This window comes from Oncorhynchus keta, chromosome 31 (assembly GCF_023373465.1).
Source record: "Oncorhynchus keta strain PuntledgeMale-10-30-2019 chromosome 31, Oket_V2, whole genome shotgun sequence".
NCBI lineage: Eukaryota > Metazoa > Chordata > Actinopteri > Salmoniformes > Salmonidae > Oncorhynchus > Oncorhynchus keta.
Window position 1 is genome coordinate 6,699,277 of NC_068451.1, and position 136,962 is coordinate 6,836,238.

Below are 136,962 nucleotides of genomic sequence, written 5' to 3' on the forward strand. Positions count from 1 at the left end.
CTCCAGATAACGCTAAAGGGGTGACCAGGGCCAACGGTTTTGCAAAAATACCACTTAACACTGTGGCATCAGCCACAGAGCTGGTAATCACTGTGAAGACCAAGGACCCGGCGATCCTCGACAACAGACAGGCGGAGGCCACCATGAAGGCTCTCCCCTACAGAACTTCCACCAAGAACTTTCTCCATGTCGGGGTTGACTCTAATGAGCTGAAGATAGGAGACCCCATTAAGATTGATCTGAACCTGGGACCCACCCCCATACAAAACCATGACCTTACATTCATGTTCCTGAGTAGAGGTCAGCTGGTGAAAGTAGGCCGATTTAAAAGACAGGGCAACGCGCTGGTAACACTGTCAGTGCCTGTCTCCAAGGAGCTGCTTCCGTCGTTCCGCATCGTAGCGTACTACCATGTGGGAGCAGCTGACCTGGTGGCAGACTCTGTCTGGGTTGACATCAAGGTCTCCTGCATGGGATCACTGAAAGTGACATCGACCAGGCCCAAGGCATCCTATGAGCCTCGTAAGGCTTTCAGTCTGACCATCACTGGAGACCCGGGAGCTAAAGTAGGACTGGTGGCTGTAGACAAGGGAGTCTACGTTCTCAACAGCAAACACCGTCTCACACAGGCCAAGATCTGGGACACCATAGAGAAGCATGATACAGGCTGTACAGCTGGAGGGGGAGCAGACAATATGGGGGTGTTCTACGATGCTGGTCTGGTATTTGAGACCAACACTGCTAAAGGGACTGGGATCAGAACAGACCCCAGCTGTCCTGTTAGTTCTAGGCGGAGGCGAGCAGTGACCATCAGTGACGTCATCACTAGTATGGCCAGTAAGTACAATGGTCTGGCCAAGGAGTGTTGTGTGGACGGGATGAGGGACAACACCATGGGATATACCTGTGACAGACGGGCCCAGTACATCACAGATGGGGACGTCTGCGTCCAAGCCTTCCTTGTCTGCTGCACTGAGATGGCCTCCAAGAAGATAGAATCCAAACAGGATGCACTGCTGCTCTCACGCAGTGAGGAGGATGATGATGATGCGTACATGCGGTCTGAAGACATTGTGTCTCGTAGTCAGTTCCCTGAAAGCTGGATGTGGGAGGACACCAATCTTCCTGAATGCCCTGCCCAAAACAAGCACTGTGAGTCCACATCTGTAATAAGGAACAACTTCTTAAAGGATTCCATCACCACCTGGCAAATAACAGCCATCAGCCTGTCTAAAACTCATGGCATCTGTGTGGCAGATCCGTTTGAGATGATAGTTCTGAAGGAGTTCTTCATCGACCTCAAGCTGCCCTACTCAGCCGTCCGCAATGAACAGCTGGAGGTCAAAGCAATCCTCCACAACTACAGCGAAGACCCCATCATTGTGCGTGTGGAGCTGATGGAGAACGGTGAGGTGTGCAGCTCGGCAAGCAAGAAGGGAAAGTACAGGCAGGAAGTGAACATGGACCCCATGTCCACCCGGGTTGTCCCCTATGTCATCATCCCTATGAAGCTGGGCTTGCACTCCATTGAGGTCAAGGCATCTGTGAAAAACTCTGGCAGCAATGACGGGGTGAAGAGGGATCTGCGTGTTGTGGCTGAGGGAGTACTGGTCAAGAAGGAAACCAACGTACTCCTGAACCCGGTTAAACATGGTGGTGAGCAGACGTCACACATACGCAGTGGAGTGCCCCAAAACCAGGTGCCAAACTCTGATGCTGACACACTGATCAGTGTGACAGCTGGAGAGCAGACCAGTGTGCTGGTGGAGCAGGCCATCAGTGGAGACTCTCTGGGCAGTCTGATAGTTCAGCCAGTCGGGTGTGGGGAACAGAACATGATCTACATGACCCTGCCTGTCATTGCTACACATTACTTGGACAACACCAAAAAGTGGGAGGATATTGGCCTGGACAAACGGAACACAGCCATCAAGTACATCAACATTGGTTACCAACGTCAGCTGGCCTATCGTAAAGAAGATGGCTCCTACGCTGCCTGGGTCAGCAGACAGAGCAGCACCTGGCTGACAGCATACGTGGTGAAGGTGTTTGCCATGTCCAGTTCATTAATCAGTGTTCAGGAAAACGTGCTCTGTACTGCTGTCAAGTGGCTGATCCTGAACACACAACAGCCAGATGGCATCTTCAATGAGTTTGCTCCTGTCATTCACGCAGAGATGACGGGTAACGTGAGGGGTTCTGACAGTGACGCCTCCATGACAGCTTTTGTTCTCATCGCCATGCAGGAAGCAAGCTCAGTGTGTGAGCAGTCTGTCAACAGCCTACCAGGCAGTATGGCTAAGGCAGTAGCGTACCTCGAGAAGCGTCTGCCCCACCTGACTAACCCTTATGCTGTAGCTATGACCTCCTATGCTCTGGCCAATGCAGGGAAACTTAACAAGGAGACCCTACTGAAATTCGCCTCTCCACAGCTGGACCACTGGCCAGTCCCTGGTGGTCACCAGTACACGCTGGAGGCCACGTCGTACGCCCTGCTTGCCCTGGTCAAGGTGAAGGCCTTCGAAGAGGCCGGCCCCATAGTCAGGTGGCTCAACAAGCAGAAGAAGGTGGGAGGGGGATACGGATCCACACAGTCTACCATCATGGTGTTCCAGGCTGTGGCTGAGTATTGGAGCCACGTGAAGGACCTGAAAGACTTTGACTTGAACATCAACCTAGAGGTGGCCGGCAGGGCATCAGCCACCAAGTGGTCCATCAACAACAAGAACCAGTTCCACACTCGTACAGACAAGGTCAACTCCATAGACAAGGACTTGACTGTAAAAGCCACAGGAAATGGTGAGGCGACCTTGTCGGTGGTGACATTGTACTATGCCCTGCCAGAGGAAAAGGACAGTGACTGTGAAAGCTTTGACCTCTCTGTCACCCTCACTAAGATGGACAAAACAAGTCACGAGGACGCCAAGGAGTCATTTATGCTGACTATTGAGGTGTTGTATAAGAACTCAGAGAGAGATGCGACCATGTCTATTCTGGACATCGGCTTGCTGACCGGCTTCATTGTGGACACAGACGATCTGAATCAGTTGTCCAAGGGGAGGGAGCGCTACATAGAGAAGTTTGAGATGGACAAAGTTCTGTCTGAAAGAGGATCTCTCATCCTATATCTGGACAAGGTGTCTCATAAGTTAGAAGACAGAATATCCTTTAAGATCCACAGAGTACAGGAAGTGGGAGTTCTACAGCCAGCTGCCGTCTCTGTATATGAATACTACAACCAGAAGCACTGTGTGAAGTTCTACCACCCACAGAGGGAGGGTGGTACTCTGAGCAGACTGTGTCTTGGAGACGTGTGCACGTGTGCGGAAGAGAGCTGCAGTATGCAGAAGAAAGGTGAGCCAGATGTCCAACGCATAGACAAAGCTTGCGGCGCGGGACTGGATTACGTTTACAAAGCCACGGTGGTGGACTCTAAGCTGACCACACACACAGATACTTACACCGTGAAGATCGATTTGGTCATCAAGCCAGGTACTGACGAGGGAGTGGAGGGGAAGAATCGTGACTTCATGGGACTGGCTTACTGTAGAGAAGCTCTGGGTCTAATGCAGGGGAAAACATACATGATTATGGGGAAGTCTGAAGACCTGCACAGAGTGGAGGATAAAGGACTGTTGCAGTACAAGTATGTCTTAGGTGAACAGACATGGATAGAGTACTGGCCCTCACAACAAGAGTGCACATCCAGAGACTACAGAGAAGTCTGTCTGGGCATTGATGAGTTCATCAACCAGATCACAACCTTCGGCTGCCCTGTTTAGTTTCTCTTCTTGCTTTGTTAAATGTACATTTTTGTAACATTGCAATCCAGGTTGCATGCCCTGTCATAACTCATTGTAACCTCTAGAGAGTATGGAGATGAGTTTGCCCACTTGGAAAATATTCTGTTAGAAACTGACCAGTAAATGATGTACACCGTGCATAAATAATTTTTTCTTTAAAGTTAACATGATGATGACGACTGCAAATGGCACATTTATACATTTAAGTGTACCATTTGCAGTTGTCATTTATTACTATGACATGATCACAGTTCTATGGCTTTATTTCAGCACTAAAATGACCCTGCCTGCTGTAATAAGCATGAAAGAAATGCATTAAAAAACATATTAACTCTAATTCCTTTGTGTGCATATCACCAGTCATTATGGGGATTTAATTGTTTATTGGTTTTAAACACTAAACAAAGACATTTAAGTTTAAGGTTGAGTGGGATGGTAACTATTTATGTTCACTATTTGAACACCAAAATGTCCAAATATCTCATTCTGGTCCATATGGCAAGTCAGTCAGAGTACTATGTATCTTTCAGCACTTCATCATTGTTTTTACCAAATGCGATCAGGATTAGCAAACATTTTCTCCTGCCCCATATGGCACTAAGAAAATAAGATGTACTGTATACAAATCAGTTAGGGTAATAGACGCTTTCATCACTGCTTTTACCGATGTGGAAACTTGTTTATAGAAACAAGATCATTTATAATTAGGGGTTAATATATTATGAGCAAGGTTTTGACATTAGGGGTGAAACAAAGGACACTGACCCTTACCAGGAGGAAGTGTGTCTCGGTCATTGAGCTTTTGTCATCATGGGAGATATGCAGTATGTATTTCAGCAAACAACAGTTGTAGTGGGATCACACACACACACACACGAGTGCACACACTCACACACACTGACGCAGAACCTTTCATGTAAGCCTTGGGGAAGACACAGCTAGAGGTCTCTGAGTGTTTGAAGGACATTTCAGTCTCAATCAGTGAATATGAAAGACAAAAATACCAATAATCACCCCACATTAACCATAGCCCAACATCCTCACTCTCTTCCTGAACCCAGATGACAATGCCTGGTGCTAACATGCGTCCCTTGTCGTGATCTTGTCAACATTCTGATTGTGTCCACATTTTTTGACAGGTGTAGACAATCAAAATACATATTGTGAACTAATTGTAATCAGATCTTTCTGACCACCTCCGGAGGTAGTTAGGCATGCATTGAATATTTTGTATAATTGTTTTTAACCTTTATTTAACTAGGCAAGTCAGTTATTAAGAACAAATTCTTATTTACAATGACGGCCTACACTGCATTGTATCTGGACATCTTACAAGTGTGCAGATCTGGTTGGTCAAACTATTTAACTCATCAGTATACTGTAGCAAAATAAATGAGTGCCTAAGCATGCCATTATTTTGAAACAATAACTCTCTGTAATTTTATTTATTTAACGAGGCAAGTCAGTTAAAAACACATTCTTATTTTCAATGATGGCCTCGGAAGAGTCTGCCTTGTTCAGGGGCAGAAGAAGTGATTTTTTGACCTTGTCAGCTCAGGGATTTGAACTTGCAACCTTTTGGTTACAACTCTAACACTCTAACCACTAGGCTACCTGCCCATGGAAGGACCAGGAAATCTGGTCACAATGCCGAGAGAATGGACAGATAACACATTGTAATAGTCTTTATTATTTTAATAAACCAAACACAATGATAAATCTAAGAGCATGTAATATTGCTACAGGTTCAGGGTTGTGCCAAATATATTTTTGCTATTTTCCCTATCACAAATATTGGCTCACTTGCTGGAGTTGGCACAAAAGAGCTAGGTTTTGATGAATTAACAAGTTGTGGGTGTGTCGAGGCTTGGCCCCTCACTGGCCAATCAGAACATGCTCCATGGCTAAATATGTGGTTGCTTGAGGTTGTGTATTTACAGTTTTTTTATGTATTGCCATGGAATCAACTCCAATTCTAATGTTAGTCCGTTTATAGTGTGTTAAATTGCCTACATAAACAAAATAATAAACTATAGACCTATCCTATCTTTGCCAAATAGGCTAACTAGAACCAGTTTGCACATTGTTCTATGTAATTGCATGGGCTCAATCTCATTAACACTGAGATAGGGGCTAGGCCTACTGTAAACTGCATTATGGCTGAGCATGGACATGACAAACATTGTCAATGCTATGACAGGGTAGCCTAGTGGTTAGAACATTGGGCTAGTAACTGAAAGGTTGCAAGTTTGAATCCCCGAGCTGACAAGGCACAAACCTGTTGTTCTGCCCCTGAACAAGGCAGTTTTGTCCCTCTGTTCCTAGGCTGTCATTGAACATATGGATTTGTTCTTAACTGACTTGCCTAGTTAAATAAAGATGAAATATAAGTAGGCAAGATTAAGTTAATTACTGATGAGGCCTAAAAAGAGAAAAAAATATTCTAATCAAAACTAAACAAATTGTTTTAAAATGGTACGTTTGAATCAATGTCCTTGTTTCAACGTCATAGCTTGAGTAAAATAACATACAGTACCAGTCAAAAGATTGGACACACCTACCAATTCAAGGGTTTGTCTTTATTTGTACTATTTTCTACATTGTAGAATAATAGTGAAACATCAAAACCGGTTAAGTAACACAGATGTAACCATGGAGTAGGCAAAAAAGTGTTCAACAAATCTAAATATATTTTAGATTTGAGGTTCCATATTAGCCACCCTTTTCAGCTGTTTGAAGCTGCTGTTCAAAACCGAAAGTTAAAAACAAAACTGCACAGGAAGCATAAAAATAGCTCACATATAACAGCTCTACTGCTTCTCAGAATTGCTTTCAATGAGAATGACAGATCTATGACTCATATTTTAAAGTGGATTTGTTCACATATTAAGTTACATAATGCATAATCCCCCCCAAAAAAAAAAATGTGTCTATTAATGAACCCCAGCGTTAATAATGTATAATTTGCAGAATATATACAGTGGGGCAAAAAGTATTTAGTCAGCCACCAATTGTGCAAGTTCTCCCACTTAAAAAGATGAGGCCTGTAATTTTCATCATAGGTACACTTCAACTATGACAGACAAAATGAGGGAAAGAAATCCAGAAAATCACATTATAGGATTTTTAATTTATTTATTTGCAAATAAGTATTTGCAGTTTATCTCAATACTTTGTTATATACCCTTTTTTGGAGGTCAAATGTTTTCTGTAAGTCTTCACAAGGTTTTCGCACACTGTTGCTGGTATTTTGGACCATTCCTCCATGCAGATCTCCTCTCGAGCAGTGATGTTTTGGGGCTGTTGCTGGGCAACATGGATTTTCAACTCCCTCCAAAGATTTTCTATGGGGTTGAGATCTGGAGACTGGCTAGGCCACTCCAGGACCTTGAAATGCTTCTTACGAAGCCACTCCTTCGTTGCCCGGGCGGTGTGTTTGGGATCATTGTCATGCTGAAAGAACCAGCCACGTTTCATCTTCAATGCCCTTGCTGATGGAAGGAGGTTTTCACTCAAAATCTCACGATACATGGCCCCATTCATTCTTTCCTTTACACGGATCAGTCATCCTGGTACCTTTGCGGAAAAACAGCCCCAAAGCATGATGTTTCCACCCCCATGCTTCACAGCAGGTATGGTGTTCTTTGGATGCAACTCAGCATTCTTTGTCCTCCAAACACGACGAGTTGAGTTTTTACCAAAAAGTTGTATTTTGGTTTCATCTGACCATATGACATTCTCCCAATCTTCTTCTGGATCATCCAAATGCTCTCTAGCAAACTTCAGACGGGCCTGGACATGTACTGGCTTAAGCAGGAAAACACATCTGGCACTGCAGGATATGAGTCCCTGGCGGCGTAGTGTGTTACTGATGGTAGGCTTTGTTACTTTGGTCCCAGCTCTCTGCAGGTCATTCACCAGGTCCCCCCGTGTGGTTCTGGGAATTTTGCTCACTGTTCTTGTGATCATTTTGACCCCACGGGGTGAGATCTTGTGTGGAGCCCCAGATCGAGGGAGATTATCAGTGGTCTTGTATGTCTTCTATTTCCTAATAATTGCTCCCACAGTTGATTTCTTCAAACTAAGCTGCTTACCTATTGTAGATTCAGTCTTCCCAGCCTGGTGCAGGTCTACAATTTTGTTTCTGGTGTCCTTTGACAGCTCTTTGGTCTTGGCCATAGTGGAGTTTGGAGTTTGACTGTTTGAGGTTGTGGACAGGTGTCTTTTATACTGATAACAAGTTCAAACAGGTGCCATTAATACAGGTAACGAGTGGAGGACAGGGAGCCTCTTACAGAAGAAGTTACAGGTCTATGAGAGCCAGAGATTTTGCTTATTTGTAGGTGACCAAATACTTATTTTCCACCATAATTTGTAAATAAATTCATAAAAAATACTACAATGTGATTTTCTGGATTTTTCTCTCTCTCATTTGTCTGTCATAGTTGAAGTGAACCTATGATGAAAATTACAGGCCTCTCTCATCTTTTTAAGTGGGAGAACTTGCACAATTGGGGGCTGACTAAATACTTTTTTGCCCCACTGTATATATATATATATATATATATATGTGTATATGTAGGAATGTTTATGTATGCATATATATGTATGTATGTATGTATGTATGTATGTATGTATGTATGTATGTATGTATGTATGTATGTATGTATGTATGTATATGTATGTATGTATGTATGTATGTATGTATGTATGTATGTATGTATGTATGTATGTATGTATTTAGCCAAAGAATATATGGGGGATTGGAAATGATGCAGACAATTACATTGATTGAAGCAACAATCTATCTGCAATATTAATTCTGATCCACCCCTTTATAAAAAATGTTTAATTAAAGAGGGTTAAGTTAGTGGGACATTTTGGAAGCAATTGAGAACATCTGTGTTGTTGATATTAGCACTTATTGATCGTTTAAAGATGCACTATGCAGAAATCTCTCCTTCATCTCCTTGTTGCTAAAATTGTATTAGTTTGCCTAATTTGAGTTTGTGACAATACATGCAAGCATAGCGTAGAGAATCATTGAGAATCATACATAATGCATCCCCCAAAAAATTGTGTCTATTAATGAACCCCGGAGTCAATCTAAGCAGCATAATAAAGTTATCAAAATCAAAATCTGTCAGTTTAAACTAGAGATATCTGCATTAAATGCGACTCAATCCACCGCATCGCCTATGGCGGCCTTACCCATCTGCGGTGGAAGGTGGCCGAGCTAGAGTGGTTTGTCGGACCCTGAGACATCCCAAAAAATCGGTCTCCTCACAAAAATGTCTGGAACGTCCAAACAGTTTGGCCTACAAACTAAGATGATCACTCTATGGAAAGATGAGACTCTAATGAACACGATGGTTTTGTGGCTACCCAATATGTATCCCCTAGAATTTTAAGAAATGGGCTATAGTAGTAATGGCCAAATTCAATATTTAATCAAATAATGTATTTTTAAAACAGATTATATCTTAAGGGATCCTAAAATTTCAGAGCTATATAATAAAGCTCAGGATATAAAATTGTTTTAATTTTGTCATGTTTTGTCTTATATTGTCTTGTCATTATGCTTTCCCTTCTGTTCGTTTCCCCCTGCTGGTCTTATTAGGTTCGTTCCCTTTTTTCTCTCTCCTTCCCTCTCTCTCCTCTCTCTATCGTTCCGTTCCTGCTCCCAGCTGTTCCCCATTCTCCTACTCACTCATTTAGTCTTTTCACACCTGTTCCCTATCTTGTCCTCTGATTAGAGTCCCTATTTCTCCCCTTGTTTTCCGTTTCTGTCCTGTCGGATCCTTGTATGAAGTTCGCTGTGCTGTGTCTTTGTCTCGCCCTATCGTATCTTGTCTCCTTCAGATGCTGCGTTTGAGCAGGTGTCTGAGTCTGCTACGGTCGGTGCCTTCCCGAGGCAACCTACAGTTAATGGTCGAGTCTCCAGTCTGTCCTCGTCACTACGAGTGGATTTAAGTTTTTTATGTTTTGTTTTCTGCTCTGATTGTCCAGGAGTATTGCTTATATCCTTTACTGGAATAAAGACTCTGTTTTCGCCAAGTCGCTTTTGGGTCCTCATTCACCAGCATAACAGAAGGATCCGACCAAGAATGGACCCAGCGACTATGGATTCTCTCTACTCTACTCTCGAGTTCCAGGGAGCGATGCTTGGCAGACACGAGCAGGAATTGTCTGCTGCTCGGCATGCCGTTGAGACCCTGGCCGCTCAGGTCTCCGACCTCTCAGGACAGTATCAGAGTCTTCGCCTCGTGCCACCAGCTACTTCCGAGTCTCCCGGAACCTAGGGTTAATAACCCACCATGTTACTCTGGGCAGCCCACTGAGTGCCGCTCCTTTCTCACCCAGTGTGATATTGTGTTCTCTCTCCAGCCCAACACATACTCAAGAGAGAGAGCTCGGATTGCCTACGTCATATCACTCCTTACTGGTCGGGCTCGGCAGTGGGGCACAGCTATCTGGGAGGCAAGCGCTGAGTGTACTAACGATTATCTGAACTTTAAAGAGGAGATGATAAGGGTTTTGATCGTTCTGTTTTTGGGAAAGAAGCTTCCTGGTCCCTGTCTTCCCTATGTCAAGGTAATCGATCCATAACGGATTACTCTATAGAGTTTCGCACTCTTGCTGCCTCCAGTAACTGGAACGAGCAGGCGTTGCTCGCTCGTTTTCTGGAGGGACTCCACGCTAAGGTTAAGGATGAGATTCTCTCTCGGGAGGTTCCATCCAGCGTGGATTCTTTGATTGAACTCGCTATTCGCATTGAACGACGGGTAGATCTTCGTCACCGAGCTCATAGAAGAGAGCTCGCGTTAACTGTGTCCCCTCTCTCCGACACTACCATCTTTCCCCACTGACTCAGGTGTTGAGCCCATGCAGCTGGGGGTATTCGCATTTCGACTAAGGAGAGGGAACGGAGAATCACCAACCGCCTCTGTCTCTATTGCGGTTCCGCTGGTCATTTTGTCATTTCATGTCCAGTTAAAGGCCAGAGCTCATCAGTAAGCGGAGGGCGACTGATAAGCGCTACTAGACTGTCCTCTCCGTCAAGTACCTGTACTACCTTGCCGGTCCATCTACGCTGGACCGGATCGGCAGCTTCCTGCAGTGCATTAATAGACTCTGGGGCGGAAGGCTGTTTTATGGACGAAGCCTGGGCTCGGGAACATGACATTCCTCTCAGACAGTTAGGGGAGCCCACGGTCATGTTCGCCTTGGATGGTAGTCCTCTCCCCAGTATATTATGTGAAACACTACCTTTAACCCTCACAGTATCTGGTAACCATAGTGAGACCATTTCTTTTTTGATTTTTTGTTCACCTTTTACACCTGTTGTTTTGGGTCATCCCTGGCTAGTGAGTCATAATCCTTTTGATTGGTCTAGTAATTCTATCCTTTCCTGGAATGTTTCTTGTCATGTGAAGTGTTTAATGTCTGCTATCCCTCCTGTTTCTTCTGCTCCCTCTTCACAGGAGGAACCTGGTGATTTGACAGGAGTGCCGGAGGAAAATCATGATCTGCGCACGGTCTTCAGTCGGTCCAGAACCAACTCCCTTCCTCCTCACCGGTCGTATGATTGTTGTTCTGATCTCCTCAAGAAGCGTTTTGCATCCGCTCCTATCCTTGTTGCACCTGACGTCACTAAACAGTTCATTGTCGAGGTTGACGCGTCGGGGTGGGCGTGGGAGCCATTCTGTCCCAGCGCTCCGAGACTGACGATGGGGTCCACCCTTGCGCGTATTTTTCTCATCGCCTGTCGCCGTCGGAACGTAACTATGATGTGGCTAACCGCGAACTGCTCGCCATCCGTTTAGCCCTAGGCGAATGGCGACAGTGGTTGGAGGGGGGCGACCGTTCCTTTTGTTGTTTGGACTGACCAAAGGAACCTTGAGTACATCCGTTCTGCCAAACGACTGAATGCGCGTCATGCTCGTTGGGCGTTGTTTTTCGCTCGTTTCGAGTTCGTTATTTCTTATTGCCCGGGTACTAAGAACACCAAGCCTCATGCTTTATCCCGTCTCTTTAGTTCTTCTGTGGCTTCTACCGATCCCGAGGGGATTCTTCCTGATGGGCGTGTTGTCGGGTTGACTGTCTGTGGAATTGAGAGACAGGTTAAGCAAGCACTCACCCACACTCCGTCGCCACGCGCTTGTCCTAGTAACCTTCTTTTCGTTCCTGTCTCTACTCGTCTGGCTGTTCTTCAGTGGGCGCACTCTGCCAAGTTAGCTGGCCACCCCGGTGTTCGGGGTACGCTTGCTTCTATTCGCCAGCGGTTCTGGTGGCCTACTCAGGAGCGTGACACGCGCCGTTTCGTGGCTGCTTGTTCGGACTGCGCGCAGAATAAGTCTGGTAATTTTTTTTCTGCTCCTGGTCTTGCTGGGTCTCAGTCTGTCCCCAGCCACCGCATCTTTCCTGCCCTTGCTGTGTCTCAGTCTGTTCCCTGCCACCGCATCTCTCCTGGTCCTGCTCCTGCACTTGCTGTGTCTCAGTCTGTCCACAGCCACCGCCTCTCTCCTGTTCCTGGTCTTAGCCTTGCTGTGTCTCAGTCTGTCCCTAGTTGTTACTCTCCTGGCCTGTTTGGTCCTGTTTGCTCTAAAGCTTACAGTTCTCTACCCGTGTCTCATTTTTTTTTTTAGAGTAGTAGCCCTAGATTCCCTCTTCTTCGTCTTCCGTTACGGGCCTGAGGAGAGGAGTTGGGTTCTTTCTCGGGACGTGCTGGACCGTTTGTGATCTATGATTTCCTCCGTGGCCGCCAGTGTTCCTCCTCGAGTGCGCCAGGAGGCGCTCGGTGAGTGGGGGGGTACTGTCATGTTTTGTCTTATATTGTCTTGTCATTATGCTTTCCCTTCTGTTCGTTTCCCCCTGCTGGTCTTATTAGGTTCGTTCCCTTTTTTCTCTCTCCTTCCCTCTCTCTCCTCTCTCTATCGTTCCGTTCCTGCTCCCAGCTGTTCCCCATTCTCCTACTCACTCATTTAGTCTTTTCACACCTGTTCCCTATCTTGTCCTCTGATTAGAGTCCCTATTTCTCCCCTTGTTTTCCGTTTCTGTCCTGTCGGATCCTTGTATGAAGTTCGCTGTGCTGTGTCTTTGTCTCGCCCTATCGTATCTTGTCTCCTTCAGATGCTGCGTTTGAGCAGGTGTCTGAGTCTGCTACGGTCGGTGCCTTCCCGAGGCAACCTACAGTTAATGGTCGAGTCTCCAGTCTGTCCTCGTCACTACGAGTGGATTTAAGTTTTTTATGTTTTGTTTTCTGCTCTGATTGTCCAGGAGTATTGCTTATATCCTTTACTGGAATAAAGACTCTGTTTTCGCCAAGTCGCTTTTGGGTCCTCATTCACCAGCATAACAAATTTCTTTACACATATTTAACCGCATTTTTTAGGTAGGTACAGAACTACAGAACATCATTATAGTTGTGTGTGTGTATGTGTGTGCTGACTCATGATGAGATGCACCAAGCTCTCCTTGGCATTTAGGGTGTTTCTGTTTTGACAGTGACTTGTCTTGAAACCAGATCTGAACTAATGGAGTTAGTTAGCTTCGGCTTTGATAATAGCACGTCCATGTCCATTTGCTGATTAATAATATCACTTTTTTCTGACATTTTGTATTACTAAGTTGTTTGTTTCAGTGGTTAAATATAAATCACAGTAGGTCCACAGGTCCAGTACATTTCCAACCTGTATATCTCTCTGACAGATTTTGAGCTGTTTGTTTTGCTTAACAGTGGACTTTCCAACTACTCTTATCAAGCCGGCTGGTTTCCCAACTCTACTACTGGGATGTAACCCACCCCAAGGGGGATTCACCCCTGAAACTCCTCCCACAGAAAGAACTAACCCTAGACAGGATAAAAGACAGGGTTGGAGAGGGAAGACACTATTACAGACCCAGAATCAGCGGGGAGATGTGGGTCGGCAACTTGCTGTGTCTGGCCGCTCTGGCTGTAGCCCTCTCCTTACCTACCTTATCTGATGGAGCTGCACTACTAGTGTTGTCAGCTCCTAACCTGCTGCGTGTGGGCAGTAAGGAGAACATCTTTGTGGAGTCTCAGGACCATGCAGGAGGTCCCCTGAATGTTAAGATCATGGTGAAGAACCACCCTACGCAGAGCAAAGAGCTAGCCTCTAAATCAGTGGTTCTGGATCAAGCAAACAACTTCCAGGCTATGACACAACTGGTCATCCCAGAGCGGGACCACTTTGTGGATGACCCCAAGCAGAAGCAGTATGTGGTCCTGCAGGCCCAGTTCCCTGACTGCCTCCTGGAGAAGGTTGTCCTGGTCTCCTTCCAGTCTGGATACATCTTCATCCAGACTGACAAGACCATTTACACTCCGGCCAGCACCGTCCACTACAGAGTGTTCTCTATGACTCCTGGCTTGGAGCCTCTGACCAGGGAGATATTTGAGGACCAGGAGGTCGCCAAGGACAAAGAGATCGCAGTCTCTGTGGAGATCATGACTCCTGAGAACATCACCATCTTCAGGGAGATCGTCAACCCAGACAAGGGAGTCAAATCTGGACAGTTCAATCTCCCTGCAATTGTCAGTTTCGGGACATGGCATGTAGTCACAAGGTTCAAGAGCACTCCTCAAAAGACCTTCTCATCTGACTTTGAGGTCAAGGAGTATGTTCTGCCCAGCTTCGAGGTTAGTCTGACCCCAGCTAAAGCATTCTTCTACGTTGATGACAAAGACCTGACTGTTGACATCACTGCCAGGTATCTATACGGTAAGGAAGTGACAGGGACAGGCTATGTGGTGTTTGGTGTCATCACAACAGATAACGAGAAAAAGAGTTTCCCTGCCTCTCTGCAGAGAGTAGAGATCAGAGAAGGGAAAGGAGTGGCTTGTCTGAAAAAGGAACACATCACACAGACTTTCCCCAAAATCCATGATCTGGTCAAACAGTCCATTTTCGTATCAGTCAGTGTGTTAACAGAGGGTGGGGGTGAAATGGTAGAGGCAGAGAAGAGAGGGATCCAGATTGTCACTTCGCCATACACCATCCTCTTCAAGAGAACGCCCAAATACTTCAAACCTGGCATGCCCTTTGACGTCTCTGTTTACATTACAAATCCTGACAACTCTCCAGCCATTGGAGTGGAGGTTGAGGTGACTCCAGATAATGCTAAAGGGGTGACCAGGGCCAATGGTTTTGCCAAAGTTACACTTAACACTGTGGCATCTGCCAGAGAGCTGGCAATCACTGTGAAGACCAAGGACCCGGCGATCCTCCACAACAGACAGGCGGAGGCCACCATGAAGGCTCTCCCCTACAGAACTTCCACCAGGAACTTTCTCCATGTCGGGGTTGACTCTAATGAGCTGAAGATAGGAGACCCCATTAAGATCGAACTGTACCTGGGACCCACCCCCAAACAAGTCCATGACATTACATACATGTTCCTGAGTAGAGGTCAGCTGGTGAAAGTAGGCCGATTCAAAAGACAGGGCAACGCGCTGGTGACACTGTCAGTGCCTGTCTCCAAGGAGCTGCTTCCGTCGTTCCGCATCGTAGCGTACTACCATGTGGGAGCAGCTGACCTGGTGGCAGACTCTGTCTGGGTTGACATCAAGGTCTCCTGCATGGGATCACTGAAAGTGACATCCACCAGGCCCAAGGCAACCTATGAGCCTCGTAAGGTTTTGAGTCTGACCATCACTGGAGACCCGGGAGCTAAAGTAGGACTGGTGGCTGTAGACAAGGGAGTCAACGTTCTCAACAGCAAACACCGCCTCACACAGACCAAGATCTGGGACACCATAGAGAAGCATGATACAGGCTGTACAGTTGGAGGGGAGCAGACAATATGGGGTGTTCTACGATGCTGGTCTGGTATTTGAGACCAACACTGCTAACGGGACTGGGATCAGAACAGACCCAAGCTGTCCTGTTAGTTCTAGGCGGAGACGAGCAGTGACCATCAGTGACGTCATCACTAGTATGGCCAGTAAGTACAATGGTCTAGCCAAGGAGTGTTGTGTGGACGGGATGAGGGACAACACCATGGGATATACCTGTGACAGACGGGCCCAGTACATCACAGATGGGGACGTCTGCGTCCAAGCCTTCCTTGTCTGCTGCACTGAGATGGCCTCCAAGAAGATAGAATCCAAACAGGATGCACTGCTGCTCTCACGCAGTGAGGAGGATGATGATGATGCGTACATGGGGTCTGAAGACATTGTGTCTCGTAGTCTGTTCGCCGAGAGCTGGATGTGGGAGGACACCAATCTTCCTGAATGCCCTGCCCAAAACAAGCACTGTGAGTCCACATCTGTAATAAGGAACATCTACCTAAAGGATTCCATCACCTTCTGGGAAATAAGAGCCATCAGCCTGTCTAAAATTAATGGTATCTGTGTGGCAGATCCGTTTGAGATGATAGTTCTAAAGGAGTTTTTCATCGACCTCAAGCTGCCCTACTCAGCCATCCGCAATGAACAGCTGGAGGTCAAAGCAATCCTCCACAACTACAGCAAATACCCCATCGCTGTGTGTGTGGAGCTAATGGAGAATGACGAGGTGTGCAGCTCGGCAAGCAAGAAGGGTAAGTACAGGAAGGAAGTGAACATGGACGCCATGTCCACCCGGGTTGTCCCCTATGTCATCATCCCTATGAAGCTGGGCTTGCACTCCATTGAGGTCAAGGCATCTGTGAAAAACTTTGGCAGCAATGACGGGGTGAAGAGGGATCTGCGTGTTGTGGCTGAGGGAGTACTGGTCAAGAAGGAAACCAAGGTACTCCTGAACCCGGTTAAACATGGTGGTGAGCAGACGTCACACATACCCAGTGAAGTTCCAAAGAACCAGGTGCCAAACTCTGATGCTTACACACTGATCAGTGTGACAGCTGGAGAGCAGGCCAGTGTGCTGGTGGAGCAGGCCATCAGTGGAGACTCTCTGGGCAGTCTGATAGTTCAGCCAGTCGGATCTGGGGAACAGAACATGATCTACATGACCCTGCCTGTCATTGCTACACACTACCTAGACAACACAAAAAAGTGGGAGGATATTGGCCTGGACAGACGGAACACAGCCATCAAGTACATCAACATTGGTTACCAACATGAGCTGGCCTACCGTAAAGAAGATGGCTCCTACGCTGCCTGGGTCCACAGACAGAGCAGCACCTGGCTGACAGCATACGTGGTGAAGGTGTTTGCCATGTCCAGTACATTAATCAGTGTTCAGGAAAACGTGCTCTGTACTGCTGTCAAGTGGCTGATCCTGAACACACAACAGCCAGGTGGCATCTTCAATGAGTTTGCTCCTGTCATTCATGCAGAGATGACGGGTAACATGAGGGGATCAGACAATGACGCCTCCATGACAGCTTTTGTTCTCATCGCCATACAGGAAGCAAGCTCAATGTGTGAGCACTCTGTCAACAGCCTACCAGGCAGTATGGCTAAGGCAGTAGCGTACCTCGAGAAGCGTCTGCCACACCTGACTAACCCTTATGCTGTAGCTATGACCTCCTATGCTCTGGCCAATGCTGAAAAACTCAACAAGGAGACCCTTCTGAAGTTCGCCTCTCCACAACTGGACCACTGGCCGATCCCTGGTGGTCACCAGTACACGCTGGAGGCCACGTCGTACGCCCTGCTTGCCCTGGTCAAGATGAAGGCCTTCGAAGAGGCCGGCCCCATAGTCAGGTGGCTCAACAAGCAGAAGAAGGTGGGAGGGGATACGGATCCACACAGTCCACCATCATGGTGTTCCAGGCTGTGGCTGAGTATTGGAGCCACGTGAAGGACCTGAAATACTTTGACTTGAACATCAACCTAGAGGTGGCCGGCAGACCATCAGTCACCAGGTGGTCCATCAACAACAAGAACCAGTTCCTCACACATACAAACATGGTCAACTCCATAGACAAGGACTTGACTGTAAAAGCCTCAGGAAATGGTGAGGCGACCTTGTCGGTGGTGACACTGTACTATGCCCTGCCAGAGGAAAAGGACAGTGACTGTGAAAGCTTTGACCTCTCTGTCACCCTCACAAAGATGGACAAAACAAGCCACGAGGATGCCAAGGAGTCATTTATGCTCACTATTGATGTGTTGTATCGTAATTCAGAGAGAGATGCAACCATGTCTATTCTGGACATCGGCTTGCTGACCGGCTTTATTGTGGACACAGACGATCTGAAAATGTTGTTCATGGGGAGGGAGCGCTACATAGAGAAGTTTGAGATGAACAAAGTCCTGTCTGAAAAAGGATCTCTCATCCTATATCTGGACAAGGTGTCTCATAAGTTAGAAGACAGAATATCCTTTAAGATCCACAGAGTACAGGAAGTGGGAGTTCTACAGCCAGCTGCCGTCTCTGTATATGAATACTACAACCAGAAAAACTGTGTGAAGTTCTACCACCCACAGAGGGAAGGTGGTACTCTGAGCAGACTGTCTCTTGGAGATGTGTGCACGTGTGTGGAAGAGAGCTGCAGTATGCAGAAGAAAGATGAGCCAGATGTCAACCGCAGCACTACGGTGGTGTCCTAGGAGAACAGACATGGATAGAGTACTGGCCCTCACAACAAGAGTGCACATCCAGAAACTACGGAGAAGTCTGTCTGGGCATTGATGAGTTCATCAACCAGATCACAACCTTCGGCTGCCCTTATCACGTTCTAACTTTTATTTCCTTTGTTTTGTATTTATTTAGTATGGTCAGGGCGTGAGTTGGGTGGGCAGTCTATGTTTGATTTTCTATGATTTGGGATTTCTATGTTTCGGCCTAGTATGGTTCTCAATCAGAGGCAGGTGTCATTAGTTGTCTCTGATTGAGAATCATACTTAGGTAGCCTGGGTTGCACTGTTTGTTTGTGGGTGATTGTCTATGTTAGTGGCTTGTGTTCAGCACAGGTCTCATTTGTAGCTTCACGGTCCTCATTGGTTTATTGTTTTTGTTACTCTTTTGTATAGTGTTGCAGTGTTCAGTGTTCTCTTGATTAAAGTTCACTATGAACACATACCACGCCGCATATTGGTCCTCTGATCTGATCTTCAGATGAAGAGGAGGAAGACTGTGACAGCCCTGTTTAGTTTCTCTTCTTGCTTGGTTAAATGTACATTTTTGTAACATTGCAATCCAGGTTGCCTGCCCTGTCATAACTCATTGTAACCTATAGAGTGTATGGAGATGAGTTTTCCCACTTGGAATATATTCTGTTAGAAACTACAGTAAATTATGTACACCATGCATTAAAAGTCACATTGCTATGGCTTTATTTTTGCACTAAAATGACCCTGCCTGCTGTAATATGCATTAAATAAATGTATTAAATGTATTTTCTCTTTCTTTTGTGTGCATTTCACCAGTCATTATGGGGATTTAATTGATTATTGGTTTTAAACACCAAACAAAACAGAGACATTTTAGTTGAGTGGGATGGTAACTGTTTTTGTTCACTATTTGAGCACCAAAATGTCCAAATATCTCATTCTGGTCCATATGGCAAGTCAGTCAGAGTACTATATATCTTTCAGCACTGCTTTTACCGACGTGGAAACTTGTTTATTTATAGAAACAAGATCATTTATAATCAGGGGTTAATATATTATGAGCAAGGTTTTGACATTAGGGGTGAAACAAAGGACACTGACCCTTACCAGGAGGAAGTGTGTCTCCGTCATTGAGCTTTTGTTTTACAGACATGTCATCATGGGAGATATGCAATATTTTAGCAGATAACAGTTGTAGTGGGATCACACACACACAGACGCACACACACGTGTGCACACACACACACTGATGCTGAACCTTTCATGTAAGCCTTGGGGATGACACAGCTAGATGGCTCTGAGTGTTTGAAGGACATTTCAGTCTCAATCAGTGAAGATTAAAGGCAGAAATACCAATAATCACCCCACATTATCCATAGCCCAACATCCTCACAGTCTGCCTTGTTCAGGGGCAGAATATTTTTTTTTTTTTTTTTTACCTTGTCCAACACTCTAACCACTAGGCTACTTGCCCATGGAAGACCAGGAAATCTGGTCACAATGTCGTGAATGGACAGATACAACATTGTAATACTCTTTATTATTTTAATAAACCAAAATCCATGTTAAATCTAAGCGCAGGTAATATTGCTACAGGTTCAGGGTTGTGTCAAAAATATTTTTGCTATTTTCCCTATCACAATTATTGGCTCACTTAATGGAGTTGGTACGAAAGGGCTAGGTTTTGATGAATTAACAAGTTGTCGGTGTGTTGAGGCTTTGGCCCTCACTGGCCAATCAGAACATGCTCCATGGCGAAATATGTGTTGCTTGAGGTTGTGTATTTACAGTTTTTAATGTATTTCCATGGAATCAACTCCAATTCTAATGTTAGTCCGTTATAGTTTGTTAAATTGCTTACATAAACAAAATAATAAACTATAGACCTATCCTATCTTTGTTAAATAGGCTAACCTGAACTAGTTTGCACATTGTTCTAAGTAATTGCATGGCTTCAATCTCATTCACACTGATATAGGGGCTAGGCCTACTGTAAACTGCATTATGGCTGAGCATGGACATGCCAACCATTGTCAATAGGCAAGATAAAATTCATTACTGATGAGGCCTAAAAAGAGAATAAATAATTTTAATCAAATTCTAATCAAAACTAAACTAATTGTTTTAAATAGGAAAATGGTATATTTGAATCAATGTCATTGTATCAACGTCATAGCTTGAGTAAAATAACATACAATACCAGTCAAAAGTTTGGACACACCTACCAATTCAAGGGTTTGTCTTTATTTTTACTATTTTCTAAATTGTAGAATAATAGTGAAACATCAAAACATATATGGAATCATGTAGTAAGCAAAAATGTGTTAAACAAATCTAAATATATTTTAGTTTCGAGGTTCCATATTAGCCACCCTTTGCCTCGATGACAACTTTGCACACTCTTGGCATTCTCTCAACCAGCTTCACCTAGAATGCATTTCAATTAACAGGTATGCATTTTTAAAAGTTCATTTGTGGACTTTCCTTACTTCTTAATGAGTTTTAGCCAATCAGTTGTGTTGTGACAAGGTAGGGTTGGTATACAGAAGATATTATGGCAAGAACAGTTCAAATAATCAAAGAGAAACAACAGTCCGTAATTGCTTTAAGACATGAAGGTCAGTCAATCCAGATTTTTTAAAACTGCTACCGGGCTGCCCTCAGGCGAGTCTTGTGAGGCTTGTTTTTTTTGGGATGTCTCGTGGACTGACAAATACCGCTGCACTGTAGCTCGGCCACCTTCCACCACAGATGTCTCTAGCTTTAAAAGACGGATTTCGATTGGGATTGTTTTGGTATGCCAAATAGTTTCCCACAGGGCCACAGAAATTGACTCAAGATGGTTAAAGGAGCAGGACATTTTGGAACTAATTGAGAACATCAGTGTTATTGATCTTAGCACATATTGAAGGTTTAAAGATGCACTATGCAGAAATCTCTCCTCCATTTCCTGTTTGCTGAAATTGTAATAGTTTGCCTAATTTGAGTTTGTGACAAAACAAGCAAGTATAGTGCAGAAAATCATTGCACCATCTACATATATTTTCCATATCCAGAAATTTACATTTACATTTAAGTCATTTAGCAGACGCTCTTATCCAGAGCGACTTACAAATTGGTGCATTCACCTTATGACATCCAGTGGAACAGCCACTTTACAATAGTGCATCTAAATCTTTTAAGGGGGGGGGGGGGTGAGAAGGATTACTTTATCCTATCCTAGGTATTCCTTAAAGAGGTGGGGTTTCAGGTGTCTCCGGAAGGTGGTGATTGACTCCGCTGTCCTGGCGTCGTGAGGGAGTGTGTTCCACCATTGGGGAGCCAGAGCAGCGAACAGTTTTGACTGGGCTGAGCGGGAACTGTACTTCCTCAGTGGTAGGGAGAAATATTGTATTTTCAGCTGTTTGAAGCTGGTGTTCAAAACCGAAAGTTCAAAACAAAATTTAGTGCACATAGAACAGATCTACCGCTTATAAGAATTGCTTTCAATGAGAATGACAGATCTATGACTCATATTTCTATGTGGATTTGTTTACATATTAAGTTACATAATGCATTCCCTCCAAAAAAATTGTATATTTATGAACCCCAGCGTCAATCTAAGTAGCATAATTAAGAAATTAAATCAAAATCTGTCAGTTTAAGCTAGATATGTTTGCATTGAATGCGTTTCGATCCACCACATACGCGTGTGACTGCCTTTACCCATCTGTGGTAAAAGGTGGCTGAGCTACAGTGGTGTATGTCAGACCCTGAGACATCCCAAATATCGGTCTTCTCACAAAAATGTCTGTAGCATCCAAACAGTTTGGCCTACAAACTAATATGATCACTCTATGGAAAGATGAGACTCTCATGAAGATGAGACTCTCATGAACACAATGGTCTTGCAGTTCCAGTTAAAAAAAATATGTTTTGTGCCTGCCCAATAAAAGGGGTTAAATAGGTATCCCCTAGAATTTTAAGAAATGGGCTATAGTAGTAATGGCCAAATTCAATCTAAAGGGGTCCAGAAATGTAAGAGCTATATAAGAAAGCTTAGGAAATCAAATTGTTGTTATTTCTTTACACATATTTAACCCCATTTTCTGGATAAGCACCTTTGTATTTCCATTATTTTTCTTAACTGGTACCGATCAACTTCACCGAGGTCTGTGGTACCGAGGTCCGTGTTACTTGTCGCAGACCAAAATAGAGGCCACCGTCTTGTTCGTGAAAGTCTCATCTTTCCATAGAGACAGACACTTCAAAACCTTATTCCTTACGATTGATTTTTTTACTGTCTTTTTTGACGTTTATGAATGTGTTATTCAATTAGTTTCTATGAGCTATAGTAGTAAAGTACCCCCCCAACGGCTTGGACATTTATAGGTTAATGAGAGATCACCTCAAGACAGAACTGGAGCTAACATAGACCCACGCATCAGACTTTGCCATATAATCCACCCATCCACCCCATCCCTTTCCCATCACTATCCAACGGTCCCTGTCCAGGATTGTTTAATTATTACATTAAACAGAACTGCTAGTGCCAGGGGTGAAAAGGTGACGTTGACACAGTGTGTGTGGTTAGGTTCTTCTCGTCACTGACAGGAATAGGTATCTCAGTTTGGACCGTTATCAAACACAGGCTGACCCAAAGATAGGGTCTACCCAGGGATGCAAGATATCCAGGTGGATGTTTCTCGATAGGTCTTGTACTATGCATCTGTAGGCCTTACAAAAGTATTTTACTGTGTGTGTGTGTGTGTGTGTGTGTGTGTGTGTGTGTGTGTGTGTGTGTGTGTGTGTGTGTGTGTGTGTGTGTGTGTGTGTGTGTGTGTGTGTGTGTGTGTGTGTGTGTGTGTGTGTGTGTGCGCCTGGCCTGCCACAGGTCGCGGCGGTTATGACGAACCCAGAGTCTCTGGTGGCACAGCTGGCGCGAACTGCCTACATTTTTACACATATTATCCGTTAGTTATGGAAATGAAATACGATATGCAATATTTTTTATTATATACTGAACAATAATATATACGCAACATGTAAAGTATTGGTCCCATGTTTCATGAGCTGAAATAAAAGATCCCAGAAATGTTACACACGCTTAAACAGCATGATCATTACACAGGCGCACCTTGTGCTGGGGACAATAACAGGCTACTCTGACCTGCTGAGATATACATGGGGAGGCTCAATATAGCTAGTCTTATTGATAACTTTCTTATGTCAGTCTCGATGGCACCAAAAGTTTAAAAAGTATTGATAGTGGACAGAATGCGGTCGTCGGACCATCAAATAATTGGCATATACATTACTCTTACAGAATGTCCACGTGGGCAAGGATGTTGTAAAAAATAAATTGGATGACAACTTGATTTTAAATTCCATGAAATTCACTACTCATCAAAACATTTAGTCTATTAATGAACCCCAGCTTCAATCTAAGCAGCATAATAAAGTTATCAAAATCAAAAATCTGTCAGTTTAAACTAGAGACATTTGCATGAAATGTGTCTCAATCCACCACATCCACCTATGGCGGCCTTACCCATCTGCGGTGGAAGGAGGCCGAGCTAGAGTGGTGTTTGTCGGACCCTGAGACATCCCAAAAATCGGTCTTCTCACAAAAATGTCTATAGCGTCCAAACAGTTTGGCCTACAAACTAATATGATCACTCTATGGAAAGTTGAGACTCTCATGAACACGATGGTTTTGTGGCTACCCAATAAAAGGGGTTAAATATGTATCCCCTAGAATTTTAAGAAATGGGCTATAGTAGTAATGGCCAAATTCAATATGTAATCAAATAATGTATTTTTTAAATAGATTATATCTAAAGGGGTCATAAAATTTCACAGATATATTATAAAGCTCAGGATATAAAATGGTTTTAATTTCTTTACACATATTTAACCACATTTTTTGGGTAGGCACAGAACTCCCTCTATACTTCCATTCATTATTTTAACTGGTACCGGTCACCTTCAGATGAGTCCCGTGACACTTGTCGCAGAGCAAAACAGAGGCCACCGCCTTGTTCGTGAGAATCTCATCTTTCCATTGAGACAGACACTTCAAAACCTTATTCCTTATGATTCATTTTACTGTCTATTTTTGCCATTTAGGAATGTGTTATTCAATTAGATTCTATGGGCTATAGTAGTAAAGGCCCCCCCAACGGCTTGGACTTTTAGAGGTTAACGAGAGATCACCTCAAGACAGAACTGGGGCTAACATAGGCTCAACATAGGCCATTCACATGTTTGGTTCTTGATTTGAAAAGGGTCTTCTAAAGGCTGTAACATTGGCAAACATGGAGTCCAACTAATATAGACTGACATTAAAATGGGTATGCTTCGTGAAACAATAACCTGCCCAGGGACTGTGGTTGAAAATGAGCTGGCTGGCTAAATCCAGCACTTTTACTGAAACGTTGATTAATGTGCAATGACCCTGTAAAAATAAAATCAACTCAACTCCACAATGGGTTTCAGGCTACTAACACCCCATGTAGTTGCAAAAATGTTTTCACCTTGTCATTATGGGGTATTGTGTTCAGATGGGTGAGATTTATTTATTTTTTAATCCATTTTGAATTCAGTTTGTAATGCAACAAAACGTGGAATAAGTCAAGGGGTATGAATACTTTCTGAAGGCACAGTAGTTAATTATAGTAGCCTTGATGAGTAACCACCACACATCAGACTTTTCCATATAAGTATTCCAGGTGGATGTTTCTCAATAGGTCTTGTGCTATGCATCTGTAGGCCTTACAAAATTCTGCAACCACTTGACTGTGCAGATAATGAAGCAAACATGGCAGTTGGTGTTCAGTAAATAGGTACATTGTTTCGGATTGTTTCAGCTAGTTGTTCAATGTTAGTTGATTGCAAGCACTTTCATAGCAAAGCCATGGTAACAAGATTATTTGAGAAATACATCATTATAGTGCTGACTGTGTGTGTGTGTGTGTGTGTGTGTGTGTGTGTGTGTGTGTGTGTGTGTGTGTGTGTGTGTGTGTGTGTGTGTGTGTGTGTGTGTGTGTGTGTGTGTGTGTGTGTGTGTGTGTGTGTGTGTGTGTGTGTGTGTGTGTGTGTGTGTGTGTGTGTGTGTGTGTGTGCTGACTCATTATGAGATGCACCGAGCTCTCCTTGGCATTTTGGATGTTTCTGTTGTTTTGACTGTATCATGCATGACAAGTTGACTTGTCTTGATACCAGATCTGAACTAATGGAGTTAGTTAGCTTCGGCTTTGATAATAGCACGTCCATGTCTATTTGCTGATTAATAATATCACTTTTCTTTGCCATTTTGTATTATTAAGTTGTTTGTTTCAGTGGTTAAATATAAATCACAGTAGGTCCACAGGTCCAGTACATTTCCAACCTGTATATCTCTCTGACAGATTTTGAGCTGTTTGTTTTGCTTAACAGTGGACTTTCCAACTACTCTTATCAAGCTGGCTGGTTTCCCAACTCTACTGCTGGGAAGTAACGCACCCCACGGGGGATTTACCCCTGAAACTCAAAATATCACTTAACACTGTGGCATCAGCCAGAGAGCTGGCAATCACTGTGAAGACCAGGCCCAAGGCATCCTATGAGCCTCGTAAGGCTTTCAGTCTAACCATCACTGGAGACCCGGGAGCGAAAGTAGGGCTGGTACTTGTAGACAAGGGAGTCTACGTTCTCAACAGCAAACACCGTCTCACACAGACCAAGATCTGGGACAACATAGAGAAGCATGATACAGGCTGTACAGCTGGAGGGGGAGCAGACAATATGGGGGTGTTCTACGATGCTGGTCTGGTATTTGAGACCAACACTGCTAAAGGGACTGGGATCAGAACAGACCCCAGCTGTCCTGTTAGTTCTAGGCGGAGACGAGCAGTGACCATCAGTGACGTCATCACTAGTATGGCCAGTAAGTACAATGGTCTGGCCAAGGAGTGTTGTGTGGGCGGGATGAGGGACAACACCATGGGATATACCTGTGACAGACGGGCCCAGTACATCACAGATGGGGACGTCTGTGTCCAAGCCTTCCTTGTCTGCTGCACTGAGATGGCCTCCAAGAAGATAGAATCCAAACAGGATGCACTGCTGCTCTCACGCAGTGAGGAGGATGATGATGATGCGTACATGCGGTCTGAAGACATTGTGTCTCGTCGTCAGATCCCTGAAAGCTGGATGTGGGAGGACAACCAATCTTCCTGAATGCCCTGCCCAAAACAAGCACTGTGAGTCCACATCTGTAATAAGGAACAACTTCTTAAAGGATTCCATCACCACCTGGCAAATAACAGCCATCAGCCTGTCTAAAACTCATGGCATCTGTGTGGCAGATCCGTTTGAGATGATAGTTCTAAAGGAGTTCTTCATCGACCTCAAGCTGCCCTACTCAGCCGTCAGCAATGAACAGCTGGAGGTCAAAGCAATCCTCCACAACTACAGCGAAGACCCCATCATTGTGCGTGTGGAGCTAATGGAGAATGACGAGGTGTGCAGCTCGGCAAGCAAGAAGGGTTAGTACAGGCAGGAAGTGAACATGGACGCCATGTCCACCCGGGTTGTCCCCTATGTCATCATCCCTATGAAGCTGGGCATGTACTCCATTGAGGTCAAGGCATCTGTGAAAAACTCTGACAGCAATGACGAAGTGAAGAGAGATCTAAGTGTTGTGGCTGAGGGAGTACTGGTCAAGAAGGAAACCAACATACTCCTGAACCCGGCTAAACATGGTGGTGAGCAAACGTCACACATACCCAGTGGAGTTCCCCGGAACCAGGTGCCAAACTCTGATGCTAACACACTGATCAGTCTGACTGGTTGAGAGCAGACCAGTGTGCTGGTGGAGCAGGCCATCAGTGGAGAATCTCTGGGCAGTCTGATAGTTCAGCCAGTCGGATCTGGGGAACAGAACATGATCTACATGACCCTGCCTGTCATTGCTACACACTACCTAGACAACACCAAAAAGTGGGAGGATATTGGCCTGGACAGACGGAACACAGCCATCAAGTACATCAACATTGGTTACCAACGTGAGCTGGCCTACCGTAAAGAAGATGGCTCCTACGCTGCCTGGGTCAGCAGACAGAGCAGCACCTGGCTGACAGCATACGTGGTGAAGGTGTTTGCCATGTCCAGTACATTAATCAGTGTTCAGGAAAACGTGCTCTGTACTGCTGTCAAGTGGCTGATCCTGAACACACAACAGCCAGGTGGCATCTTCAATGAGTTTGCTCCTGTCATTCATGCAGAGATGACGGGTAACGTGAGGGGATCAGACAATGACGCCTCCATGACAGCTTTTGTTCTCATCGCCATGCAGGAAGCACACTCACTGTGTGAGCAGTATGTCAACAGCCTACAAGTCAGTATGGCTAAAGCAGTAGCGTACCTCGATAAGCGTTTGCCCCACCTGACGAACCCCTATGCTGTAGCTATGACCTCCTATGCTCTGGCCAATGCAGGGAAACTCAACAAGGAAACCCTATTGAAGTTCGCCTCTCCACAGCTGGACCACTGGCCAGTCCCTGGTGTTCACCAGTACACGTTGGAGGCCACGTCGTACGCCCTGCTTGCCCTGGTCAAGGTGAAGGCCTTCGAAGAGAACGGCCCCATAGTCAGGTGGCTCAACAAGCAGAAGAAGGTGGGAGGGGGATACGGATCCACACAGTCCACCATCATGGTGTTCCAGGCTGTGGCTGAGTATTGGAGCCATGTGAAGGACCTGAAAGACTTTGACTTGAACATCAACCTAGAGGTGGCCGGCAGACCATCAGTCACCAGGTGGTCCATCAACAACAAGAACCAGTTCCACACTCGTACAGACAAGGTCAACTCCATAGACAAGGACTTGACTGTAAAAGCCTCAGGAAATGGTGAGGCGACCTTGTCGGTGGTGACACTGTACTATGCCCTGCCAGAGGAAAAGGACAGTGACTGTGAAAGCTTTGACCTCTCTGTCACCCTCACTAAGATGGACAAAACAAGTCACGAGGACGCCAAGGAGTCATTTATGCTCAATATTGAGGTGTTGTATCGAAACTCAGAGAGAGATGCGACCATGTCTATTCTGGACATCGGCTTGCTGACCGGCTTCATTGTGGACACAGACGATCTGAATCAGTTGTCCAAGGGGAGGGAGCGCTACATAGAGAAGTTTGAGATGGACAAAGTTCTGTCTGAAAGAGGATCTCTCATCCTATATCTGGACAAGGTGTCTCATAAGTTAGAAGACAGAATATCATTTAAGATCCACAGAGTACAGGAAGTGGGAGTTCTTCAGCCAGCTGCCGTCTCTGTATATGAATACTACAACCAGAAGCACTGTGTGAAGTTCTACCACCCACAGAGGGAGGGTGGTACTCTGAGCAGACTGTCTCTTGGAGATGTGTGCGGAAGAGAGCTGCAGTATGCAGAAGAAAGATGAGCCAGATGTCAACCGCAACACTTACGGTGGTGTCCTAGGAGAAGAGACATGGATAGAGTACTGGCCCTCACAACAAGAGTGCACATCCAGAATATACAGAGAAGTCTGTCTGGGCATTGATGAGTTCATCAACCAGATCACAACCTTCGGCTGCCCTGTTTAGTTTCTCTTCTTGCTTTGTTAAATGTACATTTTTGTAACATTGCAATCCAGGTTGCATGCCCTGTCATAACTCATTGTAACCTATAGAGTGAATAGAGATGAGTTTGCCCACTTAGAATATATTCTGTTAGAAATTGACCAGTAAATGATGTACACCGTGTATAACAAAAAATATATATCTTTAAAGTTAAAATATGATGATGACGACTGCAAATGGCACACTTATACATTTAAGTCTATATCGTCATTGATTACAATGACATAGTCACATTTCCATGGCTTTATTTTTGCACTAAAATGACCCTGCCTGCATGAAATAAATCATTTTTAAAAAAAAACATATTGTCTCTTTCGTTTGTGTGCATATCAACAGTCATTGTGGAGATCTAATTGTTTATTTTAAACACCAAAAAGAGACATTTAAGTTTAAGGTTGAGTGGGATGGTAACTGTTTTTGTTCACTATTTGAGCACCAAAATGTCCAAATATCTCATTCTGGTCCATATGGCAAGTCAGTCAGAGTACTATATATCTTTCAGCACTTCATCATTGTTTTTACCAAATGCGATCAGGATTAGCAAACATTTTCTCCTGCCCCATATGGCACTAAGAAAATAAGATGTACTGTATACAAATCAGTTAGGGTAATAGACGCTTTCATCACTGCTTTTACCGATGTGGAAACTTGTTTATAGAAACAAGATCATTTATAACTAGGGGTTAATATATTATGAGCAAGGTTTTGACATTAGGGGTGAAACAAAGGACACTGACCCTTACCAGGAGGAAGTGTGTCTCCGTCATTGAGCTTTTGTTTTACAGACATGTATGTCATCATGGGAGATATGCAGTATGTATTTTAGCAGACAACAGTTGAAGTGGGATCACACACACACAGACGCACACACACAAACTGATGCTGAACCTTTCATGTAAGCCTTGGGGATGACACAGCTAGATGGCTCTGAGTGTTTGAAGGACATTTCAGTCTCAATCAGTGAAGATTAAAGGCAGAAATACCAATAATCACCCCACATTAACCATAGCTCAACATCCTCACTCTCTTCCTGAACCCAGATGACAATGCCTGGTGCTAACATGCGTCCTTTGTCGTGATCTTGTCAACTTTTTGACAGGTGTAGACAATCAAAATACACATTGTGAACTAATTGTAATCAGAACTTTCTGACCCCTTCCAGAGGTAGTCAGGCATGCATTGAATATTTTGTATAATTGTTTTTAACCTTTATTTAACTAGGCAAGTCAGTTATTAAGAACAAATTCTTATTTACAATGACGGCCTACACTGCATTGTATCTGGACATCTTACAAGTGTGCAGATCTGGTTGTTCAAACTATTTAACTCATCAATATACTTTAGCAAAAGTAAAATGATTGACTAAGCATGACATTATTTTGAAACAAAATCTCTCTTTAATTTATTTAACTAGGCAAGTCAGTTAAGAACAAATTCTTATTTTCAATGACGGCCTAGGAACAGTCTGCCTTGTTCAGGGGCAGAACAACAGTTTTTTTTTTTTTTACCTTGTCAGCTCAGAATTCGATCTTGTAAACTTTCAGTTACAAGTCCAACGCTTTAACCACTAGGCTACCTGCCCATGGACGGACCAGGAAATCTGGTCACAATGCCGAGATAATTATTTTAACAAACCAAAATCAACGGTAAATCTAAGCGCAGGTAATATTGCTACAGGTTCAGGGTTGTGTCAAAAATATTTTTGCTATTTTCCCTATCACAATTATTGGCTCACTTAATGGAGTTGGTACGAAAGGGCTAGGTTTTGATGAATTAACAAGTTGTCGGTGTGTTGAGGCTTTGGCCCCTCACTGGCCAATCAGAACATGCTCCATGGCGAAATATGTGGTTGCTTGAGGTTGTGTATTTACCGTTTTTTATGTATTGCAATTTATGTATTCCAATGTTAGTCCGTTATAGTTTGTTAAATTGCTTACATAAACGAAATAATAAACTATAGACCTATCCTATCTTTGCCAAATAGGCTAACTAGAACCAGTCTGCACATTGTTCTAAGTAATTGCATGGCCTCAATCTCATTCACACTGATATAGGGGCTAGGCCTACTGTAAACTGCATTATGGCTGAGCATGGACATGCCAACCATTGTCAACAGGCAAGATAAAATTCATTACTGATGAGGCCTAAAAAGAGAACAAATAATTATAATCAAAAAGAAACAAATTGTTTTAAATAGGAAAATGGTATGTTTGAATCAATGTCATTGTTTCAACGTCATAGCTTGAGTAAAATAACATACAGTACCAGTCAAAAGTTTGGACCCAACTACTAATTCAAGGGTTTTTCTTTATTTGTACTATTTTCTACATTGTATAATAATAGTGAAACATCAAAACTATTAAATAACACATATGGAATCATGTAGTAACCAAAAAAGTGTTCAACAAAAGGGTTTGACATTCCATATTAGCCACCCTTTGCCTCGATGACAACTTTGCACCCTTCTTGGCATTCTCTCAACCAACTTCACCTAGAACGCATTTCAATTAACAGGTATTTTTATTTGATTTGACCTTTATTTAACTAAGCAAGTCAGTTAAGAACAAATTCTAGGAACAGTGGGTTAACTTCCTTGTTCAGGGGCAGAACGACAAATTTTACCTTGTCATCTTTCGGTAACAAGTTCAGTGCTTTAACCACTAGGCTGCCTGCCTTGTTAAAAGTTCATTTGTGGAATTTCTTTCCTTCTTAATGAATGAATTTGAGCCAGTTGTGTTGTGAAAAGATAGGGTTGGTATACAGAAGATAGCCCACAAAGGTCTCCGCCACGGCACAACCCAAGGGGGGGCGTCAACCCAGACAGGAAGATCACATCAGTGACTCAACCCACTCAAGTGACACACCCCTCTTAGGGACGGCATGGAAGAGCACCAGTAAGCCAGTGACTCAGCCCCTGTAATAGGGTTAGAGGCAGAGAATCCCAGTGGAAAGAGGGGAACCGGCCAGGCAGAGACAGCAAGGGTGGTTCGTTGCTCCAGAGCCTTTCACCTTCACACTCCTTGGCCAGACTACACTCAATCATATGACCCACTGAAGAGATGAGTCTTCAGTAAAGACTTAAAGGTTGAGACCGAGTTTGCGTCTCTCACATGGGTAGGAAGACCATTACATAAAAATGGAGCTCTATAGGAGAAAGCTTAGAAATTCTAGGGACAGTAAGGAGGCCTGCGTCTTGTGACCGTAGCGTACGTGTAGGTATGTACGGCAGGACCAAATCAGAGAGATAGGTAGGAGCAAGCCCATGTAATGCTTTGTAGGTTAGCAGTAAAACCTTGAAATCAGCCTTTGCCTTGAGAAAGCCAGTGTAGGTGTTATGGGATTCTTCTGATGAAGGAGAGGAGGACCAAAACGCAGGGTGGTTGAAATTCATGTTTGTTTTTTAATAGGAAAACTATACATGAATAAACTACAAAAACAACAACCGCGTAAACCCGAAACAGTCTCGTGTGGCACTGACACAGGAGACAATCACCCACAAAACCCAACACCAAACACGCTACCTAAATATGGTTCCCAATCAGAGACAATGACTAACACCTGCCTCTGATTGAGAACCATATCAGGCCAAACACAGAAACAGACAAACTAGACACACAACATAGAATGCCCACTCAGATCACACCCTGACCAAACAAAACATAGAAACATACAAAGCAAACTATGGTCAGGGTGTGACAGTAGGGAGGCTAGCACTGGAGTAATATGATCAAATTCTTTGGTTCTAGTCAGGATTCGAGCAGCCGTATTTAGCACTAACTGAAGTTAATTTAGTGCTTTATCCGGGTAGCCGGAAAGTAGAGCATTGCAGTAGTCTAACCTACATTACATTACATTTAAGTCATTTAGCAGACGCTCTTATCCAGAGCGACTTACAAATTGGTGCATTCACCTTATGACATCCAGTGGAACAGCCACTTTACAATAGTGCATCTAAATCTTTTAAGGGGGGTGAGAAGGATTACTTTATCCTATCCTAGGTATTCCTTAAAGAGGTGGGGTTTCAGGTGTCTCCGGAAGGTGGTGATTGACTCCGCTGTCCTGGCGTCGTGAGGGAGTGTGTTCCACCATTGGGGAGCCAGAGCAGCGAACAGTTTTGACTGGGCTGAGCGGGAACTGTACTTCCTCAGTGGTAGGGAGGCGAGCAGGCCAGAGGTGGATGAACGCAGTGCCCTTGTTTGGGTGTAGGGCCTGATCAGAGCCTGGAGGTACTGAGGTGCCGTTCCCCTCACAGCTCCGTAGGCAAGCACCATGGTCTTGTAGCGGATGCGAGCTTCAACTGGAAGCCAGTGGAGAGAGCGGAGGAGCGGGGTGACGTGAGAGAACTTGGGAAGGTTGAACACCAGACGGGCTGCGGCGTTCTGGATGAGTTGTAGGGGTTTAATGGCACAGGCAGGGAGCCCAGCCAACAGCGAGTTGCAGTAATCCAGACGGGAGATGACAAGTGCCTGGATTAGGACCTGTGCCGCTTCCTGTGTGAGGCAGGGTCGTACTCTGCGGATGTTGTAGAGCATGAACCTACAGGAACGGGCCACCGCCTTGATGTTAGTTGAGAACGACAGGGTGTTGTCCAGGATCACGCCAAGGTTCTTAGCGCTCTGGGAGGAGGACACAATGGAGTTGTCAACCGTGATGGCGAGATCATGGAACGGGCAGTCCTTCCCCGGGAGGAAGAGCAGCTCCGTCTTGCCGAGGTTCAGCTTGAGGTGGTGATCCGTCATCCACACTGATATGTCTGCCAGACATGCAGAGATGCGATTCACCACCTGGTCATCAGAAGGAGGAAAGGAGAAGATTAATTGTGTGTCGTCTGCATAGCAATGATAGGAGAGACCATGTGAGGTTATGACAGAGCCAAGTGACTTGGTGTATAGCGAGAATAGGAGAGGGCCTAGAACAGAGCCCTGGGGGACACCAGTGGTGAGAGCGCGTGGTGAGGAGACAGATTCTCGCCACGCCACCTGGTAGGAGCGGCCTGTCAGGTAGGACGCAATCCAAGCGTGGGCCGCGCCGGAGATGCCCAACTCGGAGAGGGTGGAGAGGAGGATCTGATGGTTCACAGTATCGAAGGCAGCCGATAGGTCTAGAAGGATGAGAGCAGAGGAGAGAGAGTTAGCTTTAGCAGTGCGGAGCGCCTCCGTGATACAGAGAAGAGCAGTCTCAGTTGAATGACTAGTCTTGAAACCTGACTGATTTGGATCAAGAAGGTCATTCTGAGAGAGATAGCGGGAGAGCTGGCCAAGGACGGCACGTTCAAGAGTTTTGGAGAGAAAAGAAAGAAGGGATACTGGTCTGTAGTTGTTGACATCGGAGGGATCGAGTGTAGGTTTTTTCAGAAGGGGTGCAACTCTCGCTCTCTTGAAGACGGAAGGGACGTAGCCAGCGGTCAGGGATGAGTTGATGAGCGAGGTGAGGTAAGGGAGAAGGTCTCCGGAAATAGTCTGGAGAAGAGAGGAGGGGATAGGGTCGAGCGGGCAGGTTGTTGGGCGGCCGGCCGTCACAAGACGCGAGATTTCATCTGGAGAGAGAGGGAGAAAGAGGTCAGAGCACCGGGTAGGGCAGTGTGAGCAGAACCAGCGGTGTCGTTTGACTTAGCAAACGAGGATCGGATGTCGTCGACCTTCTTTTCAAAATGGTTGACGAAGTCATCTGCAGAGAGGGAGGAGGGGGGAGGAGGATTCAGGAGGGAGGAGAAGGTGGCAAAGAGCTTCCTAGGGTTAGAGGCAGATGCTTGGAATTTAGAGTGGTAGAAAGTGGCTTTAGCAGCAGAGACAGAGGAGGAAAATGTAGAGAGGAGGGAGCGAAAGGATGCCAGGTCCGCAGGGAGGCGAGTTTTCCTCCATTTCCGCTCGGCTGCCCGGAGCCCTGTTCTGTGAGCTCGCAATGAGTCGTCGAGCCACGGAGCGGGAGGGAGGACCGAGCCGGCCTGGAAGATAGGGGACATAGAGAGTCAAAGGATGCAGAAAGGGAGGAGAGGAGGGTTGAGGAGGCAGAATCAGGAGATAGGTTGGAGAAGGTTTGAGCAGAGGGAAGAGATGATAGGATGGAAGAGGAGAGAGTAGCGGGGGAGAGAGAGCGAAGGTTGGGACGGCGCGATACCATCCGAGTAGGGGCAGTGTGGGAAGTGTTGGATGAGAGCGAGAGGGAAAAGGATACAAGGTAGTGGTCGGAGACTTGGAGGGGAGTTGCAATGAGGTTAGTGGAAGAACAGCATCTAGTAAAGATGAGGTCGAGCGTATTGCCTGCCTTGTGAGTAGGGGGAAGGTGAGAGGGTGAGGTCAAAAGAGGAAAGGAGTGGAAAGAAGGAGGCAGAGAGGAATGAGTCAAAGGTAGACGTGGGGAGGTTAAAGTCGCCCAGAACTGTGAGAGGTGAGCCGTCCTCAGGAAAGGAGCTTATCAAGACATCAAGCTCATTGATGAACTCTCTGAGGGGACCTGGAGGGCGATAAATGATAAGGATGTTAAGCTTGAAAGGGCTGGTAACTGTGACAGCATGAAATTCAAAGGAGGCGATAGACAGATGGGTAAGGGAGAAAGAGAGAATGACCACTTGGGAGAGATGAGGATCCCGGTGCCACCACCCCGCTGACCAGAAGCTCTCGGGGTGTGCGAGAACACGTGGGCGGACGAAGAGAGAGCAGTAGGAGTAGCAGTGTTATCTGTGGTGATCCATGTTTCCGTCAGTGCCAAGAAGTCGAGGGACTGGAGGGAGGCATAGGCTGAGATGAACTCTGCCTTGTTGGCCGCAGATCGGCAGTTCCAGAGGCTACCGGAGACCTGGAACTCCACGTGGGTCGTGCGCGCTGGGACCACCAGATTAGGGTGGCCCTAGGTTAGCTAGCCACGCGGTGTGGAGCGTTTGTATGGTCTGTGCAGAGAGGAGATAACAGGGATAGACAGACACATAGTTGACAGGCTACAGAAGAGGCTACGCTAATGCAAGGAGATTGGAATGACAAGTGGACTACACGTCTCGAATGTTCAGAAAGTTAAGCTTACGTAGCAAGAATCTTATTGACTAAAATGATTAAAATGATACAGTACTGCTGAAGTAGGCTAGCTGGCAGTGGCTGCGTTGTTGACTTTGTAGACTAGCTGGCAGTGGCTGCGTTGTTGACACTACACTAATCAAGTCGTTCCGTTGAGTGTAATAGTTTCTACAGTGCTGCTATTCGGGGGCTAGCTGGCTAGCTAGCAGTGTTGATTACGTTACGTTGCGTTAAAAGAACGACAATAGCTGGCTAGCTAACCTAGAAAATCGCTCTCGACTACACAATTATCTTTGATACACAGACGGCTATGTAGCTAGCTATGTAGCTAGCTACGATCAAACAAATCAAACCGTTGTGCTGTAATGAAATGAAATGAAATGAAAATGTGATACTACCTGTGGAGCGAAGCGGAATGCGACCGGGTTGTTGAGTGCGGAAGTTCTATTCAGTAGACGTTGGCTAGCTGTTGGCTAGCTAGCAGTGTCTCCTATGTTAAGGACGACAAATAGCTGGCTAGCTAACCTCGGTAAATTAAGATAATCACTCTAAGACTACACGCTCTAAACTACACAATTATCTTGGATACGAAGACAGCAAAGACAACTATGTAGCTAGCTAACACTACACTAATCAAGTCATTCAGTTGAGTGTAATAGTTTCTACAGTGCTGCTATTCGGTAGACGGTGGACGTTTGCTAGCTGGCTAGTTGCTGGGCAGATAGCAGTGTAGACTATGTTAGGACGACGAAATACGAAGTTGCAATAGAAGTGCTGACTGTTTCACTTTGTTGTCCTCTTTCTTTTCCTTTTTCTTCTGTCCTTCTTTTGTCCTTATTTTGTCTTCCTTTCTTCTGTTAACTAGATATTTTGTTGTTATTCTTTGTAAGCTAGCTAGCTAACCTAGAAGTAACAAAAGCATGGATGAATTTTTCTGCATCATTTTTGGACAGAAAGTTTCTGATTTTTGCAATGTTACGTAGATGGAAAAAAGCTGTCCTTGAAATGGTCTTGACATGTTCTTCAAAAGAGAGATCAGGGTCCAGAGTAACGCCGAGGTCCTTCACAGTTTTATTTGAGACGACTGTACAACCATTAAGATTAAATGTCAGATTCAACAGAAGATCTCTTTGTTTCTCGGGACCGACAACAAGCATCTCTGTTTTGTCCGAGTTTAAAAGTAGAACGTTTGCAGCCATCCACTTCCTTATGTCTGAAACACAGGCTTCTAGTGAGGGCAATTTTGGGGCTTCACCATGTTTCATTGAAATGTACAGCTGTGTGTCATCCACATAGCAGTGAAAGTTAACATTATGTTTTCGAATGACATCCCCAAGAGGTAAAATATATAGTGAAAACAATAGTGGTCCTAAAATGGAACCTTGAGGAAGACCGAAATTTACAGTTGATTTGTCAGAGGACAAACCATTCACAGAGACAAACTGATATCTTTCCGACAGATAAGATCTAAACCAGGCCAGAACTTGTCTGTGTAGACTAATTTGGGTTTCCAATCTCTCCAAAAGAATGTGGTGATCGATGGTATCAAAAGCAGCACTAAGGTCTAGAAGCATGAGGACAGATGCAAAGCCTCGGTCTGATGCCATTAAAAGGTCATTTACCACCTTCACAAGTGCAGTCCCAGTGCTATGATGGGGTCTAAAACCAGACTGAAGCATTTCGTATACATTGTTTGTCTTCAGGAAGGCAAAAATTGAGAGGAATGGAAGATTCGATATAGGCCGATAGTTTTTTTATATTTTCTGGGTCAAGGTTTGGCTTTTTCAAGAGAGGCTTTATTACTGCCACTTTTAGTGAGTTTGGTACACATCCGGTGGATAGGGAGCCGTTTATTATGTTCAAAATAGGAGGGCCAAGCACAGGAAGCAGCTCTTTCAGTAGTTAAGTTGGAATAGGGTCCAGTATGATGCTTGAAGGTTTAGAGGCCATGATTATTTTCATCATTGTATCAAGCGATGTAGTACTAAAACACTTGAGTGTCTCGCTTGATCCTCGGTCCTGGCAGAGTTGTGCAGACTCAGGACAACTGAGCTTTGAAGGAATACACAGATTTAAAGAGGAGTCTGTAATTTGCTTTCTAATAATCCTGATCTTTTCCTCAAATAAGTTCATGAATTTATTACTGCTGAAGTGAAAGCCATCCTCACTTGGGGAATGGTGCTTTTTAGTTAGCTTTGCAACAGTATCGCAAATAAATTTCAGATTGTTCTTATTTTCCTCAATTAAGTTGGAAAAATAGGATGATCGAGCAGCAGTAAGAGTTCTTCGATACTGCACGGTACTGTCTTTCCAAGCTAGTCGGAAGACTTACAGGTTGGTGTGGCGCCATTTCCATTCCAATTTTCTGGAAGCTTGTTTCAGAGCTCGGGTATTTTCTGTATACCAGGGAGCTAGTTTCTTATGAGAAATGTTTTTAGTTTTTAGGGGTGCAACTGCATCTAGAGTATTGCGCAAGGTTAAATTGAGTTCCTCAGTTAGGTGGTTAACGGATTTTTGTCCTCTGACGTCCTTGGGTAGACAGAGGGAGTCTGGAAGGGCATCAATGAATCTTTGTGTTGTCTGTGAATTTATAACACAACTTTTGATGCTCCTTGGTTGGGGTCTGAGCAGATTATTTGTTGCAATTGCAAACGTAATAAAATGGTTATCCGATAGTCCAGGATTATGAGGAAAAACATTAAGATCCACAACATTTATTCCATGGGACAAAACTAGGTCCAGAGTATGACTATGACAGTGAGTAGGTCCAGAGACATTTTGGACAAAACCCACTGAGTCAATGATGGCTCCGAAAGCTTTTTGGAGTGGGTCTGTGGACTTTTCCATGTGAATATTAAAGTCACCAAAAATTAGAATATTATCTGCTATGACTACAAGGTCCGATAGGAATTCAGGGAACTCAATGAGGAACGCTGTATATGGCCCAGGAGGCCTGTAAACAGTAGCTATAAAAAGTGATTGAGTCGGCTGCATAGATTTCATGACTAGAAGCTCAAAAGACGAAAACGTCATTTTTTTGGTTGTAAATTTGTAAATTTGCTATCGTAAATGTTAGCAACACCTCCGCCTTTGCGGGATGCACGGGGGATATGGTCACTAATGTAACCAGGAGGTGAGACCTCATTTAACACAGTAAATTCATCAGGCTTAAGCCATGTTTCAGTCAGGCCAATCACATCAAGATTATGATCAGTGATTAGTTCATTGACTATAATTGCCTTTGAAGTAAGGGATCTAACATTAAGTAGCTCTATTTTGAGATGTGAGGTATCACGATCTCTTTCAATAATGACAGGAATGGAGGAGGTCTTTATCCTAGTGAGATTTCTAAGGCGGACACTGCCATGTTTAGTTTTGCCCAACCCATGTCGAGGCACAGACACGGTCTCAATGGGGACTAACAGCCTGCTGCCTGGCCTGCACCCTATTTCATTGTGGAGCTAGAGGAGTTAGAGCCCTGTCTATGTTGGTAGATAAGATGAGAGCACCCCTCCAGCTAGGATGGAGTCCGTCACTCCTCAGCAGGTCAGGCTTGGTCCTGTTTGTGGGTGAGTCCCGGAAAGAGGGACAATTATCTACAAATTCTATCTTTTGGGAGGGGCAGAAAACAGTTTTCAACCAGCGATTGAGTTGTGAGACTCTGCTGTAGAGCTCATCACTCCCCATAACTGGGAGGGGGCCAGAGACAATTACTCGATGCCGACACATCTTTCGAGCTGATTTACACGCTGAAGCTATGTTGCGCTTGGTGACCTCTGACTGTTTCATCCTAACATTGTTGGTGCCAACGTGGATAACAATATCCACACAGGAAACTGTTGAGCGTGAAAAACCCAGCAGCGTTGCAGTTCTTGACACAAATTGGTGCGCCTGGCACCTACTATCATACCCCGTTTAAAAGGCACTTAAATCTTTGGTCTTGCCCATTCACCCTCTGAATGGCACACATACACAATCCCTGTTTCAATTGTCTCAAGGCTTAAAAAGACTTCTTTAACCTGTCTCCTCCCCTTCACCTATAATGATTTAACAAGTGATATAAGGGATCATAGCTTTCACCAGGATTCACCTCGTCAGTCTATGTCATGGGAAGAGCAGGTGTTCTAACTGTTTTGTATAATGAATACAGAATGAAAACAATTTTTAAATTTCTATGTGGAATCTTCAACGCAATTTCTACATATATATTGTTGTGATGATTATGTTGGAATTAGATTGATGGAACAAACTGTTAGTCAGGTTAAGTAAATGTATTTAAGTTGAAGTTTATCCCCATTCAATGTTTACAACACCGGTTGAAATGAGATGAAAACAGTACTATTTGATGACTTTTTTATCCAATGTATTTCCCATACTGATTCCATGTTACAATATGTTGACCCACTACATTGAAATAATGTTGATTCAACCAGTGTGTGCCCAGGGGCTCAATCTGATGTGGTTAAGGAGATAGAAGGTACTTCCAGTTTCATTGAAATACTTGGCATCAGAGTTGAGTATGAGAGAAACAGCATGCCTGCTCACTATTCAAGTGCTCAAGTCTGAGGAAGTACATTTCATTTGCTACTCAACTGGAAGAGTAACTTGTCAAATATACTGCAAGCCTTGACCACTACTTCCATCATAACCATGACCACTTCCTGTCCCTTTGCTAAGTTTGGCCTCCCAGGGCTGGGCAATTCCAGTCCTCTAGGGCCTGATTGGTGTCACAGTTTTGCCCCAGTCCCAGCTAACACACCTGATTCCAATAATCACCTAATCATGATCTTCAGTTTAGAATGCAATTTCATTAGCTGTGTTTGCTAGGGATGGAGAAAAAGTGTGACACCAATCAGGCCCTCGATGACTGGAGTTGCCCACCCCGGCCGGGAGTCTAACCTGACCCAGTAAGGTGAGCAGCAGGTCAGTGTGGGTAACCAGAAGTGGGTGTCACTCTGTGATTAGAATTTTCCTTTAAATCAGAATAGGAGATAACTCAGAGGCCACTGCCGTGGTGGGATGGTAGTTTTGTTTCGCCACTCCCCTACTCCAAACTCTCCAGGGTCCCAGAGCAGCTGTTCTCACATGTCACACATGGATACACATACATGCACGCAGACACACACATCTTGTTGACCCCTTGGCAGTAAATTACTATGATCTGAGAGGTCATTGATAAGAATGGTAAGATTTAGTGCTGGTCTAGAAACATGAACAGAGCAGGCCACAGGGAGGAAGGTAACATTATACAGTAACATTTTGTATTGAAAATGTTATTTATTTTACTTAAAGGACAGAGAGGGTAAATTCAAAGTTCACATCCTGAAAGGTTTTTCAAACCATTTGAGAAATGTTTAATCTACTGGATCATATGGTTTCAACATTCAAACCATTTCTATCCAGGGTATATCATCATTATTCTTTAATTGGAAGGCATCCAAGAGGCAGTGCTATAGTAGCCTACAGCAACACATTATTACTGTAGCCATAGAAATAGAATGACTAGAACATTACACTTATGGGTACACTTAACAATAATTATACAGTATTTATATGATTGTAGACTGCTACTGAAGGTGCAATGGGATTAATAGAGATAGAATGAGAAAAGTCTCTCAGACCACAGCATTTTGACAGTACACTCAATATGTAGTACCGGTAATTATATTTCAATGATTGTAGCTGTCAAGCCTACTCCTGCACCCTCCCTCCGGGGCTCGACGTCGCCGGTCTACTAACCACCAGTCCTGGTAACCCACATTCGCACACCTGCTCACCGTCGTTAAGCACACCTGGACTTCATTACTCTCCCTTAATTTAGCCCTCACCTACTTGAGTCATCAGGCAGTATAGGTTCTGTGTTCATGTCCAGACGCTGCTCTTGTTTTGTAACGCGCTATGTTCGTTATTATTAAACTCACCATCTGCACCTGCTCCCTTTGTTGTCGTTACAGTAGCCTGCTACAGTACAATATGGTTGATACCCAACTATCCCTGGGAATTGAAAATAACCACAGCCTCTGGCAAAATTGAAGCCTGAGGCTGTGCTGGGCTAACAGGTGGGGATGTCGTAAACCGTGTCCACTGTCAGCGCCGAAATTAAGAGACAAACAGATCCAGCAAATCAAGGCTGTGTCACCGACTGAATTCGAGACGTGATATTGATATAACCATGGTATATGGTGCAGAGTCAGTGACAACATTGAGCCGGGCTCAAAAAGGGGCTTAGCCCCCTCAGTTGAAACTTGTGCCACCTCCGTTTACATTTTCTGAAATCTGCATCTGTGCTGTATCAGCGTCGTGGAGAGTGTTTATGTATAGGGGTGCTATGGAAAGCCACTGGGTGGCTAGGTATGACGCTGCTCATCTAGGGTAGGCTATGTGAATAACGTGATTCTCCTCCGCCTGTAATAATTTGATTTAGATTTATAAGGACGGGGTCAAGTTTACAGTTGAAGCTGCTTCACTCAACTCTGCCTCACCATTACAGATTTTAGTAAGCGTTTTATCAAGCTGTATAAGGCCTTAGTGTTATTAGCCTATTTCGCTCTAACCAGCTAATCTGCCACTGCCACAATGGGTATCAGAAATCAAACCACTGAGGCCGCCGCCGAGCCCAGCAATGTTGATGCTGCCGAGCTCCAGCTAGCCTTCCACTAGTGCCCCCCAAGATAATGGCTCCACAGCCTGCTCCACTTACAACTGTTCCTGATTATCTTGGAACAGAGGAGCAAGCCCAGGTTAGCCTATATAATCTTACTCTAGCCGCAGGTTTTCTGTAAAATAAAAAAAAATTCATTTAGTAGCATCTGGTTCATAGGAAGAGAGTGGCTGAAATACTCGGTTACTGCAGATGCATCACTTCTTGGTCAAAAGCACTCAATGGTCTCAGCATTTGAATTTAAATGTTTTTTTGTGGTATAGCGTGATATAAGAAGAATTCAATATAATTTCAATGCAAGAACCCAAATGGGTATAGCAACATATCGGTATATTTCATCATAGAAATAGATAGCCTACATTTCTATTTTTATGGTAGTCTATTGCTTTTCGTGGTTGTAAGTGGAACTGTACGTAATGGAAACATGTTTCTGGTAGGTCGCCATTGCTTAATTGATGACGTTGGTGGGTTGAATTTGATCCACAGAAGTGTATTGGGCCATAATACAATGTGTTGCTGAACTAATGAGCTGCAAGATTTTCCATGTTTTAACTTTTTTAGGATAGGGGGCAGCATTTGGGAATTTTGGAAGAAAAGCGTGCCCAAAGTAAACAACATGCTACTCAGGCCCAGAAGCTAGGATATGCATATAATTGGTAGATTATATGAAGAAGAGACTTACTTGGGCCAAGAAACACGAGCAATAGACATTAGGCCGGTGGAAATCTGTCCTTTGGTCTGATGAGTCCAAATTTGAGATTTTTGGTTCCAACCGCTGTGTCTTTGTGAGACGCAGAGTAGATGAACGGATGATCTCCGCATGTGTGGTTACATCCGTGAAGCATGGAAGAGGGGTTGTGATGTTGTGGGGGTGCTTTACTGGTGACACTGTCTGTGATTTATTTTGAATTCATGGCTACCACAGCATTCTGCAGCGATACGCCATCCCATCTGGTTTGCGCTTAGTGGGACATTCATTTGTTTTTCAACAGGACAATGACCCAACACACCTCCAGGCAGTGTAAGGGCTATTTGACCAAGAAGGAGCGTGATGGAGTACTGCATCAGATGACCTGGCCTCTACAGTCACCCGACCTCAACCAAATTCAGATGTTTTGGGATAAGTTGGATAGCAGACTGAAGGAAAAGCAGCCAACAAGACGTTATCAGCATATGTAGGAACTCCTTCAAGACCCCGTCGAAAAGCATTCCAGGCGAAGCTGATTGAGAAAAGAGTGCCACTAGTGTGCAATGCTGTCATCAAGGTAAAGGGTGGCTACTTTGAAGAATCTAAAATATATTTAGATTAAAAAAAAAAAAATTCTGTTTACTATATGATTTCATATGTGTTATTTCATTCTACAATGTAGAAAATAGTAAAAATAAAGAAAAATGCTTGAATAAGTAGGTGTGTCCAAACTTTTGACTTGTACTGTGTCTATACAGCATATGCTTCCCTTCTCAACAACACCTGTCTGTTCTAACTTAAAACCAATATGCTTGTATCCACTCTATACATCAACCCCAGAGGTCCACACTCCTCATCAAAGAGTGCCCAAGAATGTGCCTGCATGAAAATTAACTCCAAAAGTCGTGTCAATGCTCCAGCTGATACCTTTCTCGAGTCAGCTACTTTGTGACCACTGTGGTTGGTCCACCACCATGGAATGTGGGCCCTGAGACCTCCCAATCAGCAACTCCATAACAACAGGCACTGTAGGGAGGTGATAGGTTCTAGTGTGTGTGTGTGTGTGTGCGTGCGTGCGTGTGTGTGCGTGCGTGTGTGATCGGGTTTGGGACAGCTGTTAGAAACCCTTGTCTCTCGTCAGGGCAGTTGAGAGGCCAGGTCAACTTGGAGGTGGAACAGCATCTCCAGGGATAAAGAAATGGGCTTATTTGGAGTGCCTGCCTTTCTGTGGCCTGCCATTAATGTGTTGCCATCAGATAGCAGCTGTGTTAAGGGGTCCTGTTGTTGTTGCTGAGCAGATAAAGGGTGCAATGTACTGTATTAGGGGTGTGTGTATGCGTGCGTGCGTGCGTGTGTGAACTTGCGTGTGTGTGTGCATCCCTTTGTGTTAGTGTGTGCATGCCTGTGTGTGTGTGTGGTCTCTAGTTTTTCATGGTTCAGATGCAGGCATGGCTTGACCCCTCACTGACCTGTCTACCTCGTTAAATCCGGCAGGCACAGACGACACATTTGCGCTTCCACACCGTTTACAAGATTCCACGGGTCAAAAAGTGCAGCGGGTTTACGACAAGAACAACAGCGGATGCAAGTTGCACCACGTCGTGAATGGGAAGTGAGGTAGACATGACTGCCAAAGGCATCAGGCTTTTTACAGTAGTTGGATAGGTAATGGTAGAATAACAGACAATCAATGTTTGTCTGAGAATACCCAGATAAGATAACAAGCAAAGTCATAGAGGACTGAATTATCTCGGTTAATTCCTGCTTTTACCGTTCTCTATAAGGCTAACTCTTATGGCCTCTCCACCCTGTGAACAGGAATGCGATCTAAGAATAGGGTTGATATGGCAACATCTCCAGTACACCTATCAGCAGGCAGGCTGGGCAGCTCTCCGTCCGCTGATGAGGAGATAATAGACCAATAGATCAAAGTGATGTTGCCAAATCTGCACCGCCACTATGTCACCCAGCCCTGCTATCCCAGGAGTGAGTGGCATGCCCTAACTCTGACCGACAGGCACCTTTATCCTGCTCCATGTCCGTCAGAGCCTCGTAAATCTAACGAACACACACTCTCTCGCTCACACACAAACACGCACAAACACCCACACCGCACACACACACACCGTCTCTTTCTCTCTCTCTCTCACACACACATACCTCCACCTCCTCCTTCTCTTTTCACCCTCCATTCTCTGAGAATTCATTCAGCACCTTGGCATTGCCCACTGCCCCTTCCATTACTCATTACTTGTCTGCTGACATCCGCCTAAAAATAGTTGCCCCTCGCCCTCTAGGCAGCACTATGGGCAAACTGGGTCTTGACTAAGTGGATGAAGAGAGGGAACACACTAAAGCTTGACTATAACATTTCTATTGAACGTTTTAGGACTCTTAGATATGTTTGGGATTTGAATGTGTGAATTGCTATCTCTCTATGACACACAGTCTCTTTCTCTGGTTTTGCTGGTTGGCTACATCATTGACTGAGAGCAATGGAGGCTGGCGGGAGGAGCTATAGGAGGACGGGCTTATTGTAATGGCTGGAATGGAATAAATGGAACGGTGTCAAACGTATGGAAACCACATTTGACTCCGTTCCATTTATTCCGTTCCAACCATTACAATGAGTCCGTCCTCCTATAGCTCCACCCACCAGCCTCCACTGACTGAGAGAGCGGTTTGAGAGAGTGAACATGTGTGGGCAAATGTGATCTGTGGTTTGACACCTCTGTGTTGCTGGGCTGCCCTCTGCTGGGCCGGATGAATACAGCTGTTAAATAGATTTTCTAGTGACTATTCTAATCTAAGCAACTGCGTCAGTCGGCTAGATGTTATCCCAGTGAGATAAGATTTATACGGTTAGATCATGTGCTCATAAAAAGACGAGCCATCTAGTTTATACTCTACAGGGACACGTATCATTCTATCAATATTCACTGATCCAACTAGACAGGGGAAGTTAAGTCAATAAGAAAACCATTACATCAATGTTCCAAGACATGAATCAGGCCATACCCGAGTAACCAAACTAAATGTGATTCAAAGATAGAGAAGAGATTCTCAAAACATTTCAGTAACTTCGAAACACACCAGTATTGCGGGGAAGACACCTCTGTGTTTGGGTTAATAAGTCAAACGTACTTCTCCCTAGCCAAGTCCATTAGTGTCTTGCATTAAGTCATTGTCATTAGACTCGCCAAGGTGCATTAGCAGTTATAAGTCATATTGGTCAAATGAGAGTTGCGCGTGATGATCAGTACTGCTTGCGTTTACGTTGGGGAGCGGAGGGACATAAATCGTGATGGTAATGTAGTCCAGCTACTTTGCAGGGAAAACGAATGGCGAACAGCAAATGGCGAGTGTTCTTCAACATTGTCAGCCCCCTCTCACCACCAGAATGTGGGAGCAGTGATGTGGTAAGAGCATGGGAGGCATGAACACCCACTGGGCCTTGGGAAAAGAATACCAAATTGAAGGGGACAGCTGAGCTAAGTCACTGTACCCCCCTAAAAGATAGTCAGTCCCTCGCTCTCTCAAAACCATCTCCAGATCTGGTTTTCTGGTGGTTGTGTGGCATTGTATTTGGTTGCTCAGGCTGTCAACAGTGTGTCTAAATGAGTTGGCATTGGACTTTGAAGGCCAGCTTAAAAGGGGGAAATATTTCCTAAATGTTCTACTTGGTGAAACGTCATGCTTGTTTTGTTCGATTTGTCTGTTTCTGATAAATGACAAACATTCAAAGAATCAATGAGCACATTCAACCTCAACGTAGTCTACGGTGTGTCTGTCTTTTCAGTCTCGCCCGTTTTGTAACAATAGTGTTTTCTTGGTCGTATTTTTGCTGGTTTCGAGTGTCATTCCAAATCTCATCCATCCAGATTTTGGACAGACTATATACAAAAGACAAGAAAAAAACGAAGGAAAGCTAAACCACAGACTACTGGACAACAATGTTCTCTTTAATAAGACTCCCGATACTCCCTCTGACCCTTCAATACTCAACAAAATGTATTTATAGCATATACACACACCAGCATTTCATTTTCAAACACATTAGAATCTGTGGAAATTCGATGGGAGGTGGCAGCATATCATGCTTCTTGCTCAGGTTGAGAAAAAAACTAAATGGTGGGATGGGATGCCCTTGTGTACATTCTGTTTCAACACTGATTAAACTGAATGGATCACTGATTTGACCCAAGGTTTACCAATCCTGAATCTGGAGTACCCATGTGTGTGCTGTTTTTCGTTCAACTGATCCCTTGTTCATTTCTATAGCGCTCCTTGGAGACGACTGACGCTGTGCTGCAACAATGTAATTCTTACATTGTCAAAACGCTGTCAAACGTCTTCTTCAGTATTTTGGAGACATTCTATTTGCAGTGTAGCTCCATTTACAGAACATTTACAAATGTTTATAGAGACCATATCATTATGTTTCCAATACATATTAGTTACTGGGAAAACCTTGAAAGGCAGGAGTTAAGTAAACATTGTGATTTCTTTCATAAATTCACACACAATTTATTCCACAGACCCCTCCCTCATTTAGTCCAACTCACAAGTTTTCATTTACATTATTCACATACAACTGTACCCAGTCCTTACATTTCTCTTAAATAAACTAAACATTAGAAACAAAAAGCCAACTCACTTCTCTTTCAACTCGTCAGCATAATAATATCAACAATTACTCATTTGTGTCAAATGTGTATTTTTTTTTAGCCCCAGGGCTACTGAAATCTACCATGGATGATACTGCTGTGGAAGAATTGATGCCGCAATATCTTCTACCATCTACAAATGGTAACACTGATGCACCCTGTCGGGTGGCGATGACGTCATATCCTGTTTTTGTGTTTTGCTTGTGTCTTTTTTTGCAGAATGCAGAGTTGTTGCTTCTTCTTCATCTTCTTCTGCCCTTTTCCCAGGGAAAGTTTATGCTTTTTTTGGGGCCTAGAAAGCAGTCTGTGATTGGTTTGGCACATGTCATTGGGGATGTGCACCTTCGGGAAGAGGGGGGCCCTCTACCCGTACGAGTGGAGGCTGGATTTGGGAAGGTGCGGGAGGGGGGGGGCCTAAGAATCGCCTTTGTGAGTGGCACACCTCACAGGACCTCTGGAGAGATAATAAACGGAGAGGACAAGATGAGGGTCAGTTTCAACACAGTGGTACACCACACAACAAGAAAAGACACCAGAGATCCTAAATGGTGTCCATTGAATGCGCCATCTAAATGGTGAGCCAAAATGGTCGCCAATTTGAGCATTTGTAAATGTGTGAGGAGGACCCACCCTCACTGTCCATGCTAAAGACGAGGCTTATAAACCCTTGACCTGGCAACAATACTACATTTTAAAAGGCCTGAGTGCATATCACAAAGGGCATGAACCCATAAGGCTTTATAGGCTTGTTTTTATAGGGAAATGAAGAGGCTAATCAAACCAAACAGCAGAGGCTTCAGGCAGAATCCTGACTCCTTTTAATGACGGACCATCAACGACCATTCAGTCGCCCATCATGTGAGTGAGTGATAGCTAGCTGGCGCTACGAGTGTGATAAACACATATGATGCTAACAGTAGCAATAGATTGACAGAGGCAGCTGTCAGGCAACTAAACGGTCCACCACACTAGCTCACGAATATCGCCATTTGAACTTGCCCCCGGTGGTATGTTTAGAAATAAACATGTCCCCGATTCCCAATCTATGGAACTACATCATAACATTCAATCAGTGTCGATATATTAATCTCTCCAGTCACAAACCCCCAGCCCCACGGCCATAAACCAAATAACCCCTCCAAGTCATCATAGTAAGAGAGTGTGGGGTATATAGACAGGGAAGATTAGAAATGTGATGGTAACTTGTGAAAGACTGTGACTTGAAGGCAGTGTGAGTGGCAGAGTGAATTCACTCTGATAAAAGTGGGTCATATTGTCAGAGCTCGTCTGGCTGCAGCTGGGTGACCCTCTTCTGTTTGCTTTGGATATAATGTATGACCTGCTGGCAGGCTGACAGGTGGGGACTAAGCCCTAGGGGGAGGGGCGAGGGGCAGTAATACTGACCCCACCGTGGGGAGGGGGTGAGGGTGATGGGGGTACATAACTGGGCCGGGGTCCTGTTTCCATTACTGGCAGCTAGCTAGCTCCCCAACACTCAGGGAATTTGACACTGGGTGTTGAGCCTAGCGACCGGAGCTCTGGGAGTGAAAGCAGTCGGTATTAAGATACCTCACTCCCTCTGTGTCACCTTAGGCACTCTAGGGGCTGGAGGATTCCCCCTTCCACCTTCTATAGTGGGGAGAACAAGTATTTGATACACTGCCGATTTTGCAGGTGTTCCTACAGAAAATCACATTGTATGATTTTTAAGTAATTAATTTGCATTTTATTGCATGATATAAGTACTTGATCACCTACCAACCAGCAAGAATTCCGTCTCTCACAGACTTGTTAGTTTTTCTTTAAGAAGCCCTCCTGTTCTCCACTCATTACCTGAATAAAATACACCTGTCCACACACTCAATCAAACATTTACATTTAAGTCATTTAGCAGACGAAACAGACTCCAACCTCTCCACAATGGCCAAGACCAGCGAGCTGTGTAAGGACGTCAGGGATAAAATTGTAGACCTGCACAAGGCTGGGATGGGCTACAGGACAATAGGCAAGCAGCTTGGTGAGAAGGCAACAACTGTTGGTGCAAGATGACGGTCAATCACCCTCAGTCTGGGGCTCCATGCAAGATCTCACCTCGTGGGGCATCAATGATCATGAGGAAGGTGAGGGATCAGCCCAGAACTACACGGCAGGACCTGGTCAATGACCTGAAGAGAGCTGGGACCACAGTCTCAAAGAAAACCATTAGTAACACACTATGGCATCATTGATTAAAATCCTGCAGTGCATGCAAGGTCCCCCTGCTCAAGCCAGCGCATGTCCAGGCCCATCTGAAGTTTGCCAATGACCATCTGGATGATCCAGAGGAGGAATGGGAGAAGATCATGTGGTCTGATGAGACAAAAATTTAGCTTTTTGGTCTAAACTCCACTCACCATGTTTGGAAGAAGAAGAAGAATGAGTACAACCCCAAGACCACCATCGCAACCGTGAAGCATGGAGGTGGAAACATCATTCTTTGGGGATGCTTTTCTGCAAAGGGGACAGGACGACTGCACCATATTGAGGGGAGGATGGATGGGGTTATGTATCGCGAGATCTTGGCCAACAACCTCCTTCCCTCAGTAAGAGCATTGAAGATGGGTCGTGGCTGGGTCTTCCAGCATGACAACGACCCGAAACACACAGCCAGGGCAACTAAGGAGTGGCTCCGTAAGAAGCATCTCAAGGTCCTGGAGTGGCCTTGCCAGTTTCCAGACCTGAACCCAATAGAACATCTTTGGAGGGAGCTGAAAGTCCGTATTGCCCAGCGACAGCCCCGAAACCTAAAGGATCTGGAGAAGGTCTGTATGGAGGAGTGGGCCAAAATCCATGCTGCAGTGTGTGCAAACCTGGTCAAGAACTACAGGAAACGTATGATTTCTGTAATTGCAAACAAATGTTTCTGTACAAAATATTAAGTTCTACTTTTCTGATGTATCAAATACTGATGTATCAAATATGCCATGCAATAAAATGCAAATTAATTACTTAAAAAATCATACAATGTGATTTTCTGGAATTTTGTAAAAAATATTTTAAAAATTACAGAAATATAAAAATTACAGACCTCTACATGATTTGTAAGTAGGAAACTTGCAAAATCGGCAGTGTATCAAATACTTGTTCTCCCCACTGTACCTCCCTTTCTCTCCCCCTCTCTTTCCCCAGGGACACTCACGTACGCATGGGTGACGACTAGCATCTAAGACGACACTAAACCGACCGGCTCAGTTGGACGGGTCTTCGTTGCCAAGGACAACACTAGGAACGCATGGCGCCTCTTTATGGCACGTTGTGAACCCTGGCCCTAATGTGAAAAGTCAACCACCAGGGCAGATGCGAGACCATTATTACTGATGTATTTGAACCACAGCTTAATCTATAGTTAAGAACACTGTCAGGGGTTGAGGATACTCGGATAAGATTCCTTGCTTGAATCCATGGAAATATTGGCACAGCTGATACAATATTATTAGGTTATGATGTCATTTGAGGGCGGTTTCCAAGACACAGATTAAGCTTAGTCTTAGACTGAAAAGCATGTTCAATGGAGATTCTCTATTCAAATGCATTTTAGTCCAAGACTAAGCATAATCGGTGTCCAGGAAACTGGCCCTTGGAGTTCCCTCTCTCTCTGTCTATGTACCTGCGACATGCAGAGGCTTCATGGGGCCCACTTTTTTCAGGAAGGGCTCATCACTTTCAAAGGCCAGGATTGGTTCAGTGGGCATGTCACTCTCTGATTTCTCTCTCCCTCCGTTGCTGCTGTTGCCTTGATTGGCTAGCTGGATGACCTCCTCAAAGTGTGCGGTGTCCCCCTTGCTAGACAGGCCATTCTCGTGTCTGGCAGGCTGGACACCGTTGACCACATGGACCGTGGAGCTGTGGGAGGGTGAAACATGGTTACAGACAAAAGGACTATGGCCCCAAGTGGTTCAGTTGCAGATTTTCCCCTCGGGCCTGTTCAGGAAGATGTAACATTATACTGTAGCTATAACATAGAACAGAAATGATTGACAGATAGAACGATGACAGCAACATTCATAACGTTTCACATCACTGAATACAACCCTGGTCTGCCCTCAGTGGCTAACTGAAGACCTCAAACCTTATATTACACTACCCCTCGAACAAAAAACATATTTCAATAGATAAATAAACAATCTCTATTTTTATACTGAAAGCCTAGAGACTTTCTTTTGCGGTTTGAAACTATACAAATCGGTACAGGTCTTGGTTAGAAAGCCACCCGTAGCACGCGCTCCAGCAGGTATATTTCACTGGTCATCTCCAAAGCCAACTCCTCCTTTGGACAACTTTCCTTCCAGTTCTCTGCAAAAATCACTGAAGCTGGAGTTTCATATCTCCCTCTCTAACTTTAAGCATTGGCAGTCAGAGCAGCTTACCTGATCACTGCACCTGTACACAGCCCATCTGTAAATAGCCCACCCAACTACCTCATCCCAATATTGTTATTTATTTTTGCTATTTTGCACCCCAGTATCTCTACTTGCACATCATCATCTGCAGATCTATCACTCCAGTGCTAATGATAAATTGTAATTATTTCGCCACTATGGCCTATTTATTGCCTTACCTCCCTAATCTTACTACATTTGCACACACTGTATATATATTTTTCTAATGTGTTATTGACAGCACGTTTGTGCACTCAGCACTCTGTGTTGTTGTTTCTGTCGCACTGCTTTGCTTTATCATGGACAGGTCACAGTTGTAAATGAGAACTTGTTCTCAGCTGGCCTACCTGGTTAAATAAAGATGAAAAAAATATATATCCTGTTGTTTTCTGGTTTGCTTGTTTTCTAGCACGCATGGTGGTCTTGTAATATGGTGGTCTTGCTATTTTACATTTCTAACAGATATTTTGGACAAGAGGAAATAGAAGACACGGTTTTTGAGCCTTACCTGTCTCTCAAACCACTATGGTCGTTCTCTGTATTCTTGTTGATCTCTGGGCTTGGCTGGTAGTCAGCAGAGGCTGCGGAAACAAATAAAATCCACTGTAAAACACACACACACGTGCAAGCACACACACAGTTCGCAGGGCCACCCTGAAGCAAGCACAGACAGTGCTATGACAATATGCAGGATGGATCCAACCAGTGCTGGATTCATGATTACATCCTTGGGCTGTGTGTGTGTATGTGTGTGTATCGGTGCGTCCGTATCTGAGCATGTGGGTGCGTGCGCGCACGTGTGAGTTTGTGTGAGTGTGTCCAAAGGCCTGATTGAAGAGGAGCAGCGTCACACAACTTGCCTGGACTCCCCACCACATCAGTGCCTCCAATAATGGTTTCCACCATACTGGAATCCTGGCCACATGTACTCAAATCCCCTATCCCCATTTCCCTACTCATCCTTCTCATCGGAAAATGTTGTGTGTGTGTGTGTGGTCAAATGGGGATGGGGATTGTATAAGTAGGAGTGATATGTGTGTGTCTTTGTCGTGTGAACACTGTATTTTTGTGTGTCTTATGTACACCTGGCTGCACAGTGACTGTCCCTGCCGCAACAATAAAGATAGAATCAAACGGAATTAAATTGACCGGCTAAATGTGGCGAGGGGTCCATTTACAGTCACTAAGCCAACCCTGCAATGCAATGCACTGCCATGAGATATTCCCAGAAACGGAAAAGCCCCCAGACTGGGTTTGGACTGCAAACAATAAGCACACGCATGGGTTATACTGTCCTAAATGAAAGTAGTGGGGCTGGGATACTAACAATAGTATTAAATAGTCTTCATATGAAAAGGGAACACAATGCAGACGGCGATGAAACCGAAGACAAAACATTCTAAATATCAGGAGGGAGGACAGGGACTGTTCACGGACCATTTTATTCCATTTTGTCCGGAACTACAGCTCTTCACGAGCAGCACTACATATTTATTTCATTTGTGCTTTTAGCCTGGTCTAATGAGATAATTGTGCTGTTTCTGACTCTGCATGTTCACATGTATGTTTATATTGTTTTACTGTTTGCGAGCTCTTACGAAACGGGTATTTTAGTACCTACAATTGGCTTAGATGAACTTGACTTGACACCGAAGCTAAACTGTAGGGGTGAAAAGTAGAAGTTCAGTACCTCCATTCTAAATCAATAAGATTCCTATTATATAGGAAGAGGTAGAGAGCTACTTCTTTTAATCCTATATATCGGGCCTAAACATAAACAACACACAGTCAGCTAAATCCTACTTTAAATTATGGGTGTGTAACTTGGAATTTGGCAATGTAGGCAATGGGGATTTGGATTTTTATTTTGAGTGAACAAATGTCAAAGTTAACATTAAGACTGATACAGCCATCCAATCAAAGCCATCCAATCAAAGAAGCCAAATGATCCCACTGGGCACACACTGGTTGAATCAATGTTGAACGAACGTAGAATAGACGTTGAATTGACGTCTGTACCCAGTGGGATTTAATTTGTTTATTAAACCAGTCAGTATGTAGAGCTGAACTTCTCCATTAAGGTGGCAGTGAAACACAGGCTGGAAAAGGATGATGTTTGAATCTGTTCCCCCCAGATATCATCGATGAATGAATCTAAATGAACACATTTCCTTTCAGGATTAATTGAGACAAATTGTTTGACTCCGAGTCCAAACGTCAATTTCCTGAACACAAGAGCAATATAATGACCAAAGATGGACGCCGGTTTACGCTGCATTTCATTTTCTGCTTACCTTTGTTGCTCTTGGCCTCTTTGCCATTGACTTGGGAGGGAGGTGGGGACTTGGTGTCTTTCTATAGAGAGATAAGATCATCACGTGTTACATGCATTTTAAATTGAGCCAATGTTGCAAAGGCATTGCTATTGTGCCTTTTCAACAAAAGTACCTTTTCCCCTCCATCTGTCCTGCGTGTCCTCTTCATGATCTGCTCGAGACGCTAAGGAAGAAGGCACAAAGATGACAATGGTCAGAGAGAGGGAATACACTGAGAATGTTAACAAGGTGGAGGATGCAGATGAAGTGCTCAGTCCGCATGGGTTTAATCACAGAGTAACACCGTAAATGTGCAGTAACTTAAACTCAATGGACTCCTTGTTGGCACCGAACAGCTGAAACAACACCCAAATCCTACCTGGTACAAGATAACCATGATGCTAAGGGAAGAGCTACCTGCCATAAATCAAGTAAAACATACAGATATGCCAGATGCGGGGACGTAATACGTGCTATTGGTAAAGTGGAGAGTTCGGTGGTCCGTGTGTGTGTGTGTCACAGGAGGTTGGTGGCACCTTAATTGGGGAGGACGGGCTCGTGGTAATGGCTGAAGCGCAATTAGTGGAACGGTATAAATACATAAATCCATGTGTTTGATGCCATTCCATGTGTTCCGTTCCAGCCATTATTATGAGCCGTCCTCCCCTCAGCAGCCTCCGCTGGTGTGTGTGCGTCGGTGCGCGTCCATGCATTCATGCGTGTGTGAGCGAGCTTCCACAGAACACAGAATCCATACTCAGTCAGGTATGTAACAGCAGCTGTGGAGCAGTGTGCAGAGGCGTGTGACTAAGCAGGGGTTTGGGTAGAGGACATACTGTTCTTGTGCTGTAATACCACTAGAGCCTGGCTCAACACACAATGTGGAGCTGCTTTGGCCAGCTGAGCTGCATGGGCTGGCAGCCTCAGATAAGAGATGGGAAAAAAAGAGGGAGGAGAGAGTGAAAGAGAGAGAGAGAGAGATAGAGAGAGAGAAGGGAGAAGAGAGAGAGAGAAGGGAGAGAGGGAAAGAGAGAGCGAGAGAGAGAGAGAAGGGAAAGAAAGAGGGAGAGGGAGAGAAACAGACAGAAAGAGAGAGGGGTAAGAAATAATGAAGGGAGAATGGGAGAGCGAGGGATGACGGAGGACAAGAGACGGACAGGAAGGAAAAAAGAGAGGGTGAGTAAGAGCGAAAGAAAGAGCAAGAGGGAGAGAGAGCAGACTTAGCAGGTTGCAGCATGGTGTGACTGCGGGTGGTACACCAGGTGAGGGCAGAACACAAAACCCTGGGCTGCATACTGAACGGGGCCAGTTAGGACTCACTCTCCATCATTACTGTTAATATCTAGCCTGGGGTCTTGGACCTAGTATATAATCTTCCGCTCACACAAATAGAGACTGTAAGCCCTATTAAATCAAAACAAGTAGCCAGGGAAAGCCAACAACATCATTCTTCTTGGCGGCAAGAATGTGAAAGTTGATATTATCTTCAACAAATCCTGGTCTAAAGAGTGAAACAAAAATACACGTAATTAGAAGCCAAAATCAAGCATGCTTTCCTGTTGCTACTAGAACAATGTTATTTTTTGACTGATCCCGCAATAATAACCGTTTTGAATGAATAAGCCCCCGTGGGAGCTTACTGTAATGTACACTAAACATTTCACGCTGTACTTTTGGAAGATGTACAGTACAGGCAACACAGAAGAAACACAGTAGTTTGCCAGTCTGTTTGGCATGACAATTCCATAAGGAGATGGCAATAGCGCAGAAACAGTCTGTTTGTGCTGTCTTGCCAACTCCTTTGGCATGACAATGGCTGGGATTAAATAGGAGTTGGCTACACAGCACAGATATGGGTACCAGGGTAGAGAGGACGCTGGCGGGGTATACTCATGTAGTAGAATGAACGCATGGCTCTTGTCTTACCTTCTTCCTCTCCAGCCTCTCCTGCTCCTCCTTCAGGAAGTGTTTCTCTCTGTCCAGGCGCTGTTTCTCGGCCTCCTCCTTGGCCTTAGCCTCAGCCTCCTCTCTCTGGAAAGCATACAGATTACAATGTGGTATGCTCTTCCCTTACAGAGAATTAAAAAAAAAAAAAAAATTCCCATGTGTTTTTGGAACACTTTTACACGTGGTCACAACATGTTTACACGCGTGTGTGGTTTCATGTTATCACACGTTGCTTTACAGGTTGTCACATGTTATCACATGAGCTGCACAATAAGATCACATGTGAGATTCATGTGAAAGGGTTACCATAGAGATACATTATATTACTGACCAAGGTGGCAACCCTTTTAAGTCACACCGCTGGGATGCCAACGTCCATTCCAGTGTTCCGTTTAATTGTATGGATTTTGCAATGCTAATAACATGTTACTACCACCAATAGTGTTGTTGTATATACGTTCTCCTGAGGGAGAAAGTGGACTGTATAAAACTACAGGAAATACTATCTTTTTGTAGTAGCAGAAGTGAACACTTTCAACATTGTGAGAATTTTGTCATTGTATTACACCTGTCATTGAACACAATACCCTTTCTAGGCTTAAAATACATCATTATTGAAACCACGAAAGACACTTCACTGACAACGCACTAGACGGTATCATAGGGTCGCCAGCCAGAGAAAACAACCACTTAGACAGGGACAGCAACCACACAAACCCAGGGGCAGCTCCTATCTCCTATCACACAGTCTATGTTGACATTGCAAACAAACACTTCTGTGAATCACAGTGTTTTCCGGCTAACTGACTGACATCTGTTCCTCGGGATCCTGGACCTCGACTGCTCCTCAGCAACAGCGGTAAAACCATTGGTAAATACAGGAAGTCGACAGTGTGTCAAACAGACTCAGGCCTTTTGTGTTGATCTCCAAAAAGCGAAAGGGGTCATTCAATGTGCATTAATGTCAATGTCTGTAGCCATTAGGAAAATATTGACTGATGCTAACGACAAATCACATTGGTTGAAAGTGATTTGGACAAATATACGAAACAAGGTTGGTTATGAGATATGCCTTATCAAATGAGGTCAGGTAGATGACAAACTTGGCTAAAGTAGTGATATGGGACAGAGAGGGTGTTAAATACAGACAGGGTTACAGAAGGATCTCTGTCACAAAGCAGGTGGACAATAAGAAAAGCAGACGGACACACGGACAGAAAGATGGACAGACACAGCACCCTCTGTGTGTGTAGACGAGCCCCCTCTGTGTGTGTAGTCCAGCCTCCTCTGTGTGTGTAGACAAGCCCCCTCGGTGTGTGTGTAGACCAACCCCCTCGGTGTGTGTGTAGACCAGCCCCCTCGGTGTGTGTGGACTAGGCCCCTCTCTGTGTGTGTGGACTAGGCCCCTCTCTGTGTGTGTGGACTAGGCCCCTCTCTGTGTGTGTGGACTAGGCCCCTCTGTGTGTGGACTAGGCCCCTCTGTGTGTGGACTAGGCCCCTCTGTGTGTGGACTGGGCCCCTCTGTGTGTGGACTAGGCCCCTCTTTGTGTGGACTAGGCCCCTCTGTGTGTGGACTAGGCCTCTGTGTGTGTGTGTGGACTAGGCCTCTGTGTGTGTGTGTGGACTAGGCCCCTCTCTGTGTGTGTGGACTAGGCCCCTCTGTGTGTGGACTATGCCCCTCTGTGTGTGGACTATGCCCCTCTGTGTGTGTGGACTAGCTCCTCTGTGTGTGTAGACTAGCTCCCTCTGTGTGTGTAGACTAGCTCCCTCTGTGTGTGTAGACTAGCTCCCTCTGTGTGTGTAGACTAGCTCCCTCTGTGTGTGTAGACTAGCTCCCTCTGTGTGTGTAGACTAGCTCCCTCTGTGTGTGTAGACTAGCTCCCTCTGTGTGTGTAGACTAGCTCCCTCTGTGTGTGTAGACTAGCTCCCTCTGTGTGTGTAGACTAGCTCCCTCTGTGTGTGTAGACTAGCCCCCCTCTGTGTGTGTAGACTACCCCCCTCTGTGTGTGGAGACTAGCTCCCTCTGTGTGTGGAGACTAGCTCCCTCTGTGTGTGTAGACTAGCTCCCTCTGTGTGTGTAGACTAGCTCCCTCTGTGTGTGTAGACTAGCTCCCTCTGTGTGTGTAGACTAGCTCCCTCTGTGTGTGTAGACTAGCTCCCTCTGTGTGTGTAGACTAGCCCCCTCTGTGTGTGTAGACTAGCCCCCCTCTGTGTGTGTAGACTAGCCCCCTCTGTGTGTGTAGACTAGCCCCCTCTGTGTGTTTAGAGAAGCCCCCTCTCTGTGTGTGTAGACTAACCCCCTCTGTGTGTGTAGACTACCCCCCTCTGTGTGTGTAGACTAGCCCCCTCTGTGTGTGTAGACTGCCCCCCTCTGTGTGTGTAGACTAGCTCCCTCTGTGTGTGTAGACTAGCCCCCTCTGTGTGTGTAGACTAGCCCCCCTCTGTGTGTGTAGACTAGCCCCCTCTGTGTGTGTAGACTAGCCCCCTCTGTGTGTGTAGACTAGCCCCCTCTGTGTGTGTAGACTAGCCCCCTCTGTGTGTGTAGACTAGCCCCCTCTGTGTGTGTAGACTAGCTCCCTCTGTGTGTGTAGACTAGCCCCCTCTGTGTGTGTAGACTAGCCCCCCTCTGTGTGTGGAGACTAGCTCCCTCTGTGTGTGGAGACTAGCTCCCTCTGTGTGTGTAGACTAGCTCCCTCTGTGTGTGTAGACTAGCTCCCTCTGTGTGTGTAGACTAGCTCCCTCTGTGTGTGTAGACTAGCTCCCTCTGTGTGTGTAGACTAGCTCCCTCTGTGTGTGTAGACTAGCTCCCTCTGTGTGTTTAGAGAAGCCCCCTCTCTGTGTGTGGAGACTAGCTCCCTCTGTGTGTGGAGACTAGCTCCCTCTGTGTGTGTAGACTAGCTCCCTCTGTGTGTGTAGACCCCCCCTCTGTGTGTGTAGACTAGCCCCTCTGTGTGTGTAGACTAGCCCCTCTGTGTGTGTAGACTAGCCCCCTCTGTGTGTGTAGACTAGACTGTGTGTGTAGACCCCCCTCGGTGTGTGTAGACTAGCCCCTCTGTGTGTGTAGACTAGCCCCCTCTGTGTGTGTGACTAGCCCCCTCTGTGTGTGTAGACTAGCCCCTCTGTGTGTGTAGACTAGCCCCTCTGTGTGTTTAGAGAAGCCCCCTCTCTGTGTGTGTAGACTAACCCCCTCTGTGTGTGTAGACTACCCCCCTCTGTGTGTGTAGACTAGCCCCCTCTGTGTGTGTAGACTGCCCCTGTGTGTGTCTGTGTGTGTAGACTAGCCCCCCTCTGTGTGTGTAGACTAGCCCCCCTCTGTGTGTGTAGACTAGCCCCCTCTGTGTGTGTAGACTAGCCCCCTCTGTGTGTGTAGACTAGCTCCCCTCTGTGTGTGTAGACTAGCCCCCTCTGTGTGTGTAGACTAGCCCCCTCTGTGTGTGTGTAGACTAGCCCCCTCTGTGTGTGTAGACTAGCCCCCTCTGTGTGTGTAGACTAGCCCCCTCTGTGTGTGTAGACTAGCTCCCTCTGTGTGTGTAGACTAGCTCCCTCTGTGTGTGTAGACTAGCTCCCTCTGTGTGTGTAGACTAGCTCCCTCTGTGTGTGACTAGACTAGCTCCCTCTGTGTGTGTAGACTAGCTCCCTCTGTGTGTGTAGACTAGCTCCCTGTGTGTGTAGACTAGCTGTGTGTGTGTAGACAACCCCCTCTGTGTGTGTAGACTACCCCCCTCTGTGTGTGTAGACTAGCCCCCCTCTGTGTGTGTAGACTAGCCCCCCTCTGTGTGTGTAGACTAGCCCCCTCTGTGTGTGTAGACTAGCCCCCTCTGTGTGTGTAGACTAGCCCCCTCTGTGTGTGTAGACTACCCCCTCTGTGTGTGTAGACTACCCCCTCGGTGTGTGTAGACTACCCCCTCGGTGTGTGTAGACTACCCCCTCTGTGTGTGTAGACTAGCCCCCCTCTGTGTGTGTAGACTAGCTCCCTCTGTGTGTGTAGACTAGCTCCCTCTGTGTGTGTAGACTAGCCCCCCTCTGTGTGTGTAGACTAGCCCCCCTCTGTGTGTGTAGACTAGCCCCCTCTGTGTGTGTAGACTAGCCCCCTCTGTGTGTGTAGACTAGCCCCCTCTGTGTGTGTAGACTAGCTCCCTCTGTGTGTGTAGACTAGCTCCCTCTGTGTGTGTAGACTAGCCCCCCTCTGTGTGTGGAGACTAGCTCCCTCTGTGTGTGGAGACTAGCTCCCTCTGTGTGTGTAGACTAGCTCCCTCTGTGTGTGTAGACTAGCTCCCTCTGTGTGTGTAGACTAGCTCCCTCTGTGTGTGTAGACTAGCCCCCCTCTGTGTGTGTAGACTAGCCCCCCTCTGTGTGTGTAGACTAGCCCCCTCTGTGTGTGTAGACTAGCCCCCTCTGTGTGTTTAGAGAAGCCCCCTCTCTGTGTGTGTAGACTAACCCCCTCTGTGTGTGTAGACTACCCCCCTCTGTGTGTGTAGACTAGCCCCCTCTGTGTGTGTAGACTGCCCCCTCTGTGTGTGTAGACTAGCTCCCTCTGTGTGTGTAGACTAGCCCCCTCTGTGTGTGTAGACTAGCCCCCTCTGTGTGTGTAGACTAGCCCCCTCTGTGTGTGTAGACTAGCCCCCTCTGTGTGTGTAGACTAGCCCCTCTGTGTGTGTAGACTAGCCCCCTCTGTGTGTGTAGACTAGCTCCCTCTGTGTGTGTAGACTAGCTCCCTCTGTGTGTGTAGACTAGCCCCCTCTGTGTGTGGAGACTAGCTCCCTCTGTGTGTGGAGACTAGCTCCCTCTGTGTGTGTAGACTAGCTCCCTCTGTGTGTGTAGACTAGCCCCCTCTGTGTGTGTAGACTAGCCCCCCTCTGTGTGTGTAGACTAGCCCCCTCTGTGTGTGTAGACTAGCCCCCTCTGTGTGTTTAGAGAAGCCCCCTCTCTGTGTGTGTAGACTAACCCCCTCTGTGTGTGTAGACTACCCCCCTCTGTGTGTGTAGACTAGCCCCCTCTGTGTGTGTAGACTGCCCCCCTCTGTGTGTGTAGACTAGCTCCCGCTGTGTGTGTAGACTAGCCCCCTCTGTGTGTGTAGACTAGCCCCCTCTGTGTGTGTAGACTAGCCCCCTCTGTGTGTGTAGACTAGCCCCCTCTGTGTGTGTAGACTAGCCCCCTCTGTGTGTGTAGACTAGCCCCCTCTGTGTGTGTAGACTAGCCCCCTCTGTGTGTGTAGACTAGCTCCCTCTGTGTGTGTAGACTAGCTCCCTCTGTGTGTGTAGACTAGCCCCCTCTGTGTGTGGAGACTAGCTCCTCTGTGTGTGGAGACTAGCTCCCTCTGTGTGTGTAGACTAGCTCCCTCTGTGTGTGTAGACTAGCTCCCTCTGTGTGTGTAGACTAGCTCCCTCTGTGTGTGTAGACTAGCTCCCTCTGTGTGTGTAGACTAGCTCCCTCTGTGTGTGTAGACTAGCTCCCTCTGTGTGTGTAGACTAGCTCCCTCTGTGTGTTTAGAGAAGCCCCCTCTCTGTGTGTGTAGACAACCCCCCTCTGTGTGTGTAGACTAGCCCCCTCTGTGTGTGTAGACTAGCCCCCCTCTGTGTGTGTAGACTAGCCCCCCTCTGTGTGTGTAGACTAGCCCCCCTCTGTGTGTGTAGACTAGCCCCCCTCTGTGTGTGTAGACTAGCCCCCCTCTGTGTGTGTAGACTACCCCCCTCGGTGTGTGTAGACTACCCCCCTCGGTGTGTGTGTAGACCAGCCCCCTCGGTGTGTGTGGACTAGGCCCCTCTCTGTGTGTGTGGACTAGGCCCCTCTCTGTGTGTGTAGACCAACCCCCTCGGTGTGTGTGTAGACCAGCCCCCTCGGTGTGTGTGGACTAGGCCCCTCTCTGTGTGTGTGGACTAGGCCCCTCTCTGTGTGTGTGGACTAGGCCCCTCTCTGTGTGTGTGGACTAGGCCCCTCTGTGTGTGGACTAGGCCCCTCTGTGTGTGGACTAGGCCCCTCTGTGTGTGGACTGGGCCCCTCTGTGTGTGGACTAGGCCCCTCTTTGTGTGGACTAGGCCCCTCTGTGTGTGGACTAGGCCTCTGTGTGTGTGTGTGGACTAGGCCTCTGTGTGTGTGTGTGGACTAGGCCCCTCTCTGTGTGTGTGGACTAGGCCCCTCTGTGTGTGGACTATGCCCCTCTGTGTGTGGACTATGCCCCTCTGTGTGTGTGGACTAGCTCCCTCTGTGTGTGTAGACTAGCTCCCTCTGTGTGTGTAGACTAGCTCCCTCTGTGTGTGTAGACTAGCTCCCTCTGTGTGTGTAGACTAGCTCCCTCTGTGTGTGTAGACTAGCTCCCTCTGTGTGTGTAGACTAGCTCCCTCTGTGTGTGTAGACTAGCTCCCTCTGTGTGTGTAGACTAGCTCCCTCTGTGTGTGTAGACTAGCTCCCTCTGTGTGTGTAGACTAGCTCCCTCTGTGTGTGTAGACTAGCCCCCCTCTGTGTGTGTAGACTACCCCCTCTGTGTGTGGAGACTAGCTCCTCTGTGTGTGCTCCCTCTGTGTGTAGACTAGCTCCCTCTGTGTGTGTAGACTAGCTCCCTCTGTGTGTGTAGACTAGCTCCCTCTGTGTGTGTAGACTAGCTCCCTCTGTGTGTGTAGACTAGCTCCCTCTGTGTGTGTAGACTAGCCCCCTCTGTGTGTGTAGACTGTGTGTGTGTAGACTAGCCCCCTCTGTGTGTGTAGACTAGCCCCCTCTGTGTGTGTAGACTAGCCCCCTCTGTGTGTTTAGAGAAGCCCCCTCTCTGTGTGTGTAGACTAACCCCTCTGTGTGTGTAGACTACCCCCTCTGTGTGTGTAGACTAGCCCCCTCTGTGTGTGTAGACTGCCCCCTCTGTGTGTGTAGACTAGCTCCCTCTGTGTGTGTAGACTAGCCCCCTCTGTGTGTGTAGACTAGCCCCCTCTGTGTGTGTAGACTAGCCCCCTCTGTGTGTGTAGACTAGCCCCCTCTGTGTGTGTAGACTAGCCCCCTCTGTGTGTGTAGACTAGCCCCCTCTGTGTGTGTAGACTAGCCCCCTCTGTGTGTGTAGACTAGCTCCCTCTGTGTGTGTAGACTAGCCCCCTCTGTGTGTGTAGACTAGCCCCCTCTGTGTGTGGAGACTAGCTCCTCTGTGTGTGGAGACTAGCTCCTCTGTGTGTGTAGACTAGCTCCCTCTGTGTGTGTAGACTAGCTCCCTCTGTGTGTGTAGACTAGCTCCCTCTGTGTGTGTAGACTAGCTCCCTCTGTGTGTGTAGACTAGCTCCCTCTGTGTGTGTAGACTAGCTCCCTCTGTCTGTGTAGACTAGCTCCCTCTGTGTGTTTAGAGAAGCCCCCTCTCTGTGTGTGTAGACAACCCCCCTCTGTGTGTGTAGACTAGCCCCCTCTGGGTGTGTAGACTAGCCCCCCTCTGTGTGTGTAGACTAGCCCCCCTCTGTGTGTGTAGACTAGCCCCCTCTGTGTGTGTAGACTAGCCCCCCTCTGTGTGTGTAGACTACCCCCCTCGGTGTGTGTAGACTACCCCCCTCGGTGTGTGTAGACTACCCCCCTCGGTGTGTGTAGACTACCCCCCTCGGTGTGTGTAGACTACCCCCCTCTGTGTGTGTAGACTAGCTCCCTCTGTGTGTGTAGACTAGCTCCCTCTGTGTGTGTAGACTAGCTCCCTCTGTGTGTGTAGACTAGCTCCCTCTGTGTGTTTAGAAGCCCCCTCTCTGTGTGTGTAGACTAGCCCCCTCTGTGTGTGTAGACTAGCCCCCTCTGTGTGTGTAGACTAGCCCCTCTGTGTGTGTAGACTAGCCCCCTCTGTGTGTGTAGACTAGCTCCCTCTGTGTGTGTAGACTAGCTCCCTCTGTGTGTAGACTAGCCCCCTCTGTGTGTGGAGACTAGCTCCCTCTGTGTGTGGAGACTAGCTCCCTCTGTGTGTGTAGACTAGCTCCCTCTGTGTGTGTAGACTAGCTCCCTCTGTGTGTGTAGACTAGCTCCCTCTGTGTGTGTAGACTAGCCCCCTCTGTGTGTGTAGACTAGCCCCCTCTGTGTGTGTAGACTAGCCCCCTCTGTGTGTGTAGACTAGCCCCCTCTGTGTGTTTAGAGAAGCCCCCTCTCTGTGTGTGTAGACTAACCCCCTCTGTGTGTGTAGACTACCCCCCTCTGTGTGTGTAGACTAGCCCCCTCTGTGTGTGTAGACTGCCCCCCTCTGTGTGTGTAGACTAGCTCCCTCTGTGTGTGTAGACTAGCCCCCCTCTGTGTGTGTAGACTAGCCCCCCTCTGTGTGTGTAGACTAGCCCCCCTCTGTGTGTGTAGACTAGCCCCCCTCTGTGTGTGTAGACTAGCCCCCTCTGTGTGTGTAGACTAGCCCCCTCTGTGTGTGTAGACTAGCTCCCTCTGTGTGTGTAGACTAGCTCCTCTGTGTGTGTAGACTAGCCCCCTCTGTGTGTGGAGACTAGCTCCTCTGTGTGTGTGGAGACTAGCTCCCTCTGTGTGTGTAGACTAGCTCCCTCTGTGTGTGTAGACTAGCCCCCTCTGTGTGTGTAGACTAGCCCCCTCTGTGTGTGTAGACTAGCCCCCTCTGTGTGTGTCGACTAGCCCCCTCTGTGTGTTTAGAGAAGCCCCCTCTCTGTGTGTGTAGACTAACCCCCTCTGTGTGTGTAGACTACCCCCTCTGTGTGTGTAGACTAGCCCCCTCTGTGTGTGTAGACTGCCCCCTCTGTGTGTGTAGACTAGCTCCCTCTGTGTGTGTAGACTAGCCCCCTCTGTGTGTAGACTAGCCCCCTCTGTGTGTGTAGACTAGCCCCCTCTGTGTGTGTAGACTAGCCCCCTCTGTGTGTGTAGACTAGCCCCCTCTGTGTGTGTAGACTAGCCCCTCTGTGTGTGTAGACTAGCCCCTCTGTGTGTGTAGACTAGCTCCCTCTGTGTGTGTAGACTAGCTCCCTCTGTGTGTGTAGACTAGCCCCCTCTGTGTGTGGAGACTAGCTCCCTCTGTGTGTGGAGACTAGCTCCCTCTGTGTGTGTAGACTAGCTCCCTCTGTGTGTGTAGACTAGCTCCCTCTGTGTGTGTAGACTAGCTCCCTCTGTGTGTGTAGACTAGCTCCCTCTGTGTGTGTAGACTAGCTCCCTCTGTGTGTGTAGACTAGCTCCCTCTGTGTGTGTAGACTAGCTCCCTCTGTGTGTTTAGAGAAGCCCCCTCTCTGTGTGTGTAGACAACCCCCCTCTGTGTGTGTAGACTAGCCCCCCTCTGTGTGTGTAGACTAGCCCCCCTCTGTGTGTGTAGACTAGCCCCCCTCTGTGTGTGTAGACTAGCCCCCTCTGTGTGTGTAGACTAGCCCCCTCTGTGTGTGTAGACTAGCCCCCTCCTGTGTGTGTAGACTACCCCCCTCGGTGTGTGTAGACTACCCCCCTCGGTGTGTGTAGACTACCCCCCTCGGTGTGTGTAGACTACCCCCCTCGGTGTGTGTAGACTACCCCCCTCTGTGTGTGTAGACTAGCTCCCTCTGTGTGTGTAGACTAGCTCCCTCTGTGTGTGTAGACTAGCTCCCTCTGTGTGTTTAGAGAAGCCCCCTCTCTGTGTGTGTAGACTAGCCCCCCTCTGTGTGTGTAGACTAGCCCCCCTCTGTGTGTGTAGACTAGCCCCCTCTGTGTGTGTAGACTAGCCCCCTCTGTGTGTGTAGACTAGCTCCCTCTGTGTGTGTAGACTAGCTCCCTCTGTGTGTGTAGACTAGCCCCCCTCTGTGTGTGGAGACTAGCTCCCTCTGTGTGTGGAGACTAGCTCCCTCTGTGTGTGTAGACTAGCTCCCTCTGTGTGTGTAGACTAGCTCCCTCTGTGTGTGTAGACTAGCTCCCTCTGTGTGTGTAGACTAGCTCCTCTGTGTGTGTAGACTAGCTCCCTCTGTGTGTGTAGACTAGCTCCCTCTGTGTGTTTAGAGAAGCCCCCTCTCTGTGTGTGTAGACAACCCCCTCTGTGTGTGTAGACTACCCCCCTCTGTGTGTGTAGACTAGCCCCCTCTGTGTGTGTAGACTAGCCCCCTCTGTGTGTGTAGACTAGCCCCCTCTGTGTGTGTAGACTAGCCCCCCTCTGTGTGTGTAGACTAGCCCCCCTCTGTGTGTGTAGACTACCCCCTCGGTGTGTGTAGACTACCCCCCTCGGTGTGTGTAGACTACCCCCCTCGGTGTGTGTAGACTACCCCCCTCGGTGTGTGTAGACTACCCCCCTCTGTGTGTGTAGACTAGCTCCCTCTGTGTGTGTAGACTAGCTCCCTCTGTGTGTGTAGACTAGCTCCCTCTGTGTGTGTAGACTAGCTCCCTCTGTGTGTTTAGAGAAGCCCCCTCTCTGTGTGTGTAGACTAGCTCCCTCTGTCTGCTGGCAGTTGGGGTGCTTGTTCACCTGTTTCTGTAGGCGCTCATTCTCCTCCTGCTCTGCCCTGGCTCTCTCCTGCGCTTCCTTCTCCTCGTCCACACGCTGGGCCTCGTCTCTCAGGCGCTGCTCCTCAGCCATGAGGCGCGCTTCCTCCTCTCTGCGCTTGCTCTCCTCCGCCTCCCTCAGCTTACGCTCCTCTCGCAGGACCCTGAGCAAAGGATGACAAGCATTTAGCAATCCTACCTATAATGCAGTCTCTTCCCCACTTTCGCTATCTCGCCATGAGTATAGCGAGCAATACAACCTATTATGTATCGACAACCACTATACCAATCAAAACATAGGCTCATTTACCCGATACAAACGGAGCAAAGTACAGAGAGGTCCTTAATGAAAAACTGCTCCAGAGTGCTCAGGGCCTCAGACTGGGGAGAAGGTTCACGTTGCTACACAACAACGACCCTATACACACAGCCAAGTCAACGCAGGAGTGGCTTCGGGACAAATCTCTGAATGTCCTCGAGTGGCCCAGCCAGAGCTCGGACTTGAACCCAATTGAACATCTCTGGAGAGACCTAAAAATAGCTGTGTAGCAACGCTCCCCATTGAACGTGACAAAGCTTGAGGATCTGCAGAGAAGAATGGGAGAAACTTCACAAATACAGGTGTGCAAAGATTGTAGCGTCATAATCACTGCCAAAGTTGCTTCAACAAAGTACTGAGTAAAGGGTCTGAATACTTGTGTACAGTGGCAAGAAAAAGTATGTGAACTAGAGGTCGACCGATTATGATTTTTCAACGCCGATACCGATTATTGGAGGACCAAAGAAAGCAGATCTCGATTAATCGGCCGATTCAAAAATATATATATATATTTGTAATAATGACAATTACAACAGTACTGAATTAACTTAATATAATACACCAATCAAATCAATTTAGCCTCAAATAAATAATGAAACATGTTCAATTTTTCAAAGTGTTGGAGAAGAAATAAAAGTGCAATATGTGCCATGTAAAAACCTGCTGCTTGCCTACCACCACTCAGTCAGACTGTTCTATCAAATATCAAATCATAGACTTATTCCTGTTACATTGCACAACGTAAAATTCTGGCAAATTAGTTTGCAACGAGCCAGGCGGCCCAAACTGTTGCATATACCCTGACTCTGCGTGCAATGAACGCAAGAGAAATGACACAATTTCCCGTTCTTCAAAGAAATTCATGTTTAATATTGCCTGCTAACATTAATTTATTTGAACTAAATATGCAGGTTTAAAAATATATACTTCTGTGTATTGATTTTAAGAAAGGCATTGATGGTTAAGGTTAGGTACATTCGTGCAACGATTGTACTTTTTTCGCAAATACGCTTTTTTGGCAAAGTTGGCTGTCAATTATATGAAGAAATAGTCTTCACAGTTCGCAACGAGCCAGGCGGCCCAAACTGCTGCATATTCCCTGACTCTGTTCCACAGAACGCAAGAGAAGTGACACAATTTCCTGTTGATAAAAGAAATTCATGTTAGCAGGCAATATTACCTAAATATGCAGGTTTAAAAATATATACTTGTGTATTGATTTTATGCAAGGCATTGATGTTTATGGTTAGGTACACATTGGTGCAACGACAGTGCTTTGTTCGCGAAAGCTCTTGTTAAATCACCATGTGTAGTTTAGTGATTATGTTAAGATTGATTGTTTTTTCTAAGATACGTTTAAGGCTAGCTAGCACCTTACTTTGGCTCCTTGCTGCACGCACATAACAGGTAGTCAGCCTGCCACGCAGTGTCCTCGTGGATTGCAATGTAATCGGCCATGATCGGTGTCTAAAAATGCAGATTACCGATTGTTATGAAAACTTGAAATCGTCCCTAATTAATCGGCCATTCCGATTAATCTGTCGACCTCTAATGTGAACCCTTTGGAATTACATGGATTTCTGCATAAATTGGTCATAAAATGTGATCTGATCTTTATCTAAGTCACAACACTAGACAAACACAGTCTGCTTAAACTAATAACACACAAAAAAATATATTTCTTCATGTCTTTATTGAGAACACCGTGTAAACATTCACAGTGCAGGGTGGGAAAAGTATGTGAACCCTTGGATTTAATAACTGGTTGACCCTCCTTTGGCAGCAATAACCTCAACCAAATGTTTTCTGTAGTTGCGGATCAGAGCTGCACAATGGTCAGGAGGAATTTTGGACCATTCCTCTTTACAAAACTGTTTCAGTTCAGCAATATTCTTGGGATGTATGGTGTGAACCGCTCACTTGAGGTCATGTCACAGTGTTTCAAAACGGGTTGAGGGCAGAACTCTGACTGGGCCACTCCAGAAGGTTTATTTTCTTCTGTTGAAGCCATTCTGCTGTTGATTTACTTTTGTGTTTTGGGTCATTGTCCTGTTGCATCACCCAACTTCTGATGAGCTTCAATTGGCGAGCAGATAGCCTTACATTCTCCTGCAAAATGTTGTGATAAACTTGCAAATTCATTTTTCCGTTGATGATAGTAAGCTGTCCAGGCCCTGAGGCAGCCCTAAAACCATGTTGCTCCCTCCACCATACTTTACTGTTAGGATGAGGTTGCTGTTGGTGTGCTGTGCCTTTTTTCTTCACACATAGGGTTGTGTGTTCCTTCCAAACAACTCAACTTTAGTTTAATCTGTCCACAGAATATGTTGCCAGTAACGCTGTGGAACATCCTGGTGCTCTTTTGCGAACTTCAGACGTGCAGCAATGTTTTTTTTTTAGACAGAAGTGGCTTCTTCCATGGTGTCCTCCCATGAACACCATTCTTGTTTCGTGATTTACGTATTGTAGACTCATCAACAGAGATGTTAGCATGTTCCAGAGATTTCGGTAAGTCTTTAGCTGACACTCTAGGATTCTTCTTAATCTCATTGAGTATTCTGATCTGTGCCGCTGCAGTAAACTTTTCAGGACAGCCTATCCTAGGGAGAGTAGCAACAGTGCTGAACTTTCTCCATTTATAGACCATTTGTCTTACCGTGGACTGATGAACATCAAGGCTTTTAGAGATACTTTTGTAACCCTTTCCAGCGTTATTCAAGTCAACCATTCTTTATCATAGGTCTTTTGAGATCTCTTCTTGTTCGAGGCATGGTTCACATCAGGCGATGCTTCTTGTTGAATAGCAAACTCACATTTTGTGAGTGTTTTTTATAGGGCAGGGCAGCTCGAACCAACATCACCTATCTTATCTCATTGATTGGACTCCAGGTTAGCTGACTCCTGACTCCGATTAGCTTTTGGAGAAGTCATTAGCCTAGGGGTTCACGTACTTTTCCAACCTACACTGTGAATGTTTAAATGATGTATTGAATGTAGACAAGAAAAATACAATAATTTGTGTGTTATTAGTTGAAGCAGACCGTGTTTGTATATTGTTGTGACTTAGATGAAGATCAGATCAAATTTGATGAGCAATTTATGCAGAAGTCCAGGTAATTCCAAAGGGTTCACATACTTTTTCTTGCCACTGTAAATGTGATATAAGTTTTTTTTAATTTTTATATAAATTAGCAAAACAATGTGTGTGTAAAACACAATTAAATCAATTTTAGAATAAGGCTGTGACCTAACAAAATGTGGAAAAAGTCAAGGGGTCTGAATACTTTCCAGAAGGCACTGTATACATCTAGATTTAGAATAAATCCGTTAACATGTGCTCTGTCTTAAAGAGTGAATCTATGTCTTTGTAAAACATTGGCAATAGCTGTGTCAGGAAAATAAAAAGTTGAACACAATCAGGAAAATGAAACTATTTTAAAAGGAAATAGTTGCCTGCTGATAAAATGGAGAGGAACAGAGAGCAACAGGAGCCCATTGCCCAGCCTGACAGCTGTCCCGATATAAATACCCAGTGGTCATATAGTAACTGTGGTCAACATGGCACAATAGGCTGACGCGGGAAATCCTTTTTAGCTCATAAACCTGAGCGGAGGGGGGCAACTTAAGGCGTTACACAAATGTCAACAGCTCCACACCTCTGGGGGGGTAATACGAGCACCACGCATAATGTATCACAGACAGCGCTGTGTGGTCTAATTCTGCCCTGCATATGATACGGTGGAGAACTGTACTGTACTCCATATGCTGATGCTTTACACTTGAAATTATTCAAATTGTGATGTGCTGCCATGGTTACTTCCACCTTGTCCCTTCAAGCTGGTAAGAGATAGGTTGTCTTTAAAGTAGAAAGGATCATGGATATAAGGTGTTTCTGGAAGACCTGGGAATATTGTGGAAGTTTCTGGAATTTTGCAACACGACTAGACGCTGCTCTGGCTCTCTCCAGTGTGGGTTTATGTACTGCAAATAAGGATAATATGATTCTCACTTCTCTCTCTCCTCCAGCTGGCGTTTCTCCTGCTCCTCCCGCTCCCTCTGCTCCCGGGCCTGCCTCCTCTTCTCGGCCAGGATCCGGGCGGCCTCCTCTGGGTTGTTGGTGCCCGCCATGGGCTTGGCTGACGAGGAGGCTGGGGCTGGGGACGATGCAGGGACACTGGGGGTTGATTGGGCAGAAGGAGGGACCTCAGAGGGAGCGGTGGTGGCCGTCGTGTTTGGTGTACTCAGCGAAGGGGGCGTGGCCAGAGCAGAGGATACCACGATTGAAGGAACGGGGGAGCCTGGAGAGAGAGTTGAACAGGAAAAGAGGAGAGGAATGGGAAAGTCCAATAAAAATATTTTTCAATAGACAAATCACTGTTCACGCTATCGTCTTCTTTATTAAACCTTGATAAAACTGTGTAATTACACTATGACAAGTACACTGGACCTCTGGTCTAGATTCGTCTGGATTGATTCAAACAGTGGCAAAGCATGGAAACTTTGGCCATTTTTGGATTCTGTAAACTTGGGAGACTTGTAATTATAGCATTTTTCAGTAATTAGCACCACCTCTGCTGTTCCTCAATGAGTGTGAAGGAGTGCAAGACAGAGAAGCTGTGTAACTCACTTAACGAGCTGGCATTGCTGGCGTGCCTAATTAACTACGATGGTAATCATCCTCTGGCTGTGCCGACGCTACTGCGCACTGACACGCGTACGTACGCATTCCCTTTTTCCAGTTTGAGTTTCAAGTTCACTCTTCTCAGCAAAGGGAACAACTGAGCCAAACCACAAAGAACTAAAGAAGCAAAGTATGAATCAGCCGTGGCAGGCATTGGCCTACAGAAAACAGACACACTAAAATCCAACTTGTGTCAGGGGGAAATGTAAAGAATTGTATGGGTACACAGTGTTCTCTCATCCCTGTAAGAGGAGTACACTGTACTAACACATAACCCTCCACCTGGGGGTACTAACTAGCTACTGCATACTCACTCTTGCCTTTGGGCTCCTCGGGCGTGGCTGACCTACGGCCACGGGTCTCCCTGGCCCTCTCCAGGGGTACGGGGGAGGAGGTGCGCCCGTGGTCCACCCGGGCCGGGGTCCTAGCCCTCTTGGGCCGGGCCTTGGGGGTGGAGGGACTAGCCCGGGCTGAGGAGGGAGGTTTGGGGGAGGCAGCAGGGCTAGGAGAAGAGGAGGAAGGTCTTGCTCTAGGAGTAGTGGCAGGTGAGGCAGCCCGCTGTCTGGATAAGAGACTAGGACTAGAGAGAGGGAGGAAGGGAGCGAGGGGGGCAGAGTGTGAGAGAGAGCTATTATGAAAAACATGAATAGATACAAATCTGACAAATCATTAAAAATCATTAGAAATATGTAAATAATAATAAGCAAACAACAGTTAAGTAAAGTCGAACATTTAGTCATATCCAGTCCTAGGGATGAAAAAATTGAATTAATACTATTGAACTGTTTCTGTTACATATGTGCCTCCCTAACCTCAAGTCTCAGACAGCAGTCAATAAACATGACCTCAGCAGGTAGCAAGGGTCAGACACAACACAACACAACATAACACGTGTAACATTGTGTGGTCTGTGACAGAGCATTATGGGATGGTTTCCCAGCAGTAGACAGTGTAATTCTCTCTCTCTCTCTCTCTCTCTCTCTCTCTCTCTCTCTCTCTCTCTCTCTCTCTCTCTCTCTCTCTCGACCCCTTTGTTAAGTCACAGCACTCATTTTTGTCTCCCTCTTCCCCTCTATCTATCAGTGAGCCCATCCATTTCCATGTCCCGCGGCTGGCTATGCTAAACGCACTGGATAAATATCCTTCGGCTCAGGGACCTCATGCTTTTAAGTCTTAGCCTGAGTTCACTTAAACACACAGACACGCTGGTTTCACCATCTGCACTCACAACCATGGTATCTGCCATGGTATCTTTGTCTCTTACTGTATCCCTAACCTCAAGAAACACTCTAAGCTCTAATTGTAGTGTTTCACCCTATTCACACTATAATGTCAACCCAATCTATGTATGCTCTGCTGGCTTGTAGATGTTCTTTACACATGATCCTTTCCTGCAAGTTTTCAACAACTCTGGTGGATGTGTAACCAGGACAATACAGCACAGCCTTGGCTTGACTTGGTTCGACTCGGCTCAGTAGTGGGTAAAGGGTGTTCAATGCTTTACTGTGCCAAAGGCAGATACAGTAGATCTGTGTCAGGGTAGGTTACCTGGGGTCCGGTTTGTGTCTCATACTGGGTAAGGACTGTCTCTTCTTCAGCACCTTGTCTTTGCTGAGAGCACTCTTCTCCTTCTCGTTCTCCCGCTCCTTGTCCTTCTTCTCTTTCTTTTTCTTCTCTATCTGCAGAGAGACAAGGGCCAAGACACAAACCATCAGAAAGGTATGAATGATCAAAACATCTCTCTCGAAACACCAAAATTACACGGTACATTCTAGCTTATTGAAAAGTGCCAAACAGTGTTGCATTGCATTTAAACGGTAAGGGATGGTAGTAGGGTCTGGTTGAACAGGTGTCGAAGTCCATTTCAAGTTAAAGTGTGCTGTTATCTAGCAAGCTAACGTTAGCTGGCAGGCTCGCTAGCTAACATTACGTGTATGATCTTATAATTTGTATCTCAGAGCTACCAGTTATTGTAACAGATTTCTTCCTGGGAAGGAGAGGCGGACCAAAACGCAGCATGGTTATAGTTCATGGTTCTTTAATAAGAGACACTTAACATGAATTAACTACAAAACAATAAACGTGAAAACCGAAACAGTCCTAACTGGTGCAGTAAACACAAAGACAGGAAACAACCACCAACAAAACCCAACACAAAACAGGCTACCTAAATATGGTTCCCAATCAGGGACAATGACTAACACCTAAAAAATAAATAAATAGACAAACTAGACACACAACATAGAATAGACAAACTAGACAAACTAGACACACAACATAGAATGCCCAACCAGCTCACATCCTGACCAACACTAAAACAGGGAAAATACACAAGAACTATGGTCAGAACGTGACAGTTATAGCCTAATGTTAGCCATCTAACATTGAACCTTGTTGGTTAGCTACCTGCAGATTCATGCAGGGTAGTAACAACATGAGTTGGGATTATGTGCCCTTCACTGTCTAGGACCCTCTTCGATTTGCATCTCTGCCATCTACTCTCCTCCCTATCCTGCCAATGAAATTGAAAAACACGAAAGGAAAGAAAAAAGGGGTGGTTGACATACCGGCGTGGAGTCGCGTCGGCGCTGGGTGATGTCCGGCGTGCTGGACGTCACCCTCCAGCGGTCGGAGCAGCGGTGGTGGGGCCGGTGGGCACACAGTGTCAGCGGGCTGGCCGAGGCCGAACGAGGGCATAGGGGCGACTCTGGAGAGAAGGAGAGGCACATAGAGAGCAGGCGGGAGATAGAGAGAAGGGAGGTTGGAGAAATACATAAGACACTCATATCTAAAAACACAAGCAGAGCCTAGCAAACAAAGGTATTCATTGCCGCACATCACGTCACATACCCCAGAGTTTCTTAAACCTCTTATCGTAGTTCATAAGCTCATTCAAGGGCTTGATGATTAGTTGACAAGTGGAATCAGATATGCTAGCTCTGACTGGAGCAAATTGATCAAATACATGGAACTGCTAGGGGCCAAGAGGATAGGTTGGAGAGATGCTGATCTAAATGACAAAGATACCCACTAATAGCAGGTCTCATCTATCCCAGTGTGACTGTGCTAACTACTTACGGTCTTTACCGTTGCTGAGCACGCTGGCGACGCTGCGACTACGGGCCAGAAAGGACAGGGTGGGCGTCATCAGTCGGTCCACAATGCTGCTCTCCCACTGGCTCAGCTGGAGGCTACGGGCTGCTGGAGGAGACACACATTACCAATGTTATCGCATATATTCAAAATCCTATGGTGGCCCAAGGGGCAAACCAGCTTCATTTCCAAAGCTGGTTTGCCTCTTAGAGACACCGTGAATGTCTCCACTTCTGTATCGCTACGTCAGACGACGTCAGTGTTCAAACAGCATTAAAATGCACCTTATACCCACGAACTGTTTGATAACTATTGCAAACCAATTTTTGTAAATGATCCATTCTCGCATTCACATCGCAGCATCACACAAAGTACCTTTTGATTCTCGTTTCATATAAAATAGTGACAATGAGCTAAGCTTTGCTCAGTTAGCTTTCCCACCTTATATATTATAATGACAGATCAAATAACACTATCTCACCCGCAAAAACCCGTATGTCTCTAGTAAACATGCTCTATGGGGAAATGGTGGGTTCCAGATTAGACTGGGAAAACTCCCAGACACATAGTAACATGAGAGGGAGGAAGAACACAACCTACAGTGGGGAGAACAAGTATTTGATACACTGACGATTTTGCAGGTTTTCCAACTTACAAAGCATGTAGAGGTCTGTAATTTTATCATAGGTACACTTCAACTGTGAGAGACGGAATCTAAAACAAAAATCCAGAAAATCACATTGTATGATTTTTAAGTAATTCATTTGCATTTAATTGCATGACATAAGTATTTGTTCACCTACCAACCAGTAAGAATTCCGGCTCTCACAGACCTGTAAGATTTTATTTAAGAAGCCCTCCTGTTCTCCACTCATTACCTGTATTAACTGCACCTGTTTGAACTCGTTACCTGTATAAAAGACATCTGTCCACACACTCAATCAAACAGACTCCAACCTCTCCACAATGGCCAAGACCAGCAAGCTGTGTACGGACATCAGGGATAAAATTGTAGACCTGCACAAGGCTGGGATGGGCTACAGGACAATAGGCAAGCAGCTTGGTGAGAAGGCAACAACTGTTGGCGCAATTATTAGAAAATGGAAGAAGTTCAAGATGACGTTCAATCACCCTCGGTCTGGGGCTCCATGCAAGATCTCACCTTGTGGGGCATCAATGATCATGAGGAAGGTGAGGGATCAGCCCAGAACTACACAGCAGGACCTGGTCAATGACCTGAAGAGAGCTGGGACCACAGTCTCAAAGAAACCATTAGTAACACACTACGCAGTCATGGATTAAAATCCTGCAGTGCCTGCAAGGTCCCCCTGCTCAAGCCAGCACATGTCCAGGCCCATCTGAAGTTTGCCAATAACCATCTGGATGATCCAGAGGAGGAATGGGACAAGGTCATGTGGTCTGATGAGATAAAAAAATAGAGCTTTTTGGTCTAAACTCCACTCACCGTGTTTGGAGGAAGAAGGATGAGTACAACCCCAAGAACACCATCCCAACCGTGAAGCATGGAGGTGGAAACATCATTATTTGGGGATGCTTTTCTGCAAAGGGGACAGGACGACTGCACCGTATTGAGGGGAGGATGGATGGGGTCGTGTATCGCGAGATCTTGGCCAACAACCCCCTTCCCTCAGTAAGAGCATTGAAGATGGGTCGTGGCTGAGTCTTCCAGCATGTCAATGACCCGAAACACACAGCCAGGGTAACTAAGGAGTGGCTCCGTAAGAAGCATTTCAAGGTCCTGGAGTGGCCTAGCCAGTCTCCAGACCTGAACCCAATAGAAAATCTTTGGAGGGAGCTGAAAGTCCGTATTGCCCAGCGACAGCCCCGAAACCTGAAGGATCTGGAGAAGGTCTGTATGGAGGAGTGGGCCAAAATCCATGCTGCAGTGTGTGCAAACCTAGTCAAGAACTACAGGAAACGTATGATCTCTGTAATTGCAAACAAAGGTTTCTGTACCAAATATTAAGTTCTGCTTTTCTGATGTATCAAATACTTATGTCATGCAATAAAATGCTAATGAATTACTTAAAAATCATACAATGTGATTTTCTGGATTTTTGTTTTAGATTCTGCCTCTCACAGTTGAAGTGTACCTATGATAAAATGACAGACCTCTACATGATTTGTAAGTAGGAAAACCTTCAACATCGGCAGTGTATCAAATACTTGTTCTCCCCACTGTATATGCCAGAGCAGTATAAAGCAAGCACTGCCAGAGTTAGCAACATCCTTTATTTAGAAAAACACCTCTGGCTATGGAGGCAGCTGTTCAGAACATTGACATTGAAAACGAGGGAGGAGAGAGATGAAAGAAGTCCACTGCAGAGGTTTGCTCGGGGTCGTTTATGGTACACGTCCCACTTCCCTATTAAACCTGCCCTGAAGGATAATAAGGTTATCCAGCAGTGAGGGAAAGAGAGAGAGAGAGAAAGTCTGAGAGAGAGAGCGAGAGAGAGAGAGAGGGACTGAAATAAAAGAGAGGAGAGTGAGCTTTTGATAGAAAAAGAGTGAAACAAAAGAACAGGGGGTAGACGAGAAATATGAGGAGTAGAGACGAGAGGGAGGAAGAAGAGAGAGACGAGAGTGAAAGATAGGGTAGGTAAGAGAGAGGAGACAAGGAGAGAAGGAGAGGAAAAGAGGGAGAGGGTTTACGCTTTCACCGGAGACCCTTAATCTATTTTCAAGCATCACAGGTGTTCCTGTGGAGTTTTCAGAATGCATTATCTCTCAAAATGCTGACTCATCCCTTAGTGGCTGACTTTTAAAACTTTTAAACACTAAAGTTCCTATGTGTTTACACTGGCGCACTGCAACCTACTTAGACATGTATTAATGAAATAACTCTGTACCTGCAGTGGTGTTCTAGGTGCACTAAAACACCTCTGACTTGTGCGAGTAACTCTGAATATGAGTTACTAGATTCAGCATAGTACAGTGTAGTTATTTCAGGTTAGCATAGGCCTGATAACCCATTCATCATCATCATCATCATCATCATCATCATCATCATCATCATCATCATCATCATCATCATCATCATCATCATCATCATCATCATCACCATCACCATTCAAGACATCATCATCGCCATTCAAAACATTGACCAAGACTTTCCAACGAGTGAAAAAACATCTACTGACACACAAACCAAAGAGCACGAAATGACCATCACCAGCAAATGAATAACCCAAGAGAACACCAAAAACAACGTGGGACATAAAATATGAAGACAGTGTAAATGAACCCATATATTCACACCAAAGTATGAAGTATATAAATGCAGGGACTGAACAAAATGCAGAGGGAGGGAGAAAAAGCATAACCCATGAACCACAGGAGAATAAAAACTACGGTGGATTTGAATTTGGAAGGTGAAAATGATACGGGATACGGTAATCAACCATCGAACACAGACAGGCGATTGGATTGGAGACAGCGGTGGGGAGAAAAATAAAATGTGGAGAAAAATAAAATGTGGAGAAAAATAAAATGTGAGAAAACGGATATGAAAAGGGGGCGTTCCCGGAAAAGAGGGCCTGACGTGTCTTACTTCTGTTGGGGGAATTCCAAAGGGTGGCGGAGGACTTGGAGAGTCTCTTGTTTATAACCGAGTCCACGTGTTTGGGCAGGTTGACCGCCGACATGGAGCATCTGCCTGTGAAGCCAAGAGAGTAGTCCACAGAGATGGTGGGTCACACTGTTTCACACAGGGGAGGGAGACCTCCAGGATGTGTCACGGTGATATCTATCCCCCCCCCCCACACACACACACACGCGTACATACATACAGCAAACATCCAAATACCAAAATGGTGTATTTCCAGAGGGCAACTATTTCTGATTCGAAAAGAAACAAAATAATAAAACATCTGTATTGAACTTTTCTCATCTGACAGTGTTATTTTACATTCCTTTGACATGGAGATACCGGGAAACAGAACTGAAATTCAAACTGTCATGTCAAAGTATACTTTGAGGAGCCTCCACCAAAAATCGAATACAATCTGAAAACAGACAATTGATGGTAGAGGGAAATAACACAGTTAGGGGGCTTTTTCTACACACGGAGCAAATATATTAAAATAAATATTGTGTTGAGTCTAGTGGGTCATGCATCATTCAGTTAGATCTTGATGTTCAAAATAGATACACTTGACAGTAGAAGTCAAAAGTTTGGACACACCTACTCATTGAAGGGCTTTTCTTTATTTTTACTATTTTCTACACTGTAGAATAATAGTGAAGACTTCAAAACCATGAAATAACACATATGGAATTGTGTAGAAACCAAAAAAGTGTTAAACAAATCAAAATATATTTTATATTTGATACTCTTCAAAGTAGCCACCCTTGATGACAGCTTTGCAAACTCTTGACATTCTCTCAATCAGCTTCACCTGGAATGCTTTTCCAACAGTCTTGAAGGAGTTCCCACATATGCTGAGCACAAGTTGGCTGCTTTTCCTTCACCCTGTGGTCCAACTCATCCCAAACCATCTCAATTGGGTTGAGGTCGGGTGATTGTGGAGGCCAGTTCATCTGATGCAGCACTCTATCACTCTCCTTCTTGGTCAAATATCCCTTACAATTATCCCTTAGCCTGGAGGTGTGTTGGGTCATTGTCCTGTTGAAAAAGAAATGGTAATCCCACTAAGCGCAAATCAGATGGGATGGGGTATCGCTGCAGAATGCTGTGGTAGCCATGCTGGTTAAGTGTGCCTTGAATACTAAACAAATCATAGACAGTGTCACCAGCAAAGCACCCCCACACCATTACACCTTCTCCTCCATGCTTCACGGTGCGAACCACACATGCGGAGATCATTGTGAAGCAAAATTACGAGATTATATTATAATACTATTATTGAATCAAATGGTTGTTTTATGGAACAGAATAGGGTTCTTAAAACACTCTCATCTGTGCGTGGTCTTCTGAGTTGGGCCTCTGGGGCTTAATGCTGACAGTGGATTTACGATGCCTTTGGTGATTAAAAACCTAAAGACCGCATTCCATAGCATGAGTTGGTGTTTGTGTACAGGGAGGTACCAGGGTAGAGATGGCTTGGGTATGAATAATGATGAGGGGAACCTTGTTTTGGGGGCCAGACCCAGTTTCCACACAATGAGAGACGTCTCTACAGCAGATGCTGGCTGCTGTGAATTGTTATTTTCTTTTACACAAAATCCTAACCTTGTGACCCATTCCACACATATGTTATTTGTCATGTAAACTGGGTGTATCTTTGCCGTATAAAATATCTTTGTATTCTTTGTGACAGGGCTCTCAACACAACAGTCAAGAGTGTTGTCATTCACTTATGTGTGTGGTGTGACATGCTTTCCTTATTAATAAGTGAATAAATATTTAGTTTAAGTACAACTCTGACTTGTGTGATAATTTCGTCTCTCCTCATTTGATAATAAATAAATAACCACCACAATCATCCGTTCACCTACTCTGCGTTTCACAAAGACACGGAGGTTGGAACCAAAAAGTTCAAATTTGGACTCATCAGACCAAAGGACATATTTCCACCGGTCTAATGTCCATTGCTCGTGTTTCTTGGCCCAAGCAAGTCTCTTCTTCTCATTGGTGTCCTTTAGTAGTGGTTTCTTTGCAGCAATTCGACCATGAAAGCTTGATTCACGCAGTCCCCTCTGAACAGTTGATGTTGAGATGTGTCTGTTACTTGAACTCTGTGAAGCATTTGGGCTGCAATTTCTGAGTCTGGTAACTCGAATGAACTTAATCCTCTGCAGCAGAGTTAACCTTGGGTGTTCCTTTCCTGTGGCGGTCCTCATGAGAACCAGTTTCATCATAGTGATTGATGATGTTTTTTTAATGTTCTTGCCATAATATGGACTTGGTATTTTACCCCCTAATAGGAGTATCTTCTGAATACCACCCCTACCTGGTCACAACACAACTGATTGACTCAAACGCATTAAGAAGGAAAGAAATTCCACAAATTCACTTTTAACACTACCTCATGAAGCTGGTTCAGAGAATGCCAAGGGTGTGCAAAAGCTGGCATCAAGGCAATGGGTGTCTACATTGAAGAATCAACTATGTATTTTGATTTGTTTAACACTTTTTTGGGTTACTACATGATTCCATATGTGTTATTTCATAGTGTTGATGTCTTCACTATTATTCTACAATGTAGAAAATAGTCAAAAATAAAGAAAAACGATTGAATGAGAAGGTGTGTCCCCAAACGTTTGACTGGTACTGTATGTCTAACCTGCATTGATATGATTAGAATGTGACTGTAAAAGAGTATACGTCCCGTCTTTGTCCCAACCTGAGCCTGCTGTACACAAAGTAGTAACAGTGTTTTTGTTACCACAACCTGCGGTACTACACAAACTAATACCAATGTCAGTCAACACAGCTGACACAAATGTAACACAACTGACAACCAGTGGAGTGAACTACTGAGACAACCCACTGATTAAACATCATTCCCCTCCAGACCCTCTAATAGAGACTAATCATGTGACCATAGACGCATAAACAGATCTGGGACCAGGCTATTAGTGATTCCATGACTTAAGATAATATACTGTATATGAGACCCCCTGAGATTTAGACTTGCAAAAGTAGAGAACAGCTAATGACCCTGAATTAAACAACCAAGCAGTCAAGCAGTAGCCTACACTATGTGCCTGAGGTTGGTTGTGCGGGTAAGGCCATAACCTTGCTTGCGTGGGTTCGAATCCCAGTCAAACTCAGGACTCTTCCTCACACTACTTATATTCATTCTATCTGTCTCCCCTTCATTCATTTCAATAAAATATGAATAATATAAAATCCTTTCAAAAAAGTGTACACTGTAGAATCACCAGAGACCGTACAAAAACAGGGGGAAAGAAAATAAGGGGACTACTGTTGAGTATGTCGGACAAACGCAGACCGGAAAACATTGGTCAGAATTGTTTGTGTCTCGCAGGGCACCACTACATATCTAACACCATCACAGCCCACAACACCACACATATACACCTCAACCATGCCTGGACATCTCATATTCACCTCAGCCTTGACATTACCCATCTATTTCCTCACTAAATGAAGCCAATGTTCCCTCCCTCTGCAGGGAAATTAGACTACTGTAGTGTAGCACATCCCAGCAAGAGCAGATAGGGATATCAACCCACCTGTCGTGTGTGTGTGTGTGTGTGTGTGTGTGTGTGTGTGTGTGTGTGTGTGTGTGTGTGTGTGTGTGTGTGTGTGTGTGTGTGTGTGTGTGTGTGTGTGTGTGTGTGTGTGTGTGTGTGTGTGTGTGTGTGTGTGTGTGTGTGTGTGTGTGTGTGTGTGTGTGTGTGTGTGTGATTTAATTCGAGATAACCATGTATCTGTGATGAGGTTGAGAGGAGCTGTTCAGCAGTGTAGGCTGGTTGATGCCAGACTGAATCATGGAGAACCACCTCTGCTTAATAGGGTTGAAGGTGACTGGAATTCAAGTTTGACTGTTACTAATTGACTATATACTGTAAAGTGAGTGACCTAATTTATGGTTTACTTAAGTGCAAAACAACCGTAAGATTGTGAAAATATGTAGAATGTGAATGTCTGCACAGTAGTACCCTTTTCCCACGACTGAAGCGAGCCAAAACGAGCACTGGCCTGATAACGCATCCACCAAAGTTTCTGGAACTGTGCTGGGAAGGACCATGTGAAAAGAAATGATCCAATCCAAAAACAGGCGTTTGGCTCGGCAAGATAGTGTCAAATGTGTATAGACGAGGCAGTTGTCTTTGAATGAAGGAGAGGCTTTGGCAGTGTCTGGGTCAGTGGGCTCTGGTTCTGGGTTCCTGTTTCAGCGGTAGGTACTCACTTTCTCTCTGGCTGGAGTTCTGGCTGAGGCCTCCGGCCCAGGACAATCTCTGCTGACGGATCTCAGCCCAGGTCTTCTTAGTGGACCGCTGGAGGGCAGCCTCATACCGCTCCTTCATGCCAAACATGGAGAAATACTAGGTTAGCACTAGTTAATAATTCTCTTACCCAATCTCTTCCTTATTCTCTTGTTTTGTTAGAGTGAGTGGAATTTAACCTCTCCTTTAGCATTTTCTGACCTTCATTAAGACAGTGTGGAAATAGAAATGGGAGACAGGTTAATAGAATCAAGTGACATTTTCTTGGTCAGAGACACATGGTTAGCAGAAGTTAATGCGAGTGGAGCGAAATGCTTGTGCTTCTAGTTCTGACAGTGCAGTCACGCTTTCAGTTTTGCGCGAATGCTGCCGTCAATCCATGGTTTCTGGTTAGGGAAGGTTTTAATAGTCACAGTAGGTACAACATATCTGATGCACTTGCTAATAAACTCGCTCACAGAGTCAGAATATATGTCCATGTTATTGTCTGAGGCTACCCGCAACATGTCCCAGTCCACGTGATCGAAGCAATCTTGAAGCGTGGAATCCGATTGGTCAGACCAGCGTTGGATAGACCTGAGCACAGGGGTTTCCTGTTTTAGTTTCTGCCTATAGGATGGGAGCAACAAACTGGAGTCATGGTCAGATTTGCCGAAGTGAGAGCGAAGGAGGGCTTTGTTTGCATCGCAGAAGTTAGAGTAGCAATGATCCAGAATGATACCAGCTTGTGTCACGCATTCGATATGCTGATGGAATTTAGGAAGCCCTGTTCTCAGATTAGCTTTGTTAAAATATCCAGCTACAATAAATGCAGGCTCAGGGTATATGGTTTCCAGTTTACAAAGAGTCCAGTGAAGTTCTTTCAGGGCTGATGAGGTATCTGCTTGGGGGGATATACACTGCTGTGACTATAATCAAAGAGAATTCTCTTGGGAGATAATGCGTCCCGCATTTGATTGTAAGGAATTCTAGGTCAGGTGAACAAAAGGACTTGAGTTCCTGTATGTTGTTATGATTACACCGTGAGTTGTTAATCATAACACATAAGGCACTCCCGCCCTTTTTGCCAGAGAGATGTTTGTTTCTGTCGGCGCGATGCATGAAGAAACCGGGTTCCTGTACCGACTCTGACAACATATCCCAAGTGAGCCATGTTTCCCTGAAACAGAGAATGTTACAATCTCTGATGTCTCTCTGGAAGGTAACTCGTTCCCTAATTTCGTACACCTTGTTGTCTAGAGATTGGACATTGGTGAGTAATATGAGGAGTGCTACCACCCGTTCTGGGGTGAAGTTTCCCTTAGGAACAGATCTAGAATCAGCTGCCCCTCCGCAAATACTAACCTTTGTCATTAGTTAAGAAAATGCTAAACTGACCTAAGATTAGCGTCTAGGGGTACTTCACCCTTCTCCCTCACAACCCACCTTGTTCTTCTCTAGTTTTTGTTTCTGCCTCTCCTCCAGGGCAGTGCGACGTTTCTCTGTCTTGATCCGCTGCTCCTCCAGCTTCCTGCGCCGCTCGTCCAGCTGGGTCTCCCTCAGCTGCCGGGCCTTTTCCTCTTTCTCCAGCCATTGGGACTTCTTCGCCGCTACGGGAAAACCACATCAGGAGGGTTAGAGAGGCAAGATAACAAAATTGGGAGCAAGAGAGAACTCTCCCTCTCTCTCTTTGAGGCCCTGTTCAAATGTTTCAAAAGTGCATCCTTCATCTCTCCCTTCCTTGAGACAATCACTGATTGGAAATGACTAGACAAGTGAAAGCCATGTGGGGGAGCCCTCTCATTCTTCCTGTCCACTTATCAGAGTTTCCTCTTTGAATACAATACCCTTGCAGCTGATAGGCAGAGCCCTGTTGCATTGTTAGATGTTGACCAACATTTTAACATTGTGTTTTAATCTGTTTCAATAAAAAAAAAACAGTACTTCTTCCAAAAGCAAATCTGTGGTAAACAGTATTTTAAGTACTTTTAAATAAAAAGACAAATGTCTCTTCACTCTGATCTTGACTGTGCTTTAAAATCTCAAATCCCTCTAAAGTGCGGGTGTGTGAAGCAGTGTTTCTTTTCAACAGGGAAATTCCACTTTCCCTCAGATATAAATTGAATTACTTCACTTTGCACAGAGCGACACAGAGGCAGCGTTATGCAAGGTTCAGCTGATACCCCTGGACTGACACTTTACCACGTTAATCGCATCATGCGCCGGTTTCAATAAACTGCACGCTTTGATATGGTAAGCGTCCCCACCCCCTGAGCCATTCAAAGAGGGTGTATGAGGTGGTATTATGCCACCACCTCTATGACTGCTCCTGCATCTTAAATGGCATCTTATTCCCTACATAGTGCACTACTTTACGACCAATGCCCTATAGGGAAATAGGGCACTAAATAGGCAACAGGGTACCATTTGGGACACAGAGTGCTTCTCTCTCTTTGCACATAAGCCACTATATCTTTTGGGGGTACCTGCTGCAACAAAAACGATGGGTGGTTATCAGATTACGTTAGGGGAAACTGGGGTAACATCGGAGGCAAACGCTTAGATTTATCGCAAGGTGCACAGCTGTGCTTTTATTTGAGAGAAGTAGGCTCAAGAAGCACCAGGAAACAAAAAGCACCATTACAACAAAAAGCACCATTACAACATGCCACAGCAGGCCAGAGGGCCCCAGCACTAACAAAATGAGCTCCTACGTCTTATCTGCTACAGTCAGTGTGCATTTCGGTTCAACGTAATTACTTTTAATAACAGTACTTTGAATCCAGTAAGGCAAGGGCATATTTGAGGTCTAGCAGTAGAGGTAATTGCATGCAGACTGTCTCGGGTTTCAACCTTGTGGAAATCTGAAGTATGGGGAGTGAGAAGGAGGGATTGTGGGAGAAGGGAGGAGGGAGGAGGAAGGAGAAGCAAGGCTTCCAGTGTCCACAGAGGCTACATGTAAGGGCTGTCTATGGATGTAGAATTATACAGCTCTCGCCTCCACTGACTCAAAGGCCCACTGACAAGGCACACAGGAGATCTTGGTATATTGGCAGGGAGCAGCACAGTGGCCATGCTAATTTAGAACATGCATAGCATTGAGGAGTAGGAAAAAGATCATGCTATAGGGAACTTTTATAATGCTGGTGTCAAATAAACAATTATTTTGTGAAATAAACACATACTTTCAGTTAATAACTGATCTTAGGTCATTTAATAATGTCCCCAGTGATCTGATTTCAGTTTTGACATCTGTCGTCGTTTGAATAGGATGGCGTAGTGCCAGTTGAGCCAATTAAAAAGTGTGTGTGTGTGTGCATATTGAAGAGATCAACAGCTCTACATTCCCCTTGTGGATGTGACTTAAATATGGTCCTCCTTCCCTTCATCTCCCCTAATGTTTCCCTTCGTTGACACTCAACATCTTGGTCTGCTAGGCAGCGACTAGAGACATTAAATAAACATTAACTGAGTCATGTTCCCTCCCTGTCCACATTAAGTATGCAGTACACTCTACAGAGAGCCAAGAACGGACAACTCATATGGTCATAGGGCCAAACAAGTCTTCTTGGGCCAAAGAGGACATTTCATGCAATACTCAGCAGAGGCCTATCAAAATACTAAAACATACAGGGAGAAAATCCGATCTCGTTTGAGGGAGAAAAAAACGAAGGAAAATAATTTAACAATATAGCCTACATTTGAAGAAGACACAGTACGCTCCAGCTTTTGATACTTCAAAAGACTGGCCTTCTTAGCATTTAGTGGTAATAAATGATATATTATATGATTATACAGGTAACTGATAAAATAAAGGAAACACCAACATAAAGTGTTTTAATAGGGTGTTGGGCCACCACGAGCCAGAACAGCTTCAATGCACCTCGGCATAGTTTCTACAAGTGTCTGAAACTATTTCGGAGGGATGCGACACCATTCTTCCACGAGAAATTCCATAACTTGGTGTTTTGTTGATGGTGGTGGAAAACACTTTCTCAGCCAGCCGTTACATAACATCCCATAAGTGTTCAATTAGGTTGAGATCTGGTGACTGATACGGCCATGGCATATGGCTTACATTGTTTTCATGCTCATCGAACCATTTAGTGACCTCTCGTGCCCTCTGGATAGGGGCACTGTAATCTTATGGGGGGGGGGACATAGCCATGGTAGGCAAAATGATGGGAAAAAGAATGGCCTGCCCAGCATTTTTATACATGATGGGATGCTATAATGCTACAACACCTGCGTTCAATATACTTTGTATCATTTACTCAACATGGAAGGAAAACATGTGATGGAAGTAGACACTGGGCTGACGTCCTATGATAACAAGGTGCACACACACAATGTGGGGCTGGTACAATTACCATATACTCATGCAGTTGAGTCCCGTTATGCGGTAACATGGACTCTTTACAACGTGATGAAACTGTGTTGCTCTTTGTTGAAACAAGCAAGGTCTTGTGGTAGCAAATGAGTCGTCGGTTGGCTAGGCAACGCCCCCCTCCCTGCAGCAGCGGCACACATAGAAATAGAATGAATAGAACAGGCTTGGATCCTCTAACCCTGGCAATTTGGCTGATAAACTCATTGGTGCTCTCACAATGGCAGCCTGGTACTGTGGTGCAATCATTTCCGTGGTCATATAGAAAGTTCATTCAAAATATTTTTTTGTAGAGAGGGTGAAAGGCAACAGGTCAAAACTGCAGGTCATGACAACAAGAATCCTCACCACTACCACCACCACCACTACCACCATGGACACATCGGTTGTGACTTACCTTGTATCTGGCCGAGCTTGTCTGGAGGGGGGGGTGGGGTGGGCGAAAGAGAAGACAAGAGCAACTGTCAATCATGCAAAGCAGTGCACGTAGCCAGTGTGTCACGAGAGCCAAGGACAACGTGACTTGTGAAATAAACAAACAAAACAACTCAAGCAGGTGACAGGCAGCCATCTTGACTGACAAAAAGAAATAGAGCCAGAGAAGTGTTAAGGCAAGTGGAAGCAGGGCATTGACATACGCTACTATCAATTGAAAACGATTCTTTACCAATTGACTTAAAGTTCAGAGCTGGGGATCTTTAAAGCATTTGTGAGTTGAAACAAAAAGGGGTTGGCTCGGCTATTGTTTTAATAAAACGCACATGAACATTTATTTGGAGCAGGCACGTTGAAAACTGTGTCTTGAAAAAGCCAAATACTAAATCATCATTGGCTTGTTTTTCGTTCTCATTGAAGTGCTCAGCTTGAGCCACAGCCTCGGTTGGTTTGACGTTCATTCAGCGTTTTCTAAATGTCTCTGTGATACATGTGCACACCATCTGTAGGCCTGAAAACAAAGCCAATGCCGACACAACCTAAAACAAAATCTGCCACCACCCCTTACCCCCCAACACTAGATGGCATCCTCTCCTTGTTTACAGAGTTTCGTCCTCTCAACCCCCCATCTCAGCTTACCCAGATATTTGGCCTTCTCCTCTCTCCGCTCCTTGGCCAGCTTCTGTCTGTCCTCTGACTTCACTGCGTCTAGGGTGACAATGAGACAACGAGAGAAAGAGCGAGAGAGAGGATGTGAACGTGACAGGTCATTGTACACAGAGAGAAGCACCAAACCAGCCCCACATCGGCAGAGCGATGAAACACTGGAAGCTGGCAGTCAAATCTGGCAACTATATCAGAGCCAGATAGACTCCACTCTAGTATCTAATAGAAGTGAATGAGCAATGTGGAAAACACTGATTAGGACTGATGGTTAGTCACACCATGGCTACTGTGTCCTGGTGAGGATTCATGAGTGAACATGTAATTGCATTTAGTTAAGTAACGCACTTAATCCTAGACAGAATATGGCTATAAACAGGGATTATGTTCGTCCAGCATTCAATTTAGCCGTTATTGACTTATGAGGAAATGCATACCACATAAACAATCATGTTTGGAAGGTAGAGATGGTCTTTGTCCAACCTCGAGACAAAAACATTGTACATCCGTTTCTAGAGAGGTCCTCGTCGATCTTCAGGCAGAGCTGTCTTGCAAGTTAGTGTATATGTTCAAAGTCCCTGATGGTGCTGACTGGAAAAAGGCGTGTGTATCTGTGTTACATTAGTGGAAAAAGGGAGAGGAGTGTTGATTTATCTTTTCCTACTGTAACATCTCTGGCGTCTGCATTCCTCTGAGCATTCCTCTGAGCATTCCTCTGAGCATTCCTCCGAGCATTCCTCTGAGCATTCCTCTGAGCATTCCTCTGAGCATTCCTCTGAGCATTCCTCCGAACATTCCTCCGAGCATTCCTCCTAGCATTCATCTGAACATTCCTCCGAGCATTCCTCTGAGCATTCCTCCGAGGATTCCTCTGAACATTCCTCCAAGCATTCCTCTGAGCAGGGTAACTCATGCCTGGGAAGCATAGTCCTACTGTTACAGTAATTCTACTGCACCCCTTTGGATTGTTTGGTATAGATTCTTTGTGGAACATTTCCTCTGACCAATTGGTTTTGAATGATATGTTTTAAAGATAATTCATGTAATTAGATGATCATGTTGTATATGATTCATTGCATAAGTATGACCTGTACTCCCTGAATGAAAACACCATACTGTAATTATTACAATGTAATTCTCAAATGCCAAGCACCATTTACTACCTTTTCATGACAATTTATCGGCATTTAACCAGCCAAGTTGAATTCTACTGTATGTGTGAAGGTTTCGGGCCTCATCTTCCATCCATTCCTTCCATAAACAGAGCATCTGTTCTACATCCATGTCACGATTCATACCTCAGGGGATTGTAACACATTATAACAATATCATCACAGGGCTGAAACAATCCACCAGATACGGAATAAAAACAGCAGCCTCCCTATTACATCCTCTGACCCACTCGGATTATGTGTGTGTGTGTGTGTGTGTGTGTGTGTGTGTGTGTGTGTGTGTGTGTGTGTGTGTGTGTGTGTGTGTGTGTGTGTGTGTGTGTGTGTGTGTGTGTGTGTGTGTGTGTGTGTGTGTGTGTGTGTGTGTGTGTGTGTGTGTGTGTGTGTGTAGGCCCTGACCATCACGATGAGTCCCCCCACAGGAGCCCCAGAGACCGAAACAGAATCAAGTTGGCCCAGAAACACTGCAGCGTGTTTAGTTTCCAGACTGTTAGCTGCAAACTCCGCAAATCTCAACAATACGGTTCTCTCTCATCTCTTTTACTTGCCTTTTTGAAAGGAATAGAGGAGCAGTTTCATACATAGCTCTCATGGCAGATTGTAGTACTAGCTAACGCACACAGGATTTGGTTCTGGGGTCCAAGTTTTAATGCATTTTTTGTCTGGGCATATCCAATGGGTATCCGTTAAATAGATACCTTCTCTCATTGGACAAAGATGGGCCTGCCTTTCTGGCTATACAGTGCCTTCAGAAAGTATTTGTATCCCTGTATGGCAGCTTCATTAAATAGTACCTGCAAAACACCAGTCTCAACGTCAACGGTCAACAACTAGGCAGAGTTGAAAAGAAAAAGCTTTATCTCAGACTGGCCAATAAAAAGAAAAGATTAAGATGGGCAAAATAACACAGACACTGGACAGAGGAACCTAGAAGGCCAGCATCCTGGAGTCGCCACTTCACTGTTGACTATTTAATGAAGCTGCCATTTGAGGACTTGTGAGGTGACGGTTTCTCAAACTAGACACTCTAATGTACTTGTCCTCTTGCTCAGTTGTGGGGCCTCCCACTCTTCTTTCTATTCTGGTTAGAGCCCGTTTGTGCTGTTCTGTGAAGGGAATAGTACACAGTGCTGTATGAGATCTTCAGTTTCTTGGCAATTTCTCACATGGAATAGTCTTTATTTCTCAGAACAAGAATAGACTGATGAGTTTCAGAAGAAAGATCTTTGTTTCTGGCCATTTTGAGCCTGTAATCGAACCCACAAATGTTGATGCTCCAGATACTCAACTTGTCTAAAGAAGTCAAGTTTTATTACCTGTTTAATGAGAACAACAGTTTTCAGCAGTTCTAACATTATTGTAAAAGGTTTTTCTAATGATCAATTAGTCTTTTAAAATTATAAACTTGGATTAGCTAACACAACGTGCCATTGGAACACAGAAGTGATGGTTTCTGATAATGGGCCTCTGTAGATATTCCATTAAAAATCAGCCGTTTCCAGCTACAATAGTCATTTACAACATTAACAATGTCTACACTGTATTTCTGATCAATTTGATGTTATTTTAATGGACTCTTCTTTCAAAAACAAGGACATTTCTAAGTGACCCCAAACTTTTGAACGAAGTGTAATTCTTTTCAGAATTCTTCAAGCTCTGTCTAATTGGTTGTTGATCATTGCTAGACAACCATTTTCAAGTCTTACCATAGATTTTCAAGCAGATTTAAGTCAAAACTGTAACGGCCATTCACTGTCTTCTTGGTAAGCAAAACCAGTGTAGATTTGTCCTTGTCACGCCCTGGTCTAAGTATTTTGTGTTTTTCTTCATGTATTGGGTCAGGCCAGGGTGTGGCATGGAGTTTTTGTATTGTGGTGTGTTTTGTCTTGAGGTTTTGGTGTGTATGTATTTGGGATTGTAGCTAGTGGGGTTATCTAGCAAGGTCTATGGCTGTCTGGAGTGGTTCTCAATCAGAGGCAGGTGCTTATCGTTGTCTCTGATTGGGAACCATATTTAGGCAGCCATATTCTTTGAGTTTGTCGTGGGTGATTGTCCTTAGTGTCTTTGTTCCTGTTGCGTTATTTAGTTGACAAGTATAGGCTGTTTCGGTTTTCATTACGTTTATTGTTTTGTAGTGTTTTGTGTTTATTTGTATTTACGTTAGTTTTTTTCATTAAACATGGGATCGCAATCTACACGCTGCAGTTTGGTCCGACTCTCCTTCACGACACCTAGAAAACCGTTACAGGCCTTGTGTTTTAGGTTATTGTCCTGTGTACAGGCTTCCTTCATCTCACTCTGTCAATTGGGTTAGTTAGTATTGTGGAGTAACTACAAAGTTGCTGATCCATCCTCAGGTTTTTCCTATCACAGCTATTAAACTCTATAACTGTTTTAACGTCACCATTGGCCTCATGGTGAAATTCCTGAGATGTTTCCTTCCTCTCTGGCAACTGAGTTAGGAATGACGCCTTTGCGGTGTGTAGAATGTAGATCTTTGCAGTGACTGGGTGTATTGATGCACCATCCAAATTGTAATCAATAACTTGCTCAAATGAATATTCAGTGTCTGCTTTTTTATTTTTACCCATCTACCAATAGGTGCCCTTCTTTGCGAGGCATTCAAAAAACTCCCTGGTCTTTGTGGTTGAATCTGTGTTTGAAAATCACTGCTCGAATGAGGGACCTTACAGATATTCATTTGTAAACATTTCAAAAAACAGAATTCTTCTTTGACATTATAGGGCATTGTGTGTAGGCAAGTGACACAAAATCTGACACAACTAAATGTGGAAAAAGTCAAGGGGTGTAAATACTTTCCGAAGGCACTGTATTTATGTCCATGGGAAATCCACAAGAAAGTGTTACAGTAAAAACTAAGTCTCCATAGCAACAAAGTGCCTTGGAGAGGGGTTTGGGGGAGCTGTGTGTGTGCGCGTGTGTGCGACATGCGTGTGTATGTGGATGGCTGAACTGAAGCAGCAGAGCCCCCTGACAGTGACAGTGAAGAGTAAAATCCCTGGTCTTTTAAAGATCTCTTGAAAACACAGGGACACTGAAAACCTCCCAGGGGGCCAAGGGACCACCGGTGGCCAAGTGCCATGAGCTGTCAGACCCGAGTCTGAGATGTGACAAAGTTTAATTAAGGCGGACATTACGGAGGTAGTGCTCCCAAACACATGACTTGCCATTTAACTTAGCTAATTAAGAGCTGCAGAGTGTTTCTCGTCCTTTTCATCTTCCTCCTACCCCCAGGGTAAGATTAAATACAGAGGTAAGCTTGCATGACTGAGCAGAAAGGCAACCTGAAGGAGAGGAAGTGACAGAACTTGTTTGAGAATGTGCTGTCTCAGAGGTTTGTTGACTTATTGGTGCTCAAATGCTTCTAACAGAGACATAACATTATACGCCTTATCATAAGACACTACAAATGCTTATGACAGATTATAAAGCATTATACCTGTAGGCTTTAAGTAAAGTGTTACCAATATGTTTTACGTTACAAAAGCTGATCTGAGATCTGTTGTCTATTGAGAGATCCTGCAGTTCAATTAGATTGTCATTAAAATGAGCTCCTTGATTGGACTATCTGATCCGGGAAACCAAAACCAGTCTTCTACTTTGGCGTTACTGTGATAATCAGTCAGTAGTCAGCTCTGCCACCTCACGCTACTGTTAAATAGACCATGACCACAGTCAATAGATTACTGGGCAAAGAATAAAATGGGCAGAGAGAAAATAAGATTATGTTCACAAAACCCCCCAAACACATTTCTTAGTGTTTGCATTAGCCAGCACTTGGGGTAGGACAAGTAGTGGCATTGTGGAAACAAACGTGGTGGTGGTGGTGCAACAGCAGGTCAAGCTAGTCTAAATGACCCCCTGGCATCACTCAGTGAAATGTAATGCCCAGTCTGGTTAATTCCTCCAACTTTCATTCGAGACCAGAGGTGATTAGCGAGCAGGCTAGCTATAGCCCGTAAGCGACTAGCCTGTTAGCGAATAGCATTAGCCATCCACTAAACATTACATCAGAAATTACCCCAAAAATAAAATTTTGGCTAAATTCTATAAACCCATAGCAACACAATTCTAGCTTAATGGATTTTGTCAAGTGAGCTGTAAGCGCTGTAACTAACCACCTGCAGCATGTCTATTGGATTTACCCCCAGCACTGAAAGCCTGTGGTCAGGATAATTCTGGACTGAACCATGTTGTTTTCCCAAGGGGTCGGATGACATCATCTGAGCACTGAGGTAATTGCTCAATAATCACAGGGCACTGCTGAAGATAGCCTTTATTATACAACCATGGATATCTAATGCTGTGTTCATACCCCTGAAAATGGTCATAAACTACTTGAAATGCTCTATGGTAGATAGAAACACATACTAATGGGTAGACATTTTCACACCATTTCCTTTATTACCGGTAACACCACAGTATAGGGAGACTTACCTTTATTACGTTTGGGGCTAGAACTTGAGCCAGGCATGGGCGATGTCGGTGTAGCAGGTGACTTCGGGATGACGTCCAGTTTCGTGGGGGTCCCCACTCTCCTTTCTTTGTCTTTTTTCGTGTAGGTTTCCATTATCTGGGCTGGGCCTGTTTTAGGGTGGCTTGTCAACCCCTCGGTGTCTTGCTTTGTGGGGTTTGGGTCCTGAGCCGGGTGGGGAGCTGGTCAGAGAGAGAGAAAGAAACAAAAAGAAGCCAGGTGAGAAAATGGCGGAGTGAGCTGTGTAACACACCACATTATAGAGATGGAATTCAACCTGTCCTCATTCCAAAGCAACTGCTTGTCTGGAGGTGGGTCTGAGTGACGTTGTATTGCTCTACTTTATAGTCTAGGATGTAACAGGTGCAACAGGTGGAATCAAGGTCTATTAAGAAACCCCTTCTCCATGGGTGTTTACCTAACAGTATACTGTACATACATACCGTACCAGCAAGCCATAGTACGAGATCAACAGAGAACACAGGCATTGTGCATTGTGGTCTCCGTTGAGCTACTCAACTAACTCTCAGCCTCAATAATGTAAAACTATAAACACACAAGAATGATAAAGCACAGCATGACAAGAACGATACATCTCACCCACTGGCAAACCTTAAAGTCTAAATGACTCAAGATATGCTTAGTCCACTAGCACTCTAATACAAGATCTCGGTTCTCTGGTCTGGCTCTCTAACTTTACCCCACACTGCTCTCTCCCAGAACGACCGGCTGATTTATCGACAGTCAGGGCTGAGTGAATTCTCTCCCTGGCAGAACAAAACAAGGTAATTGCCTCTCTGCATCTTGATGATTCTACTGGGGAGGAACGGATTGATTTAGTGAGAGGAGGGGGAAAAAATAATTGCAGGTTCCTCTCTTTATGACAAAGGTCATCATTAATTTAGCCAGAGAACATTTTAAAAGCGTACTCTGTAGTTTCATACTAAAAAAGTAGTGTCTGGTCTTGTTGAGTATCTTTTTGAGTAAATTGAACACTGGCTTACGTGGCACTAAGTGTGTTATTGTGTGTGTACAGGTTCAGTGGGCCTTGATTGTGTGTGCATTTCATCCTGTGACCACATAAGACAATGGGATCCCAGGTTACACCTGCAAAGACCTTTAGGAATAGAAACAGTTGGACAGGGTGTTGGTTACGAGAGCTCCACGGCTGGGTCAGTGCCTCAGTGGCAGAGTGACTCACACTTGGCAGCTTGAGCCTGAAGCTCCCTGCTCAAACATAACTTTGCCCAGGCTTTGGAGGCCTCACAAAGACCTAGGGAGAAATGTTTGGCTCCTTTGTCCACTCAGCACTGTCGCCCTACATTCCCTCTGCAACACTCAGCATTGAGCCGAGTTTCTTCCACATAGTCTCTCAGGGTAAACACTGGGGCAACGTGCTTTAAATGACTCATCCAGGGCTAAAAACAATGACGGTGGAGCAGGTATGTCACAAAGGACCATTGACAGGAGATTTACTCTCTTCTGTGCAACACAGTGGCAAGTATGATAACGCCACACAGTGCAGCAATGCTGGAAGAAGCAAATAGTGTATAACTTTGGAAATTCAATATGATGTACTTAGTATCGAATCTAGCTGCATGTAGCCTATACAGTATAGCTATATTGTTTTGAAGAGTACTCTGATACTGAACAGTAGGTGTGTGTATAGAAATTGAATGATTAGAACGGACACGCCCATCTAGTCATTCTATTTCTATGGGAACAGGTCTCCTCCATATTGACATTGTCGTTCTCAGTCACCTGCCATCTGTTGTACAGTCTACCTGGCACAGAGAGACACACACAGCTAACCAGACCTCCTCCATCACATACACTATGCATTTTTGTGGGAAGCTGGCATGCACCTGGCAGAGAGAAACCTGTGTCAATTATACATGTTATGGTCTGCTTGAGGTAGTGATGGAAATAAGACCGGCATTCAGGCAACCTGCTGCTAACCTCCGCAAAGAACAGAGAGTGGGTGGGCATGGGTGGCCAACCAAGTCAACAGGGAGAACCAATGCATTATTACCACAAAAAAAGAAGGACCCACTCCATGAAGCATATAGTATATCAATATCAACACCATTTGACATTTAAACTTTTAATTTTAATTGACTCACATCATCCGAGAGTGATACATGTACTTATGTTACGTTAAGCAAAAACGAGAAACATTCTAGTCCCTCCTAGCTACTCCTCTAGTCATAACTGACTGAGCTCTCCTGCATCCCTCTGTTGACATAGACATCAGACCGTATGGAAAAGACAAGCCAGAGCTCAGCTCATGGAAAAGCTCATATTATCAGTTCTGGAATGAGAGCATTTACTCTGATGACTCTTAGTAGGACATTGGCGCCATGGGCTTCCTTGAGAGGTGAGACTGGGGCGAGAGAAAGAAAGCGACAGAGACATCGATGGAAAGAGAGAGAGAGTGCTGGCATGCGAGATGAGCTGAGACGAGTCTACGGGGGAGCTCAGCTGAGACGAGACAGATACACAGCGGTCCCCTGCTCAAAGCCTGCCACTGTTAAATAAGTACTGGGCCAGCGAGGTGGATGAGCTCGGTGATGCACTCAGAGAGAGAGGAGCCATTGTTGGTGTCTCTGTATGGCAACGGGCCTGCTGCCAAACACACTGCAATGACAGGGAGAAGTGTCAGAGGGGAAGATATATAGAGAGGGGGAAACAGGAAGAGGGCAGAGAGAGAGAGAGAGGACAGAGACAGGGGGAGAGTGAGAGAGAGAGAAGAGATATAAAAAGGGGGGGGGGGATATATGGAGAAAGGGAGAGAGAAACAGAAAGAGGGAGAGAGAGAGCTTGTGCAGAGGATGGCAACTAGAATCTATGACTAGGGTGGCTGGATGGCAGGAAGCTTGGCCCCGGTGATGTACTGGGCCGTACGCACCACCCCCTGTAGTGCCTTGCAGTCGGAAGCCGAGCAGTTGCAAAACCAGGCAGTGAGGCAAATGGTCAGAATGCTCTCGATGGTGAAGCTGTAAAACCTTTTGAGGATCTGAGGACCCGTGCCAAATCTTTTCAGTCTCCATAGGGGGAAAAGGTTTTGTCGTGCCCTCTTCACGACTGTCTTGGTGTGCTTGGACCATGTTAGTTTGTTGGTGATGTGGACGCCAAGGAATGTGTTGGTCATGTGGACGCCCCATCGATGAGAATGGAGGTGTGCTCCGTCCTCCTTTCTCCTTTGTCTTGGTCACGTTGAGGGAGAGGTTGTTTCCTTGCACCACGCGGTCAGGTCTCTGACCTCCTCCCTATAGGCTGTCTCATTGTTGTCGGTGATCAGGCCTACCACTGTTGTGTGTTGCAGTCGTGCCTGGACGTGCAGTCAAGAGTGAACAGGGAGTACAGGAGGGGACTGAGCACACACGCCTGAGGAGCCCCGTGTTGAGGATCAGTGTGGCAGATGTGTTGTTACCACCTGGGGGCGGCCCATCAGGAAGTCCAGGATCCAGTTGCAGAGGGAGGTGTTTAGTCCCAGGGTCCTTAGCTTAGTGATGAGCTTTGAGGGCACTATGGTGCTGTACTCTGGGGGAGCATATCATAGCATACTCATTAACACCTGAGGACTTATGGTCATAAAGAACACAATGGGTAGCAGTGCTGAGTGCGACCGCTCTGATAATCTGCATGATATATACAGTGTAGTGTCTATGATATACATTTGCAAGAGAGCCCAGTCTGGAGGCACATTGTGTATGCTGAATACAAATTAAACCGTATACTACTAAGCGTAAGAGAGAGGAACTGAGAAGAGGTGTTGTTTTGTGTTGTGCTGCAGGCTAGGGGAGGTTTGGCTGATTAATATTCCATGGTGTTTTGGTGCAGTGGAGAGAAACGAGGGTCATTATGGATGTGATATTCTGGCTGCCTGCAGCCCTGCACTTTCGGACAACAGAGAAGGGATTGCTGATACAAAGACCAAGAGAATAGACACTCTATTTGTCTCACTGAATAATATTCTATGTTAGTGACATTTAGTCACCCGTACTCTCAGAGTAGGAGTGCTGTTCTAGGACCAGTTTGGACTTTAATATGATAATGAGTAAGATGACATGGACAAACAGGAGCTGATCCTAGATCAGCACTCCTACTTTGAGATGCTTTATGAATACGGGCACTGAGCAACAAGCCTGGTAACCCCATGCCAGCACAGCAACAAAATGTTAACACGCTAGCTGCAATTTAACACACTGGTTTTCAAAATGCAAATCTGATATTTGCACCGATGTACTCAATGAATTCCAACATGACCATTACTCGACTTACTGTCGAATAACCATTCAAATACTGCCTTCTGGTGTCGAACAGTGACCCAAGTCTTCTGAGTATAAAAACGGCTAAAAACAACTTAATTCAAGAAGTGAATGCAATAAGCATGCTATGATGTAGACACTGCTGTCCAGCTGTGTGTATATTCAAGTGCCAAATGTCTTAGAAATAACTGTTTCACAATCATTCATTATTACTCACAGAATAAACTGGAACTCTGTTTAGTGAGCAGCAGGCACGTTCTTTGTTTGGTCTCTACATTTTGAAGAGACCAAATACAGTGCGCATATACACATGCAAACACACACACCGACTTAATGTGTCTTTAGGCTTCTTGGAGTGTTCCTACGACTCTAAATGCCGCCTTGCACAGACCTTGAGAAGTGCCACTAGAATCAATCTAAATAATGAACACTATGACACTGCAGATTTCCATGTTGAAGAGGGTCGCTACTTTCTATCAAACCTGGGTTCACATACTATTTGACATTTTTCAAATACTTTGAGAGTTTACTTCAGCCTGCCTGGAGTGCAAGATGGGTAGCGTTTGCACTGTCGTGACTATTCTAATGGTCCCATTGTACCAGACAAGCTGAATAAAACACGGATAAAGTATTTGAAATGCATTCAAATAGTATTTGAGCCCAGGATTGCTGTGGGTATATAGAGACAAACAGTGAAAAGCAGAGGGTTGAGCAGGCCAGGTCAAGGCCCAGAAAGTGGGACAGACCAGCTTCAGGAATCTGAGGCATACTGGTCCTGTACACTGTCCAGTTCAGTTATTTTATTGTTGCTCTTTAATTATTTGTAATTTATTTTCTTTTTTTCTCTTTTTTTACTTAAGTTTATTTAGTAAATACTTTCTTAACATGTATTTTTTCTTTAAACTGCACTTTTGGTTAAGGGCTTGTAAGTAAGCATTTCCCTGTAAAGTCTACACCTGTTATATTTGCATGTGACAAATAACATTTGATTTGATTTGTATTACACAAACAATAGCCCCGCACAGTAGCCCCGAGACTGCCTCCCAGGGACTGCCGTGCAGAGGAAATATCAGCCCACAGAGGGACGCACGAGATTGAACTTCACGCAACTTTCTAGAGCAGTGGTCACCAACTGGTCGATCGCGATCTCCAAAGAATTCCTAGTCGATTGCCAAATATTTCTGTAAAAAAAACAATGATAAGGCCTAGAGCTAGAGGACTAAAAGTCATATCCAGAGATGAGACATATATTTCAACGGATGGTAGTGAGATCTCGATAAAGTCTTCTGTTACCAAAACTAGAATCCGTTATGAACAGAGTAGACAATGATATGTGGACTTTACACTTTGCCAAAGTATAAAGGAGTGTAAAGTGTAAAGGAGTGTAAAGTGTAAAGGAGTGTAAAGTATAAAGGAGTGTAAAGTGTAAAAGAGTGTAAAGTGTAAAGGAGTGTAAAGTGTAAAGGAGTGTAAAGTGTAAAGGAGTGTAAAGTGTAAAGGAGTGCAAAGAAGGAGTGCAATTTGAGTTATTGCACATGGGAACTTCATAGAGTAGGTATTCCCTAACGGAAATATGCACACGCACGCTAGAACATGTCAATAGGATCTCACTAGATCGTGCTTGTCTCTGCCCACCTCATTGCTTATTCTGCCCACTATGATTCACTTGTTCCCATTGGAAAAGGCATGCTGTGGTCTATCTTTGGTTAGTTATAAAAATCTTAGTCGTATCTGTCCCATTCTGGCATCTGTGAGAGCATGGGCAGAGCCATTGAGGCCATCTCCATTTTGAAGTAGTCCATTTTCTTCTAATACTTCTATGAGATGGTAAACAAACTGAAAGGGAGCATACTGCCACCTTGAGTGAATTGTTTAAACAGTTATATAGTTGGCGATTTACTGTCGCCTGCAGTTATGTTTGCTCATGACACAAGCATAATTAATTGGCTAATACCTCCTGATGAACTGGATGGAAGTATGTGATCCTTCCTTAACTCATAGGAAATCCCACCAAGTTAACTATTTAGAAATGGTGAAACTCCTCAATTGCGCTGCCATTGCTAAGAGAGGATGGATTTTTAGTAAGGTAGGATTTCTTTCGCTTATTGCTATGGTCATTAATTGTACTGCACAAATAGTACAGGAATCTCAGAAGATTGATTTGGTGGTAGCAGCAGCAGAGAAGGTTTTGGGTGTCAAAGATTTTAGCACAGAACTACAGGGGGTTTTAAGAGAAGGGGTTCCATCCTCCCAGGCCGACGGCCAGGTGTTGGATCTGTTAGGGCCAAAGTAGTGGGAAGGGGTGATGGGTTTGTTGGGGATAGCTGCAGGGTTGCCATGTCTGAGATTTTCACTGAAAATTGGGCTACTTTGAAAACGATCGCGGGTGAAAACATGTTGGACGTCGTGGAATGCAGATTTTTGGACTATACTCATTTGCACCGCGGCCGCCATCAGGCAGTGAGGCAACCTGTTGCTGTGCTACTTTGAACTGGTCTGTGTTTACAGCATGAGTGGTCATGAGTAGATGAGCTTGTTTTGTGATCAAAGTGAAAGCTGCATTTAGCCACGTGTGCACATTGTGTTCATATCCTTGGCTAGTTAGTGAGTTATTAGCCCAGTTATAGATACTTTGCAGTCAGCAATAGGGGAGTGATTGCCTTCTACAAGAGCCCAAAATGTGTACATTTCTAGACATCTTTGAAAAGTGAGTCAGGTAAAGAGCTTTTTTTGTCTTAAAGGGGCAGTGTAGTAATTTAAGACAGGCTTGAATAAGCTAAGTAGCCATTAGGCAGAGGGTAGCATAATTTGTCTGATTCTCTGTAATAATGGTATGGGAATAATAATACATTATATTTTGTACATTTTTTTTGCATCAAACAACACCACAACAAATCTGAAGGACAAGTGGATAAACAGGTTAATGTCAAGCCCTGCAAGTTTTGTTTTAAGTCTTAAGGAATGTGTAGGCCAATATTGAACACCACACATTGGCTGCTGCTAAAAGGCTGAATGCCAGCTGGTCAGCGTATGCCCTAAGTACGTGTCTGTCCCAACTGCCTTGTGAATGTTAACCTTTTATAAGGTTTTACTCAAATCGGCTATGGAGAGTGAGATCACACAGTCATCGAGAACAGCTGGTGTTCTCATGCATGGTTCAGTGCTGTTTGCCTCGAAGAGAGCATAGAAGGAATTTAGCTCATCTGGTAGGCTCGCTTCACTGAGCATCTCGTGGCTGGGTTTCCCTTTATAATCCGTGATAGTTTGCAAGCCCTGCAACATCCGATGGGCGTTAGAGCCAGTGTAGTAGGATTAGATCTTAGTCCCGTACTGACATTTTGACTGTTTGATGGCTCGTCGGAGGTCGGATTACTTATAAGAGCTCGGAATAGCGACCCGCTCCATGAAAGCGGCAGCTGTAGCGCTTAAATCAGTGCTGATGTTACTGTAATACATGGCTTCTGATTGGGATATGTACGTACGGTCACTGATAGAGTTATGATCAGACTTGCCAAATGGAGGGTGAGGGAGAGCTTTGTATGCGTTTCTATGTGTGGAGTAAAGGTTATCTAAAGTGTTTTTGTCTCTAGTTGCACAGGTGACATGCTGGTAAAAATAAGGTAAGACAGATTTCATATTTCAGAATACAGCGATATGGTCTGTTTAAAGAGGCTGAGGATGTCAGGGCTTTGATGCACTGCATCTTTTCCAGGTCTAGAGGTAAACTGTAATTTCACTGCTCTAGCTCTTCTAAGTGGCTTTCCATATCATGGTCTGAAATACAGCTGCATATAGTAGGTGATGAGGCCACTGACATAAGTGCAAATGGCAACATTGCAACTGAAAATGTCAGTAATTCAATTTCTCAGAGGAGAAACCACTGCTTTTTTCATAATCAACTCGCTTCCTGGGGTCTGGTGAGTCATACCAAATAAATGTCTCAAATCAAAACACTTTACATAAAAATGACTGATGTGATATATCTTTGATTAAAAATGACACAAAAAGCCCCACGGCCTGACAAAAAATGACCATCTATTTGTATTATCAAAAACAATTGGCAGCCTGAAAATCAAAAAATACAAAAAGCATTTATGCATGCTTCTATTTTCAAAGCCCAAAATACATATGAAAGCTGTAAATGCCATCAAACCAAAAAAACATGTTATCATTGTGTCCTTGAGAAGTTGATCCCATTAGAATGTAAGGTATTTCATATCTCAACACTGTTCACTCAGGCCTTAAGTAACTGCCTAAATGCGCTGTGCCAGTCTGGTTGCCTGATACCCTGGCAGCCGTAAGAAGTGGGGAATTCGGACTTGGGTTTGTATGTGTGTGTGTGTATACCACACCCCTTTCTGTTGGCTACCTGTTCTTCAAACTCAAACCGCTGTGAGGCGGTGTCATCATACATGCATTGAGGAACAAAGAGCGATGAGGTTGTCTCATCCACAGCGCAAACATATGACTCAAACGCCAAAGTATGACTAAACATCACTCAAGCAAACCATCAACTAAGGCAATGGGAATTTGAAACTAAGAAATCCCCTAGCCTGGTCCCAGATCTGTTTGTGACGTCTTTAGTGCCTTGCCAACTCATTTGGTCATTGTCACGCCAAACAATGACCATAGGATTTAGCAAGAAAACAGATATCAGACCAGGCTTGGATTCCCACTATCCACAGAAAAGCACATGGGTAAAACCCATGTAGATCCTGGTCCCAGGACATCAACCAATTAGATCACTTACAAACACAGTGAGTCACTCATCTGCACCCAAACATAAAACCATGGGTATTATCATTGGGCACTGGCATGGCCCAGGACATGATGGAAATACAGGACAGGGAGGGAATGAAATATTCATAGATCCAAGTATTGCTCTCTCAAGCACATCTCTCTTCCCGTCTCCTGCCAAACCAGGCAAAAAACGACCGAGCACAGCAAGACAACCACTGGTAATAGTGGCTAGTGATATGTGGACTTGGAAGCCCAAGCATAAAAATAGACTTAAAACTGAACTTGACAGAAAAAGAGCACTGAGTAAACAGGGTGGGAACTCTGTATTGGTTCTCTTGCTAAATGGAAACGAGGCAAACAACAGGCTAGGAAATAGCATCAGGTCCCGAGCTGTGAAATCAGAGAGTGGAAAGAGAAAAGGGCTGCTCCGAAAAAAGAGTAAAGAGGAACTCGGGAGGCCGAAAGAGAATAGGTCTGCATCTCATTTGAGCGGGACAGGGAACTAATGAATTACCTCACTGTCACCCCCCTCGCTCCTCTCTCGGCCCTCACACTCTCACCCCGAATGGGGTGATGTAAGGGGCTATGGTGGGGCCCCAGACACACTGGAAGCGCAGTGTAAACAACAACCACCAATTCTGCGCCAAAAGGCTCTCACTGTGTGTATTTGTGTGTGTGCCTGCGTGCGCGTGCGTGCTCGTGCGGGCGTGCACGTACTCATGCCGTGGTTTAAAGGTTCGGGCTTGCCAGCCTGTGAAATGAGTGTATTTGTACTTTGTTTTCAAGTTCCTAGAGTTCAAGCGACAACGGGCGTGAGAGAGAAATAGATAAAACAGATATATCACTAATTCACGTGTACACAGTTTCACTCCGCATTAGCACAATCAAACACAACATTGCAGGTTACTTTTTAACTCCACAAAATATAATTGCTTGCTTGTGAGCATTATTATACATACAACAAATGAGAGAAGAGATGTGTGCAGGGTTTACAATGTAACTAAACTGAGGTTGAAACATTATTGGGCATCCAACATCTACGATTTATGGCCTAGTTAAGCAACATAATTCTGATTTGGGGCCGAAAACAACTTTTAAAGGTGGTGTCACACGTGTGCTCCCTCTCCGGCCTCTAGGTCACGAGTCTGCTCGTTATGGCGCACACCTGGCACCATGGTTACGCGCATCTGCGCGTCATTAGACTCACCTGGACTCCATCACCTCCTTGATTATCTGCCCTATATGTCACTCCATTTGGTTCCTTCCCCAGGCGTCATTGTTTCTGTGTCATGTCTGTGCTTTGTTCGTGTTTGGTATTATGTTACGTTTATTTAATAAAACACTCACTCCCTGAACTTGCTTCCCGACTCTCAGCGCACATCGTTACAGGCAGTTTCTCATAGCATAACAATGTGCCTATTAATAGTCATGTCTCTGTTAGGGTCTCTGCCACGACTTTTCTACTGTCACCTGGCCTGGATATGGAACAATGCCTGGCATTTTGCTAGCCGCTTTCCTCCCAAGCGCTGTCAGCCTTTTCAAAGCCATCGTGGTGATGAAATGCCCAGCAGACGCACACGCACACACAAACAAACACACACCAGTATTTGATTGGTTGAGACACCCAGCAGTAATAGGGAGTGATAGAACCTTCGCACACAAGCCACCCTCAACTGGATATCTGGGCCATGCAGCCTGGCTGCCATCCATTCATAACTGAGCACTCTATCCGGCATACCGACCAGTCAGCCGTGGCAACCTGCTCCACCTCCCCCTTGGGGGTTGGGAGCAGCAGCCCAGTCTAATCCTCCACTGGTCTATGTGAGGTGGCCTCATGGCACTAAGTACACCCCTGTCACAATGTGTTTACACGGCGGCAGGACGGGGCATTAGCTAGGAGGAGTAACTGTTGAGTAGCTGTAAATGGTGTGGATTTAGGTTTCGATGTGTACAAACCCTCTACGAACAAACTCAACTGATTGTGCCAAAAGTCCCCTTAATTGAATCAATATTTATTGGAGCATTTGTTCAACAGTCCTCGATATGTATCTGGCTAGCAGGGATTTCATTGACAACTTCACTGTTCTAGGAAGTGAGTAGTGACTGGCTGGGTAATGGACACGTCAAAAACAATACGAAAAATACATGAAAATGGAAAGAAAAGAAGAAAAAAAAACAGTAACAAAGTGCAATGCAATCGTGAAATTAGCGTAACATCACATTCCAAGACCAACACAGCCCTAGAAGAGTAGATAGAGGGGGTTTACATCCGATAATCAGATACAGTTTAAACAGTCATGCTTACAATAGAGAGACTTCAATCGCATGACCTTGTTGTTGGCCAGATGCCCATTGCAAAACACAGCTGTGCCTGGACGGCTGGTTAGTCATGACAAAACCACATTTGAACATCTCTGCTATCTGCTATTCCTCTTCTCTCTGTACATCACTAACGAGTGACACAGCCAAAATTCCTATCCTCTCCCAGAGGGTTAGGTTTCTAACTCAGCAGTGATTTGGAGCCAGCAGACAGAGAGATGAACAGAAGAGTTGGTTCAAACTGTTTCTCTGTGGAAAACCATCCTACAACGCCAAATTCCACAAGCTCGCATATAATGTAGCTAGATCATACATTGATGAAAACCAGGCACCACTATTGGTGTCATTTTGTGTCATTATGACTTTGTTGACAGTTTCTGGAGATAGGGATGTCTGGGACTGCGTGTGTTCCTGCGTGAGGTACTGTAGGTGGGAGGATGACGGAGGTTGTTTTGTCAAACAAGTCATTTTCAGGGCCATTACTTCAGGCAAACAACATCAGGTTCCAGCAGTAATCATTTGAACAGTCTCAACACCAAACATACAATTAAGGAGAGTCCCAAAGTCCTTGTTTGTTACTGTATAGTATTTGGGTTTTTAAGGTCCCACCCAACCGTTCAGAGATTCTCTGCATAATGACAAGAGCTCTAATTATAGCTTCTACAAGAACACAACAGACCATAAGAGTAATGTGTAATCTCTCAAGGCCTAGACTCTTAGAAAAAAAGGGTTCCAAAAGGGTTATTTAGCTATCCCAATAGGAGAACCCTTTTTGGTTCCAGGTAGAAACCATTTTATGTTTCAATAAGAACTCTCTGTGGAAAGGGTTTTACATGGAACTCAAAAGGGTTCTAACTGGAGCCAAAAGGGTTCTACTTGGAAACAAAAAGGTTTCTTCAAAATGACCAGCAAAAATGTGAGGTTTAGTGCCAAAAGGAGTAGTGATGCACGATATATCGGTGAACATATCGGAATATGGCCTACCTGGTTAAATAAAGGTGAAGTTTAAAAAATATTTAAAAATTGGGCGATAATAGCTAAAAATGCCAACATAGGTATCGGCCGATGTCTAGTTTAACGCCCGATGTGCAAAACCGAAGTCAAAGCTGACCTGCATACCTTTATAACGAAGGTACATGACGTAACGACGCCACGTTGCGATATACGTGCAACACAGCATTTCCAAACTAGCCCACAATATCTGCTGTGTGTATCGAGGAGTCAACAAGTCCAGCAGTCATTTGAAAGAGTAAGAGCATTTCAGTGAGACAACTCAAAGGTGAAATCCATTAAAGCCAAGATATTGGAATTCATTGCCCTTGACAATCAAACGTTCTCTGTCGTTGGTGATGTTGGCTTTCGCCGACTGGTCGAGCACTGGTTAACACTACCAAGTGCGCTATTTTTCCGATGTTTCCCTTCCGGAGTTACACAGTAATAGCTTCACTGCTATTAGCTTCACGCCATACATACTATGGAACGCCGTTTGGGTCTTTGCGTGTCAAAAAATATACAGTAGCACTGTCAAAGCTGTCCACGAACGATGTGTTTACAATACCGCGTTGGTAATAAAGCATCATTTGTTCGACCACAACTTCTGTGGTAGCTAGCTTTAGCTTGCAGTCATTTTCATTATTCTTAGCAATGATTTAGGATCCCTTGTGAGTAAGTATTAGCTAGGTTGCCACTTGTTGTTTGTCTATTGAAATTGAACTTCAGTTCATGAAAATAAATAGCTAGACAGCTACTTAACCCTGTTGCCCAAAGCTAATGTTATAAGCAGCCAGCTAGCTTCATCTGGCTAGTGACGCTCGACCGGACCGGGTTATGTGTTGTGAAGCTAGCCACAATAAGGATTAGGCACAAAAGTGGAATTTGTGGTTTGCCTTCAAAATAAAAGTATGCCATTGACATTGATGCAAATGAATACAAATAGTAGAATTATGCATACTTTTATTTTGAAGTGCACTATTGTGGCTAATCCTTATAGTGGTTAGCTTCACATAGCTGGTTCATCACAACAAATCAAATTAAAGTTTATTTGTCACGTGCGCCGAATACAACAGGCGTAGTAGACCTTACAGTGAAATGCTTACTTACAGGCTCTAACCAATGGTGCGAAAAAAGAAAAACAAATATGTGTGTGTGTGTAGGTATGTAAAGAAATAAAAACAACAGTAAAAAAAAACATTTGAAAAAAGAGTAGCAAGGCTATATACAGACACCTGTTAGTCAGGCTTATTGAGGTAGTATGTATATGTAGGTATCGTTAAAGTGACTGCGCATATATGATGAACAGAGAGTAGCAGAAACGTGCAAAGAGGGGTTGGCGGGTGGTGGGACACAATGCAGATAGCCCAGTTAGCCAATGTGTGGGAGCACTGGTTGGTCGGCCCAATTTAGGTAGTATGTATATGAATGTATAGTTAAAGTGACTATGCATATAAGATAAACAGAGAGTAGCAGCAGTGTAAAAGAGGGGTTGGTGGGGCACACAATGCAAATAGTCTGGGTAACCATTTGGTTACCTGTTCAGGAGTCTTATGACTTGGGGGTAAAAACTGTTGAGAAGCCTTTTGGTCCTAGACTTGGCACTCCTGTACCGCTTGCCATGCGGTAGTAGAGAGAACAGTCTATGACTGGGCTGGCTGGGGTCTTTGACAATCTTTAGGGCCTTCCTCTGACACCGCCTGGTGTAGAGGTCCTGGATGGCAGGCAGGTTTGCCCCAGTGATGTACTGGGCCGTACACACTACCCTCTGAAGTGCCTTGCGGTCAGAGGCCGAGCAATTGCCGTACCAGGCAGTGATACAACCGGTCAGGATGCTCTCGATGTTGCAGCTGTAGAACCTTTTGAGGATCTCAGGAACCATGCCACATCTTTTTAGTTTCCTGAGGGGAATAGGCTTTGTCGTGCCCTCTTCACGAATGTCGTGGTGTGTTTGGACCAATCTAGTTGATTGTTGATGTGGACACCAAGGAATTTGAAGCTCTCAACCTGCTCCACTACAGCCCCGTTGATGAGAATGGGGACGTGCTTGTTGCTCCATTTCCTGTAGTCCACAATCATCTCCTTAGTCTTGGTTATGTTGAGGGATAGGTTGTTATTCTGGCACCACCCGGCCAGGTCTCTGACCTCCTCCCTATACGCTGTCTCGTCGTTGTATGTGATCAGGCCAAGAGGTCGACCGATTATGATTTTTCAACGCCGTTACTGATTATTGGAGGACCAAAAACGCCGATACCGATTAATCGGACAATTGATTTTTTATTTTAATTTGTAATAATGACAATTACAACAATACTGAATGAACACTTATTTTAACTTAATATAATACATCAAAAAAATCTATTTAGCCTCAAATAAATAATGAAACATGTTCAATTTGGTTTAAATAATGCAAAAACAAAGTGTTGGAGAAGAAAGTAAAAGTGCAAAATGTGCTATGTAAGAAAGCTAACGTTTCAGTTCCTTGCTCAGAACATGAGAACATATGAAAGCTGGTGGTTCATTCTAACATGAGTCTTCAATATTCCCAGGTAAGACGTTTTAGGTTGCAGTTATTATAGGAATTATAGGACTATTTCGCTCTATACCATTTGTATTTCATTAACCTTTGACTATTGGATGTTCTTATAGGCACTTTAGTATTGCCAGTGTAACAGTATAGCTTCTGTCCCTCTAGTTAGTGTGCGCTAACTAGTCAGCCATTTCACTTCGGTTACACCATCTCGGGAGAGATGAGATCATTACACTGCCTGATACACCAGAGCGTTCTTTGCGCTTAACTCAGCGGTGATTTTAAAAAACACCATGGAATCAGTTATGGCTATCATAAACTTTATGCAATCAACATCTAGCTTGCAACATTGCTTGTTGCTTAGTCTGCTGAGCATCATGATCTACTTTTATGCAATGATACTCGGTGGCTAAGCAAGGGTAACAATGGTGTCAAGAGAGCAGCCCATGTGAACTTAAGGAGGAGATACGTTTCTTTTCACCGTGATTGCCGCCACAAGAACGCCGACACATATCTAGCGAAAATGCTTGATGAGGAGTTTGAATCAGATGGGTTTTTTTTTAGTGACATCTTCAAATCAATTGGATGCACTTCATTTGAGACTACAGGAGAGGGATAAAACAGTCATTGACATGATTGACATGCATTATTGTATTTTCTCCTTAGAAATAGAGCCCCCCCCAAAAAAATGCTCAAATTCTCTACACTGCGCAACTACATTCGGTCATCATCAGTACAGATCACTCCTATGACGTCTGAGTTTTTAGATAAACTGAAAGATAAACTCTTCAAATGTCATTGCAAAGTTAAGTCCCCACCGAGGTTGTACTGTTCGTTATAGAGACCAGTTCTCTACTCATGCGGAGGTCGAGAGACTTCTCCGCAAAAGCTAGTCAACTGAGATATGCCATGCATTAAAGGTTTCTATATGTAAAAAACAACAACATCTAGACAAAGAAAAGAACGAAATGATAAAAGAAATAGAAAACAGAACAGAACATGATGCTGGTCAACTGAGATATGCCATTCATAAAATGTTTACTATGTGTAAACGAAAACAAAAGATGAAGCTATGTTTGTAAAACGGACAGGAAAGTAGAAATGATTTAATGTGATGCAGGTTAACCTCTTGCTCCTACCTGGCACGCAGGCGTCCCATCTAGAGCTCTGGAAATGCAAATGCGCTACGCTAAATGCTAATAGTATTAGTTAAAACTCAAACGTTCATTAAAATACACATGCAGGGTATTGAATTAAAGCTACACTCGTTGTGAATCCAGGCAACAAGTCAGATTTTTAAAATGCTTTTCGGCGAAAGCATGAGAAGCTATTATCTGGTAGCATGTAACACCCAAAAGACCCGCAGGGGACGTAAACAAAATAATTAGCATAGTCGTCGCTACACAAACCGCACAAATAAAATATAAAACATTCATTACCTTTGACCATCTTCTTTGTTGGCACTCCTAGATGTCCCATAATCACTATTGGGTCTTTTTTTCTCGATTAAATCGGTCCATATATAGCCTAGATATCGATCTATGAAGACTATTTTTAAAATTCAAAAAGTCGACGATAAACTTTCACAAAACACTTCGAAATACTTTTGTAATGCGACTTTAGGTATTAGTACACGTTAATAAGCGATAAAATTCATCAGGAGGCGATGTCAATTCTATAGGTGTCTGTCTCGAAAAAATGTCTGGAGAGAGCTCGACCAAAACATCCGGTCGGAGACCGGAGGGAATCGGTTCCCTTGATTCGGTTTGACCAAGAATCAAAGCTTAATCAAATGACAAGACTCTCGACATTGTGCGGAAGCTGTAGGCAGTGCAACCTCGGCCTCATTTAATTCGGTTCACTTTGAACAATTCCTGGAAGTAGCGCAAGGATATTTATTTCCATTTTCAGTGATCAGGTTTTCCTGCACTTTTCGATGAAACGCACGTTCTGTTATAGTCACAGCCGTGATTTAACCGTCTGAGTGTTTTCTATCCACACATACAAGTCATATGCATATACTATATTCCTGGCCTGAGTAGCAGGGCGCTGAAATGTTGCGCGATTTTTAACAGAATGTTCGAAAAAGTAGAGGGTCGACTTAACAGGTTAACTGTGTTATAAGTACAAATGTGTTCCGTTATTTAAACTATTTGATGCACTAAATAAGGCTAATCTTAAAGCACTTAAAATGAACTTTTAGCATCATTTAATTTGAATAAAAGTGCTTTATAAGATTATAGTTGTGTTAGTGCATAGTTTGTTATACCGGTTTTAGGAAGAGTAATCTCATGTAGAAAATATCTGTCCCCCTTGTAAAAAAAAAAAAACATTTTCAAATCTGGCCCCTGTAAGATTATGGTTGAATAGCCCTGGTGTACATCCTCCGTCATCCACAACATGGAAGGCTAGTGAAACTCGTGACTATTTTAGAACAGTTTACTGCAATGACAAGCTTGGCAACTATCTTCCATGGAGCCAAGGTTCAGGACTATGAACCTGTGGCTCAATAATACAACAGGACACTTGGTGGACAGTCAGAGGTTGAGTTCAAAGTGCTTCATTAACCAACAAATGACTACCTTAGCCGTTCAAGATATTTCTGACAAGATGGCCACCACCATCAAGTGATGTTTCTCAAGTGATGTTATATATATATATATGTTTCTGATCGGTGCAGAGGGGAGAACACATTGAGGTGGCCTGAGGTGGCCTATAAAAACAGTACCAATTCCTTTAACTGAACGGGGCCTGGCTCTAATGTTAGCTGATGGGTCTGGTGACTGGGACTTTAAGAAGACCAAGAGAGCATAAAGCAGCCTGTCTGGGCTATTTTGAGAGGAGTGGAAATGGCAGGATAGGAAGCAGCTATGGAGTTCAGAGCTAGTTTCCTACCATAGCCCTTCACATTCAGCAACGACCTAGTCCAGGAAGTGGGGTACAGCTGTTTGGTGATATAATTAGGGCACGGCACCACGCCACGGGCTCAGAGTTATTCTGAAGTTACAGAGGAGTGACAGAGAGAAAGAAAGATAGAGAGAAGAGAGAATAAAAAAGAGGAAGGTTTGTAAATAGCTGACGTGTGCGTTTCAGGGCCCCTCGTGTTTTGAGAGTGAGGGGTCAGGCGGTCAGCTATTAGGCAGCATGTGGCTCTGGTATTTGGTCACTTCCTCTCTGTGTCCTTTTGGTTTTAAATTCCTGTGTAGCACTCTGTCGAGACCCTACTACAGTGTTTGTCCAATGTTTTGGATGACAAATTGATGAATGGGTGAGCTCCGTTTACAAACCTGGGTGTATACAGCAATGACCATTACTTTATAGGGAATCACTCCGCCATAAATTAGCTGTTGGTATTAGATTATATGTTACACTCAACTTTCTTCAAAGCACTTCGTTGTCATCTGCTATTAGCCGTTAATCACTATACCTGGAGCTTTGGAGTTACAGGTCCACATAAAGGAATGTATAGGTCTGGAACCATCTGAAACATCAATGGTCTCCTATTTCAGAAGGCTAATATTATGTGGGGAAGACCAGAGAGATTGAACTGCCAAGCCCCATTGAAAGCGTGACTAATAACATATTTAATGGAGCTGTGAATGAGCATGGATATGCATACAACTTAAGTGCTTAAGAGACCAAATCAACATCATAAGCATGGGCGACAAAAACGATCACATTCATTTTAAAAGCAATGATCTTCCTCCCTAAGTAACATAAACAATGACTGGTTATAGTTCTGGCAGCAAATTTCTGAGCATAAAAGGTTGAAAGGTAACTATTTCCCCCGTTTTCTGTCTAAACATTTATGTTTTTGTTTACCTTTGAGCGTGTCTGAGGCGGAATTCCACAAAAGTGCTTCAATAAAACCTATTATCAGCTAAATGTAACGACGGGTTAGTCATTACCTTAAGTGGGGTCAAAAGTTCACAAAAATAAACAGAAACTGGGTCTGATTAATTCAGTTAAAACGTTTAAATATCCACACACAGCCTCGTAAAATATTGTGGAACCTTAAGAGTTTGCACACTTTGAGTGCCGGTTCCCAGTGAGGTGGGCTGGAGGGCTACCTCCACTCCCCTGTGAGAAGTCAGTGTCTGAGGTAAGTGTGAGTGGCATGATTTACACCAGCTGGGTGCTGTAGAGGGGACCATAGCTGACATGATGCTATCTCTATGTGTGGGGATTCAGAAGTTTAGCCCTGGGGAAGATATCTTTTCACTGAGCTCTCCTTCACCTCTTTACCTCTTCTCCCCATCTCTTTGGCTCGTCTTTACCTCTTCTTCACCCTCCCTGAAACTCTTCCTCTGAGGGAGAAACACCCCGCTGAAAACATACACATAAGCACACGCACCTGCCCACTAGCACACACACACACACACACACACACACACACACACACACACACACACACACACACACACACACACACACACACACACACACACACACACACACACAAGGAGGCCCCTGCACCGGAAGAAAGAGAGAAATGCCACCCAAACATTGTCAACATTAGCCTCTCTAGCGACATAGACTTGCCTGTTGTTTAAAGACTCCAAACACTACGAATCTGGCATGACGTCTGTCACTCTGTGGCCTCTCCCTCTCTTTTCTTCTTTCTCCCCGGTCCTCGTTCAAAACCCACCTCGGCTGTGCAATATGTTGAGCATGGACATTTTGAACACGTGGGAGAGGAGGACAACTTCCTAACCCTCTATCCTTCTAAATCCTCCTCCCTCCTGCACCAACAACATACCAGCATTACTAGGGCCCAGAGCTTTCCCTGGTTAGTTTGAGTGGTCTGGAAAAACTCCCGTTCCTGTGCTACAAACTTAGAAGGGTAACCCATTCCGTCAGCATGCGAGCAACGAGCCATACCTCTTGAATAGGATCGCAAAGTAAAGCCTTCTCCTTATTCTGATGATTTTATTTCAAAATTCTATAGAGGATTTAGGATTTGCCTAATCCTTTTAACCATGCAAATGCTTTTTAATTCTTCCCAAAAAGTCAACCGGATTAATATGATGGGAAACGGGGCATTTGATTGGCAACATAATCTTGGGTAGAAGAACCATACATATGGAATTAAGTGAATTATACTGGATATAAAGCCTTCATCCTTCTGGTGGGTCTTCCTTCTGCACTGTAACCGGTAATACATCAATTAGATTATAAAACAGAGGAGTGAAATTATGAATTAGAACAAGACTTTCTATTTGCTCGCCATCTCTCCCGCCGTCCCTCAAATCAAGCGCTAGAAAATGGGCCCCCCTTTTGAAATCTCACTCTGCGAGCAAATTGAATTATTTCTGTGCTAGCTGGAAGCTCATCGACACACACAGCAGCAGCAACCCGCTTTGATGTTAATGAAGCGAAGGAACACTGCAACCACTAGGCTATAGTAGGATGTACAGCCTACATTGCCTCATCCACTCACTGACAACTGTGGAGGAATAGTGTATGGTAATGTCCGTATGTCCGGTTGAAATAAAGTATTTTCTGAAGAAAGTTATGCAAAACAAGTTGATCCAACAATGACATTGTTAGAAGCTCAAGATGATCAGTACGATGATCACATCCCCACAAATATTACCCCATATATGAAATCTGACAGAAGACCAATCTTAGGCTCCATCTCTATACGACAGCAATGTTTACATTTGTGATCACCCTTATAATTATTGTTTTTAAATCAAGTGGAGAAGTAAACGTGTGACGTTTCACATTTACATTTTTGTGGATTTTTTTTCCGCCCAAACATTTATTTTTCACATTTTCACCACTTTAAGCTACATCTGGTCTCTGGTTCAGGGCTGACCAGAACCAACCCGGTTTAGCTTCAGAAGCAAACCAGTAGAGGGATGCTATGTTGCTGGAAGGAATGTTCCAAAACAGGGAAAGCAAAGGCCAGGGTAACATAACCAAAGATAAGTCAAATTGCAGGGAAGAGGGAGGCGTTTTATGTAGTTGTGCATCCATGTACAATTCATTTGCTCTCGCATTTAAAAAGTATTTCCTTGCTATACTATACAGTGTTTGTTTACGTTTACTTTGCTTACAAACATTGGAGTTTTCTTGCATGTGAAACTGCAAATTGGATTTTCACTTTCTCATGTGGAATTGCAAGTTCACATGTGAAAAACAATCATGTGTGAAAATCTAATTTGCAGTTTCATATGTGAAAAACCTTCACATGAAAATATCACTTTCACATGTGGAATTGCAAGTTTGATATGTTATATTTGTGAACATGCAATTCCACATGTGAAAGTGAGGTTTTCACATGTGTACTTTTCTTACACGTGAACCTGAAATTTGACATATCCGCCAAATCTTAGACGGCATTTGTCTCCAGTCCACGAACCTCAATTTCCATCTTTCTCACGTTCATTCTGAAATAGCTGAGCCTGGAAAGAGTGTCAACTTTCCAATTCGGGGGGGCTCCTGAGTGGCGCAGTGGTCTAAGACACTGCATCTCAGCGCAAGAGGCGTCACTGCAGTACCTGGTTTGAATCCCGGCTGCATCACATCCGGCCATGATTGGGAGTCCCATAGGGCAACACACAATTGGCCCAGCTTCGTTCGGGTTTGGCCGTGGTAGGCCATCCATGTAAATAAGAATTTGTTCTTAACTGACTTGCCTAGTTAAATAAAATAAACCAATAAAAATGTGAGACTCCTAGCACTAATTCACTAATGCAGCTTTCTCTCCAGGACACTGGCTTCACAATTCACGTAGTCTCCTAATTATGTAAGAGCTGTGCCTGTGTAGCTAGCTGAGTGATCCTGTTCACTGCAGGGCTGACAGGGGTGGTGGTGCTTGGGCTCCCTGACTGGGATACACAATAGAAAAAGTCCTGTCAGACGCTACAATTTGTTTCCCTGTCAAGTCTGCTAAGACTCATTATCCTCCGGATGACAAGCGTGTTTGTATAAACTAGGGTTAGTAACAGTAGGCTACAACATGGAACTCAGTGAGCAAGCTATGAAGCTTTAGGCAGAAGACACTCTCGCTCAGCTAGGCTCAAATATCTCCATAACAATGCAAGTACAGTCACAGCAATATTTGCTATTGATTAATGATTAATTGCCTCATTAAATCAAATCAAATCAAATGTATTTATATAGCCCTTCGTACATCAGCTGATATCTCAAAGTGCTGTACAGAAACCCAGCCTAAAACCCCAAACAGCAAACAATGCAGGTGTAAAAGCACGGTGGCTAGGAAAAACTCCCTAGAAAGGCCAAAACCTAGGAAGAAACCTAGAGAGGAACCGGGCTATGTGGGGTGGCCAGTCCTCTTCTGGCTGTGCCGGGTAGAGATTATAACAGAACATGACCAAGATGTTCAAATGTTCATAAATGACCAGCATGGTCGAATAATAATAAGGCAGAACAGTTGAAACTGGAGCAGCAGCACAGTCAGGTGGACTGGGGACAGCAAGGAGCCATCATGTCAGGTAGTCCTGGGGCACGGTCCTAGGGCTCAGGTCCTCCGAGAGAGAGAAAGAAAGAGAGAATTAGAGAGAGCATATGTGGGGTGGCCAGTCCTCTTCTGGCTGTGCCGGGTGGAGATTATAACAGAACGTGGCCAAGATGTTCAAATGTTCATAAATGACCAGCATGGTTGAATAATAGTAAGGCAGAACAGTTGAAACTGGAGCAGCAGCATGGCCAGGTGGACTGGGGACAGCAAGGAGTCATCATGTCAGGTAGTCCTGGGACATGGTCCTAGGGCCCAGGCCAGTTGAAACTGGAGCAGCAGCATGGCCAGGTGGACTGGGGACAGCAAGGAGTCATCATGTCAGGTAGTCCTGGGACATGGTCCTAGGGCCCAGGCCAGTTGAAACTGGAGCAGCAGCATGGCCAGGTGGACTGGGGACAGCAAGGAGTCATCATGTCAGGTAGTCCTGGGACATGGTCCTAGGGCCCAGGCCAGTTGAAACTGGAGCAGCAGCATGGCCAGGTGGACTGGGGACAGCAAGGAGTCATCATGTCAGGTAGTCCTGGGGCATGGTCCTCATTAATCAATAGAAAATATTGCTGTGACTGTACTTGCATTGTTATGGAGATATTTGGAGATATTTGAGCCAAGCTGAGCGAGAGTGTCTTCTGCCTAAAGCTTCATAGCTTGCTCACTAGTTTATACAAACACGCTCGTCATCCGGAGGATAATGAGTCTTAGCAGACTTGACAGGGAAACAAATACCTCATTAATCAATAGCAAATATTGCTGTGACTGTACTTGCATTGTTATATTATGGAGATATTTGAGCCTAGCTGAGCGAGAGTGTCTTCTGCCTAAAGCTTCATAGCTTGCAAATACTTACATGTATAGTGCCATTTGGAATAAACGCACAACAAACAGTATTGACCTTAAAGTTCTTTGATCTGTTGGTTAGATCTATTGACCATTACAGTGCATGAGCAAGGGACCCAATATTACCCAATATTACACACATTGTCAAGATTTAAAGTAAGCCTAAACTGTGATACAATGGCCGACCCTCAATTAGTTTAAAGGCAGTTACCATTAGCTGTGCAGTTACACACTTGACATTTACAGTAAATATGCCAGTACGAAACACATCAATATTCACATGATCTGCCTCCAGAGTTCACACGTCAAGATAGCTTCTCTTCACTTTGCTCCTCAAAGGTACATGACAAGTTATTCAGAAGGCCTGGATTCTATATGATATATCCTGTACTGTCTGTGACGTCTACAGTAACCATTTCAGACAGGTGTTATTCTTATAGCCCTCTCTGATGGGTAGGGCATACTCTGTGTGTGTGTGTGTGTGTGTGTGTGTGTGTGTGTGTGTGTGTGTGTGTGTGTGTGTGTGTGTGTGTGTGTGTGTGTGTGTGTGTGTGTGTGTGTGTGTGTGTGTGTGTGTGTGTGTGTGTGTGTGTGTGTGTACGTGCGTACACGTGAGTGAGTACACGTGAGTGTGTTCGTGTGCATTTGTGTGTGTGTGATGGTTAGAGTGCACTAGCAATGGTATAGCTAGCCTCGAGAGAGAGAAAGAAAGCTCTAGATTCCAGTCAGCCTGCCTCAGATTTGCAGGTTAACAACAGAACAGATTAGAGAGAAAGACCAAATGGTTGCCGACTCGAAGGGCATGGAACGAGTGGCGGACTGGTGGTGCAGAGAGAAGGAGAGCTCAGAGGGGCGAGTGCCTGAATGCAAATCTAGGCTGCGTCCCAAATATTCCCTGTATAGTACCCTACTTTTGACCAGAGCCCTATAGTGCACTACATAGGAAATGGGGTGTCATTTGGGACACTGTCCCTAAAAAAAATAAGGATTAGAAGATGTTCTTCAAAAGTCCTGACGGAGGCAGAATTCCACAATGCCTGGACCGGACTAAAGAGACTAGTACAGCAGCCCTACTGCAAGGGCCTCTGATTCACAGTTCACACCAATGAGTGGATCCTATCAACGGTATTCTACGCTAGTAGAACGTAGTAGCGTTAGCAAGCATAAACAATGCACTTCAGAGGCACACTGTTCCAACCTGAATGGGTAACTCCCTGATTCTTCTGAAGGGAGGACACAGAAAAACATGTCTGGCTTTGGGTTAGCAACCAAGCTGGTCTGTCCTCCAAGGTATGAATGAATGACTACCCCAATAACCCCTTCAAAATCCTTAGATATCGAAAAATTCTCCAACCAGAATAATATAAAACAATGATGGCATTAAAATATTGATTAAGTGCCCTACTGAAGAAAATCCCTTCTATAAATGTTCTCACATGACAACAGAGTTCCACTAAGGCTTGACAAATAGGTCACCCTTCATGCTTGAGGAATGCGACGATGAAGATTGACTAAGATCTTTAACAGGACCTGTCAGTCAGAGAGGGCTGCATGCATGAGTCGTCGCTTTGGTACATATTTAGCTCATGTAACATGCTCCACATGAATCCTTACAGACAGCTTCAGAAACAGCTTCTGATCGTTGTCAAGGGGCGGAGATCATAGAAGAAGAATACTGTCAGCTACAGTGCACATAATGAGGATGGCGCGTTTCCTGGACACAGCCTTCAATGACATAGCCCGGTACCAGATTGGTGTGTGCTGTAGCCAACTCCTATTGTCATAATCATCCAATGACCATATGAGTTGGCGAGACCACACAAACACATCTGGGACCAGGCTATCAATGACATAGCTGCTCGATAGATACAGCAGAGACCGGTCAAGGTTCCCACGGTCAACAGGGTGGAGCTCCATTCTTGTGAATCTCAGCCAAAACAAGTAACAACCCACCCATCCAGCAGCCCACTAGAAAAAGGAAGGAAGCTCTTGGTTGGACATTGTTGTCCATGGTGTGTGTGTGTGTGTGTGTGTGTGTGTGTGTGTGTGTGTGTGTGTGTGTGTGTGTGTGTGTGTGTGTGTGTGTGTGTGTGTGTGTGTGTGTGTGTGTGTGTGTGTGTGTGTGTCCTACTAGCAGAGCAGGGTAATGGGTCAATGCAATGGTTCTAGCTCTTAGACAACCTCAGTCCTAACCAGTGAACATCACCTCACCTGCATTATGACACAACCACCTCCCCTCATGAATTGCCTGAGAATCGGAGTAATTCCATCGTCCTTCTGGGGAGGATTTGTCTTGAGGACCTTAGTTATCCCCCCCCCCCGACCCCCCCCCCCAGCCGCCCCTATTCATTACTGGGAGTACTATTACTCACACAGAGGTAATTGGCCAACAAGGCTATTGATTATCAGGTATGTCTGATTCAGAGAGAACATGCACTGTCCTCTATTTCCCAATAAACCTATCTTCATGTATTCAAATAGAGCTGCTTATCTGGCTGTGTAAAGCGGAACATTGAAATAGCCACTGACACTCCCTGAACTGAATGACATCCATGGCTGTGCTCTGGTCTTCAGTCAAAAACGTCCTTCACTCACTCGTAATTATACTTCATAATAGTCCTTATGCATTATGACGACACATGAAAAGCCATCGAGTCGAGGACGCATATCCTGAACAATGCAGTGTGTGTGTGTGTATACGGCACTTGTGCCTGAAGGGAATGCACAACTGCACTCATACTCCTGCCACATCCGTTTTGACCGGTCACTGTTAATTAAACACTCTTATGCAAAAGCCCACTGACAGAATGACAGCATACTGCTTATGATATCCAGTGGATAACTTTGTCCTTGAACACTGGACAACACAGTCACAGACTGTAATTGCACATAAAAAAAGCATAGTGCTTCAAGAGTAAATCAATCAATCTGGCCAGATGATGAAAATGGCACCTGCCTGCACTTTGGCTCTGCACTTCTGATTAAAGGGCATCTGATCTCAGTGGGCTAAATCACAGTGTATCTATTTACAGATGAGAAGGCACCTGGTTTAAAGATATATGATCCATGAATCCCTGCATTAGAGCTAGGCTAGTCAAGATCAAATGGCACAGAACAGAAGCCGTTCATTATCCCGGTTGATGGGTGCTCGTGTGATAATCGGGTTGAGGGGGAAACCGAACGGATGCCAGACCGGTGACCGCATAATGTAAACATGTGAGGGGGAGGGGACAGCGTGGCTGTAATGATTTATTATTAATTCAGTTTTGATCGAATGGGCAGTATTTGGGTCAGGCTGTTAGAGACACTCGTCATACATTTGTTGAGAAACCTGTTGAGGAAAATCCAATGATTTAAAACAAGCATATTCCCATGTGTTGTTGTTGTTGTTGTCATACGGATTAGAGAATAATTCGCAGTGTGGCAGTAGACTAGGCTGTACTGTGAGGCTTTTGGGACGGAAGTCAATCCGGACAAGTCTATGCTATTATGAATTGTTTGTGAATGTGGTGAATGTATAACTCTGCTTCCTTCCTTTTGACTAGGCTAATAATCAATTTAGACAAATAATCGGCATGTGTTATTACACATTTATAGCGTGGAAATATCCCTTATTAGACTACTCCACACATAGCCTAACAATGATACAGATCAGAGGAAATAAAGCTCGTTTGATCTCTAACAATTTCACATTCACACGCACAACAACCGTGCAAATGACCGGTACGATGATCATTCGATCAAAAGTTTTTGTCGGGAGATACTTGAGAAAGGCCACCAGAAACTCCTCGAATGCACTGACAGATCGAACAACAAACGTTTCAACGCGCGTGACATTTTAACGAGTTTCAATAAAATAATAGGTAACTTACATGTTGTAGCTTCGGGCAACACATTTCCCACCAAATCGGTGTCGAGGTCTTGGCTTTCCATTTTATTCATTCAATCGTACGCTTTTCGGCTCGTCCTCTCCCGACCGTATGTATACTCATTCCTCAGACAGAAGGGAAACTTGGTTGAGTCACTCTACTTGTTCACCAGCGCGCGCAGTCTACCCCTATTTCCAAATGGAAAACGCTGGAAACGCACCGGGTAGGTAGCGCTCTTTCAAAAAAATAAAAGCGGTGCCACACACAGAACAACGATATGTTTGGTTGGAAACTATTTGGGCTGCAATACTATCAACGTTCACAAATTGCCTAGGATCAAAAAGATATTGAGGGGAAGGAGAATGGGGAAATAATTTAAACCCACACAACAGCTGACGGTATGCTCATTTTACGGACCGTCGGATGCTGGCCTCCGGATAGGACTGTTCCATAGCCAGAAGGGGTGTGAATATGTTATGGAGCACGTTTATTTTCAATCTTTATACCGCATTATCTAATTCACAACGAATAACATACATTTGTATTATTATGTTGTAATTACTTATATTTTAATATGTACATGTTTAAACGTGTTTAATCAAATGATACACATATGATACAAATGTATACCCCTTTCATTCCAAATGGAGCCATCCGTCTATAAAATACTACAACCTCTGGTCCATTCCAGTGGTAAGTAATTCAATGTTTTTCATGTGTTGAATTCCTGACCACTGCTTCAATGATGCTATCATCCAAACAACAAATGTTTTCAAAGCTATTTTTTTGGAGTCACATATGGTAGCCTAATTATTAGTGCATCCATCACCTGCTGCGTCCCTGCGCTCTTTCTATGAACTGTAAATCAGTCAAATCTTTGCAATTGTTGCATGTTGCGTTTATATTTTGGTTCAGTATATTTTGGCACACTTATTGTCCTGCTATTGACCATGACAAAAGTATAACCTAAAGTATAATTCACTCTCCCCAAGTGTTTAAATTGTATTATCTCTCGCCAGGGGTGCAACTTTGGTTTCAGAAGTGGGGGAGACATAATTATGATTATTTTTTTATCCAGTCGGATAAACACTCCAAACTGACTACCCGACCACTCGGAGGCATCGGCATGGACCTAAAAAATACCATTGCCTCGTTTTGTATAATATTCCAATTATGTGAAAGTTGCGCCCCTGTCTCTTGCAGAAATGAAAATGAGACTGCTGTCTATATTCAGTTGTTACTTTATGTTGGCATGGCCAAAAGTCAGGCCAGGGTTCTACCCTATGATTAATGCCTTGGTCTTAGTCTGCACAATTAACACAACATCAAGACACCACAATGACCACACTCTCTGGCACTACACGTTTGTAGAAGTTTGTGAAAGGCCCCACCAGTTCAAGGCCATCATCGATGGTAACTGACCATATAAAATGCAATATTGTACCATGTGAGAATGAGATTCTCTTCAAAACTCTCATGTGTGCATCTCAGGTAGGCCTAGACTGACCCTAGTCCCAGGGAATTAGGTTACCAAACATGCACAACCTTTCACCCCTAAATCTCTTGACTCAGGAGTGGGATGTACACTTAATTAGGATTCTCATCACAGTGTGTAAAAGATGCTGATTCAGTCGACCGTTCTAGTTTGAGGGATTAGAAATTAGCTGAGGATTTGGACTGTGAGGGCGCATGCAATGAAAACAAGAGAAGAGGGTGCACAACAGCACAATAATTGGCACATGGTTTGGCATGCCAAACACAATAATTGGCACATGGTTTGGCATGCCAAACACAATAATTGGCATGAAACATGTTTCTCCTTTATAGTAAAATAATGGAACATTTCAGCAAATTATATAATAAAGTTATCCTGCATACATTGCTACGATATATATAAACTCAGCATAAAAAGAAACATCCTTTTTAGGACCCTGTCTTTCAAAGATGATTTGTAACTTCACAGATCTTCATTGTAAATAGTCTAAACACCGTTTCCCATGCTTTTAACCATAAACAATTCATGAACATGCACCTGTGGAACGGTCGTTAAGACACTAACATCTTACAGACAATAGACAATTAAGTTCACAGTTATGAAAACTTAGGACACTAAAGAGGCCTTTCTACTTACTCTGAAAAACACCAAACGAAAGATACCCAGGATACCCCTGCTCATCTGTGTGAACGTGCCTGCAAGGAGGCATGAGGACTGCAGATGTGGCCAGGGCAATGAGATGCCTAAGACAGTGATACAGGGAGACAGGGCGGACAGGTGATCGTCCTCGCAATGGTAGACCACGTGTAACAACACCTGCACAGGATCGGTACATTCGAACATTACACCTGCGGAACAGGTACAGGATGGCAACAACAACTGCCCGAGTTACACCAGGAATGCACAATCCTTCCATCAGTGCGCAGATTGTCCGCAATAGGCTGAGAGAGGCTGGACAGAGGGCTTGTAGGCCTGTTGTAAGGCAGGTCCTCACCAGACATCACCGGCAACAACGTCGCCTATGGGCACAAACCCACCGTTGCTGTACCAGACAGGACTGGCAAAAAGTGCTCTTCACTGACAAGTCGCAGTTGACTCACCAGGGGTGATGGTCGGATTCAAGTTTATTGTTGAAGGAATGAGCGTTACACCGAGGACTGTACTCTGGAGCGGGATCGATTTGGAGGTGGAGGGTCCGTCATGTCTGGGGTGGTGTGTCACAGCATCATCAGACTGAGCTTGTTGTCATTGCAGGCAATTTCAACGCTGTGCGTTACAGGGAAGACATCCTCCTCCCTAATGTGGTACCCTTCCTGCAGGCTCATCCTGACATGACACTCCAGCTTGACAATGCCACCCGCTATACTACTCGTTCTGTGCGTGATTTCCTACAAGCCAAGAATGTCAGTGTCCTGCCATGGCCAGCGAAGAGCCCGCTCAATCCCATTTGGCACGTCAGGGACCTGTTGGATAGGAAGGTGAAGGCGAGGACCCCCCCACCCACCCCCCAGAAATGTCTGGGAACTTGCAGGTGCCTTGGTGGAAGAGTGGGGTAACATCTCACAGCAAGAACTGGCAAATCTGGTGCAGTCCATGAGGAGGAGATGCACTGCAGTACAATGCAGCTGGTGGCCACACCAGACACTGACTGTTACTTTTGATTTTGACCCCCCCTTTGTTCAGGGACGCATTATTCCATTTCTGTTAGTCACATGTCTGTGGACCTTGTTCAGCTTATGTCTCAGTTGTTGAATCTGGTTACTGTATGTTCATACAAATATTTACACATGTTAAGTTTGCTGAAAATAAACGCAGTTGACAGTGTAAGGACGTTTATTTCTTTGCTGAGTTTAGATATATTCTTTGTAGAGAAAAAACTCTACTCAGTGTTCTTGTGTGTGAATCTGACCTTTTGTTCTGCGGTGATAGATCTGATTTATATCAGGACTTGTTAAAAAAGCCATGTTCCACCCAAGATAAGAGTTTTTACTGCAGTGTTTATGCTTACAGAAACACCATGCCAATCTGTGCCAAAACAATGTTGGAAAAGTATAACAAAATGATTCTTCTTCACAATTCTTTAGTATGATCTAATACAGTATTCCAATAATATGTTACGCAGTCTAATGGGCCTTATAAGGTAATTAAGCAAATGGCGACTGCATGCCAAATAGAAGCAGAATAGAAATCCATGCTTAGATTTCTTGATTTCATTAGTTCATCATCCACTGAAAAATATACAAAGTGTACAAGCTTCTCCATAATGGATCTCTCCACTCATTCCAACTGAAGCACGCTATCCCCCACCTGTGGATCTCAAGGAGCATCTGCCAAAGAGGGGGCTGCGATGGGGGGTTGATCGGCACGCTTGAGATGGGACACCCCCAAAAAAAAAAGACCCAGTGGGGCTCCTTTGTGCAGCTGTTCAGCCATTTTAGCACAAACCCCCAAGTGCCACCTATCACTACAACTCGAAAGGAGAGAGGCAGAGAGGGGGGGTCTGTGTGTGTGCTGGGGAGCAGGGGGTCTGTGTGTGTGCTGGGGAGCAGGGGGCTTGTGTGTGTCTGTGCACATGCTTAATTGTTAGTTTGCATATCTGACACAATCTTTTGAAGGGGGAATTTCAAATGAAAACGGAGGAGACAGAGATATTCAGTTGGACTTGGCTTGGGATGAATCCAGAAACCTATTCAAGAATCTTGCATTCATTTTATGATTTGGTCCCAGTAGTATACCCAAGAGCCTTTTTCAAAGATAGGAGATGAATAGGAGCAAATGAAGCACTTTCTATTGCCTGTGGAGGTCTTTACCACACATATGAAATTAAGATAAAATGAAGACTGATGTGGGAAAAAAAACTTCTAATAGGATCGAGGGAAGAGCATGACATTTCATTTTCAGGAGATGAAGAGTAAATTAAGAATTAATATCCTTCTGCCTTGCAGTCAGGCATAGATTAATGTACAGTGGAGAGCAATAAGCTTATAAACATGTGAGATTATTATTAAAAATGGGGGAAATACTTTACATTTGGTGTTATGAATTTAATATAACATAAGAGCTCATGTTACATAGACTGGGTTGGACATGCTCAAAGCTCAATGTTGCATAGTGCAATAACCTAACAACTTTGTTGGCAAAACAGGTTGACTTCGTATGTTCTCTTTCTGAATACTAGAATGTGCTACTGTGAGCAAGCTGGAGTCCTAGAACATTGTACAGTTAGACCTTTCAGCATGACTTCCCTGCATGCAGTATTTGGAGAGATTTTGGGGGTTTAGTGCAACAGTTTAAAAGGTTAAATTCACTACCTCTTTCGAGCTCCTTGCTTTGGCTTTGTCATTGTAATCACAATGTTTCTGCCAATCTAGCAATGTTGCTGTACTCACACAGAACAGTAAAGAGCAACTTGCCATGGGTAATTTAATGAGGAGCAATGCTTTTCTCAATTAGCCCTCTCCGTGATAAACTACTCTTCGTACTTTGCCTGTGTTGTAACTTCCCATGGCGGAACAGGTATGAAATGGCATGTGAATAATTTGATCAACAATTACAAAAGCACCCTTTTCTTATTTCATCCTGTTTACTCAACTTGAGAAACCTTTTAACATCCTTGAATGTTTCACATGGACTGTAGCTGAACAAATGCTAACTTTTATTTGTCACATGCTTTGTAAAACAACAGGTGTAGACTAACAGTGAAATGGTTACTAACCAACAATGCAGAGGAATAAAAAAGAGAAATAGTAGAAGAAAAAAAAGAAAGAAAAAAAATAGGAGAAGATTAAAGGATCAGTGTAGAGTTTAGCACACAGAACAACATTGTGTTTATGCCATTTCAAATGTGTCAATCTTTGCAGAGGAAATCCGGTCCCAGATCTGTCTGTGCTGTATAACCAACTCATATGGTTGTTATCAAGGCTATACAGCACAAACAGATCTGAGACCAGGCTAAAGTGAACTCATTGGTTTGATCACACATTTTTATTTATCTCAGTTCTGATGACAAGAAAAACACGCTTTTAAAGAAAGGTTTGTAGATTGGGCCAATCTATAGGCTCATAATACATAACTGTGACAATGATAGTAAAAGTAATATACATGTTTTAGATAGTCTCCTACCTGGAAGTTACTTAGTAAGCTTTTAATTTCAAGAGCCTTTTTCTACTGTCCTCTCAAACCCAAGCTTGTGGGAGAAAAGCAGTCTTGCACCCTTTCGTTCTATGTGCTGGAGGACACTTCTATTTAAACCCCCTTTTCAAGAGATCTGCAAATGCACCTAATCTTTTGTACCCCCTCTTTCCAGGGTATTCAGACCTCCCCCCCTCATCCTTTCATCTGTCTCTCAATGACCCCACGCGCGCAGTCAAATATAGGCTTTATATTTTGGATAGATCTTTTGAAAAACATGCATTTGCTAAAGCCTGAAGTACCAGTGGACTTCTTTCAACTGAATTATCTTGATTGCGTCATGCACTGGGTGTGCAGTGGCTCTAAGTCTTCACCCTATCTTAAAAAATATGGGTATGACTGTTTCTCTATGCGCTAAAGTAATGGTTGGTGATAAGGCCACACAAAGGAGCCAGTTACACTCGTTATAAAGTTGGCCTCCAAAAATACAGTACCAGTCAAAAGTTTGGACACCTACTCATTCAAGGGTTTTTCTTTATTTTTACTATTTTCTGCATTGTATAATAATAGTGAAGACATCAGAACTATGAAATAACACATATGGATTAATGTAGTAACCAAACAAGTGATAAGCAAAACAAAATATATTTTACATTTGAGATTCGTCAAAGTAGCCACCCTTTGCCTTGATGTCAGCTTTGCAGACTCTTGGAATTTTCTCAACCAGCTTCATGAGGTAGTCACCTGGAATGTATTTCATTTAACAGGTGTGCCTTGTTAAAAGTTAATTTGTGGAATTTCTTTCCTTAATGCCTTTGAGCCAAATAGTTGTGTTGTGACAAGGTATAAGTGATATACAGAAGATAGCCCTATTTGGTAAAAACCATCAAGCGATATGATGAAACTGGCTCTCATGAGGACCGCACAGGAAAGGAAGACCCAGAGTAACCTCTACTGCAGAGGATAAGTTCATTAGAGTTTACCATGCTCAGAAATTGCATCCCAAATAAATGCTTCAGAGTTCAAGTAACAAACACATCTCAACATCAACTGTTCAGAGGACACTACGTGAAAACAGGCCTTCATGGTCAAATTGCTGCAAGTAAACCACTACTAAAGGACACCAACAAGAAAATGAGACTTGCTTGGGCCAAGAAACACGAACAATGGACATTAGAGTGACTTGATTCAGGAAACAAGGTGTATGTCGCAAGACAACTTCATAGGAGAGCTGTTTCAAAGTAAAAACTATTTTTTTTATCGAAATGCGTTTCTTGGCATAAATGCCTTCTCAAACATGTGAATTTCCATGTGCCTTAATAACAAACCTGTATGCCATCTGTCAATAAAATATATTTTTTAAATTAAGAGTCTTGTTGGTTAAGCCACAGAAAAAGTTAGCAACCTTCCCACTAGCCATGATTGATAAAGATAATGAGTGGGCTGGACATGCCGAGAGAGGAGTTCGGATTGGTCTGCCATATAGAAGGCTTCGGTCTATTTGAACTGGCTCCCTAGCTGATGTTATTATTTATTTCCCAGAGATGTTTGCTTTTCTAGTTAGAGCCTTATGTTTTCTAGCTAACATTGAACCTGGTTGATTAGGTCCCAGCACTGTGGCATTGTTGGCACTTTGTTTATTGTTGTTTAACTAGCTAACCCGTTAGCTAACATTGCGTGACGTGTGTACAACACCCATTGAATATGACCGGTGTCAGAAAACTTCTGCAAAAAAAGTGTAATGAAATTCTTGCCAACAGAGCTGGTTAGGCTGTTTTGTCAAAAAGGTCTGCAAATGTATTTGTCTGGTTTTTACACTAAAATATTACTGTTCTGAATCAGTCACTCAGTAAACTTGTACTGCTTTGTACATGAGCTATGTAGATGAGGTTAATATATTGGGGGTCTGTCCTTAATGCCTACAGTTGGACACTCATTCTCACCGCTGTACCATAGCAATAAAGTCCTCATTGAAAGGCCACTACACAACACAGTGTTAGGTAAATGTTTTGAGGTCCTAGCCTCCAAAGAATATGACAAACTTGAACAACAAGGATGAAGGGACTGTCATTATGGTAATCTTTATTGTGATTTGTAAAGTGTGACTAAGAAAAACAGCTAAACCAAGTGTGTAGCTCACAACATGATATATATAAAACAGTCATCAACCAGAGGAAGAGAACCCGTGTGCACATATTTTCGAAACCACATTCCAACACTTACTGTAGGGTGCCATGCGTGACAGCAGCAGCATCCTGGAAAGACACTTTGACAGTTGTTGAGCATGTCTATAGCAACTCTGGTTGCCCTGTATGCTGACATGTTTCTTGGGTCCAGGAAGCTGGTGTCCCCTTGTACCAGTTGTCTCCAATCTCCTGGACGCAGGTCCCCAGTTGGTGTGGAGTGGTCAACAAGCGTAGGGGTGAATGTATCGCGTTGATGACTGTGTTGCCAGTGTCTACAGTGCAAAGGTAATTGTGGAGTGCCACGCAGGACTTCACAATGGTCTCAGCTTTCTCCGGGGCAACCTCAAGGGCTCGTTCCAGGATCCTCCATCTTGCAGCAAAGCAGCTTTGAAATTGAGAGTGGTGGTAGTTGTAGATATTCTTGACGTCATCAAGGCCAGAAGAACCTTTAAATAAAATAAGCATTTCCATTAGTATTGAACAACGACATGAAGGCTATCAAATGTGTTCTGTAATAACCGTGTGGCCTATGCTTTGGACAAAGGCCTTCATCCTCTTACTGGGATGCCAGATCACTTTTATGAGAGGCATATAATTACAACATCTATAATGATCTCATTTTCACATCATACTGTATGCATAGTCACATGTATTTAGTGTATCTTACCTGGATATGGTCGCATTAGGTTTACCATCAGAGGGAATGCTTTGTCTCCCACGAAGACATATGGGCTCAGTGTTTGGGTCCATCGGCAAACACTCTGGCCTTGATAGCGGCAGCTGGCCGAAACTTGCTCCAGACTATGCGGCAACGTCGATCATGGTGAAGCCCATTTTGCCAAGGAGGGATCGGCAACAAAATCCTCCTTCGGGACATGCCAGATGGCATGGCACACTTCCGTGACGATGACACACACTGTTGAGATCCCTTATAGCTTATAACTCACAGTAATATGTTGCTGTTTGCTGCCAATTGCCAAAAGCTGAAGGGTCACAGACAGCCTGCATCAATTACGGGCAAGCTGTGAGTTCTCTCGCATGCACGATGTGAGAGGCAAGCCGCTGAAGCAAGCCATCAGATCTGGCAACAGACAGTCGAAAGTATTGAAAATGTCTTTCCTCGTCAATGCTTTGCATAGGTTGGACAAGAGACGTGTGTATTCTCCATCGTCCCCTCTTGTAGGGTTCCGTTTTTTTTCTTCTCCTCCAGAAGAAGTAAGAGCAGTTCTAGCTCTTGCTATTCAAACTTTAGAAAATGCAATTCATAGAGAGACATGTTTGCTTCTGTAGCTAGCTAGCTTTCGTAAACAGACATATGACACCGGGTCCCGAAGTTCAAATGTTATTGCTAGCTAGAGTCAAAAAGAGTGCTTCGGCCCCTCTTGCTTGGTAAGCTACACTGGCTTACCCCAAGCCCCCTAGTGGATATATACCACACAAGGCAGACTTCTTCTCTGGGTGTAACGCAACGAAAAGAGTCTATGCACATAAACCATGTAGCTTGCCTTTAGACTTCATTGCATTGCACACACTTCACTGCACACAGGAAGAGGGGTCCCACCCTCCCCTCTCTCATCCCTCAATTATTCACTCACTGCTCAAGAAAGGGCTTGATTTGAGAGTCGCAGCTGCACTCTCTTCACCCAAACACTCAAAGGGAGAGGGAGAGGCCCTCAAACTCAGACACATTCATAATCACTAATAGGAACAAGTGCACAAGCAAGCAGGACAGTAAGCAAGCCGAAACACACACATGGAATCACACTTCGCTCATTAAATTGCTACTGATTGCTTTGAGTGGCGCAGGCCTGAGGCCTAGCAGTTAATTAAGGAAATTGGGGAATAGGGGGTAAATAAATGGCACTGAGATTTTTAAACTATCACTGAGGGAACAAATGAACAACAAACAAACAATAGAAAGACAATAGAAAGAACGATAGAAAAGCAGAGGAAATACAGATGATACATACTAATAGCAGACAGACAGATCACAGATCTTGCCATAAAATTATGGAGAGCCTTTGCAGGGAGACTGAAAAGCGACTGATACCACAAAGAATGAAAGAAAGCCACACAAGATAACTTATCTACAGACAGATAACACTCGAAACTGGCCTGATCTGGTTATTTCTTTGTACAGTTCCCTTTTGAGCATTATACTCTTTAAACATATTGGCTATGGTTGTCCCTAATGGGTAAAGATATAGGCCACAAGCAAGGTTGGTTAGGTTACTTTCTAAATGTAATCTGTTACAGTTACTAGTTAGTTACCTGTCCAAAATTGTAATCAGTAACAGAACTTTTGGATTACGCAAACTTAATCAATTAATTAATCTTTCAGTTACTTTTGGATTACCTAGAAGACAGGGTTCCAACAAACGCATTTGGTGTGTCATCATAGTCATCTCTGACTTGTGGTCAGACTCAGGTGGAACAAACTTAAACTTGCGCCTTTTTTCAATGCTGAATTGAATGTCATTGAGGAAAGAGAAAGGTGTCATAATGTATTTTTTCACAACCATCCTTTCTGAATTTAAAAGTAATTATCTAGTTTTTCAAAAGTATCTGTAATCCAATTACAATATTTTTTTACTGGTAACGAAACTGATTACGGTTACATTTTTGGGGGGTCAGATTACACGATTACATAAAATCAATTACTCCTCAACCCTGACCAGAAGATATTTTAGAATGCTGTCATTTTGTAAAAAATTTTTTTTTTAAAAATCAGATAGCTGTGTGTGTCTGTGTGCGTGCGCGGGCGGGCGCAAGTGAGTGAGAGAGCACTCATTTTAGAGGGTGCAGTGCAGTGGCCACAGACTTGTTCTGGTCTCTATTCCACGGAGACTAGTGTTCACCGCCACAATGAGTTTGGACTCTGGAGGTCAGCTGCTGTGAATGGCCGAGGTCATCCATGGCCCCTTAATGAAATAACAATAGCAGGAATGTCCAGAATGTCCCCAGAGAGCGTACACCGAGCCAGCTCGTATAGTCTACTGAACATGCTCTCTCTGTCTGTTGCCAATGCTTTCTGTAATGCGTGGGTAGAGTAGCATCAAGGAAGCTTGGTCAAGACATTAGTTAGCTGTCAGCCTATATGCTGGATTTCATGGTGTCTGAATTTATTTTCATGCTAACTTGAAAAGCACAAATTGCACAATTGTTGCAAAACTATTGGTCAGAAATAAGTGTTTCGTTAATGTTTTTTATTAGGTGTTATAACCTATAATACAACCCTGAAATTACAGACACGGGTGTTTGTACAATGCCTTCGAAAATGATAAGCATAATTACACAATAGCAGCACATTGAGCATGTTAAGACCTGACGGATACATGCGAGCTGAGCCATCCAAACATATGAGTTTGCTTTTAAATGACAGGTCTGGACGTGCAAAAGACCCATTTTGACCTGATATTGTTCTGGCTGCCTACCTCTGGAAGTGTTCCGGAACAATCAAGTGCAAGTTGTCCCGAGTAATGTTAACTATTTATGTTGTGAGAGGATAGCCTAAATATCCTGTGATTAACATATTATACTATGTGTAGGAGGCAGGGGTGGGCAACTCCAGTCATCGAGGGCCTGATTGGTGTCACACTTTTTCTCCATCCCTAGCAAACACAGCTGATTAAATTGTATTCTAAACTGAAGATCATGATTAGGTGATTATTGGAGTCAAGTGTGTTAGCTGGGGCTGGGGCAAAGCTGTGACACCAATCCAGCCCACGAGGACTGGAATTGCCCACCCCTGGTATACAGGGAGTACAGGAGGGGACTGGGAACTCACCCTTGTGGGGCCCCCGTGTTGAGGATCAGTGTGGAGGAGGTACTGTTCTCTACCTTTACCAACTGGGGGCTGCCCGTCAGGAAGTCCAGGACCCAGTTGCATAGGGAGGAGTTCAGACCCAGGGCCGTGAGCGCGGGGCTGATAGTGGACATCTTTTTTTAAATTATTCTTTAAAAAATATATATTTATTGAATATTCAAAACATACAATATACCTGCAGGGAAGCCGCTCAATACCTACATCATACCAGTCATCCAACAGATTCCCATTCAGATCGACACACAGAAGCATCCAGGGTCAATACCCTGCTCAAGGGCATGTTGACCGATCTACCACAAGGCCAAAACGGGAACCCGAACCCTCCAAGATCCCCCCCACAGTTCCCCAATAGCTGTCGCTCAACCATTCGAGACCCCTCCCACAGTCACCCCCTAAAGGAAATATAAATAAATAAAAAATACAATTAATTACATTCCCCACCCCCAAGAACCCCCCAATGCACCAACAACCAAGAGAATGAACTAAAGAGAAAATAGGAAAGACAGAAGAAAATGTCAAACAACATTGCAAAAATGTAAACAAATAAATAATAATACATTTAAAACAAAGGACATCAAGGGCAACTGAAATCAGAACAGCAATGCCTACTTTATATGTTTGTATGCATGACTGGCATTATTACATGTATGTGTGTGTTCTTGTATGTGTTTATTTGAATGATTGTGCACATGCATATACACACACTAACACCTGCACGGCATCAGCCTCAGGCAAACCGGCATTAGTTGTAAAAACACTGCCACTTAGTGTCATTCATATGTAGTTTTTATGATGTTTTCTTTTGACTTTTTTTTCTTTTTACCATCATTCTCTCTCTCACACAGCAACTCCACTCCCACTTGTCTCCCATTCCACATACCAACCCTCAGCTTCCCTCAGCCCATCCCCATCTATCTCTGCTGGCCACCCACTTCGGGTTTCTACTCAACACATATCTTTCAACTATGCTGTGATGTTTAATGTACAATTTCAATCTATCTAAATCGAATAGAATCCAGATTGCGAGTTGAAGATAAATACTTTACTAAGAGTATTAGTGTATTAGTAACTGACTGACCCGGTCTCTCCAGATATCCTAACAGTACTATTTCTATGGTCAATTTTCTATCAATGCTATGCATTTTCAACCATTCCTGACCCTGAGACCAGAAACAGGCTACCTGAGGGCAATACCAAAATAAATGGTCTATTGATTCTGTGTTCTCACAACAAAATCTGCAGAGCTTCGATGATTTTATGCCCCAAATATTCAACATTTTGTTGGTGGCAAGAATTCGATAAAATAATTTTAGCTGAAAAGCACGAAGTCTTGAATCTTGAGTTGTTTTATATATCAACTCATACACCCTGTACCATGGAATCGGTATATCAAAAATCTCTTCCCAACTATTTTGCAATCTGCATGTAGACATTTGTTCTTAACTGACTTGCCTAGTTAAATAAAGGTACAATTAAAATTGAAATTAAATCTGTATGGCAGTTGTCAACATCCTGGTCCTCAAATGAAACTGGTATACTTTCCTATTTCTGCTATTTTTATTCCTCCGCCAGTTTTGATCCTTTATAATGGGCAGGCAGACCAGTTTTTTATTTTATCTTTAACTAGGCAAATCAGTTAAGAACAAATTCTTATTTTCAATGATGGCCTAGGAACAGTGGGTTAACGGGCCTGTTCAGGGGCAGAACGACAGATTTGTACCTTGTCAGCTTTGGGATTTGAACTTGCAACCTTCCGGGTACTAGTCCAACGCTCTAACCACTAGGCTTCCCTGCCGCCCCAGTTCCCTACCTCATCCCGCTGACACCCGCCTCCTCCATTTTTGTGGCAATGCTGTAATCAATTGGTTGTACTCTTGGATTGAGCAGACCTTTCTGCACAATTCTGATATCTCCACGAAGAACATAACTCTACCATTCCAATTTAAATATAATTTAAGAACAAAATATCAACTAGCACATTTGAGTTTAGCCATAATATTTGTTGTAATATAGTGTGGAATAATGGCCTGAGTTGAAGATTGACTGATTGAAAATGTCTGAACTTGATGATAGCTGGTCTGCGGCTACGTTGCTGTCTGGGCCGGCAAGGGTTAACACATTTGAATGACTTACATATGTCCTCCGCAGCTCAGAGTTGTCGTTATGCTCGGGGTATGAGAAAAATGTCTTTAGCACCTCCAGTAGTGCGGCATTGGTGTCTGCGACGTGACTGGCTTTCTTTTTGTAATCCATGATCGTTAGAAGCCCCTGCCATATATGCCTCGTGTCCGACGCACTGAATTGCTCCACTTTGTCCCTATACTTGTGTTTAGCCATTATGATCGATCTGCGTAGGTTGTATTTGTATTGTTTAACCATATGATTTCCCCCGGTCATCTTGCTATGTTTATAAGCAGCATCAAACCTTCAGTTTCACGACAAGGCTGCCATCAATCTACCAGTGGAGGCTCCTCAGAGGAGGAAGGGGAGGCCCATCCTCCTCAGTGAATTGAATAAAAACATAAATAGTGAAACATTAAAAAAGTTATCCTTTTTAGATAAAACTATACTAAATATAGTCACATCACTAAATTATTGATTAAAACACACTGTTTTGCAATGAAAGTAAACCCCCTTCATAGACATACACAGTAATTATGACAACTTCCGGAGGACGTCCTCTAACCTATCAGAGTTCTTTTTTGTTTTGTATTCAAGTCAATGTTCTCAGAGGAGGCTTGAAGCTAGCTGTCTTTCGGCTACACCATGGTGCTACAATACAGAGTACTGTTGAGGCTTTGCAAAATAGGTTTTTTAATCGATTATTTGGTGACGTGATTATATTTAGTGTAATTTTACCAACTTTTTAAAAATGTTTTCGAAATTGAGGAGGATCTTCCCCTTCCTCTTCTGGGGAGCCTCCACTGCCGCAGTGAAACTTCATTCCATGAGGAATTTGACTGCGGTCAAATGGGTTGTACTGGGGTAAAAATCTCTGAAAAAATATGGTCCCATTCAAATTAGCCCCACGGTTGCCTTATAAAATCTTGTTCATTCTCTCAAACTAAATACCATGACTGTTTTCTCATTAGCTGGAAATGTTATTTGATATGTCCGATGCAACATAATTTGGTCGATATCATTACCAAGCTACTGCATACTCCATAAACATATACATGTCCTGTGCAGGGTGTGCTATTAGCATTGCTAGCATTCACTGGTTGAAGTTGAAGTAACTTTTGAGTATAATGACATGAATATCATTCACAACATTTTGACAGGAGTTATAATCCAGTTATAATACCCCCCAAAATGTAACTATGGTGTGTCAATATTGCTTTAATTCAGGCTTGGCTGAACTGCTCTCAATTGGAAAAGATTAGCCCTTTCCCCGATTCTGTGATTTTCAATGAAAAAGTTACTTCCCCATGTGGACCTATGAAAAAGGTATTGACTCCAATTGAAAATAAATTGTTATCTTTCTAATTGGCATTATGGCTGATGCTAACCAGATTAGCACCTATTTTCTTAGAGTATATCAGATAACATCTATACACGCAGTACTTCCGCATTTCCACTGGGCCAGCTTGCCAACTTCTTGTGCTACTTACTGAAAGCTAGCCACCCGAGCCACTGCCTGTTCTCCCCGCTTCCATCACCCGCCCCTCCCCCACTCTGCCTGCTGCTCCCCCCATGGACATTTACACCCTCCCCCGCTGTAATCAAATGGTTACCCAGACTATCTGCACTGACTCTATTTTGCATGAACTCCATATACACTTACAGGACTCTATCCACACACTCAAGCTGACACTCTTACACAAACACATGTACACATTCACAAATGTTATACGCTACTGCTACTACCTTGTATTCCTGCACATTGATATGGTACTTGTACCACATCAATGTGCAGCTTCCTTCTTGTGTTTTATTCATCTTGTTTATCTTTTTCTTATTTTACATCTGTATCGTTGGGAAGAGCTTGTAAGCAAGCGTTACACTTGTTGTATTCAGCACCTGTGATAAGTAACATTTGATTTGACATTCAAACTTAAACAACCAGTCCTCAGCTAGCTAGCTAGTTATTCCAAATAACATCTGTTCTGAAACTATGTCAA

General features: G+C 44.4%; 3 protein-coding genes and 1 pseudogene across 11 annotated transcripts in view; 3 read left to right on the forward strand and 1 right to left on the reverse strand.

Annotated features, from left to right (window-relative positions):
* Nucleotides 1-4,140, forward strand: part of LOC127914282 (complement C3) — a 5,392-nt gene extending 1,252 nt beyond the window's left edge. The window contains exon 1 of the mRNA XM_052489378.1: nucleotides 1-4,140. This exon is cut by the window's left edge and continues 1,252 nt beyond it. Coding sequence (XP_052345338.1) covers nucleotides 1-3,782 — 3,782 coding nt within the window. The 3' untranslated portion in view covers nucleotides 3,783-4,140.
* Nucleotides 4,141-13,687: 9,547 nt separating this feature from the next.
* On the forward strand, nucleotides 13,688-18,468 carry LOC127914283 (complement C3-like). The gene is given in 3 exon segments (XM_052489379.1): nucleotides 13,688-15,623; nucleotides 15,625-17,507; nucleotides 17,510-18,468. Coding segments are annotated over 3 exon segments (4,602 nt in total). The 5' UTR covers nucleotides 13,688-13,722; the 3' UTR covers nucleotides 18,328-18,468.
* A 2,474-nt stretch (nucleotides 18,469-20,942) lies between these two features.
* On the forward strand, nucleotides 20,943-29,184 carry LOC127914229 (complement C3-like; annotated as a pseudogene). The gene is made up of 2 exons (XR_008087744.1): nucleotides 20,943-20,948; nucleotides 25,747-29,184. The product of XR_008087744.1 is annotated as a complement C3-like (transcript).
* Nucleotides 29,185-47,246: 18,062 nt separating this feature from the next.
* On the reverse strand, nucleotides 47,247-121,609 carry LOC118364280 (MAP7 domain-containing protein 1-like). Of its 8 annotated transcripts, none has more exons than XM_035745692.2 (19): nucleotides 121,207-121,609; nucleotides 94,125-94,343; nucleotides 88,471-88,539; nucleotides 87,794-87,814; nucleotides 84,456-84,619; nucleotides 82,994-83,105; nucleotides 78,703-78,807; nucleotides 75,117-75,236; nucleotides 74,606-74,745; nucleotides 73,587-73,717; nucleotides 72,353-72,618; nucleotides 71,367-71,655; nucleotides 67,022-67,202; nucleotides 56,632-56,736; nucleotides 54,839-54,889; nucleotides 54,685-54,745; nucleotides 52,899-52,971; nucleotides 51,619-51,854; nucleotides 47,247-48,426 (listed from the first exon to the last, which is right to left on the reverse strand). In XM_035745692.2, the coding sequence occupies exons 1-19, from the start codon at nucleotides 121,274-121,276 to the stop codon at nucleotides 48,416-48,418; spliced, it is 2,424 nt and encodes an 807-aa protein (XP_035601585.1). In that variant the 5' UTR covers nucleotides 121,277-121,609; the 3' UTR covers nucleotides 47,247-48,415. The 8 variants fall into 8 exon arrangements, with proteins under 8 accessions (XP_035601585.1, XP_035601586.1, XP_035601584.1 ...); XM_035745693.2 differs by having other exon boundaries at nucleotides 75,126-75,239; XM_035745691.2 differs by having other exon boundaries at nucleotides 75,117-75,239.
* Nucleotides 121,610-136,962: the final 15,353 nt, after the last annotated feature.

What these genes read in the sequence shown, in the direction of transcription:
- LOC118364280 (XM_035745691.2), bottom strand. Translation starts at nt 121,276, where the DNA reads ATGAATAAAATGGAAAGCCAAGACCTCGACACCGATTTGGTGGGAAAT. An exon ending in AGACACAAACCGGACCCCAG is followed by an intron (nt 72,619 to 73,586) that starts GTAACCTACCCT and finishes CCCTCTCTCTAG; the next exon opens with TCCTAGTCTCTTATCCAGAC. An exon ending in GGACAGATGGAGGGGAAAAG is followed by an intron (nt 54,746 to 54,838) that starts GTACTTTTGTTG and finishes ATCTCTCTATAG; the next exon opens with AAAGACACCAAGTCCCCACC.